This window comes from Amia ocellicauda, chromosome 16 (assembly GCF_036373705.1).
Source record: "Amia ocellicauda isolate fAmiCal2 chromosome 16, fAmiCal2.hap1, whole genome shotgun sequence".
Lineage (NCBI taxonomy): Eukaryota > Metazoa > Chordata > Actinopteri > Amiiformes > Amiidae > Amia > Amia ocellicauda.
The window spans coordinates 11,481,163-11,591,484 of NC_089865.1; the positions used below are offsets into that span (position 1 = coordinate 11,481,163).

A 110,322-nucleotide genomic window follows, 5' to 3' on the forward strand; every position below is an offset into this window, starting at 1 on the left:
AGTAATTAAAAGAGAAGGACCCCCCTCAAATAGGGCAGAACATACATATGAAATATATAAATATTTTTTTTCATATTGCTTTTATTGTAGGTGATGGTGGACATACTAAAATGTCAATTTTGAACTTATATTTTATAAGTCGCCCTGGATAAGGGCGTCTGCCAAGAAATTAATAATAATAATAATAATAATAATAATAATAATAATAATAATAATAATAATAATAATAATAATAATAATAATAATAATTTAAAGTTATTATTTTCCTGACACATAAAGTAGTTTAAAACTTAATTTAGTAATGCTGTCAATACAGACAGAAGAAAAGACACAGTTGCAAAATGTCATAATGGCTGCCAGAATTAGGCAATCAAGACATTACAAACATGATGCAGCAAAAGCAGGGCCGTGGTTTTAAATCTAATCAGATATTGGCCGAACCATAATACATCTTAGCATTCAGTTTTGAAAATAATAGTTTGTTGGTTTGGCCAGAATTGCACAACAAGAGGAGATCAAAACCTTGCTGCTATGCCCACAATACCATTTAAATTTGAACCAAACTTATGACAAAAACTTTTGCCCAGCATATACAACAATCATGATGGACTCCACTAGACCTCTGAAGGTGTGCTGTGGTATGTGGCACCAAGACGTTAGCAGCAGATCCTTTAAGTCCTGTAAGTTGCGAGGTGTTGCCTCCATGGATTGGACTTGTTTGTCCAGCACATCCCACAGATGCTCGATTGGATTGAGATCTGGGGAGGCCAAGTCAACACCTTGAACTCGTGATTCATCAGACCAGGCCACCTTCTTCCATTGCTCCGTGGTCCAGTTCTGATGCTCACGTGCCCATTGTAGGTGCTTTCGGCAGTGGACAGGGGTCAGCATGGGCACCCTGACTGGTCTGCGGCTACGCAGCCCCATACGCAACAAACTGCGATGCACTGTGTGTTCTGACACCTTTCTATCAGAACCAGCATTCACTTTTTCAGCAATTTGAGCTACAGTAGCTCATCTGTTGGATCGGACCACACGGGCCAGCCTTCGCTCCAATCAATGAGCCAGGGCCGCCCATGACCCTGTCGCCAGTTCACTTCTTTTCCTTCCTTGGACCACTTTTGATAGGTATTGACCACTGCAGACTGGGAACACCCCACAAGAGCTGCAGTTTTGGAGATGCTCTGACCCAGTCGTCTAGCCATCACAATTTGGCCCTTGTCAAAGTCGCTCAGATCCTTACGCTTGCCCATTTTTCCTGCTTCTAACACATCAACTTTGAGGACAAAATGTTCACTTGCTGCCTAATATATCCCACCCACTGACAGGTGCCATGATAACAAGATTATCAGTGTTATTCACTTCACCTGTCAGTGCTCATAATGTTATGGCTGATCGGTGTATAACCCACAGTGGTCAAGTTCTCTGAAAATGAGACCGGGTTGATACGCAAGTTACCACACGAATAATACGAATTCTGATTAGCAGTGAGGTTGATCTGCATGAATTCACCTTGAGGCTGTTTCATTTTATACAAGATATAGAGTAAGATCCATAAATATTTGGACAGTGACACAATTGTCATCATTTTGGGTCTGTACACCACCACAATCAAGATGTACTTTAAGCGTAGGCTTTCATCTTTAATCTGAACATAATCCTGAATTAAATTGTGAGTTTCAATACTTGGTTGCAAATCCTTCCTGACGTCTGGAACCCATAGACATCACCAGATGCTGGGTTTCTTCCCTGGTGATGTTCTGCAGCTGTCTTTAGTTGCTGCTTGTTCTTGGGGCGTTCTGCCTTCAGTTTTGCCTTAGAAATCAAAACAAACCAATCAGAGAGATGGCAAAAACATCAGGTGTGCTAGTTTTAACTTTCTGTTTTTATACGTTTTAGACAAAGAGATTCTAATCTCTTTCCTTCCAAACTTCTGATTGGTCAGGTTTGGGGTACTAAAATTGAAATTCAAATCGAAGCAGTCTTTGCCGTTCCTCTCCCTTGATTCCTACAGAAGGTGTATTGGGTGTGTGATGGCTTTGAAGAATGTGAAAATGGTTCAAATGTTACCTAGAGTTTCTAACAAGTTTCTGTCAAGTTTTAGTTCTATCAATTACATTTTCAGTTCCCTAAAAGCATGACCTTACAGTTGATACCAAACAACCAGGTGTTCTTTCTCGGTGATGTTACATTTGAGTCTTCTTGGAATTCCAGGGGGGCTGGCCTGATGCCCATGTCACTGTAGGAAAAATTAGGATGTGTGAATAATTCTCTTACCAAATGTTAATATTGCAATGTATGTGAAATATAAATGGTCCAATGGTTGTTTTAGCTAATGCTCTTTCTTTTAAGACCAAACATGGCTTGAGCATATTTTGGTTCTGAGGTAGAATTACTTAAGTGTCGTTAAATTAGTTTTAAGTCACCTTTTATTGTTTGTTATCAAACTGAGGAAGAAGCTGGATAACACTTGTGTTACCAGCATGTACTTTGTATTTGGGTTTGTTGCCCTGGTCTATGGAATATATAAAGTACCTTGAATGTCTGTGTTTCACAAAATAAATCTTCAGTTGGAATGTGGTGCTGGTCTCTGTGGAGATGGGCATGGCAGCCCATGTGTCAGTTTGGAGCATCTCCAGCATGGAGGTGTTATCTGTCGTACTTTGGTGAGCACAGGCCTGTGTCGTAAAACACAAAACTGCAAAGCTGTCTCCTTAAGTCCTTTAACACAAGCCTAAATTTTGCAGTTAGGAAGGTATAAGAAATTGTGTATATATTTGCCAAAATAAGGTTGCATGATTTACAAAGTGTGCATCAGAGAGGCTCATTTACTTCCGTTGATCCATATAATGGCTTTCGACTAGATAAAAGAAAGAATGAAAGAAAGAAAGAATGAAAAGAAAATGGATTGGATGAAATGTAGTGTAATAGAAAAGTGTACAAAAACATTGTTGAATGCAGGAAAAATAGAAACAGGGTCAATATTATAGACCTTAAAAGAGACTGAATGAATGGCTGTATGTTTAAATCTAAAACAATTGTTACATAGTCTTAGTTGGTCATTTGCCAAATAGCTAACCAAACTGTGTTTTGCAAGACTTCTTAAAAGATTATTTTATTGACCACATGAAGCCAGTTACATTATTCTGACCACACTACATTAGTCAACAGCAAAATATGTGCTGCTTTTCTGGAGATACATGAACAAACACAATGTCTTAGGTGTCAAATATTATATTTTTTTGGGGGCTCATAACCTCGATATCCAGCTAATCCAGCTGAAATGCATTATCTCATATTCACAGACAAAAATCTTAATTTTGTAATGATTACATCGTTGCAGCCTTTCTATCCAAGTGATGTCACCAAACAATACAGACTTGTTGGTGGGATAAAGTTCACAAATTCTAATACATTTATGGCACTAATATTAAGTGTCATACACACCTTCTCTAAGCTCTGAATGTATTCTTAAGTAATATTGATCAGATGGTTATCACTAATAGCCTTAAATTCAGATGAGCACTTAATACAGTGAGCATTATTATCACCAACATTTTCTGAACTACATCCATCTTGAGATGTGTTCACGTGGAGAATGGCCTGCTTGTTAAGGGCAACGTTGTCTCTTTCTCTTTGAAATCCGGCTACACTGCTTAAAAAGGTGATTCAATTATTAATGTTGCTTCCTGGAAAAAAAATGAAACTGTAAAAGAGGATTTTGATGATGCGAGTGAATATTCCTTAGATGTAAAGTAACAGCAGGACTAAAAAATATAATCACCTCATAACAGTAAAGGATAAAAGAAGAATGGCAGTGGTGCAATCAAACAAACAAATATTTCAGATGCCTTGAAGACCAAGCTTTACATCAAATATAATCTTGGGTATTTCTTGTTTGTTTGTTGATTTGTTTTCTATTGACCCTCATTAATAACCCAGCTCATGTATTCGAGGGAGGTGAATCTGTCTTTATGTTGTATATATTATAATAAATAAGACAATTATGGGAAAGAAAAGACAGCACATAGTGGAGAATCTTGTAGAGCTCTATTTAAAAGCACAGGGGTCATTTTCAGATTTAAGTAATGTGTCTGACATCAGTTATTGGCAATACATGACATATAGTGCTATTTATTGATCATGACAATTAATATGTAGCATGTCTCCTTTCCCCAACTGGAAAATAATCCCCAATGGTGAAGACCTCTAGCATGGTGGATGATAGTGCAGGTAAGTGTTCAATTTGTGCAATGTTAGGACACATGACCAGCAAGGGAAACAGGAAACCACGGGAAGTGGAATTGAACTGTACTATACACTATACACATCATGACATGTACAGTTTGTATTTTAAGGTAGTGTTCAGTATGCACATATATGTTTGATTTCCTAATTTCGTTAACCAAGATCTGATTTTAAAAACATGAACATCAAATTATGATTTGCTTTGGATTATTTCAATAAAAGCGAAAGAACATTTGTATAGCTTTTAAAAGGATGCATTCATTAAAGTCAGTAGTCTGCATATTCTTGGATGTTTAATTCTGTGTGCTTTGACAGTAGACAGTACACTGTGATGAGCATAAAGGTCATATATTAGAAAGACCTTAAACATTTAATGAAGTAGCCTACACTTTGATATCATGTAGCACACAGAGGAACCATCCTTATTACGGTTACAGTTCCAAAGTGATCGTGTGCTAATATGTATTGAAGTGTATGAGGCCTTTATTTTTTGTATTAATAACTTTAATAAAAGTATGTGTTATATTAATGAATTACCATAATTGCTTTCAACATTTTAGTAATCTGAAATTATGCAAAAAAAGCACATTTGTACTCTGGGGAAGGAAAGTGCATGCAAAGCAAGAGAAAAATAGCATTTCTTATTGTTATCATCAAAAATTAAGATGCAAGGCAGGAGGAATCTTTAAGTAATGCAGCAAGTCATTAAGATACTAATATGAAATTTAGGAATGCAAAAGGCTGGAAAAACCTTTAGCATTTAAATTACTTTATTAATGTTGTTCTTGCATGATCTAATACCTGTAAGTAGATTATTTGCAGCATTGATGTGTTGCATTTGTGATTTACAAAACAACAGTACATACATTTATTTGCTAAAATAATTTTGCATTCACATTCAGCTGTAATGCATTTTTTTATTTTGCCTACCACTGATGTATGGTAAGCATTCCTTGGCAGAATATAATCAGTTTATTTATAGTTTAATAAATCAGAAACATAGAAAGAAGGACATATTTAGTTAATCAATACAATGCATCTTGTGTAAAAGTCAAAGTTCATGCAAAGATCACTTACAGCCCAACCATCATTCCAAATTAAACTGGTTAAAACATAACATAATTAAACAATATCATACTTAGAAGAATAGAATAGGTGATATACATACAAGAGAGATCCATATAAATTAAAATGAATCTCCACATTACATTATTTGATTTGTTTTGTATCCAAAGGTGGTAAGATTGCATTTTTTTCTGTAAGACAAAAGTTGGTAAGATTATTATTGTGTAGGCTATGTTTTTTATCATGCATGATTAAAAACAGGTGGAGAATTGCTTGGCTAATTAATTACTTAAATGATTACTGGGACATATTAAATCTGAGTAGAAGCAAATTGGAAACAGAGGGCTATCTTCTGGCTGGAGACATTGTCTGATGTTATGAAGCTATTAAACCTTTCAGCTAGAGACTGTTTTTTTCAACTATAAATACTCCGAAGAGTAATTCTTAATGGTTTTATTTTACAAAGGAAACATCATCATGGACTGGAATGCTGGTGGGAGCTCATTCTAAATAGCATAACTGCAGCTGTCTATTCTGTGCATTTTTAGGACATGCAAGTGGTTCCTTCTTTCAGTTTATAATTGCTATGACTGTGTTTTACTCTGAAAGCAAATAACTCTTCAGGTCAAATGACTGACACAGCGGCTTCCAGTAAAATAGCATACAAATTACTGGTTGACAACAGTCCAGGGCAATTTTGAAAACAACATGTACATGTAGAGCACTGGCAAACCGGGTTGCTATTACACAGAAAAAAGTTACATTTACACCATATTAGGCTGACTGACTGTCAAACCTATTAATTTTTACGACCTCTTACATGTTTTGTCTAAGCCAATAGGCTCCAAAAGCTCAATCATTAACTCAGCAACTAGAAAGCTGGAAAATTACACATTGTGGAATTGTTGAAATACACAAATACTGCAATAAACACACACACACACACACACACACAAATGTACAGTTAATGTAATGTATTGGATTATGATTCTATGTTAACTTTGTGAACCGGCTTGGATAGATGTGTCTGAGAAATTAATAAAACATAACACACATTCAGACATGTTATTTATTTATTTATTTATAAATATTTTTTCTGATGCAAACATCAAACACGAATTTTGAATATGACACTAATTGAATTCAGACTCTCGTCAAGGTCTGCGTCAGACAGCTGGTGGTACATAATTGAAAAGGCCTACGCAAGGTTGAAGCTCTAAAAATGGCGCAATTGAGGGCAGGATTCAAAATGTGAAAGATCCTCTCTTTATTGAGTTATTAGCATAACATCAAAAAGACACACTGTCAGTGTCAAGAGTTGAATAAAAAATAAACCAAAAAGGGCCTTTCTATACCTATAAAAATAGGTATAGGTTTCTTTCATGTTTGTAATATTCTAGGGATGCTTAATTTAAACTGACAACTAGTGTATTTCTATTTTATTTTTTTAATGCTGAGACTTACTAAGAGTTTATGAGCTAACAGGTGACATTAGAACTGTTTTGAGAGACATGGTGAGATAATTGGCATATTAATTGGCTATGGGTTTTGGAATATTTCTAGTTTTAGAGATTGTAATTTGCACTTTATTTTAAAACAGACTGAACTCTTATCATCACCAAGACAATCCAAGGCAATTTAACATGAACAGTCCTGTTTTCTTGTGCAGCTGAAGCACTAGGCTGTCAACTGGATACTTGTGTAAATTGGACGTGTGTAATAATTGACAGGCTCCTGTGAGGAGGTCCAGCTGCAATGTTGAAGAGGCGAGCACTGCACCTATGGATGATGTGGGCGGCACTGACTGAGATTATAGCACTTCATTGCATAACAATATCACAACATCACCAAGACACAAAGTGTTAATAAGAGTCACCTTTTTGTGTGTGTGTGTGTGTGTGTTATATATACTATTGTCTTTTTGGTTTCTTGGATGTTCCTAGGTTATGTTTTTGATCTAAGCGTGCATGAATGCTGTGACTAAAAAAAAAAACAAAAAAACCACACACAACCGTGGTCTTGAAGAGCAAAAGTTACATCGGATTTGACAAACGCTTTGATCGATTCGCACCATGCATGGATCGCTGTTACCGCAGACAAATGATACGACTGATCAACATGCATGACAGAAGCAAAGCCCTGTTGATTTTGATCCGAGACTTGCAACCCCAGCACACAGACAAACACACTCATCTGCGGAGACAGTCTACCGTGCTGCACATCCCCGTGTGTCTCTAACAGACGGATTGGCCGGCCTGCTGGTCGCGATGCTGCCGATTGGGTAGCTCTCTTGTCAACAGCACAGGCGAGCCTATGTTCCGCTATCATGTTTCTTTGAGACCGATAGTTTCTTGTCCAGAGATGCTGATCTGGGGACAGTCGTAGCATCAGCACCACTACTAGTCTCTCCGGGATGGAGACAACGCAGCCGGTAGGTACGAGGTGTTTTACTGTGGACGTCTTCGGGTGAAATGTGTCTGCCTTTTAGGATAGGGGCATTGAGGGTAACCTTCACGTCCACACCAGTTAGGGCTTACAGGACGCTTTGCTGCCAGGTACGATGCTTTAGTCTCTCTTTTTGAACAAGTCTGGCTTTGTTGGATTACTGTGAGAAAATGCATCTCCTCCCCCCCCACTCGTGTCCTCCAGTCGGACGTGCACTCCGGGGGGATGCTGTGCAGGACTTTGCATCTCTGCTGCCCGGGACAGCGCTCTGCTCGCTTCATGGATATGCGCTCTTGGTTTACTTGCCAAATGGTTATTTCATTACAAGCCAATATGTCGGTGTGTGTTTGATCAACTTGGCAAACCTCCCCGCTGTGGGGTGACTGCGGGATGTGTATCCTTCACCGCTGTCTGGGTTATGAGGGCAATCCGAGGGAGATGGATGCGTTTGCTGGAAAGTGTGCGTCTGGGCAGTTTTCGAGCTGGGTATTATATGTAATGCAAAATAATGCGAATAGAGAGAGCCGAGGCACACAGTGCTGCTACTTTGTGTAATTGCACGGCGGTGGGCTTTGCATCGTGCAAGTTCACTTACCATCGCAGGAGTCAATAGTGGATGCTCAGGAATGTAGACCGTTTCCGGGAGTGTGTACAATAATGCCATTGCATTGATGTGTCTGCTCAGATTCCCATACTTTTCCAATAGTGTAAGTGGAGGATAAGGTTAGGTTAAAATATGAACTTTATCAACTGTAAAAATGAAGTACAATTCTGGCGGGTAACGTTGCAGCAAGGCTGATCAATGTTGCAGAGACGTTGTGCGTTACTGAGGCGCATTTCCAGTGGACAGTGCAACTTTATAATTGGGCGGAGGGGGTCCTGAGTATCATTGCATTGTCCAGGGGCTGCAGTATTGCCTTCGTCTTTGACATCAATACACGGGGATAATGTGCATTTAACGCAGCGTTGTCACTGACGGTGGGCACTGATTGAAAACAGACGACACATCTGGGGTAGTTGCAATTATGGTGCATGGTTTTCTAGGAAGACGAGACTAAAAGGTAAGGCTTGCTCCCCTATGCAGTCTTTATATATCTTTGACTTTATGTATTTTATGTCTGTCAGAATGTGGATAGGTTTGATATTAATTTCCAAGTTGAAATGATTGAACATAAACATATTTAAACACATTGATACCCTAAAGGGAATAATGTCCCCTTCGAACCAACACACCTAATCAAATTAGTACAACTGTAAGCATTTTGAAGAAGGAGTCAAATGGAAATGAATATCCACCTCTTGAGTCTTTTTTTTTTTTTGTTATATATAAAACAACTGCTTTATTTATTTGTTTGATATGTGGGTAGTAGTATTCATCATTTCATTTCTGAAGATAGGCTTTTGAGTTCCTGTCAAAGTAGGTGTTTCTTTGTACGTTTTGCCTTACAATGCGAGTCATCTTTAGCTTTTTAAAGGTGTCAACCCTGCTTCGTTGATACAACTTATAACACATATAACACAGTATACGCTACTATGACATAAAAAATCACTCGCGTACAAGCCACTCATAATTGGGAATTAAAGCAATCCCAAGCGCTGATTTATTTTCTTCAGTGGGTGTTATGGACATGGACTATATGTGATGTAAAAGGCACATGGCTTTCTCAGGAATTAGTCAAATTACCCTTTCAATGAAGTTAGTCTGCTAAAGTCACTAGATTTGTCTGTAGAGGACAGATGTGGCGCTTAAGAAGTATTTTTACCCACAATACCTAGCAATTAATTTCAATTACAATTACAGGGACAGTATTTAGAATTACCCATCAAAGGCTTCTGGTGTCGCTGTAAACCACACTCGACAGTTGGAGTGCATTAGGTGTACAAGTATTTCTGTATGATGTGTCCTATTTACCATTGTTTTACAAGTGTGGATGCATTTCATATCCAATAGACATGGTTGGCAGTTTCTTGGTTTGCCTTTTCATCCTGAAAGATAAAGACCAGTGCTCCTCAAGCAGTCTGTTTGAGTCCCAGTTTGTAGCAGCATGTTAAATCACTGACTGTATTTGTTTATCAATTAATTTTATTTGTACTGATGCCTATTCACACAAAGTGCAATGCATTTATCGAAAGATTATTATGTATGCTTACTATGAATGATAAAAGATTCAAGCAGAGATTATACATTTTTGTTGTTAGGATGTTTCATTGAATTTTCCTTAATTTTTTGTTGCTGAGGTTGACCATGCACAATAAGCCCTGAATTACAGTGCGGCGTTTTAAAACAGACCAATATCCAAACTGCTCTGAATGCTAAGAAGTAACCTGTATTTGCACATAGATGCGATGGACATGTTTCAATTGGCAGTTTCCTTTTTAAAGTGTAGGTTTTCCCACTTGATATTGCTTCGTGAAACTGTGAAATCTGACTCTCAGAGGTTCACCTTCACAATGCCTTTGTAGCAATATGCAGCTCAAAGCGTTTTCACGTCATTTGAATTGTAATTGTCTTGCTGGAAATATTTTCTGCAAACTGAACTCCTGTCGCCCATCTGTATAGATGTTGCATGGCAGACCACTAACAGATGCCACTTTCCCTTTATCCACACAGTCCCAGCTTTAGCCTGACACGTCCCTTGTGTAAAATAAAGATATATTTTATTGTGTGGGACTTCTTTCTCATCCACATGTTTAGTTTTGGATGCCACTCTGATTCTTACATTGAGAGTGTTTGGCATCTTACCAGTAACCTAACTGTAACTACTAATAACAGTTTTATTTCAGTTTTAATTTCCTTGGGGAACACTACATAACTCTAAAATGAGGATTTGGTAGTTTAATTTAAATTAGTTGTTGACATTTTATAGGTTTTCTTATTATTAGACTTAATTTACTAAAAGCAAAAAAAGATTTTCCAAAGCAGAAAATGATTTTCTTAATACAGCTGAATCGTAATTGGCACATTTCTACTAGACTTATTAAAATAATTTCGGAAAACAATTATGTTTTGTCCATTATTCCTTATTTGTGGGCACCGTAGAAAGGGCATTATTATAATATTTACTATTTTGTGCAGTCTGCAGTTTGCAGTTAGCAAAGGATAAACTTGATCTCCATGTTTTACCATAACCCATTTTCAGATTTAATAAGGCGTAGTCATTTCGCAAGTTATGGTAATTTTCTTGTAAAACGCAATATTGATAATTCAGTCAAGCAAGCAGATGAAATAGAAATAGATGTTGAAAGCTTTTGGGTCCTTCCTATATGTTCACATTTCATGACTGTCCTCTTTATTATTTATTTATTTTTATTTTTATATTGTATGAACTGAAAGAGCGAGTACAGAAGGAATGCTGATGATCTGGAAGGAGGTCTGATCCTCAAGGGTGAATAAGGGGGTCAAAATGAGAGGTGGGAGACATGAATTCAGAGCATCCTAAGAAAGCTAGTAGGAACGAAGCTTGGAGAGATAGGTCTCAGAATGACAGACGAGTGGTATCCGTTACTTATTGTCATGATGTCGTGTCTTAGTGTGTCTGTAGTGATGGGCAGGAGAGAATGGGGAAGTGCTGTTTCAAATTTTGGATTCCTGGAAGAAGGAGGTTTATTTAGGGTGAGAGATGATTTGGGCTTGGGTCACCTTGTAGGAGTTTATAAAGTGAATGCCTGATCAATGTCCTTTAGCGGAAGAACTGTGAGATTTGAATAGAATAAAACTGATGCAGGCTGATATTGTTAGTGAATTGAGTGAAAGAAAGGGTGCCGAATGATTGGATTAAAGTGGATTGGTAATGGGATATTATCTGGAAGTAAGGTGAGGAGCTTTTACATTTGCATAGCAGACTGGTTAAGGGTGTCTGCTTAAGGAGAGATAAATGCGTGGTGGCCAGAACGATCATTTATGTGTACCAGCTGAACTGCCATGGTGGATTATGACCCTAGTTTGTTTTCTAGGTAGATCCCTCCAAAGGAAAGCATTAGAGGCAGAGGACGTGCTGGGTCCCAAGGCGCAGTTGACAGGACAGGAGGAGAATGGCAGTTTGATGGATGGGTGGGGCGGAGGGCAGCCCTGGGACTTAGCAAGAATCACAGAAAGGAAGGGAATGATGGGAATGGATGGATGCAAGGACAGTGAGAAGGGCTGTTGGGTTAGAAGAGTGGGCCATTGGGGGCCAGCACTGAGGAGGGGATATAAGGGAGCGATTGGGGCCAAACCTGTGAACGTGGAAGAGCGTCTACTTGCTGCTGCCGGAAAGGCGTGGGTTGTGGGTCCAGTTGCTAGGAGATCCCACAGTTTTGTGTCAGGGAAGGGAGTCGGGAGCCAGACACGGGTGCAGGCGATGCCAGGAGCAGGGAAGGTATACAGGATGGCTCTATGGGAATGGGATTTGAGTGGAGGAGCCCCGTTACAGGCAGGGAATTAAGCTCCTGGAACAGTTCATCATGGGAATCAGGCAAAATTTCCATTACAGTTGATTGAAGGGAGCTGGAAGTAGGTGTTTGGGTGGAGAAGCAGGGTGTGGGCCTAGCTCAGGAAAGCAGGTCGATGAGATCCTTGAGGTCAGGCGGCATAGCACTTCAACAATGTGAAATGATGAACGCTGTGGGTGTGTAATAAGGACAGGGTATTTATACTTTATTAGGAGGATGTGAGAGAGCTGAGTTAGAGTGGTCTACTTTTTATTCCAGTATTTCCAGTTTTTAGAAATTTTTAGACAGAAGATTTTAGATTCACCCAATTTTATAGATATATGATATGGTTATTGGCTATATTCCAAACTGAGTATTGATTTCTCAAAACAATCGACTATAAATCTATTGTAAGTTTGGAAGACATGTGACTGTGTGTACCTACTATAACTGAGATATACAAATGTTATGTTGCGATGTGTTTTCTGTTTTATTTCCTATTTCTGTTAAAACCACCTATAAATATTGGTTATGAACTTTAGAACATTGTAGGAAATACACATTTAAGATTATTTCATGCTCCTCCACTTTATTAATATGGCATAATAGCAGTCACTTTGAAATGCTTTACATTAACTTACAATGAAAACAGAAAATAACATCTTAAATTAAAATATGAAAATTATTTTTGTCAGATTACATTATAGAGTTTTGAATGTAGTTTTCAGAGTGTAAGTAATTTTACGTTCTGTAAATGTACCCTTATATTATTTTACACTGAATAATTAATATTATTATAATTTGTTTGTAGAAAGTATAAAGAAATGTTTACTTTGACCCCTCTTTGACTTTATGTAGGCATTACTGTGTGGAAAGAGTGATGCTTTCCTTAACATTTTCATCGCACTCCCTTGAGAAATGCCTCCAGGCTTCCTATCTCACTTCTGAATGGTGTCATCTGTGATTTTGAGTGATTTCTCTGTGTCTAACTGTCAAGGTAATTTCTCACCCACTTAACGGTCTTACAGGTACCTAAAGTCAGATAAATTAAAAAATCATCGTAATGGTTTGGGTTTCCTATATCTATGAAGATACTGTGTCATGTTGTTTTATTTCTTCACATCCTGGAGTTAAATTATTAATGATTTAGAAATGGGGACATGCCTGCCTCCCGTAGCACAGCTTTTTCATGATCTCGGAGCTGAGCTACTGAAACGACTCATATTATATCAGTTCCATGATGCGAAAACAGACTTGACAACTCACCCAAGGAAACCAAACCTGGACTAAGTAAAATGGCCAGCTAGCATTCCCTTGGTTGTTATGATAATTTTCTGGTTTCTCGCTATAATAATTAAATATTAACACATTCAGGTTCATATGCAGGTGTTAATTCATTAACGGTTTACAAGTTGAAATTTCCATGTGTTACACTCAACATATTGTCCTGTCCTGAATACTCCTGAATTATAACAGCCCATTAGAGAACACAAATAAATAAATACAAAATGTATAAACTATTAATACAGACAACACCAAATGTGCTCATTACAAACATGAAGGGATTATGAAGTGCAGATATCATACAAAGATAACAGAATAAAATCTAAATGATAAAGTATTGATATGCAGACCATTAATAAGCAAAATAAATCATACATGTAAATACAATCCATAAAAAGTCACTTAGTGTTGTCTTTTGAATTTCTCTGCCACCGGTACTTGCAACATTTAATGAGGTCTTGACTCATTAAGCCATTCCAGAAGAAGCGCGGCTCTTTCTGCCTTCTTTCATACATGCAACATTTGCTGAATGTGTTAGATCATTATCCAAATGAAAGATACAAGAACACAGATCCACCTTCCTTCTGCTGTCACAACATGAGGGTTTATGTTATATATGTAGCAGGCGATGTTCAGATTGCCAGCCGATCTGCTATGATCTCCCTTAGCCCGAGTTGCTGGTCTGCCTACCCTGTTTGACTGCTGACTGTATACACTGTTCGTCGCCTTTTCCTTCTTGAAAAACTTTCCCCTCTTTGTCTAACATAAAACGAAGGAAAAGTTTTACTCACAAACATCAAAATGCTTTTGTGTGCATCTGATCTGTCACAAAACACCGTTCCTGGGAAAATACAAGCCCTAACGTCTTGCTACCATACTGACAATTCTAGCGTGGAACAAATCCTTTCATTTTTACTTTAAGACTTTGTCACTTGAAGGAGTTAATTTATAGAGATTATTGCATTCTTAAATATTTAATGTAGCACAGAGGTTTTTTTTTATGTAGCGTCCTATTCTTTGCCACTTTGTAAAAAAATATATTTGAGTTCATTTATTTTTCTTAAATTCTATCCCTGTGTATCTTTCAGAGACAGTCGAGGGTAGTCAGATCAGGAAGTCTGTGCCTGAGGGAGTATATATTTTTTCCCACACTGTTGTTTCATCCTGACTGTTGTTTTCTGTTTCCTAGTAAACCAAGATTGTTCTTCCTCATATCTGTCATGTGTGAGTGCATTATGTCCTCCTTTTGTTTCCCTTTGGGGAGGGATGACCATGAACTGCTACTAACATTTATTGCACTTCATTCATCTTCCTTATCACCTGATGGTAATAATTCACTTTCTGTCATTGTCATCTGTGAGTCAGCTCATCGCACAACCATGTTAATGAGCAAAGAAACATCTGACCCAGACCATGATACCCTTGTTTGTTCTTTCCTCCACGGTACACTTTTAATCAGACATTATCTGCTTTATTTTTCATGCTGTTTTGGAGTTTGTCTGTTTTTTTCATGGAAATGTATTCTTATTTTTAAGTACTGACTCAAATCCAATTATAAAAAGATGAACTGCAGTTTAGAAGTCACTGATAACAACTTGTGTGCATTGATCTGTCTCAGCACATGCATGATCTGTTGGTAACAAGGCAGCTAAGGAACCAGACATCTTTGGACATCCACTGTGACTATTGTGTCATTTCAGGCACAGCTTGAAATGAATCAAGATTTAAAATATTACATTTATTTGGATTATTTTTTCTTGCCGCTGTACCATTTATCCCTAGAACATTAATATCTAGAGGAATATAATTAAAAATGCAGTCCATTTTCAATACTTTCCTTTTCTTTAATGTTCTTAAATGAGAACATTAAAAGGAGAAATGGACAGTAAGTCTAATGAATCCACATTTATTTAAAATAAAGCAACTTTTGTCACAATGTTTACAATCACATTGTGCTGAGGTTTGTCATTTCAACCATGTCCTTTTTATATTTTCTTCATAGAAATCTCTATAGAAATCTGATTGGACAAATGGGTCATGTGTTACTTTAAAATATAAATCAGGCATGGGTTGTTTCTCTTCATGTAGTGTGTAGCAACCATTACTTAGACATTTTAATTGGTTTTTGTCTGTAAGGTGCATCCATCTACCCAATTCTCAGCCTGTGGTCAGGCTGCAGTGGTGTCAGATGGTTGCAGGAGTTGTGGGGTTTAGGGTGTCACTGAGTTAGTGGAAATGTAATTGCATGGTGGCAACTTCTTCTCTGTTTTTTTTTTAGTTCTCTCCTTCAGGGTCCTTTGTCGAGTCATTTAACTCGGCTGTTCTAAATGACTTTTTAATATAGTACTCACTTTACTAAACACAGCATATGAGTCCATTTGTGTTTAGTTTTGCTTTCCATGTTTGAAGCCTTTTTTACCTAAAATCGATAATTTTACACTTGAGGTTTGAATCCCTGGCTTAATTGGCATGGGCAGTTAACCTAGAGGTTGTTTTGGCGTACTTTCTATTTAACTTCCGATGATCACTTGTAGCACAGTCTCAGTTGCAAACAGAATAATTATTCATGGAGCTTGTCTACCATTTTTTGATGTAAAAGCCTCGATCATTACTTACCAATCTTTATGCATGTTAAAAAAGCAATTGGTGGTTACAGAACATTGTAAAAAGCTATAAATTACTTCTTAAAAGAAAGTAGACATTTATGATCCCAGCTGTGCATGGTGAACGTGTAATGGTGTAGGAATTGTTCATTGCTGCCTGCAGCCCCACCATTTGTGGGCAACATCTCTCATTGGTGATGCATTAGAGTTATAACCTCAAATGCCTCAAGAAAAAAAGCATTAGAATCAAGCAATCTCTAAATTCTCTTGGTAGTATTTTGTTTGTATCCTATGCTACAGTGCTTAATTACACTGGCTAGCCCTAGTCCATTTTGGATTAATGCTGTAGTGAGAATGTAAATAAACAACAAAAAAATGTATAGAATAAATCTACTTCAAATACCAATTATTATTTTTTTTAAGTACTGCAAGAGAAGAACTAAATTACATTTTAGATCATATTTTTCATTGTGACCTTTATAAATGTAAGCTGTTCGCTTATTAGGTTTTGAATTAGTGAAATATGCCGCAGAGTTGAATTGTTATCAGCAGTGAGGACATTCAAACACAGCCTGTTTTTGTTAAGAGTTAAATTAAATGAATGTTGCAGATTGAAAGAATGTATCAGGTATGCATAACTGAAATAATTTGGGGAGGAAGGGGGGGGGGAAATTGGCAGATTGACAGCACTGAATTGCATCAGTGTTTGACATTTATCTTTCAGAGAGAACACAAAGGTACATTAAGTGATTTCTTTAAAAAAAGCAATAATGGGCACTCATACTGAGAGACAGTTGGAGTCACTTCACCTCTTATGATCCAGCTTGATTTCAATGCTGTGGTGAAAAACTAATGCAACTCGTAGTGCTCTGTCTGTAAACTACACTGTACTAGTGATATTTCTGTAAAAGCAGCGTTTTGTGTTCATGTAATTTTGAAGCGCATAAGAATACTGTTCAGCTTCTAACAAAAAGTATTCAGTAAACGTTAACATTTTGAAATGCCACTAAATTTTTCCACTAAAGTTGAATTGTCTGTTGTATATATCATTCTGATTTTGTAGGATGGTCTTTGAGATTAACTTTTGCCAAACTGAGATAATTTGTTATTTGCTCTGGGTCATTTGTCAGTGCTGCTAATTAAATATTTTATTTTCCGCTGGCTTCAGTTGATAGCTAATGGCCACAAAATAACACGTAGAGAAACAGAAATATGTATGCCCCTTTTGATTAATTATTATATATGTTAGTGACATTAACCAGCAATATGACGTTCACAATTGGAGATCCAGCAACTTCCTCGGAAATCAGCATATAGTATTATGTCAGTGCATCAAAATTTATCTAAGCATCTCTAAAGCATCATTTGCTAAAGATGATTTCATAAAGATGTTGGCCAATCCAACAGATAATTAGTCCGTTACGTTAATGACATTTTAGATTAAATCAGACATTTCTGTGTTTTTTTAACGAGCTAATCACCTCTGATATAAACTAATTAAACCACCAGCTGACGTACTAGTAATGTTATTAGACTGAACTGCAAATAAATATACATATCACACCCTTCATTTGAAATTTAAAAATGTTTTTTGTGTCAGTCAGAAGTTTTCACGCCCCTGTTTTAACTCTGTTTTTCTCTAGGCTGAATAAGTGCTCAATAAACCCTGAACAGATATAACTGATAAATACAAATACTTTAATTAACCATATATATTATACTACCATAATCACCAGAAAACATTGTTGAAATTGAGACAGTGGATAATCTCAATTATAACTTGGACTATACAGCTTTGTGAATGGTTCTTCAGTTGACAATAAAACACACTTAATGGACTACAGTTCATTAATTTATCTTAATAAATTTGTGACTTTTAAAAAATATACTCAACCTTTCATCAATGATTCAGCCGTGCACATGAAATTACAAAATGGTCTTTTAAGCAGCATGACTAGTAGTAGATAAATTTCACACACATTTAAAAATAAAATGTATAGCCTAGATTTTAAAAAAGGTCAGCAGTAAGAAAAATGTTGTCCAGCAGCAACCACATACCCCATGATATATCAAGATTTTTTTTATAGATTGGTCAAGTTAAGCATCTTTATAATGTGAAGATACAAAAAAAAATCAATCTTTAATGGCATGCTCCATCACAGAGCTCTCGCCAGCTTTTCAGAAATTGGAAAAGAGGAAAAAAATACTGTGATAAAACGTAATAGAAAAGGAACATTAATGCCAGACAATTTTGAAAAGTGGAACTTTCTGAATATGTCTTGTTATCCCTCCATTAATAGGAAATGAATCTGAAAATTATCTTTTTAAGCTTTTCTTTAGAAACAGAACAATCACACAAAGGTCACTATTGTCAGTATGGAGAATTACCAGTACAGTGCAATATAGGATGAAGAATTATATACTCTTAATTTAAATTACAGGTATACCACACGAGAAACTGAAATAAAAAAAAAAATAGTTATCCCTTTGGTAGATATACCTATATGCAAAGTAACAATTAGAAATATGCACACAGTGCTTTCATAGTTCAGCTTTGAGGGGAAATGTTTCCAAATTAATGAGGATTTAGGCAAACTAATCTTTCAAATTAAACTATTCTCTATAAATGTCTATATCAATACATAAGTTAAATCATTTTGAATTATCTAGCCCTAGTTCTTAACCACTAGCTGAGATAAGGGGAATGTGTCAGTTCCTACTACAGAAAGTTAACTAGCCTTCAGTGTTTGCCATGTTCTGATTTTATGAAAGACTGTTTTCTTGTTTTACAATCGAAGAGAATAGGACACTTCCAAATAATACATGTTTTTGCCGTAGTACACGTTTCTATACAGGCACAAGTAACTGTAAGACGGTGACCTTTTGATGATTTGTCCTTGAGAGATACGAGGCAAGAATATCCCCGAAACACGGGATGAAATAAAGTGTTACCATTGGTACATGAATTGACTGGACAAATATAAAACAATTTAAAAGTTATGAGCTGTGTCTTCTGTCTTTGTCATCTAAATTTAATGGTATGTGTAGTTATATATATCCTATCCACCACTTCCAATGTGTTCTTGGTCACATTAATTCAAATTCTATCTCTAGCTATAAAATCCATGTATGTTTTTAAGTGTGCAGCGGGCATTGTGTTACCAAGACTTATTCCTCTGTATTTTTGAAGTTATGAAGTTCTGTTTGCTGCTCTTGGGAAGAGTCAAATTCTAGGTGAGTTATGATGTATTTAAATAATTGAACCAGAGTTATGTTTAAACACTTTTGGTGATGTTAACATTGTTATTTGTTATTTATGCTACATTCCAAGTTGTTTTAAAATAGTATTTAAAAGAATGATCTACTGTATACGAAAAATTACACATAGTGGAAAAAAACATATTACCTTGTGTTTATTGTTTTAAATGCTGGTAGTTTGATGACAGTAAAATATATTTGGCCCTCTGAATACATTTTTTTCCTTTCTGTATTTCAAAGGTAGTGCAAATGTGACTACCCAGTAGCATCAACATGAAACTGTGCTAAGGATTTAAAAAGGTTGTAAAAGCACTGACAGAATAATCTGGTAGTAGTTATGTAAAATATGTAGTTCAGGTGTCACTACCATATTTCAGTTCAATAAATGTACTGCTGTACGATTTTTAGGATATAACTGCCAATAGCATTATTGATCTATTTAGTTGTGGTACTCAATGCCCTTTTATCATTCATTGTACTGTATATAATCATGCATAATGTATCAGTTATTCAATGACATAATGTGTTTTTGTTGTCTCCACAGTGGAATGGTTGTATATAGTATGCAAAACCTCAACCATTTATAACATTATACATTTTGTAGCATTGTACAGTTTATTTTCCCTTCAAGTTAACAGTAGTAAATTTCTAGAATCAAGTTATAGGAAGTTATTACATTTTCTTGTGTCCTAGCTTTCAAAACCTCCTGTTCTTCAGTGCTAAAATGTCTCTAAAATGTACTGATGAATTAATAACCAACTCTACTTTCCAGGCTGTGGGCTACATCTTTGCAGTGTTATATTGCAGTACTTACTAAAACTAATGGAGACATAGCCTCAGGTTTATTGGCCATTCAAATGTTCATAATAAAAGGACATTGTAAGACCCATTAACTTCCAGGCTTCTGGTGTCCGAAATCTGTAAAATGGGGTCTGTAAAAATTTTACAAAATGTGGAAAAGTGACTCCCATGGGAGATATCCAATAAAGTCAAATTTGTAATTAGTTTAAAAGTTTTTTCTTCATGTCATTATTGGTCCCATTGGGAAATGGTGATGGCAGGCACCATTCTGAATATGTAATGAATACGTAATTAACCAGACTGATTCCTCTTCCCTAACCCTTTATAACACTTTGGAAGATGCTTTTTCTAAACTGGAGGTCTATATAAGCTGCATCACAGAGGCCTTTCAAACTTATGGTTCGATGCTGATTCAAGTGCAGTTCCATGCATGTGTTTGGAGCTAGATATGCAAAACATCTGATAGTGATGTAATCGCTCCCAGATGTGGATCAAAACCAAAGACCACGAAAACTAGAAAGGGGGGGTCTCGGATTGAAAGAAAACTCAGTACGTTTGCACATTACTCAGCCAATTTCTATTTCTATTTCAATGTGAAAGCAAATGCATTCTTTTGCACTTGGAATTGAACCACTCCTCACAGCGACCCAAATGGTGGAAGTGACGTATTGCCCGTTTAAGTCCACAGTACAGCCAGGGACTGCAGCTCTTTGTCTGTCTTGCGTTGCTGTTCACAGTGATTTGGAAGCTGTTCCTCTGCCTGTCTGAGGTTTAATTGTTTTCTCAAGAGGTGATCATTCACACTGCACTGCGTTCCTGTGTCAAATGCACTGTAACGCGCTTCAAATATATGTCTTGTGCTAAGTGAAAAATAGACTTTAAACTGCAGAAAAACCCTGTAGGTGATACTTTTAAAAATAACTTAATCAGCTGAAAGCATATAAAAGAGACATTTGTTGAATCTCTGGTGCCTTTCCTTTTTCTTTTTTCCCCCTTTCATCAAATAAACTTTTTTCCCTTGAAAATCTAGTGCAGTTTTTTAGTAGCATGCTTATCAAAAAATCATGATAAATAATAAATAAAAAGATACAAGATACTACAAATACAGAAACTTGATGTTCAATGTAATGTATCCGCAACTCCTGCCCCAAGGAAATCTTCAGGTTTTTGTCTTCAGTCACTGGCCAAAGTTTAAGTTGACCTAGATTAATTAAGAAATGAGATGGTGTGAAAGCTACAACCAGTCTCAGAGAATCCTGTCTTTGAACAAGATTTCCTACCACAAGGCTAGTTGTATTAACAGTATGTCGTTTGGACCATCTGTAGAAATCACAGCCAGATTCTTTTTTTATAAAGGAAAAACTTGGAAAATAAGAAATTCTGTAGCAACTGGCTGTAGGGCTGGAAAATGTGTTGTTTTGCTGAAGGGAATGTGGTCCCTATTTTTAGTTGGATACTATAATTTTTTTACTGGTTTGAGTGTCTCTTCATGTCAGGAATCCAATCAATGCTATCAGAGTACAGGATGGTGCTTAAGAACTGGAAAACATCTTTGCTGCCAGGTTCACTATTCATTTCTGACACCTTCCTGGTAGGGTATCGAGCACTGTAATTTATTGAGGGTGAAAGCTGGTGCAGTCTTAAAATAAAAGCAATAACTCCTGAAGTATTGAGCATGGCCCCAAATCCCTCCCTATAGCTCCCCTTTGAAAATATCTGTTTAGAGCTGCAGGGTTTTGTGTTTTGAATCTGGTCATTTAAGTTTTTGCAGGCATCTCATTTTTTATTTTACGGAAGTTTCCGTGAGATAACGTATGCAATCAACCTTGACTCATTAGCAGACACCTAACGGCAGGTGCTTATTAACGTTAATGCATATTAATGAGTTAGTAAACTGCATTGCATACAGTATATTGTTGAGGTTAGATTCTGTAAGTCATTGCTGCAGTGTGGTATCTACGGATGTTTTCTCGTAGACGGTTCACAACAAATCACCCACAGTTATTCATTTAATTTCCTATATATTTTCTGTTTATCATCACGCAGGTTTGTTTTTTAATTTTACCTTTTACACACCACAGAAAACAGTCTATTGTGAAACTGAAGAGATTACCATAAATTATAGAGCACCATATTGTTATGTTTACACAGGCTATTTCTTGAGGAAATAAAATAAATTAAAATGGGCTTTTCTTATAAAACATCAATAATAGTGCAGTTTCTGAAAGTTTGTCTATCAGAGTTAGTGAGGCTAAGTGCTAGTAATAAAATACTAGCATATTTCTATTTAGCTTCTTCCAGCTGTCATCAGTGAGATGTGTGGGCTTTGCATCTCCAGAGGGCTGCTCCTCATTGATTTCCCTTGGGACTCGGTAAAAATATGTTATGGCTAGACTTCAGTTTGCCTTGGATGCTAGCCTTATTTGTAACAAGGGGCCTCGATGCAAGATACTAAAATCTGTTGTTTTAAAATGTATATCAGAGTTTCAGTGGTCCCAGGTACAAGCTTGAAACTATCATGGATGGCAAAACAGTGCTTTTTACAGCATAAAATAAACAGCAGTCTATGTCTACCGTTGAGGTACCATGACTACTAAATGCCAGTGAAGAAGATGGCAACACATATAATATTTGGCTTTGCAAGACCATAGCATTTACTTAGTGATTTCCAACAGACTGTTCTGTTTAACCCTCAAGCAACCAGTATGGATGATATCCTATACATTAATGACCAAACGCTGTGTATGTCCTGAAACTTAACATAGCGAAACTTAATCTGAATAAAACCTATGTATTGTATAATAAACAATATATGAACACACTGGTAAGTTAATTAAAACAACCTAAAAGTAAAAATATAGAAATGGAAAACATTACAAAATGATACAGCCTACTGTTTTTGTTGGTACTCAGTAGTTTTCTGTGTGACATAAATTGACCTGATATATTATTATTGTTTTTTACTTTTTGTTAAATAGCCATTGAAACTGACAAGTGGTCTACAGATACTGTGAAATGCGACACGTTTGAGGACCCTACTGAGTCGACAGATGTGCAGAATAGCCAATAATATTCTCTTGCATTGTGTACCACAAGATCTATTAATCTAAATCAGCTCAGAAGACAACTACACATTTTGAGAGTTAGCAAGTGCAAAAAAGAATAGTGCTGCTGTCAAAAGTGAGAAAAAAGCTTTAATTATAAGTTTCACTGTCCTGTATTTGTTCTCGAGTTGAAATACAGCTGGTGACCTCATAGAGAATGCTTCAATCAGAATTTTATGAAGCAAAACATCGGGTGCAGAAAAAAGTCCTTTGCATCAGTAGGACAAGAAAAAAATAAAGCACATTACATATAAGAGCACTGAAGTACCCTAATGTAATGCATATTGCATTACATTAACTTTCTCAATTGACCTTTCATGATAAAATTACTATACCACAGAGGGAACTGTGAAATTGGTCTGTAATCTCCGATAATACCATCTTTGCAGAGTAGAATTGCTTAATTTGTAACTGCACCTTACATTACATCTGGGTATTGTACCATTATTTATCTCTTAAAGTGTGGAAGAGTACAAATCACAATATTTACTCATGGACTTTAGGTCCCAATGGTACTTATTCCTAGAGTGCACAATATAATGTATCTATGGTTATAGGCCTAAATATTTTTAATTCAAAATTTAAAACAGAAACAGAATTTGTTTTAAAAAAATAAATCATTGCCAGATAATAATGTGTCTATTCATGAAAAATACATTACCTTGATTTTGTTGGACTAATAGAGATAGTCCTCTGAGACACTTATGTTTTATCAATAAATTATTTTCTGAGAGAATTAACAGTGTGTGCAGGATTACATGTTTATTTAAAAACTATTCCCATGCACATTATTCTGACACACACCAAAACTACTCCAAGCAGTGGGTCTTCACATCTTATATTTAATCTATGGAAATATTTAATAAAAATCTAATGGTATATTTATACAATTTAAAATTAAATTAATGTTTTAAAATGACTGGATATGATATTTGTGTGCTTGGTTTACAAAATCACAGACACACATTTTTGAGCCAGGCACACAAATTTATTTAATGTTGTATTTCTTCTTTTCAACTGTGTCATCTCTAGGGCTCTGTAGGTTGGCAATGTTTATGTAATTTTCATTTAGGAGCAGCAACAAAGTGGTGATGGAAACACAGCACTTTCCCAGTGGTTCCCAGTGGATCCGATGACAATGATGGTGGAGACACAGAACTCACAATGACTGCAATATTGTATTACACAGTGTCAGCAATGATTTGCTTGAATAATTAAGGCTGTGAAAAACATACAGTATGAAACATTTTTGAAATTTTGGAGGTAGGCAGCTACACGAAATGATTGCCTAGTTAATGAGGTCGAGCAAAAATGAAAAGCAATATTATGTTATATCAAAAAAAAGAACCTATCACCTCCCAAAATGGTAAACATTCCTTTTAAAATGCATATCATATTTAAGATACGGTACATATTGCTTTTAGGTGGGTAATATTATTTTAATTTCTATGCAATTTAAGCATGTGTAGCTGATTTGAAAATAATGCTTCCAGGTTTTATTAATTTAAATAAACCATCGCGAAGCATTCATAGCTATTATTACGAAAAAAACAAGAAAAAAACATGTATTTCAGTATGAGTGAAAATACTTCCGGTTTTGCAGATCATCCGTCATCATGATTTAAAATAAATAAATAATGTGAAAAAACAACACTAATGCCACTTTAGGCAACAAAAGTGACTAATTATCTTCCTGCCAGCAATTATGCAATCTTCCTTCCTATCTACCTTTAAACAATTCAATGAGATAGAAGAGTCTAATTACAATGAATTAAAACTTGAAAAACAAACCTTCACCATCTGGTGTTTTGCCGGTACCTGAATTAATCTACATTAATTTTAATTGCAGCAGGTTTCCACCAAATTTGACGGGATATAAATTTCATAACATTGATTGGTTGGTCATACCTTTTGATGTGTTTTTATGAATGTATTACTGGAGTTCCCGGTAGGATGTGAAAAATGATCCAAAAAGAACATTAGAAAGTTTACAAACGAGAGGAGGCCATTCGCCCCATCGTGCTCATTTGGTGTCACTAAGTGATCCAAGGATCCTATCCAGTCTGTTTTTAAATGTTACCAAATTTTCAGCTTCACTGGGGAGTTTGTTCCAGATTGTGACGACTCTCTGTGTAAAGAAGTGTCTCCTGTTTTCTGTCTTGAATGCCTAGAAGCCCAATTTCCATTTGTGTCCCCAGGTCCGTGTGTCCCTGCTGATCTGGAAAAGCTCCTCTGGTTTGATGTGGTCGATGCCTTTCATGAGTTTGAAGACTTGAATCAAGTCCCCACACAGTCTCCTCTATTCCAGGGTGAAAAGGTTCAGTTCCCTCAGTCTCTCAGTAGACAATTCCCTTCAGACCTGGAATAAGTCTGACTGCTCGACTCTGAACTGCCTCTAGAGCAGCGATATCTTGAAGTGTGGTGCCTATATATATAATATATAGTCTACAAAAGTTAAACTTTTTTGGTAAATAGATAGCACAAAGTCAATGCATATGACAATACACAATTTGTATTCTGATTTGGGTAGCTGAGCAGGTTTATTCATTGAATACAGTCTTTTCCCTCTTCCAATTTCTCAAACCCCAAGTATTCCAGAACACCATGGACATCAATATGCATTCCAATTCCCACAATGTTAGAGCATAATGGATATCCTCCGGGTGTATGGAGCTCTATTGAAAAGAAGGCACTTTTTACTACTGAAACACTGCTCTCTACCATCAGAGCCTTCATCCCTTGGTAGTTTTTCTTCAGATCATTTTATACAGTGGAGCTACATCTATAGTACCTGTAGAAAATCTAAACCCCCTTCAAAATGTTGCATTCAAATCTATTGTTGCTTTATAACCTGGAATTAAAATGCATTAAAATCTTGTTCCTTTTTAAATTTATCTACATAGTCTACCCCACAATTTTTAAGTGAAATTAATATTCTAGAAATCTGTAGAAAAGTTATTAAAATAAGAACTGAAATAGCTTAGTTGGGTAAGTGTCCCAACCCCCTGGTAATAGCAATTGTAAATTATCTAAGGTGTAAGCAGCCATCTTCAAAATCACACACCAAGTTAAGTGGCCTCCATCTGTGTTAAATTGTAGTGATTCACATGGTTTAAGGATAAATTCAGCAGTTGCTGTAGGTTTCCTCTGCTGGGTGCTGCATTTCAAAGCAGAAAATCAACCAGAGTAGTAAGGAGCTTTCAAATGAATTCAGGGACAAAGTTGTTGAAAGGCTCAGATCAGGGCCTTGAATATCCCTTGGAGTCATGACAAAGTGGAAGGGGTGTGGAACCACCAAGACCCTGCCTGGATCGGGCCGTGCCTCCAAACTAAATGACTGGGCAAAAAAGACTGATCGGAGAGGATACTAAAAGGCCAATAACAACTTTGCAGAGCTATAGGATTTTATGGCCGAGTGTGTATGTGACAAGCACTCCACAAATCTGGCCCGTATGGCGGGGTGGCAAGAAGGAAGCCATTACTCAAGAAAGCCCACCTTGAATAGCATTTGAAGTCTGCAAAATAGAACAGAATAGAACACTTGAATGGTTTTGTAAAGAGGAATTATCAAATATTGTCATATTAAAGTGTGCAAAGTTGGCAAAGACCTATCGCAACAGAATCACTCACAGCTGTAATTGCTGCCAAAGATGCTTCCACCAAGTATTCACTCAGGGAGTGGAGACTTATCCAATTATGATATTTCAGTTTTGTATTTTTAATATTTAATGTTTCATTTTTTTTTTTCCTTAACAGTTTGGTATGTAGATACATTATTTAAATGCATGAAACTTGGAGGCACTGACACAACAATATATATGAAAAACATTCAAGAGGGTGTAGACTTTCTATAGGCACTATATGCATCTATCTAGGACTTATAGCTCTTCACATATTGAACGTGTGATTCAGCCATACAGTGTGAATTGTGGCAACATAAAACATTATTTGCATCTCTGTCAATGCTGGAAACCTTAAGCTGGTTTCCATATCAAACAGAGTGCATACCTCTCAAAGGAGAAGATGTATGGAGAAAGGCCTTTACATGCACAACAGTACACATGGGAAAGATGATTCAAAGCCTACATTATGTAAATTTCTCTTTTCAGAAGTAAACAGTGCCCAGACTTTATAAGTTGGGAATTTGATTGGTTAGTCTCTCCAGTAGAAGTGTGTATTGCAAAGTTTTGCTATATCCCTCCCCACTAAAACAAAAACATTTATTTTGAGAGTTTAGGCCTATACCACACACTTGTGCACTTCTAGACCTGGAAGAATATTATATTGTTATTGTTTTTTCAGGTCTGATAAAATAAGAACAGAAAGGTTACGAATGAGTTAAATTACAAAATGTAGCATCACAAATTCCTGAAATCACACACTAAAGCAGAAACTAAGCAAATAATACAAAATTAAAAAAGTGAGTCATTACAGAAATATTTGTCTAGGGTGACTTACAAAATATAAGCGCAATACAAAGTGCAAAAATACAGTTCAGTACAGGTATAAAACATTAAATTCAAATTTACAAAATACAGTGCAATTCAAAGCATAATACATTTTACAAATTCCAATTTACACAAGTGTATACAATATATGAGGTCTTACATCCTGGATTGTAAAAGCTGATGAGTGCAGACAAGATGTTAGGTCACAATCAGGGGCCAAGGGAAAGGGAGCATAGGGGAAATCAAAATAAACAATACGAGTACTAGTAATGCAAGACAAGTAGTATGATAAAATGTTGTGAAGTGTTATCTTACAGCAGAGTAAATTACTTAATTAAGTACTGTCTGAAAAGATGTGTTTTGAGTAAACGCCCGAAGGAGGTCAAGGACTCTGCTGTTTTTACTTCAGTGGGAAGGTCTTTCCACCACTTAGGGGCCAGGGGTGAGAAGGAGCAGCTCTGGAGGAAGGAGAGTGGAGAGGAGGCAGAGTTAGTCTTCTGGCACCGGGGAAGACTGCAGTGGTCTGGAGGGGATGCATGGAGAGACGAGGGTCTGCTGGTAGCTTGGTGCAGTGTGGTTGAGACAGTGATAGGTGAGGGTCAGTGTCTTGAATTGAATGCTTGAAAGTATTGGGAGTCAGTGGAAGGAGCGGAGCAGTGGGGTCACATGTGCGAATCGGGGCAGAGAGAATACCAGACGAGCCGCAGAGTTCTGGATGAGCTGGAGCGGGTGGGTAGTATTAGCAGGCAGGCCAGCCAGGAGGGAGTTGCAGTAGTCCAGGCAGGAGAGGACCCGGGTAGTAGTGTCGAGTAGTTGGTGAGGAAGGGTCGGATTTGGCGTATGTTGCTCAGGAAGAATCTGCAGGTGCGTGTCAGCGTGGTGATGTGCTAAGTGTAGGAGAGCGCAGGATCGAGGGTAACTCCTAGGCTTTTAGGGGAAGAAGAAGGAGAGACTGTCATAGATTCCAAGGGGATTGAGATGGAGAGATCAGCAGAAGGTGAGGAAGAGGGGGCAAAAGAAGAGATCAGATTTGGAGAGGTTGAGCTTGAGGTGGTGCGAGTGCATCCAGGCAGAGATAGCAGACAAGCAGGAAGAGATGCGAGAGGGGATGAGAGGGTCAGAATATGAATATGTATTTATTGAATATAACAGTAGACAATTAGAGACTGAACAGAGCAAGAAACAACAGACATATTACGTCCAAAAGGCCATCCTCTGAGTCAGACTTTTTGCCCATTATTTTGGTCAGCTGGCAGGTGCAAGAAACCTACCTTGCCATTTGTTCTAACATCTTAATGAAACGGCATCCATATCATGTTTTATCAGTAGATTATAACACCTACACTTGGGGCACTGTAGTTATATCTGCCTGCCTGGATTATTAACTATCCCATTAAAAAAAATGAAGACACACCATCATAAACTAGTAACAGTAAACTGGATGAGTTTATTTAAGGCAGTCTTTAGGTTTTTGTTCCAACTTAATCTCTCATGTAAGTGATCTAATTACTGCCTCATAGGACACATTGTGCCAGTTCTTCTTACAAGGTGTTTTACAATCGATAATTTGAGAGGCTTAATTTATTTCAGGATAACCTAGGTATAAAACATTTTTAGTTCTGGAAAGAAGTGTTAAATTTGTTTAATTAATCTTAATAATTACTGTAATTAAGTAACTGGCTTGGTCAGAATGGGAGCCAGAAGACACTGAGTCCCTGTAGGGATTGCGTGCCACCCTGGATCTTGCCAATCCTCGTTTCCGCTGATTGAATTGCTATCTTCTGCCTTCAGAAACGAATGGTAAGTTTATTATAACGTTGCATCACTAATTGTACAAGTAGACAGCTGAATCTGGTATTCAATTAGCCGTGTTGCAGAAATTAAACTTCTAAAATACTGATGTCACGCCTCGTATATATAACTGAAATGTTTTTAAATAAGAAAGGACTGGCAGTAACACCAATTGCTTCATACATTTCAAAATGTATTTAATTTTGTCTGTTTTCCCTTCCTATAAGATCACATTTTTTATCTATTTTCTCACTGCAAAAATAAAATGCAAATAAATATAACTCTTAAAAATAAAAAACGATAGGTTGCGTATGTATGAGAAAAGGAGCACTGCCCTATACAATCTGTTCTGTAGTTCTGCTCTTTTGAAAGATTTGTTTGTGTGTGAATGTTTGGAAGTTTTGAAAGTACTCAGACTTGTTCTCCACATTTCACAACTGCAACTTTTTTGACTGAATTTGGTAAAATACAAGATAATTTAATATGTGCACTGAAAACCCCTCGCCCTTGGGCAGTGCTCCTTTTGTCAGATAACCAGGGTTGCATACACAACCCATCATTTTAAATATTACTTAAATCTCATTTAAAAGTGATCATTTAGCTTTTTTTAAAATGTATTTTAGTATGTAATTCTGTTTTAATTTCACTTGACCTTCAGCAACATAGTCTAGACCAGGGGTAGTCAATTATTTTTTGTCAGGGTCCAAATTTCTTGGTCAAGGTATAGTCAAGGTCCAGACATCAGAGAGGGGAATCACACCTTCAAATGCCCCTTTCCAACACTCACACACAATTCTGTGAATTAGTAATATACATAGTTGCTTATATTTGGTACATTCATTTGACAAAGTACAAAAATAAAATGTTTAAATAAATGTAAATTTTAGTATTAAAACGTTTTCAGCCCACTTTTAATTTTAATTTGTTAAAGATTATTGTAGGTATATAGATAAACATAACATAAACTTTGAAGCATTTTGTGTCTTATTAGATTTAAGTCTTTACCATTTCCCTTTGTCCCACTGTGCACTGCACAAAATTAATGTTGAGAAATGAGGGCATTGACGATTGAGGAATGCAAGGGGGGGGGTCTGGTGGTCCACCCCCAGAAGATTTTGTCAATTGGATTCCTGAAATGTGTGATTCTGAGTAATTTCGAAGTCGAAAAAATTAGCTCAAAATCTCCATGAACTCGGGCAGCTTTGGACTCAAACATATCTTTGCTTCACAACCACACATCACCAGCGACAAATCACATATCAACCGAAACTATGCTGGCAAACTGGACGTGGAGATGGACTCAAGTGTGGGAAGAAGCAAGTGTGTAACAGTCCAGGTCACAAAGCCGGCAAACAAGGCAATAGGGGCAAGGCAAAAGCAGTGGTAGAGGATACAGGCAGTAGGTTGATCGATCAGGCGTACAAACAGTAAGAGGGCAATCCAGGAGTCAAACATGGGGGGGTAAACAAAGGTCAGATAAACGTGAGATGAGTAAACTGGAGGGACGCTTAGAAATGCAGGAGAACTGACAATCAATCAATCAATCAATCAATTTTTATTTGTATAGTGCCCTTTGCAGGGTAGCCATAGAGCGCTTTACAGACTGGTAAACATACAACAAACGTACAGCAAAATAAAAAACATAAATACAATAAAATCAAATATAGACCTGTAAACATTTTACATGATCTAGAATAAAGTGAGTGAACATTTAAGTAAATAAACCATTTAGGCACGGAAGAGAGAAAAACAAAAAAACTCCTATGGATGGCATGTAGGAGAAAATGAATCTCTGGGGGTCCATGGCTTAGGGCCTAGGCCTAATGGTTGCCTCCCCTCCAGGCAGTATAGTTATTACAGTAGCAAGGAGATCAGAAAGTTCTTGATCGGTGCTGCTGGCTGTGCTCTTCCCTCTGGAGGAGGCCTTTGGGTTGCGATGGCTCGTCAGACCTTGGGTGTGGATGCCCCGTTGACCCTCCGTGGTGAGGTGCTTCTGGGATGGGTTGTGCCTCATCAGACTTCCATGGTGGGGGACGAGGTGCCTCATTGGACCCTCAGAGGAGGCTGTTGCTGGAAGACAAGAGGGCAGTCGTGCTCAGATACTGGTCATGCAGTGCAGGACATTTCCAAAGACAGTTGTGCAATTGCATGTGCATGGCACTCCAGCGGCACTATGGGCTAGAAAAACAGAGACTAAACAGATGAGTCTTCAGCCGTGATTTAAAGGCTAAGACAGAGGGGGCATCTCTTACATTGGCTGGAAGATCGTTCCACAGCTTCAGGTCCCTATAACTGAATGTCCCTTTAGTACTTTAAATGTTAATAAGAGCACTTTAAAGTCTATCCTGTAGTGCAAGGGCAGCCAGTGAAGAGAAGCCAATACTGGAGTGATGTGTTCATGTTTTTTTGTTTTTGTTAGGATTCTTGTAGAAGCATTTTGGACTAACTGAAGTGCAGAAATAGCTCTGTTTGTGCTGCCTGACAGAATGGCATTACAGTAATCCAATATAGATGTAACAAATGCGTGTATCAATTTCTCAGTGTCCTGTAACGAGAGGAATTTTCTTAGTCTAGCAATGTTTCTAAGCTGGAGAAAGGAAGATCTCAACACATTCTGAATGTGTGATTCAAAAGATAGATTATGATCACAGATGACACCCAGGTTTCGTGCCATCTCCTTAGGGGAGAAATTAAAGTTATCATTACTCAGTTTTGTTAGTGCATGATGAACAGTATGATTTTTGTCTCCTAAAATTATGACTTCTGTTTTGTCAGAATTAAGCATAAGACATTTTTTTGTCATCCATGTTTTAATCTCCGACAGAGAGCATATTAGTTTTTCTAGGTCTATGGTGTTGTTAGGATTTACTGACAGATATAATTGTGTGTCATCTGTGTAACTGTGAAAGTTAATATTATGTCGTCGAATGATATCACCTAAAGGGAGCATGTACTATGAAAAAAGTATAGGTCCGAGGACTGAGCCCTGTGGGACTCCGTACTTAACCTCAGTTAAATTTGAGTGGTTCTCAGTAATCTGTACATATTGGAGTCTGTTAGACTTAGCATAGAATGAAACTAACTGAGGGTTTAAATACAGAACAGGGGAAGGCAGGGAACAGGGATATTTGGTGCTGAACCAATGGGAGTGTTGATGGTGAATGTACACATGGTGCTGAGGAATGTTAATTGGGTGATTGATAGTTGTGCTGGGGAAAGAGAGAGACGGGGTCAGAATTCTGGTGATGATGACCTCTGTAGGCGAACTGGGGAAGTGTGGAGAGCTGATGTAACATTCGTTGGAGCTCTGTAATTGTAAAGGGTGAGGATGCACAACTCTCGATTTGTGCGCTGCTAGAAATATGCATCTTCATTGGAATTCAGTTTCCACCACTGATGTAAGAGTTTCTAGGTGGCACCATGCCCCCCCCCCAGTGTGTATACACTTGTATATTTTGGAGGCGAGGTTGAAATATGTCCACACGACAAACGATTTGCAGTTTAGCTGTTTATTTATAGAAATCGGGAAAACAAACCGAATACCTGTGTTTTTTATGTTTTTGATGAGTACAAAGTGACGCTCTTGCCCCAGTCCACAAATGTGTACAGAGACGCCTGAACCAGGAATCTGCGAGCAATCAACAACTGGAACACAAGCTCTATATACAGTGAGGGAAAAAAGTATTTGATCCCCTGCTGATTTTGTACGTTTGCCCACTGACAAAAAATGATCAGTCTATAATTTTAATGGTAGGTGTATTTTAACAGCGAGAGACAGAATAACAACAAAAAAATCCAGAAAAACGCATTTCAAAAAAGTTATAAATTGATTTGCATGTTAATGAGGGAAATAAGTATTTGACCCCTTCGACTTAGTACTTGGTGGCAAAACCCTTGTTGGCAATCACAGAGGTCAGACGTTTCTTGTAGCTGGCCACCAGGATTGCACACATCTCAGGAGGGATTTTGTCCCACTCCTCTTTTCAGATCCTCTCCAAGTCATTAAGGTTTCGAGGCTGACATTTGGCAACTCGAACCTTCAACTCCCTCCACAGATTTTCTATGGGATTAAGGTCTGAAGACTGGCTAGGCCACTCCAGGACCTTAATGTGCTTCTTCTTGAGCCACTCCTTTGTTGCCTTGGCTGTGTGTTTTGGGTCATTGTCATGCTGGAATACCCATCCACGACCCATTTTCAATGCCCTGGCTGAGGGAAGGAGGTTCTCACCCAAGATTTGACGGTACATGGCCCCACCCCGTTCATCGTCCCTTTGATGCGGTGCAGTTGTCCTGTCCCCTTAGCAGAAAAAAACCCCCAAAGCATAATGTTTCCACCTCCATGATTGACGGTGGGGATGGTGTTCTTGGGGTCATTCCTCCTCCTCCAAACACGGTGAGTTGAGTTGATGCCAAAGAGCTTGATTTTGGTCTCATCTGACCACAACACTTTCACCCAGTTCTCCTCTGAATCATTCAGATGTTCTTTGGCAAACTTCAGACGGGCCTGTAGATGTGCTTTCTTGAGCAGGGGGACCTTGCGGGCGCTGCAGGATTTCAGTCCTTCACGGCGTAGTGTGTTACCAGTTGTTTTCTTGGTGACTATGGTCCCAGCTGCCTTGAGATCATTAACAAGATCTTCCCATGTAGTTCTGGGCTGATTCCTCACCGTTCTCATGATCATTGAAACTCCACGAGGTGAGATCTTGCATGGAGCCACAGACCGAGGGAGACTGACAGTTATTTTGTGTTTCTTCCATTTACAAATAATCGCACCAACTGTTGTCACCTTCTCACCAAGCTGCTTGGCGATGGTCTTGTAGCCCATTCCAGCCTTGTGTAGGTCTACAATCTTGTCCCTGACATCCTTGGACAGCTCTTTGGTCTTGGCCATGGTGGAGAGTTTGGAATCTGATTGATTGATTTCTTCTGTGGACAGGTGTCTTTTATACAGGTAACGAGCTGAGATTAGGAGCACTCCCTTTAAGAGAGTGCTCCTAATCTCAGCTCGTTACCTGTACAAAAGACACCTGGGAGCCAGAAATCTTGCTGATTGATAGGGGATCAAATACTTATTTCCCCCATTAACATGCATATCATTTTATAACTTTTTTGAAATGTGTTTTTCTGGATTTTTTTGTTGTTATTCTGTCTCTCACTGTTAAAATACACCTACCATTAAAATTATAGACTGATCATTTCTTTGTCAGTGGGCAAACGTACAAAATCAGCAGGGGATCAAATACTTTTTTCCCTCACTGTAGGACATCCCATATTAATACACAACATCCTATTGTCTAATAACCAGGAAGGGCAGCTACTAGGTTCCAAACAATAACCAGCACTGAGTGCAACAACCCCCCGTAACAATACATTAAAAAACATTCATGATAATAAGTTAATTAAAATGATTATCGCGGTCCATTCAAAAGCGTCTGGCGGTCCAGATTTGGCCTGCGGTCCAGCTATTGACCACCCCTGGTCTGGACATTAACAACGTGATTTTCGAAAGGGCCAGGAAAAGATGTTGGTCATCAAATGATCCTTAAAAGATGGTTTATGGAGCTGAATCACTTTATTGAAAATACTTTATTATTGTGTCCCTTTGAGATTTTACAAATCTCTGCAACTGCAACTAACTTCTCATTTTGCCCATTTGGATAATCACACTATGGACCATGACAATGGATAGCATTTTTTCCATAAGGGCTCAATTCAAAACTAAACATATGTTGTCAAATTTATATATATATTCCACAGTGCATATATAGAACTATATTTAATAACCAAATTACATCCTAATTAACATTTCAATTGCAATGCAGCTTCAACAACATAAATGAAAAGCACATCTAAGAGGTGCCTTGTACCAGTTGTTGTTGCCTTTTAGTGTTTTTCAGCTGTTGCAGCATATTGTGTTAGTTTTCCTTATTTGTCACTGGATGTTTTTGAGAGATGGATCTAGGAGCAAAAGGTTAGAATATTGCTTCTTGAATGTCAAGTAATTTGTCTAGGATTGCTTTCTATTACCTGCCAAACTGTGTTCAGCTTTGAAGTGCTTTCTATTCTATATTCAAACCAGTTTCTGCCATGCACATTCCACATTCCACATTCTGTGATATGTGTAAGTATGTGTAAATTGATTAGAGCCAATCTGTGTATACTGTTGTGATAAAATAATTTAAATTCTATAATATGCGATTTGGAGTGTCATGATTGATCCTGTCATTGGTTTATGTACTGTTCATTTTGGAGAAAGGTAATTGATAATGCACATGGACCTCAGCCCTTTGGCTTCCTTTGATTTATAGTAAAACATGTTAACTGTTACCACTGTAAATAAAAAACAGTTTCTCACCTAAGATCCGTCAGAATGAATTATTCCTACTGCTGTTTTTATTGCTTTGAGTTACACTAAGTGGGTGCTACTTGAATTTACATTTGCCATAATGTAATTGTTAATCGATGTACATCCAATCTACGTTCAAACATTTGTGTACTGAATATGAATTTGTTTGAGGTCTTTGACCTAAAAGTATAATACTTCAAAAATCCTACTGCATTTTCCTTACTTTGTTTTTACTGTTGGTGTACACATTGACAATGATGGTAACTGCAGTAGGCACACCTGTCTTGATTTCTCCTTTTATGTGGGAAACTCATTTGTTTTCCATTTGACTGATGGGCTGCTTGTCAGCTTTGGCTGGCAGGCTCCCAGTCTTACATGTTAGGATCTCTGCATAGCCAGGGGAAACTAAAACCAATAATTCCTAATCCTGTTTGCCTACTGTAAGACTCGGCAGTCTTTGGAAGCCTGTATTATGTTCTGGGGAAATTTGAAAGAACTCCAATTAAGAGAGCTTTATGGTCTATCAATCTGTCTACTTATATATTTTCAAGCAAACCATACAACTTTCCCTTCAAACTCTATCTGCCTATTGTACTGATTCTTTAAAATGGTCAGACAAATGTGTAATGAAGCCATTGCCTGGAGATGCATTTTTTGCATCAGGCTCATTGAGCGAACAAAATAAAAAATATATATATTGTAGCGAGCTTTAGCTATATTTAAGTAGAGAAATGTAACAACCTGATATCAGCACTCTAAATAAATATTTTTTCATGTGTGCAGGAAAAATGTACAACTGCTGTCCAAATCTTTAAACAATTTAACTCTGTTAAACATTGGGCTTATTTGAATTCAGTTTCCTACATACAGATGAGATGAGATTATATTGAGAGTCAGCGAAGGAGAAAAAGAAAATCTCATCTACACCGTGCTGAGGTACATTGCTTATCTAGTGTTCCTTGTACTTACAGTACATTGTAAAATCTCACATTGTAAATCAGTTCTACATCTGGTGATAAACCAGTTGATCTCAGTGGTAAGATGCAAGACTTGGGTCTTAAGTGTAATGCATGGTGCTCTGCAGCAATATTTTTGAAATGAAAAGCAATAAATATTGCAAGCACTTCCCATCTAGTTAGAGTATCAAGGGAAATCTGTCTTGAACAACATATAGATGGGAAAATTAAGATTTATTTCAAAAGCTGTCAATGTAAAAACAATCAAAATAAGTTAGGGATTAAAAACAACTACCTGCAACGCAAAAGGTTTTACTGAATTCCAAAAGTCATTGGAGGATATTTATTACTAGCATTGTGTTATGAATTATATATAATTAATAGGAGGTGGCCACCAGGGAAATTGCTAAATTCATTTGGGGCATTAAAAAACAAAATCCAAATTAGTTGGTGGAATTCACTCCCTTTGAGAACAGAACTTCGGTGTGGTTTTGAACTACTAGTTATTTCAATTGTAATTTATTTTGTTTTTAATTTAAAATAATATCTGTATCCTAATAAACTGTGTTTGGTAATTTAGATAGTAAAATCAATCTCCTCTCTCTCTCTCTCTCTCTTCAAATGGGTGCTGGGAGTTACATAGAACACTACAGCATTCATGACAGCACACTGAATAAGACTTCTTGGGCAGAACTTTTAGGATTATCTGGAGAACAAATGTTTTTCTTTTTTCTTTTATTCATAACTCTGCAACATTACAGATATATTTTCATCTCTCTTTATTGAAGCAGTCACCTGCTGGAAGAGGTTATGTTGGAACAGTACTGATAGTCCTCGATCTCGGGGCTTGTCCTCTACTGGCAGTCCGCCTGCTATATTGCTGCCAGCAAAGAATCCAGAATGATTTCCAGCGCTGAGCTCTGACAGGCACAGCAGTGATTCTAACCAGACCTTCCAGACCTTAACCCTCTATTTTAGTGTCACAAGCATTGCATTTCAATTTCCCATTTGCCATCTGACTTTTGTTGCCACAATTCAATATAAAATTGCACTGTTTTTACTGTCGCTTCATCGAATCACATTCCACACCATTCTCACACTGCCAAGTGTGACTCGCATAGGTAAGGGTTGATTTTATCCCTGTTTGACTTGATTTAATAACTATCTTTTTCTCCAAAATCTATCATTTCTCAAATTTGACCACTTATTGTGATCACTTTTAGAGCTACAGCCCAAAATACCCCAAGGACTGCCAACTTTAAACTGATGCTCTGCATCATTTCATGATTTTGAATTTAGCAGATCATGTTCTGCAATAGTCAGCACAGAGCCAAGGTCACTGGTCTGGTATTTAAGGTTTATACATGTTTTTTCATCTGAAGGGTCTTGCAAAAAATAAAGACTTGGTTATTAACTAGTCTAGGGCTGTGATTAAATCAAAACTTTCACCCACTCACTAATTGGAAACTACAATACTGTATTTGGTGGCAGCTTCATCTTTTGTAAGATGCTACGTTCTTCTCATAAATGTAACTGCTGTGAAATACAGGTTTGTAGTTTGCTATTAGCGGGTGGGTCAAGGTTTTGAGTTAATCTGGCCATATGTCAAGTACCATGAACATAATAAATAACACAGAATTATAAATACTTCATAACATGTTGCAAACTTGGGAAGTAAAATACAACATATCAATGCAAAAACCTAAAAGCTTGAGCTGCAGGAAATGGGATTAGCCCTCTTTATAGATGTCAATAGTGCAAATTCTAGGAAAGGTTAAAGGAGGAATTAAAATTCAAGGGACCAAATTTATTTAATCTTTATAAAAAATAAGAATAAAAATAAGAATTGTGATTTTAAACCTGCATTCAGCAGCCAGGTAAGTAGTGTTTAGGATTACTGTACTCTTTAATGTAAGAATATAAAGGATGGTGAGAACGTACTTGATCTAACAGCTCAGCATGAATACATTATGAATGTCACAGTAAGGTATTTAAACATATTGGGTCTCTTGCTGTTCTAGTGTCTGCTATTGCTGTCATGTCCCACAGTGTTAGCCTTCCGAGTGATAAATCAAAAGAGCACATCTCCTAATGATGAATCCCTCCTGTCTTGAAATAGGTTTGAATGAATGCTGTATGGGACTGAGCACAAATGTATGCCAAGAGTGTACTCACTGTTATACCAACTACACTGTGCAAACCAGCAGCACTGTGGAGCAGATAATGATAGAGTTGTTTTTCTAGAATCAACATTTGTTTAGTTACACTAGAATTAAAGATTGATTCTGCGTTACATTTGGGTTATAGTAGAGCAGTGGTTATCAACAGTTATTGTTCTCAAAACAATCTAAGAGTATCTGTGGATCACACAACATTATTTAACATAACACAGTACATCCTGTAATTCTAATTTTGTGATACTGAATCGCAGTGCCTAAGGAAAAGATTGGCTCAATAACCAATTAAATTACTACCCTATGGATGTTTTAATTCTTGCTGTATAGAAATACAGTCTGACCAATATGTATTTTTTCATATTCTGTATACTTACTGAATATGCCCGTCAATCTTGAGAGGCATAACAACCACCGTCACCACAAACCCAAACAAACTCAACTAGGTATTGTTGTGTGTCTGATTAATGACCGAAAACTAAAATAGCTGCCTGTTTGATAAACCCATTTAAAAATCCTCTGTGGAGCTGTAGCAGTTAATTTTACTGAACATGATCTCAGTGTAAAGATAAGCAAATAGGTAAATGCTTACACTGATCCCTGTATGCTTTCGAGTCAAAATGTTTCTATGGCACAGCTTTAAAATGCCTGAGAGATTATTATTAATTAACCCCAAGTAAGTGTTTTGTGCAAGGGGGAACATACACCTGCGATTGGGAAACATTTGAAGACCATTTTGATCCTTAGAAAATGAAACCTACTCATGTTTTATCACTTGAAAACACCCCATACTTAAGGTTAAGAAGCAAAGGTCAGTGCAATGTCAGTTTAAAGTTCTGCTGTTGAACGTGTAAGCTATGTCTTGTTAGTTTGACAAATTAAGCCGCTTTGCATTATTTCACAGTTCACAGAGTGGTCAGTCCTCAGTGTAAGGTGAGTACAAGAGGAGACAGGAAACTGGCAGTAAGTGACAGTATTTGATTGATTTCCTAAACGTGTGTCAGGGTGTGAGCTACCATCAAATGGTGCCTGGTATATGGCACAAAATGTGATTGATGACAAGCCATAGGCCAAAGGATCAGCACTTGGAGGGTTCATACTAATTAGTCAGGTCTAGTTTAATCTGTGAGGATGCTTATGTTCCAATGGGCTGAATCACCTGGGCTGAGAAACCTCCATGAGTTTTATTGACCACTTTTTGTAGACCCCTCTAGAAACCTTCACTAGAAGCCACAATTAATTTCCATTTCTGCATTAGGAACTGCACAGCAGCTTCAAGTGTGAAGGTATGATTTAATAATAAGGTGGTACCCCATTTTGTATACAACATGTCTGTAGACATATAGTGATGTCAGGCGTGAGAATATGAAGGATTAACTAGCTTGAACATAGTCAGAGATTATATGAGTGCTCTCTAAAAGTATAAATAGAGTATGGAGGCTTGTTGAAACCACAAATCCATTTAAAAAGGTCTGACATTGTGTTTGGAAGCGGATAAAAAACAGCATTGATAATGTTTGGTTTGGTTTTGTTTAACTCGGTTGTGGGGGCCGGTCTGTGAGGTCTTGTCAGGTTATTGCAAGATATGGTTGACTGAGGGCTTGTTCACATTAGAGGTTTGTTTCAAATTCAGTGCAGTTCGGTTCGTTTGGGGACGAGTGTGAACAACTGATTTCGATTGCCAAACGAACCAAACCGAAACTAACTGAGTCCACCAAATGAGGTGGTCTCTGTCCGTTTGGCAAAAGGACTGAGTTCAGTTTGCTTGAAAAACTTGAATGTGAACACTCGGTCTCGGTTCTTTACAATCAGGAAACGAACTCCACATTCACCGAGCTGTGTTAATGGTAACATCAGTAATCAATCTTAAAACAACTGGATATTGGGGTATATTCATCAAGGGTGTTTCACCAAGTTATTTCTGTAATGTTTTTCTTAAATGGAATAAAATACAAGTAATGTTAACATGCATAGATAGAGCATACAATTTGATCTAAAGATGCTGCTAGGGAGCAAGTATTTCTCATTCATTTTGTGTGAGAAAATAAGTGTCATAAATAACTAATTGCTGTAAAAAAAAACGTTATTTACGTTATGTTTAATGTATTATGTAGCCTAAGGTAGCACAATATTTTTAAAGCTGTGGTAGTAGCTGTAAAATACTCCTAGATGGATATTTAGGGGACGTCACACTACTGTTGTATATTTTTATATAGGCAAACCAATCATCATGCAGCATCGCAACACTGATTATAATATTCACAAGAATATAGTAGCCTATTGTTGTATTCAATGACTGCATACAGTATGTTTAAATAGACAGTTGGATGCATTCACTATGCAGACTTGTCAGAGTCTGAAACTGAATTGCGTTTGCTGGTCAGATCTGCGCAGAATGATGGCATTCTGCACACAGTAATGCACCCATATATATGACTATTATTTGGATGCTCAATCATGTTTTGTGGACTACTGTATGTAGTTACTGTATTACTTTCATATAAATGTGTTATTGTATGTGTTATGCTGCCATTTCTTATATGCACTAATCATGTAAAATGTAAATATCTGGAGAAAACACAGAAGTGAACCAAGAAAACGAACCTGTGTTCGTTTACAAATGAACTCAGCATGTTTGTACAGAAGGCAAGTGTGAGAATAGCCAGCACACTTATATTGTTTAAAAGCAAATGAACCAAACCGAACTGAACCAAACCTAGTATGAAATGGGTTGAGATTCTGTGATCAATTAGTTACTAGCTGCTAAACAAGCAGGATGCATTGCAAAGCCTCATTCCTGTATTCCATTTCTTATTTTCTTATGTTGTGATGGGTGAAATAAATTGGATTTTGGGTGATACCACCCCATACATATGAGAGCATTTTCACCAGAATAATAGACTAGCATTTTGGCGGTAGTTATAGTGCCTGAATGGTATCATTCTAACTGCTGCAAAACCTGTGCTATAAAGGAAACAATAATGGCTGTTATTTTCTCCGGGTTGGCATTACAGATGTCGTGACCAGCTTCTGTAATTGAAAAAAAAACAAAAAAACAAAAACTGTTAAGAGCGTTAAATTAAAATGTGGCACGATTTCTCAAATCTAGTCGATCTATGTATATTTTTTAAGATGAACTTCTGATTAACTTTTTATGTCAGATAGATTCAGATGTATTCAACAATGTCCTGGGATGATATTTTTTTAAATAAATACTTAGTTGACTGCACATAAGGGCGAGAAAGTGTCTGTTGATGCAAAGTAATTTGTTGGGCCACAGAGTAAATTAGCACTCAGACTGAATCACAGTGATCTCTCAATGGAGTCCAGTCCCAACCGTGCTGCGCATTCCAGCTGTGCACAGACTCGGAGGATTTCGGCAGTATTGACATTAATAATAAAAAAATGATGTGCATCAGTGCCCATGTATGGATTTAAACTCAATGCATTTTCTGAAAGATTGCAGATTTTTTTTTTTTATGTATCACTCATAAAATTCCATTTTCATAGAATATAATGTTATAATTTGCTGAAGAAAATCCCCTCCATTTGCTCAGAATTGTACCTCATTCATTTCCAATCCAGCCCCTGGAAATAATAGTAATAATTTTAGTCAGATTTAAATAAAATAAATGGTGACTGTCCTACTGTTCAGTTTACATTTGCACCATATATACTGGCTTTAAAGTACCTGTCAAGTAGGTATGCCATCCATCAGTTTTCCTCTTCTCCAGTCTGTCACCATCACTTCACTATTGCTCTTCCTGAAGCCTTTAAATAAAGGAGCTATTTTACAAGCCCAGTGAAAAAGAAAAGGCCATGGCCCAGTTAACATCGAGTTGAATAATCAGTTTCTAATGTTTTCCATGGCCGCTATAGGAAGATGCTTAAGTACAGACAAGACGTATTTCTCAATAAAAATACATTTCATGAGATATATTGCCTGTGTCTATATCAATTAATCTATATTTTTGATGTGCTTTCTGATGTTTTTCTTTTTAATTAAGGCAGTTGAGATGCTTAATGTAAAATCATTCTCTGTATTTATTAGTGATGAGCAAGAACAGTATCACAAGGTACAGTAAATGCCAATAGCTGTTCTAACTGGAATTAATATGGGGATGCTTTAGCTGTGCTTCGGCAATCAGTTGATACCTCCAATTGCAGATTAATGAAAATGAATGTGTTACAAATAAATTGCAAATTATTTCTCACAATAAGCAGCCTTGTACAAAAACTTTGCCTCACCTTAGCATTATCTACACTGGGAGGGTGACACAAAAGTTCTGTCAATGGCTGTAATTGTTATTAGTATCTCAAAAAGAGAGGGACTTATTTTTGTGTTGGAAAGCAGTGATGAAGCTGAGCAATACTTCACAGAAGTAAGAAGCCCACCAATAAAGTCCTTTGCAGTTGTTTATTTTTCATAACATACCACTTCTAGTTTTAAAGCCCTTTCATGTCCAGACTGCATCTTATTTTGTAGGTTCGATAACTCTGTAAGCCCTTAGCTGTGCCCTGTGTTCAGTGGCAGCTGGATTTCTGAAGGTTTCCTTGGCCCAAATGAAATCCTTCATCTAATAAACCTTCTGCTGCTGAGAATTACTTGATTAGAAGTTCAGAAACTGTGTGACCTTTAATTTCTCCATATTAACCAATTTGTTTGGCTCTCCAGCGGCAGCCCTGTATGGGATTACGTATATCTACAGAAAGTTTTTGTTAATTAAAGTTTAAAGAGAGATTTCATACAAACATCCCATGAGAGTATCTGAAACTGATTTGCAATACACTATCCCAAACTATGTTTCTTTGTTAGTTTGTTATTTTATTTTATTTTTTTACAAAGTTGGCTGTAGTGCGAATTTATATTGTTACATAAAATATTAGTAGATAGAACAGTAAATTAATATGAGCATTCCTTATGTGAGCTCCTGCTATAGATAATGAAGAGCTACTGGAGTATTTTGATAGTTTAGGATAGTTTCACTATTAAATGGTGTTATCTTTCGAGTTGAGAATACTACCCAATTGGGGAGGGGCCTATGTCATTACCATGGGACCCATGTGCAAGCATTTTGTATAACAAAGCTGCCTATTGGCCAACGCACATGTCACTCAAACCTTCCCTGCTTGTATAAAGAACCTCACATCAGCAATCTAATGCAGTTATATTTAATATAAATCCCAGCCACCTAGCCCTAGCTCCCCATCCTATCCTCTTATCCCAGAGACCACAAAAACCTTCTGCCTAATGACTAAACTCTTAAACAAAATTTACATATAAACTAGACTTTTCCAATATCCAAATGTAACAATTTACTTCCTTTTGTATGATTTCTGAAAGGGAAGCTGGCTTGTGTTAATAGCAGCCAAGTTCTGAATGTGAATTACAAAGAATGGGGAATGCGTTCAATAATACAAACAGAATGAGTCACTGCAGATTCATCTTTGCAGTTGCTTGGTTCTGAGGACAATCAAAGTTTAAGATCCTAAGGAGAGATGTGAACAAAATGTTCCATAGTGTAAAACTAATTGTCAGTGAATGATCAAGTGGCAAGGGAATTGCTTTTTTGCAAGTGGCCAGAAATCATAAAAGTGTTTACCTTTTTCCACAAAACTGTAAGATTTAATTATAATTTGTAGCATTCTCTGCATGATCTTTTGTGTACTTGAATCATCATGTTGATGAGAACACGGTGCCCAAATCATACCAAAGGCATTTTAGTGAATTTGAGAATGTGTTAAAACCCTTTAGTTTTTAATGTAAAAAGTGAAAATTAATTTGCATGGATAGAAATATGTTTGAGAAAAATCCTCTAAATTGTTTCCCAATGGAACATGTTGCAATAGACTACAGATTTTCGACAGTTTGGCAGCTGTTTTCTGATATTCATCTCCCATATGACCATGTCCATGTGGAATTGAATCTCAAGTTGGAAAGCATAAGAATGCTCGGTGGTATTTTAGGGAAGCATGTTTTTGTGAAGAAAATGTGTAATGGCTTCTATGTATTTTTTTGTTTTCATTTTGTAGCTGGCCATCTGCTTTTCAGTAACATATTATTTTCTTGGGTAGAGTCTGATCCAGTCAGTTGTAGTGTGGAGGATTTCTTTCTTTTTCTTTTAGTTTTCTTAACAATTTGATGTATTTGTACTTTAACTAGTCATTGGATTTTAAAGAGTCTGTTTGTACACTTCAGTGTTTGTCTGTGTTGTGGTGTTTTCTGTGAAGCCTAATTGTACTATAATTGTTATCTCCTTTAAATCAATACCTTGATCAGTCATAATCAAATTTAATTGAATTGAGGGCAATTCGCTTTCTAGTCTTATTGCCTTGTTGGCTTTGCTTTATATAGAATTCACAAATGTTTTGGTCATTTTCCAAGAGATTTGTGCACAAATCCTATCTAATGTCAAGCAGCCTACGTATAATACAAAACACTACAAATAACACAGTACATTTGATTGAACAATAAAGAATTATTTGAAGAATAAAACATAAACATTAGGACTGAAATGCCAACTGATCAGGTATCATTATAATCATATTGTTGGCTGTCATTTTGAATTAGCCTTGTTATTGTCTGTGTACGTGATTGCTGTTTGATTGATTGCTGTCAGGTTTGAGAAAATACAAAAAGTGTTTTTTCCTATAAGGGAATAGGAAGTCAAAATCTTTCTGTCCTTCTGAATTCGTACATTGTAAAATGTGTCAATAATCATTTAATAAATATTAGCATGAAGTTGAAAATGCTTCATACATCTGAAGACGGAAGAGCAAAATAATTTGGCTCTGTGTATAATTACCGCTGTGAAGCTGACAATATGAAGCAGTGTCCCATAGTGAACAAAATAAAGCCTATCTGTAATTGACATTTGAAATGGTCCTTAGTATATTTCTTCGAATGAAGCTTGAGGCTGAATATGTGCAAAACACAGCTGGCAGTACACTAAGGAGTACAAACCACTATAGGGAATGACTGAGGATGGACCTTAAGGACTTTATTTCCTTTTTCCCCCTAAATGTAGGCTATTATTCCATTTCATATCTGCATGTAGCCATTATGTTCAGGACTATTTAAAGTAAAATGTGTTGTCAGTGATAATAAATGTAGAAACCAGGTAGGCTATATGATACTTCAATAAAAATGGTATTGCCTTTTACTGGAGGGAAGGTCAGTTTTTGGAGTTTCAATTTTTTATTTAGTTGTGCTTTTCACCTTATACCATGTGCTGTGTGTGTTCTTGCTGTGTGAGTTATATGAAGTGAAATTAGTTCACCTAAGGGAAAGGATACCTAATCCTGTAGCAAGACATATTTTCATTCAGGGGGTCTGTGTATTTCTTTGCTTAAACATGCCTTTTTGGGGGGTTTATGAATAGGAAAGACAAAATTGTATAGTGGAGCATTCATCTTTTCATTTATTATGATCCTTCAAAGGGCTTTAACAAGAGACCTGTCTGAGTCACCTTAGTGAGTTAATAATATTGTTACAAGATTTTGCGATGTAACATGTCTACATTACAAACCTTTAAGAGCCAAAACCTAGTTAAAAATGATTCTATAGATACAACTTTTATAAGATACAGTGTTTCTAACTTAGTACTGCAATCAGTAGTCACTGTGAATGTCTTTGGAATGTTAAGAATAAGATATACAGTGCCATGAAAAAGTATTTGCCCCCTTCCTGATTTCCTCAATTTTTGTGAATTTGTCACATTGAATGGTTTCAGATCTCCATTTTTAAATGTAATATGAGATGAAGAAAACCCAAGTAAACACAAAATTCAGTTTTTAAATGATAATTGTTTATTTAAGGAAAATAGTTAGCCAACACCCACTGGCCCTGTGTGAAAAAGTAATTGCCCCCTTAGTTACTCAATCACCTAATTTAAATGATCATTGGATTCATTTAGAGCAGATACACCCAGGCTTGATTACTACCAGCCCTGTTCGATCAAAACATGACTTATATAGAACCTTACCATTAATGTGAAGTAGGCTACAACATCTAAAAATCTGCTGGCCTCTCTAACCTCAGCTAAGATGGCGTTCATGATTCGACAATAAGAAAGAGACTGGTCAAAAATGGAAATCATGGGAGAATTGCAAGGTGCAAACCATAGCTGGCTAAGAGAAACATTAGTGATTAGTGATCGTCCAAGCCTTTTGGGATACGAATCAAAAGTGGAACTTTTTGGAAGACACGGGTCCCTTTACGTCTGGCATACCAACAGTCAAACATGATGATGGTGTGGGGAAGATTTGCTGCCCCAGTGCCTGGAAGACTTGCCATCATAGAAGGAACCATGAATTCTGCTGTCTACCAGAAAATTCTGAAGGAGAATGTCCGGTCATCAGTCCGTGATCTGAAGCTGAAGTGTAATTGGGGTATTCAGCAGGATGATTATTCAAAACTCAAGTGTAAGCCCACCACAGAATGGCTCAAAATATACAAAATTTGGGTTTTGGAGTGGCCTAAAACAAGCAGTTCATGCTCGAGAAACCCTCCAATGTCACTGAATTATAGCAATTCTGCAAAGAAGAGTGGGCCAAAATTTATCCTCAGCGATGTGAAAGATTGATCTCCAATTATAGGAAGCGTTTAGTTGCAGTTGTTGCTACTAAAGGTGTCGCAAGCAGTTATTAAGTTCAGGGGGGCAATTACTTTTTCACACATGGCCAGTTGGTGTTGGATAACTTTTTTCCTTAAATAAATGAAATTATAACTGAAATTTTGTGTTTACTTGGGTTCTCTTCGTCTTATATTACATTTTGTATTAAAGATCTGAAACCATTCAGTGTAACATATGCAAAAATTTACGAAATCAGGAAGGGAGCAAATACTTTTTCACGGCACTGTAGTTTGGATTTGATATTATATATTGATTTACTTTTCTGATGAGATAAAATAATGTATCAGTTCCTAAAACAAAAAGAAGAATATTGTGAAAGTTTTTATAAAATAAATATTCCCATTCCCTGCTGACCTCCACTTAATTTGATTACTAAAGCAATATTCTGTATAATAACTTGGAAACACCTAGCAGCCGCAAACCAAAATGTAGTTCAGCTGAAATACTTATGGCTCATCATCGCACAGCTCACTGGTAGATCTAATCAGGGAGCTCTGTATTATTTATGAGTAATATTTTACTTAATATAAAGCCGACATCCAAAATATGTGCATTACTTGTATATGCAGCATACAGCAGTGTGAATATTAAAGGTCTTTCCTTCATTTCTCATGAATATCCCTTCCTTCTCTCTTTTGGTTCTATGCACTGACGACCATAGCATGTTATATAATGAACCTCTAAAAACTAGGCATTTGTCAAGAGCTACAGAGATGCATACTTAAAAAAAATATTAATTTATATTTAATTAATCTTAAAAGAACATCTAATTGATGAATACCTGAGCTCAGTGACGTTCAAGAACATCAACCTTCAGCTTAAAACTGGCAGGTTTTCTGATGGTAGATACATTTCTAACTCTACTTTTGTTTTAACTCACAGACAGATAGTTTATCATGCCGAAGACTTGTTTATGGTCGAAATTAATATTCTTTACTAGTATAAAAGGCGAGTAATCTGAATCCACAAGTATATAATTTATTGACATTCAAATCAATGCAACGTGTCAGTAACTCATTTAAAATTGTTGGTGCTATGTTTTCCTGATGGTAAATTAAATTAGTGGTGTTCTTAATAAGAGGCTTAACACAGCCTTTAATAGCCCATTTGCATCAAACTAACATGGGTCCCACAAAGCTGGCAGCTTGTGATGTTTGCTAAAAAAGTTGTTGAAAGTCTGACCCACTGGAATAGCTTCCATTAATTTGATCGTAAAACAATCTTGAACAATAAATAAATGCAACCTTTTCAGGATGACATAATTTGCTGACATAAATAAAGACAGGGGATATAGGCGAGCTACAGTTTTAGATAAATGACCTCCTCCCATTCTTAATATTTTTAGGCACATATTTATCTGCATGTAGTAAAGAGTGGAAATATTGCTGGCATTCATACTCATACTTATAAATGATTGGACCTCAAACCCAATTTCCAAATATTAAAAAGTTGGGGGAAATGCATTAATTACAATGGACAGTAATTATCTTTCCAGTGTAACAAAATACTTTATGATTTATCGTATAAAGTTGTTTACGAGGAGTGCCGGTAAAGTCACCTTAGAAAATGCTTCATTCATTACCCACTATGGCCATAACTTGTAGGTTGTGAAGACCAATGTAACACATCAAGTAGCATTCATGCGTAATGCATACAGAGAATGGGTGGACATCTCTGTAAAGACTTTTTAAACGTTTAGTAATTGATTGAATTCACATTGTTTGTTAATGGAATGTGTATAAAAATATATTTTTATTTCAGCCTGATTTGAGAAACAAACAAAGTTAAATTATTGAAAACAGACATTTCACTGATTTGAGTATTACCACGATATTAATACATGGTTTCCTCCATTCTTCTTCTAATATGTCATGTTGTCCCAATGTAACATCTATAACCACTAAGCATGTAATTACTCTAATTAGGACTAAAATTATATTTTCTTGCTCTTGTGTTTCATTAAATGTGTATATTATGTGTCAACTGTAAGTTGCCCTGGCTAAAGGTGTCTCCTAGGAGACAAATAAGGATAATAAATAAAGTACAATGTACCAAAATAAATCTTCTGGTGAGTAATGGTGAGATAGTCTGCTCAACTCAAGCTTCAATTTCTTATGCCAAATATACAGCTGGTCTGTATGCATGGAAAGAAAATGGCCAAAAAGCAGCTGAATTATTACCATGTTTTGTGATGAAGCAAAATGTAACTTTTTGGACATGCTGACCAGTGGTATTTTTGTCACAAAAAGTAAATGAAGCTTATGTGTAGAAGAATGTCATACCTACTGTGAATCATAGAGGCAGATGTGTTTTGCTGTGGGGCTGTTTGGTTAGAACTGAGGGAAGCATGGATTCCAAAATATACCAGGATATTTTAGCTGCAAATCTGCGCCCCCTCTCTCAAGGAGCTCGAGCTTGGATGCAATGGACTTTCCAACATGATAATGATCTGAAACACATATCCAACTCTGTGACCAAATGGATAAGGGAGCACAAAATCAATGCTTTTGATTTGGGGTTACAATCTCCAGACCTCAATCCAATAGACAATTTGTGTTATGAGCAGTCCACAAGCACAAGCTACATATTCTGTAGGAGCTGAAGAGGTTCTGCATGGAGGAATAGTTAAATATGTAACGAATGATATATACAATATTGATAGTAATACGTTGAATTACTTTTTGATTTATTTGTATCGACAAATACTGAGTATACGCCAGCATTTTCTTGCTAAATCAACTTTTAGCTGCACTTCAACAAATGAATAAATCTCTGTATATAATGCCATATTATCATTTTGCAGTTTTCTCAATGTAAAATATAAAACTCCCCTTCGTACATACATATAGATGAAATCAATATCATGTTGTAAAAGGTACTGCACTCTTCATATATTTTTTATTTGATTACTTCCAGGTACTTCTTGAATATATATTTAATCACATTGGCAGTTGAGATGGCACTGGAAAACATCAATAAGACAGCAGAGGAATTATTTAATGTACTGCAGGCTTTGATGACACTGCAATGGATTAGGAAGGCAAGAGTCCAATACTTCTTACCAATAAAATCAATATAGTGGGGAAGTCATTTTAGGAGTAACCATGGAGAAAGAGTTCAAGGGTGGTCAGGTAGTGACATTTGCATGGGAAATCACATGGTCTTCTTCAAGCTTTTAAGTAATGTAACAGTTAAAATGTAATGCTAACAAATAACCCAGCACACAAACAGGAAAACAATAGTTGTCTATAAAGAATTAAACTTTCGCTAGACAAAACAAGTAGAAGATTGTTCATTTTAGCAATGATACAGATCAGCAGAACTGAGACAGTGAGTAGACTAAGTCCTGAATCTCTAACACTGTTGGTATAAATGTTGAAAAAGGTCAACATATTGGAACATAACAGTATGTTGTTCAAATAAGCTCCATTTTAACTGGATTTCCATTTTTTCCCAGTCTGAAGTCTTGAACACTTGCCATTTAAAACTTTTGGTGAGATTGTATCTCCTTGATGTGGTCCTTTGCAGATCTTGGTCTCCTCACAGTCCTGGTGGAGTTGGAGTGTTGATGTAGCATTGTATATTTAATAAGAGTTATATAGGTTTACATAGTGTTTTGATTTCTGGATTCCTTTACAAGAGTCTGTGGGTCCATGGCGAGTTTTACAGACCCTTATAAGTTGTCATTTCAGACTTTCTTAAATACCACATTCCAGGTTTTGTAGTCTGCAGTGTCAGAGAATTGGAGCATGAGCGCTTTAAATCTAATCAGGATGAAAGAATCAGGTAAAAATAGCAAGAATTTACTGTAGCTTTATTGCATGAACAGTAGTAAAACTTTGAAAATATAGCAGCTGGGCAAAAATGATGCTCAGGAGGGTTGTCAAAGTGTTAGGAGAGACTTGCTGGGAGAATCAAAAGTGGATTTATCAAGGGAGAAATTTTCTTTTATTACTTAACCATAAGCCACGGTATTAAGAAATCCAGAGATAAGAGTCTCCATTGATGCCCAGAGTTTTCAGGAAACCTTAACAACAGGGGAAAGAAATTCCTTAAATATATTTTGATATGTGAATAATATTTCCACGGTCTAGGTTTGTCTGATGTTGCAGATCAGCAAAATGTTGAGCTGAAAAAGAAACCAGTGTAGAAGATGGATTAAAATCTAGGGAGTATATGTAAATGTTCAGTGCAGGATGAAAGAACATAATATATCTTGAAGCAAGGGATGGTAACTCTTGATGAGCAAAAACATTTTGTGAATTAATGATATATTCTATGCCCTCAATACGATTCATGAGACTAATTCATAATCAACAGAGTCTTGATGTTATCCTAAAGAGGTGTACTATATCCCACAGTATTGGGCACCTAGCCGGGACACTGAAGACTCATTTGTTGGTAAATTTTTAAGAGCCTCTTGAGAATAGCTCTTGAAAATTTAGTATATCATGATCCAAACATTCTGGTGAGAGTATCAGAAGAATATAGGTCATACTGGTCTACTTTCAGAAGAGCTTTTATTGCCAGGGTGAACATCTTCAGATAAACTTAATTTTTAATCTGGTGATAATAATATCAGATAACTTCCCTTCTTTCTTTAGTGTATTTGTTATATTTTATGTATTTATATTTTACAGATTATTGTGATTGTGTGCTTAAAAGTATACATCAGACATGTCTAACCCTGGTCCTGGGGAGCTATAATCAATGTTGTATAGGTCAGTCTAAATTGTAATTTTATTAAATCTTTCATTAAGATTTCCGAGGCAGTTTTCTTTATTTCTTCTGAAATCCAATCCTTGCAGCCCTCTTTTGTTCCCAATATTCATAAGTTGTTTATTAAGGTTGCTCAGGAAAACTTGTTGAGTTTTCGGTTCGGTCAAAATAAGATGTTAATAGATGTTCATTCATAAGCATGTTTTTATTAATATAACGTTATGAAGATATATAGACATAGTTTCCTAAAAGAAAATTAATGCTGTGTTGAAACGTATAATTCAAGTGTGGTCGTTAGTAGAACATTATTTTCTCATCATGATTAATGATATGAGAGTGTACAGCAATGGTGTTGTCTCTTTGTCTGATTTAGATCTGTGCACGGGTATTCTCTTTCTGTGTAAGAACAACATTTGTCTTAGAATTCTCGTGGTGAGAAAGATATGGTCCCTTATTTTTGCAGTATGCCCATTTGTATGCAAACAATTTGAACAAATAAATGTTTTATATATTTATTGGAAATATATCATAGTGTTGGCAGACGGTCCTATAATGCTTGGGACCTGCACATGCAGCATAGAGCAAAGCTGTCACTCCTCCCCAGGCCATGCACACTAGGGCATGGCATCAACTGCTACCCTATCAAGCATTACATTGGTGTTAACAGTGGGATGAAGCTTCCATTACTGCCTGTGCTGTAGGAATGTAGGCTGCATGATCTTATTAGAGTAACAGGAGCTGTGTGTGTGTGTTGGGGGGTGGAATTAGGGTTCGATTCCCAGCACCAACTGCCGTCCTTCCAGCATTACAATATGTCACAAGATCTTCTGCAGGAAGATTCTGCATTTTTTATTATTAGCAGTGTGGTAAGTGTGGTCTGATTTAAATTGTGTGTAAATCATGCAATCTACTTAAACAAGCTGGCCATTGATCTTAGCTGCATTACTGTATGATCTTTAATATTTTAGAGGGAATTTAAGAGAAGGTTGATATCTAGAATCATATTGGCTTACTGGAAATGTTCTAGAAAGGTTGAAAGACTTATTGCTTGTATCGACTAAACACACACTTAATAGAAAATAATTATCAACTCTTTTCTATTAGGATCTGTAGCCTTACATTCATTTTACCCACAATTAGCAGAGCTCCAAGTATTGGTTTTTCTTAGGGTTTTAATTTCTAAAAATGTGTATAAAAGGCCAGACTTTGTACAATCTTGTAAACACATCACTACTTGCATTAGCTAATTTAATCTGAAGGGCATAAAACTTTCACAAAGTGCAGATAGACATTCCCTGTGGAGAAAATTAAATCTGCAGTAACACAGAGGCTTTGCCTTTATAAAGCACATGATGGGTGACACGATGCCCATATATCCTCTATATTTTAAGCAAACCTGGAGCAAGTGATTAAACTTGACCTGTAGTCATAAGGCTCGGCCATTCCCTCTTACCCTCCAGGAGGCCTCCCTAGAGGTGAGTGTCCTATATAAGATGTCAAAGGCTACCAACATCTAAGAGGTATTGCTAAGTAGAAGGAATAATGAAAGAAAAGATGCAAAGGGCAAACCTATCTTAAGCCATGGCAGACAGCTGGGGTCAGCATGCATCACTTTTTCCTCCTTCTACATCTGGAAGCCAGAAATGACACTTTACAATCTTAAGTTTTTGCGGCTTTGCATATGGTTACACAAAGCTTCCTATTCTTACAGGAATGCTTTAGTTTGATTAAACCCAGATTTATTTCTCCTTCTCACCAAGCTAGTTCTGCTGAAGCTCAAACTCAGAGACAATGAATCCTCATACGCTATGTTCCTTAAAAACATAATAAAGCATTTCTACCCAATTCCATTTATAATGAATACTGTAAATAGTGTAACTCAAAATACTCTTGCAGAAAATGTCAAAAGAATGTTTTTTTATAAGCAGTTAATGCAAAACGGATGATATGCTTCATATGATCACTATTCTTCTCCAAAAACTATCCTGCGTTGGAAAATATTCCTGACCAGAATACTGCAAGCACTAGTGGTGGCAGATTGTCGTGTTCGCCTTCAAGTCATCACAGATGCCTGCGACAGCCCCCCCTGAAGCACTGTCCTCTCAGTAAGCCCCAAAGCAGTGCATAGTAATGAGTCAAATCTGAGGAATGAAGTGCTTCAGATATGGGTAATTGCATCACCTTGAGATGCCCCCAATTCCCTCATTAGTATTGTAAAATTACCCCATCCTCTTAGAACACATGTTCATCAAAATACAAAGCGATGTCATGAGGGCGGGAATCGACCTTGCTCTGCGGTGAATCTGAATTTTGTTAAAAATCAAAGACAAGCGATATGGTCCCATTAGTATTGCCAGTAAAATCTTTATTTCTGTAAACATGTTTGATGTTTAGTTTTCTTAACTGTTAACATATAGGCTAGAGGTTATCCATCTTCATTTTATAGATATTTTCACCAAAAATGATGGTCATAAATAATCATGCAGAGCCCTGAGCACATTTAACATATGTAAGCCAATCTCTTTGGTGTATCCTTCTTTATATTGCATGTTTGCTTTGCATCCTCCTGTGGGTGCTGATTAATTTTGTTTTGACGAGTTTTAATGATGGGGCTATGCACCAAAGCATAATTTGTAAGGAGTCACTTATAGGTCTTCCAAAACTATGTCATATGTGAAGATTTCATATGAATATACATTATATTTTTATTACATCCAATTTAAGAAAATGTTTTTGTTCAGAAGATCACATTTGGGCTGTGTAAGGGGGATCTTAAAGAACACCATTAATCCCTTTGTATTCAACTATTCTGTAGCAAATCTGCTAGAATCCTCAAAAGCATTAGTGAGGCTTGCATTTCAAAAAGATTCCTAGAATTATCAATTTTTCTTTGTTTAATTAGGAGCCAGAAGACAAAAGAGTCAATAATAAATCTAAAAGAAGGACACTGACTGATGTTCTTAATTATTTAATTCACAAAGGCATAATCTTTGTGTAATTTGATAGAAGAGAAGTGATTAGTAAAAAAAGAAATGGGTAGATCTCGGTAACCTACGTGTTAGATGAGCAAAAAAGCATATCTTGTGCTGTAGCTATTCCGAGTGCAATTCAATAAACTCCTTAATGCAATTATTTATAAAAGTGTAAATGAATGAGCAGAAAATATAACTTCAAATATAACTAAATTATTATACTTGTTTGTAGAGAGTTTAATTTAATAATATTAATCATAATTATTATTATTTGTGTTATTGCGATATTCTGGTTGTCAAAATACATGTAAGAACATATATTTCTAACTTTCTATCTATTCAATCTGCAATTCTTTGTTTTTCATATTCCAAATGTGATATGGTTGTGTTATAATTCACTCAGTGAGCTTTTAGCACATTCTGTCACCTCTTGGTGTCAAATGTCATTCATTTTTATCTGTCTGAAGTCCCTGAAGATATACTAAATCCATGTCATTCTGGATCAATACTTCCCAGCTTCTGAACATGTTGAAAGAGTTTTAGGGCAAACAGTTAATTCAATTAATTGCTTTTCATAAATAGGCAACAGTTGGTACTTAATAGTATTCAGTGGAGCATTTATTATTTTACGGAATGCATAGGATTTAGAATGATTAACTGTATTGGCAGTAGCTTTTCAAATGTAATGTATTAATTTCTTACCAAGGTAAATTGTATTGAAATGAATCCGTGTTGGGTGACAGTGATGTGTGTTTTGCAAGGTCACATTGTTTGTGTGCGGTGTGCTACGACCGGTTCTTGTGCTGAAGAGCTGCACTGCAGATCTCAGCCGTCCGTGCAACTGTTTTTTAATGTTGCCGTCTAATTTCTGCTCTTAATGGATGAGAGTGTTTTGTGGCCATTTTAATTTTCATACAGTACCAATTTGTCTGCCAAGTTCATGAAACAGGCAATTAAAAATATGATCTAGCGTACAGTGGTGCATAATTTTCATTGGGAATTCTTATTATTTTTTGTCAGCAGTATTAAGCAAACAATTACTCCTGAATTATGAAGATTTTACCAGATATATGCTTTTTATTGCTATTATTGTTAATAATCCAATGCAGAGCAGATGTGTCTTCACTGTCTCGGTCCACATATTACAGTCTCTTGTATAGTACAAATGAAGGCTTTGATAGTCACTGAAAATAATACATTCTTAAACAGTGGCATATACAAACGTCTCACCATGATATTAAGAGTAAGCCTACAACATGTTCAGATTAGATGTTGATGAGGGTATTAAGGTGTCAAGCTTCCTAATCCAGGATCTGACACTGTTTGTTGGTCTTATTAATGACCTTCCTAACATAATGACGTGTTTTTCTGGAATGATGACATGTATTGATTGATGATCCAGCAACATTGCACTTACTCCACGCACATAGAAATCTAATGGGTGTCAGAGCTTTGAAACTTTGATTGTGCTTATATTAAATGTACTTGTGTGGGTAAATTACCAGAGGGTATTAGTAGAGGTATGTATATTGCTATTGGCCTCTCCATGAGGGAATTTGGTACTCTGGCACAAAAAGCCAATTTTCTGATGTTTTAAAGGTAAAATAATGAATTTCAATTACCAAGGAATCATTCAACTGCATGTTACCCATGTCGGCTTTTAGCTGTTAACCCATGTAACAATTCTTGAGTCAGTGTCAGACATATGAGTAGGATCTTATATTGTGTAAAAACATAGTGATTCAGTAGAGGATTCTTCAGTGATAAATATTGTTTTAAACTGTGTTTTTGCTACTGCGTTCTATTGATTAAGGCAGTACAAAACAATTAAACAATAAAAGCTTTAAAGTAATTAGCCTGGGGGAAGGTAGCTTAAAACAAATTGTGTACTTTAATGCACTATAAATAACACACATTGTTTTAAAGTTGAGTTATTAAGAAACTCACAGCATCTGTAAACTCAACACTCATCTTGATGTGGATTTAAATTATTGCCTGTCCCCAAACAGAGAAGGCTTTCTCTTTGTTTCAGTCAGATGTGGGCTGGATCACAACAGGAGCGTGTATATACTGTACAATCTTTGTTCTGCAGTTTGTTGCCTTGAACAGAGAAAACTCTTTAGACTATCTTCATGAGGTTTACGTGAAGAGACCGAAAATATGGTAAAAATATGGCATGAGAGATAATGTATATCGTCAATTGTTTTAAAAACATTTTTTTCTGAAACAACACTTGGAAGTGCTTAATTGCATAGGCAAGTTCTCAACATGTACAGACCATTGCTATAACCCTTACATCATCGACTGCACAATTGTAAGAAGTGAACTATTGATGGTATTGAAGTACTTGTGCAACATGATGCATTTTTAAGACTAGAAAAAATATTGTGATATTTTATGTTTATATTTTATATTCCGTCTTCCCGGCAATCCTTGAATGGGAAATCCTGGTCTTGATCCCAAGTGTGTACAGGTGTCTTCCACACGAGCAAGACATAACCACAATAATAAAGGAATTTTCTGTATTTCAATGTATTTCAGGATACCTAGAAAACTATTTTAAGTAGAGCCATTAGTAATTTATGGATTCTTTCATTAAAGACTTTAATCAAAGCCACATAGTAGCCGCATTGATAGGTTAGTGGTAATTTCATACTACTCACTGGTCACATGTTTATCTTGCAAGAAGAAGCAATGATTTTAATTACATTTATGGGCTCTTTGTCTGATTGTTTTCACTTTAATGCATCAAAATTGAAAATTGGAAATAGGTAATTAGTTGTCATTCCAGACATTGACTGGTTTAAAGAATCTCATGTTAAATTAAGAATGCCATCTGCATTGTAAAACTGAAGTGCTACCATGTTGTTAATGGACATTTATGATTATTTTGGTTTTATTTATTGTTTGCCGTAATTTATACTGAAAGGATCTCATCTATGGCTTGTTTCCGGGTTTGAGTAGCTCACTTTGACATAAGTGATGACAGTAAATGTGATTAATTTCTCCCTTTAATTGAGGTAGAGTTCCATTTCACTAGCCATTGCTTGTCAGTAGCAATTAATAGTTGAAAAAAACTTCCTTGGTGAAGTCAAATCATGTTTTCTTCTGGGAATATTTATAGGAGAAGAATTTTAATTAGTTTTAATACATATACTTTTAGGCTATATTCAGCACAGGGCACAGAAAACAACAGTTTATCTAGGGATATTATATTTCAGTGCCATTCTATACTGTAGCACATGTTTGATACAGCCTTTTTCATGGATTAAACCATGAGGTGACTGGGAAATGCTGTAACTGTATTGCTGTCGTATGAGAAAAAAAATAAATAATATATATATATATATATATATATATATATATATATATATATATAGTGTGTTACTGACTCAATATAAATGCATATCAAATTTAGAACAATAATAAGAGGATTGGGCTTATGCTGTGTAGCACATACGACAGTGACAATAATGATTATAAAATCCATGAAGACATTCTAGGGGAAATATTATGCACCACTATATTATTTCTGGCATTTATGTCAAATATCTCTTTGAGCATATCTAGACATTCTTATAATTTATGTAAAAAGCCTAGTCACCCGCTATGACAAGACATTAATCACCCAAATTTGTTAGAAAACAAACTGTACGACTTTTATTACACAAAATGTGTGTGAATGCAAATGTATTATGAAAAAGAGCTTATGTCAGTAGTTTCAGCAATGTCAGTTCAGAAGAGGACATAGATTGATGTTGCTATGATTTCTGGAAAGTTGCCCTGACTCTTCGAACTTGGTGGCAGTGAATTCCTATTCCCAGGGAGTCTGCACCAAATACAGAACAAGCAAGTACTACGCCCTCCATGTAGCCATTTATGTCAGCCTCTCTCTGGATGTAAATGAAAAGGAGTCACAGATGGTCAGACTATTATGAAATTGTGAATATTAAATTCAGTGTGTTCTGCAAATGATTATGATATAAATATTTAGGGAGCTACAGAGACCTATTTATCAAGTAGAGAATTATTATTTAAACCATCAATGACTGGATTATTGCAGATTATACGCTATGTACCTCTTTCCCATACTAATAGCAATTTGCCATTTTGAAATCAACATTATACGTTTTTATAAGTCTTACTATAGCTGTAGCTTTACAGTGATGTCAATCGACTGACTGTAATTTAGTTTGATAGGTTATTTTAAATTAAATAATTAATCTATCTTGTATTTTTCCTTTTTTTAATTAATGCTGATTTTGTTTAATCCCCACAGAGCCCTGAAAGGGACAGGGCAATATCCTTCTTATGAATTAACGTTTATTTCACAACATGAGATATTCTGTCATGTTAATTAATTTCCAGAAACTGTAATAGTCATAACCATATTCACTCACTTTTTCTTAGTTAAACCTAATCATGTTTTTTTTGTTTATTTTATTTAAGTCCATTGAAATTCTTGTACTTTTCTAAAAGTGTTTACCTATACATTTTCTAAATGTTTTTTCTCGAGATGCACTGTAAATGTGTAATACGAAGATGCAAAAGGATTACAACATATATTTTATATCTAGCATGCCAGGGAGAAATTTACATTTAGTTCTTCCAGGAAAAAAAAAAATACCATATGCTAGTTTACCAGGGGGCAGGGGGCAATAAATGCCATTGGGAAACAATCCATAACCAGGAACCACCCAAGCAGCCATGCTTATTGGTCCAGTGAGCCCCACGTCTATACCCTATTGAGGAGTCCTGCCAGAATTATATAACTGTCTTCTCACAAGATTGCGTTTTCTCAACAGCGTGTTTACGACGTGCTGAAAGTCAGAAAGGAAAACATTTAAATCTCTTACCATGACATTTTTTTCTATTTCCAGAGATAGTGTGATGAAGGAGGCAACAGATCTGGGTTGGAGCCAGACATTGAAGGTACAGTAGATAAACCTACTTGCTCACTATGCTGTTAGTATTTTGTGCATTTTCTGGAATGCAATAGCTGACTTTGAAATAATATATTGTAATACAACAAAGTACAGTTGTTGTTTTTTCTTTCTTTATTGAGTAATGCTAAAATCCCACATAGGAATCATTATTCTGATCATAAACCAAAAGAGATCTCATCTGCCTGCAAAAAATTGCTGTATCCTGAAGCTTTGTATACATCCTCCCATCTGCTCCCCAGTCTTATACCAGTTCTTAAAAAAATACGACATTGATAGCAACATGACAAGTTATAGATAGCAGCTGCCACCTTATACCAGCCCTAAATTCAAATGTAATTAAATAATATCTTATAATCCCTTTTAGACTTACATGAGACCCTCCCCGCATTATTTTACGTTACAGCTAGAAAACAAACATTTACACATTGATTAATATGCTGCTAACATACATGAAACACATAATGCATGTGCAGCTTTTACTACCAGAAAAGTTATTTTTACCAATAGTGTACATATAAAAAATATCTATATGTTAAGGTCTGATATTGGTAAATTAGAGCACTAGTTGAATATTTAAAGTGTTTAAATGTGTGAAGCATTTGTCATCACGTCAGTTTGAATTATTAAACCAAAACAAGCTTTAAATGGCAGATGGTTTGAGAAAATGTAGAAAAATGAGGAAAATGTCTTAAAAAGACTGAGACATTACATTATCCACTGCTGCACTGCCTAGGCTATTAAAGTTACCCAGTGAGGACAATAATGCTTAGACACAGCTGAAAAAGCAGCCCTGGTTTCAGCAGATTTTCTGTGAAAGGGGAAAGATAATTTTATAATCATAAGACAAAGTATGTGAAATGTCCAAAACGAGAGTTACTAGTACTGCTTCACTTGTTATAATGTATCAGTTTATTTCATTGCTTTATATATTTTGCTTGCGATATAAACTTCATGACGGCTTATGCTTATGCTGTTTTACCGGGCTCTGAGTGGTACACATAAACATGTAAAATAGCATTTGTCACTTGCCATCAATATGAACGCTTCATCAGCTACAGTAGTAAAATTGATTGCATAATATATGGGAAGTTTATTTTCGAGTTTAAATTTTTGCTCGAGTGATGTAGATGGCTAAAAAAATATGTATTTTGTCGACCTCAGGGTTGAGAAGACATGTAGGAAATATTAGTGGCAATTCGTGAGTTCAAAGAGATCATTCTAAACCATCCAGAAATCCTGAAAGTCTGTTTTACAAACATTATATTAATGAATTAGCTAATTGAGTATGACATCTAAATGCTTATTTATTTTACCATTACAGATGTAACTGTAGAATATGCTCATGGTCTTTTTCCCAGCTCACTTTAATTAATCACATTCATTTTAACCATGAGATGTAGTTGTTAGTTATCAGTGAGACATTTATGATTCCATTCTTATTGCCAATAATGTGGTTATTATTCATGATAAGTATTAGGAGCCGTTGAAAGCCTACTATGCTCATGAAACGGACTGTTTAATCACAGTATTTATTAGATATAAAACAGGCTGAAATTCTTTTACTGTGCCATAGGGTATCATTTATATAAATCAGATGTTGGACCCCTTTAAGTTCATATGTAGCTGCAAGTTGGACAAATAATTCAAAGAACAAAATTAAGAAGTGCAAATGTTAAAAAGAAATGGAATTATGTTACAATATCTCAGGTTGTAATTTAAAAGGTTGCTTGAAGCAAGAGAGTAAAAAAAAAAAAAAAGTAAAAAAGCATTTTCACTTTGTAAAGGGACCAGTGGGAGAATATTACATGTCATTGAGAGACTTAAGTAAATGTAGCAGACAACATAGTCAAACCTAAACAGTTACCTATTTTTACTGGAATTGTGTTCAAAGTGTAGTCTACTTCTTCCATTATTGATAAAACGGTTATTTTAAATAGCTGTGTTGTTAATGAGTGATCAAAATTAGTCTCAATTTGCTGGTCTGTATTGGTTGTTTTATTATTTACTGTCCTATTGTTATAGATCTTTCTTTTTGTGTAATTAAATTACTGTGTTCTATGACTTATTAATGACATTCATACAAAATACTATATCTATGAAAGCCTTATGACATTTTAATGTTCAAAAATGTTACACGGCAGTTAGAAAAAACTAACAAATAACATTAATAACTAAAGAAATTCTACTGAATTCACTTCAGATTTTTTTTTAACAATTTCCAGAGGTGAGTTCTAATATTATGCAGTGACAAATTTTAATGAATGCATCACAAACTGTGTCACTTGTAAGAGTCTAGCAAAGCAATCCTAACGAACATCTTTGGTCTTACTTCTTCAATAAATATGTAAATATATTCAATTAAGCAAATAGGAGATAAGTAAGGTAATTACAGTTGCAGGGTGAGGGTTTCTGATACAAATCTAAATTGCAGTCTTTTGAAAAGCTTAATTCTTTTAATTATGTTTTAGTAAAATATAATTATATTTTGTGTTGCTTATTTTAAGCTTTGTTACTATTGTTATTCATAATGTAAACCTTTTCATGAATTGATAATCACATTTTGATTGCCTGTAAAGATCTCATTAAGGAACATGTTATTTCTTGAAAGTGCCAATGGAGTATCTTGCTTCTTAAAAAAATGACAAAGCCCATTATGATGAGACATTATTCAGCAAGTGTACATTTTTATAGTTCGTGATAATGGCTTTTTTTAAATAAAACATACCATAGCAATGTTTTGTTTTTGGTTTGTGCCTGATTTTCATTTCAATATTTTCTGTCATTTAAAATATTGCTGTAAGACTGGTTTTGGATGTTCACTTGCAAGAATATATTGTATGTTTTCTTGTGCATGTTCAGTTTATCCACACATACCTTGTGTACAATGGTCAGCCACCCTCTATATCCAATAACAAATGAGCATCTCAGCAGCAAGGGGTTTACACTAAAAAGCAGGTCTCCATAACCACTGCAAATGCTTGTCAACAGAGACTGCAAACTAAGTAGCTCTCTACCACAGGATCCCCCGGGTTTAAAATGAAGACATCAATATCTATGATCAATTAAACCTGGATAATAGAAGGTAATTTAAGAGAAACACCCTAAACTAGGTCCTCTAATAAGATTTGCACTGCTGATTGGGATCCACTCAAAGCTTAGCTGTCTCACAGTATGATGTCAGGAAATAACGTGATTTCCCGTCCTAATCCATAATAGACCTGCACACACAATGACTTTCGCCTGAAAGATTTGTAGGAGATGCTGTACACAGACAGATATCTACATCAGATGGTGTGCTGTTTTTGTTTTGTTACTTTTGTGCTAAGCAATGCCTACTTCAAATTAAAACCACTCTGTCCTTAATGCCTTGCATATGATATTCCATTAAAGAACTGCTGGGATATGAGACAGGCACCAGCTTTCCCTGATCATTGATTGAAGGCTTTATAAATAATGCACCTTATGCAAAGTCTCAAAGTCATTGTGTACCGGCTGCATCCCACTTAACATGATATCCAGCATTTGCAGTCCATGCATCTCAAAATGCAGAAACCCTGTCAGGAGGAATGACTGTGCAAACTGTCATAACTTTAACATAGAGTCCTTTGAAAGGTCAAAAGAAAAGATTTGGAAAACCTGTTTTAATATAAGATTCATGGAATTTCAACAGTTTTTGTCTGACTTATTAATATATTCCTACCTCAGTTATACATAATGTAGCAAAAGAGCACTGTAAGAGTGTTCTGGTGTCTTTCTGTCCACTTTTTGTTATTTAATATTCTTTATATATAGAGCTACACCAAATTAAAAGCTTATAGAGTTTGACAGTAACAAGCTATGTCAGATCCTGCTCTTCTGTCTGTAAATGCAGCCAGTGTAAGTTTAATTTCACAAAAGCAAATGCTGTGCAGAAAAGGAAATGAAAAGGTTCTCTTCAACTTAAATGGCATTAAAATCTCCTTTTCGGTTTCCCATTTGGAAACACATTAGTATAATGACAGGCAAAAGAGTACATCAGATTACCTTTAGGTTGGTGGAAGGTTTAAAGGATTCGAGCTCAGAAAGGTGTGAGAAAATACATGGGGTCTCAGTTTGAGTGATGGACGCAGTGGCTTTTTTTCTATGTATCACTGCATCTCTATAGACAGCCATGACTAAATTTGGATTTACACTGACAAAGAGAGAGGAAACACTTACAGACTCTTAGGCCAGTGAAGCATGGCTTTATCTCTGACAAAATGCCACCATATGTGGAATAGCATTACATGACTACATTATATAGAAGTTAAATTAAATGACATCATGCACAATGGAGTGATTTTTTTTTTTTCCTTTTTTGGTTTATAAATGAGATCATGAAACTTTTTCGTGTCTTCAAGCGTTGCTGGAAGACGTTGTCAGTATAAATATGTCCAAATTGTTCATGTAGGTTGAGAAAGCGGGTATGTCTAAATCACTGGATAAAACATGTTTATTCTTTTTATCTCTGAATATAGGTCAGATAAAGGCAATTCAGTTAGTACTCATTGTATTTGTTGTATAGATTTTTATAAATGAATGAATAAAGATTATGATATAAAATACAATGAAATGAAGAAAGGAAACTAAGAAAGATATATTTTTACTAGATTTCACAGGAGAAAAGGTCTCCTGAAACAAAAGCCTACCAATACAGGCTGGAAACTCACTGTACATCAATGTAACGCATGTCTCATTTTCTCCAGTGTAAGAGACTGCATGACATCCCTGATCTACGGAACGAAAGAAAAAGCGGGAGCTAGTTGGAAGTTGACTTTCCAATTCAGTGGAATGAGATATCTGGCCGATAAAGCAGCAGATAGTAGGGCATCTGACTGTTACTTGTACAAGGGCAACATGTAGTATTGGGTCAGCTGAACAGAGTAAACGGGACTTGATGTGACTTCTGAGCAGGTTCTGAAAATTGAGGTCAGGAAAGGGATCAGTCTAGGACATGACCAAGCCATGAATGAAAGAGTGCTGTTTCCATGTGTCACAGATTATGTCTGGCTCTGGGAAAAACAGAGCTAGTGTAGTATTAGACATTACATTTTGAGAGAAAAATCCTGATGGCTGTCAACATTTTTATTGGGAGGTTTCAGCCCTGGAGTCCCAGGAACGAAATAATCTCTGATATTACATATTGGCTTGTGTTTAATCCCTGTTGAATTAGTGATAGAAAACAGGAAGATGGTGTATGAGGTTTAACTGGGGTCAGCATCTCAGTAGAGGTTAATAGTTGTCAGGGACTGACTAAATAGGAAGCGGTGCAGCACTTATAGACTTATAGACAGCAGAAATTGTAATGGACAGCCTAATGTGAATCGTCTTTGAGACTGTAACAGTGAGTGATTGACATTTGTGAAGAGAATAGGCTTTGCTAATTCTAATACAAAGACATTCACTCTGCGGTTTCTTGACAAGACAATTATGTAATCTTCTCCTCTGTGACTGTGATATTAACCTTCCCAAGGTGTTAGCACATTGTGTCTGCAGTGGGATTATTTTTCTGGTTTTGCATTTTCATTGTAATACAGAACACATTACTATGTGTCCTCTGGACCTTCTTGTTGTTTATTGTTAATTTCTGGCTTGTTATTCTCAAATAGCACAATCCTCTGTTGTTGTTCTTGCTTACAATGTCACTTGTTGTGAATGAGAAAATATAAATAAAATAACCTCTTGATAGACTTCTATAATCTTATCCTACTTATTACCTGGGGGGAACTCATTAGTGTCATTTTGCTTTGTTCCTTTAAAGGCTTTTTTACACCTAGCCCATATGGTCAGATTGGTTTAAGAGTGCACTTGAAAATGAACAATACATTTGCAGATTTGTTTTACTTGCTTGCAAACAAACTACAGTTTGAATTCAAATCCACTTAGTACGGAGGAGTGGATGCATGTCAGGCTTACATCTCTGACTCTGATTAAAAAATATATTATTATTATTATTATTATTATTATTATTATTATTATTTATTTCTTAGCAGACGTCCTTATCCAGGGTGACGTACAAAATATAAGCACAATACAAAGTGCAAAAATACAGTGCAGTTCAAGGCATAAAACATATTACAAATTCCAATTTATGTAATACAGTGCAATTCAAAGCATAATACATTTTACAAATTCCAATTTACACAAGTGTATACAATATATGAGGTCTTACATCCTGGATTGTAAAAGCTGATGAGTGCAGACAAGATGTTAGGTCACAATCAAGGGCCAAGGAAAAGGGAGCATAGGGGAAATCAAAATAAACAATACGAGTACTAGTAATGCAAGACAAGTAGTATGATAAAACATTGTATAGGTGTTATCTTACAGGAGAGTAAATGGCTAAATTACAAGAACTGTCTGAAAAGATGTGTCTTGAGTAAACGTCTGAAGGAGGTCAAGGACTCTGCTGTTTTGACATCAGTGGGAAGGTCGTTCCACCACTTAGGGGCCAGGGATAAGAAGGAGCGGCTCTGGAGGAAGGGGAGTGGAGAGGAGGCAGAGTTAGTCTTTTGGCACCAGAGGACCGCAGCGGCCTGGACAGAGTTTACGCTACACTTTTTTTTTTTTATGTCCAATATGGCTGCAGAATGAACTCTTCACAAACTTTGTGAACTGATATGCTAAAACAATAAAATAAAACCAATAGCCTTGCAATGCTATTGTTAATTAAATAAAGACATTAGTCTACATTAAATGTATGTCTCTTTGCATTCCAAGCCTGTCAAATTAAATAACTTGAAAATAAGTTAAATTAAGAAGCAGTTAGGTCTAAAAAATAAAATAATAGGCTGGTCGGTCCGAGTTCTGTGTTTTTCAAATTCCCATTTATTTGCCGGCGCGACTTCATTGAATAGAAGTGGTCCGCTGCTTGTGCAAAGTTGAAGCCATCCAGCCCCTCGGCACCTGCAATTCTCATCAACCTCGTCACCTTTCTCAGGGCTGTTTTTATCCTGTTCTGGAGCGAGAATCCACGCTCTGCAGGCACACTGGACACAGGAATTGTGCTGGCAGTCTTTCCCAGCTTTGCCCAGGCAGGATAGATTTCCTCGAATTTCCTGATGACCGTTTCACTGCATCTCACATGACCAAACACTCAGAAATGTCTTACTGTGACGGCAGAGGCTCGCTGGTATCTTGGCAACATATCTTATAGGTCATACAATATTACGCTATTTAATATGCTATTAATCTATTTATTTATTTATTTATTTGGCATATTTCCCACCAGACATTTTGGCTGTTGATATTTTCATCTGCCGGACAACTACACGTGATACCGGCGAAAAGCCGGCATTTGCTGGCTAACATAAACCCTGGGCCTGGAGAGGATGGAGACTAGGGACTGAAGGTAGTTCGGTGCAGTGTGGTCGAGACAGCGGTAGGTGAGGGTCAACGTCTTGAACTGAATGCGTGCCGGTATCGGGAGCCAGTGGAGGGAGCGGAGCAGTGGAGTAGCGTGTGCGAATCGGGGCAGAGAGAATACCAGACAAGCCACAGAGTTCTGGATGAGCTGGGGCGGGTGGGTAGTTGTTGCAGGCAGGCCGGCCAGGAGGGAGTTGCAGTAGTCCAGGCGGGAGAGGACCAGGGACTGGACGAGCAGCTGAGTCGAGTAGTTGAGGAAGGGTCAGATTTGGCGTATGTTCAGGAAGAATCTGCAGGTGCGTGTCAGCGTGGTGATGTACTAAGTGTAGGAGAGCGCAGGATCGAGGGTGACTCCTAGGTAGGGGTGGGCGATCTTCCCAAAAAATCATATCATGATCTTATAACACATAATCACGATCCACAATCTGAATCATGATCTTCCCAATTTTAGATGTACTATAGAGAATATCCAGAATGGAACACGCCTATGGATTTATCTATTTGTACAATGTAAAACACAACATTAATTAAAGAATCAGTTGTCAAAATGGTCATTAAATGGCCCGAGTTTAACTTTATTTTAAATATTAAAGTTGTGATCAGCAGTCAATGGATAAACATTAAATAACACAAGATCTTAAAGTACTCAGAAATCGCAGTAATAAAATATAAACAACACAAAGGTGTGCACTTTTCAATTTCTGAAAAATAAACATTCTGTTTCAAGTGGCAATCACAGCCAATAGATAATATGATATCAATGATTTAAGTAGAATGTGACCGCCTCCGTCACCTCTTTCCAACGTTTGCTGCTTGTGTCGTATGTTTTCGACTGCTCTAATATGTCGGTCAGTGATAAGTGTTTGTTTCGGGACCTCGTGAGATACAGATGAGTGGGGTTGTACCGACCTGAGTGAAACACTCTCGGAATGTGCCTTCGGATGCTTCCTTTTCAGGTGGTTGAAAAGATTTGTCATATTACCTCCAGAAGAGCCGACCGTTATTCGACAAAGTTTACAGATAACTTTTCTCTGAGAAATGTCTGACTGTACGTAGCCAAACCACTGCCACACATCTGATGTTGAGTCTTTTTTCGGCACCAGCTCCTCATCCGCCATGCTGCTAGTTCATGTTGATATTTTTTTTTTAATACGTCACCACGCATGAAAGACACATGATTGAGACACGTGGTATAATTTGGCCAATCAGCACAGCCATCTAGTGCCTACTGTTATAGTTTTATAGTTTATAGTTATAGTTGCCTCTATACAGGCCCAGTAAAATGTATTTAATACCCACATTTAATTAATCAAAAATATTGTTTTAATAGAGTAGTTGTGCTCTTTGGCGCAATCTTAAAAAGCTATATAATGTGTGTAATTTGTACTAATGTGCAGACTGAATCAAAGATAGGGGTTCTGTGTACATATCAGTATTTATATAATGTCTTTTCTTATTTTCAACTCCATTTATCATTTTTTGTGCTGTGCCTATTGAAGTGAATATGGAGCATGTAACATACATAATACCAGTAGTTGCATAATACCCAAATGTCACTGAATATATATCATTGTGTTATGGTTGTCCAAGAGAAAATAAATAATAGATGTCACCGTTAACATTACAAGAGAATATATATAATTATATATAAATTATACATAAGTGGTATGATTTTCAATGGGGTTAGCAGCTTAATGATACTGATGTTATTTCACCTCACATAAAAAATGCAAAAATCTTACAATTACTTTACTTTTTCTCTCATATAATCATGAATAAAAATAAAACGTATGTGAAACATGCTTGTAGACCTTAATTATCTATATATAAAGTATTTATGGGTGTGTCACTCAAAAGAAGTGTACCTGTATGTATTTTTTTATCATTATCACCATCAACAACAGCCATTTTTTGATCCACTGTCGGATGATGTTTGTATGTGTGTGTACTCTCTCATGCTCGTGCTGAGAATATGCAGCTTCTCTTGTTACATTTCTTTATGTTTTTGAATAAATGTCTGCCTTTATAGTTTTTTTTGTCTATGTCTATGTGCACCAGTTATCCATAATTTTTTATGAGTTTCTTCCATACCACTTACCACACTGTCAGATGAACAGTGGAGTGCCATTATAAATTATGAAGTGGTTTCAACATTTATGTAAACCACGCTGTAAAAGCATGACCCAAATATCAACATTTTTTTATTGTTTTTTTTTCCTTTCATTGAAGCCGTTCTTTCCTTAAGTGGAATACAGCACATGTTCTCTGAAAGTTCAGCCATCAGCCTGTATTTTCTTCTTAGTACATTTAAAAAGTAAGCTGCAACAAAGCACACACAAAAAATGCATACCAGCTTGATATTTTACATGTGAATTAGGGAATTCGAGAGATATAGAATCAGTCGAGTGAAGACTACAGAGACATGAAGATATCAAATTGTTCCTCAAATGGTAGATGATAGGTGAGCTGTTCTGCTGAGTGACAGCTTTGGGATATGAAATGTTGAATTTTACTGTTAGTTATACACAAATAATGGAAAGGTTCTGATCTACTTAAATACTGCAGCACCAGATGTAACAGAAAACAATGAAAATACTTAAAACCGCATTAGAAGAGGAAAGTGTGGGTGACATCTGGGAATGCTTTCTGAGCATAAGGAAGTGCCCATTATGCCACAGTTTAATTCACAAAAATGTTTACACCGATATACATGGAGCTTTCCATTCTGCATCACTGCTTTTGCTCACAGGACCTTGTATATGAAATGTGTGGCAATTTCCATAATATATCATAACTATTGAAGTACAACGCATAATCCATGTTCAGTTTACGGTTAAAAAAACAACAACAGGAAAAAAAAGAACAGTAATGCACTGATTATAGTGAACTGCCAGTATTGAGCTGTCGTGTATTGATTTCCTAAAAAAAGGTCTTAAAAGCCATCAGGTTACACTTTGTCAGCAAACAGTTTCGTATAAAAGGGGAAGTGAAAACAATCCACAGTATACTAGTCGTTGTCTGATTGGGATATGTATTTCAATAGGTTGCTGTACCAGACTTTTTGTGAAATGAGGATGGGGCTCAAGGAGAGATTTTAAGAAGCATTCCCTAAGCATATGCGAATCTAAAGGCTTAATTTGAAATAAATTGCTATTGCCTTTCCTTGTGGGAGGGTGTAATTCCTATTTACAATTTCATCTGCCTCCCAGATCCTATATTTTCTTCCATTTTATGACACATTCCTGTTTATGTGAAGAAAGAAGATAAATGGTGCCAAGTACTGCTTCAGCAGCATTAATCCTGAAATATCATCCAGTGGACCAAAACGGTCTTAAAGAAAACCTTTAAAACTGTGTAAATTCCTTTTTTATTGTAGTCTGCCCAGTGCATCAATCAATACTGACTCCCTGAGATGGTGTCATGCAAATTACTAATGAAAACCTATCAGGCTTATTGTTAAAACTGGTAATTTATAACGTCGGGTTGTATTTAATCAGAATTCACATTCTTTAGGTTGTAAGTAAGTACTGAAAAACCAACATCATTAATAACATCCCGCATTTTTTTGTCAGAATATAATTTTTAATTCTCAAAGATCCCACCCCCAGTTTTAAATTGAATAAACACTGCTGGATTGATTGGTTCAAATTGGATTTGTTAGTGAATGTCAACGAATGTCCTTTTGAGAGTGACCTGACCACAAGCCAGGTGACAAAACCTAAAATGGATGGCAGAGTGACTCATCTGTGCAGCATTGCAATCTTTGCTTTGCTGCTTCAGTTATGTAAACTACATTTAAAGGCCTGACACCAAAAATATATTTAATCAAATAATGCTGTTTATTCCCCCAGATACAACATTATTTTGTAAGTTTGCTGCCAGGCCCTGCTATTCCATACACAGACTGTGGCCCGTGCTCATTAAAACTGTTTGCATTTATATTTATGCCCTGGAGATCGGTATGAGCATCGCTGAATGAACCAGACATGAAAGCTGTACTCGCTTGTTCTCTAACGATAGGAAGTCATACAAATAAGAAATACGGCGATGCTTTTCAAACAGGAAGTAGTGTGATGTATGATGCTAGGAAACTATTTAACACCCTGCTCTTTATGTATTTAAGACGGTATCTGTTACCTAAAAGGTTGTTATAATATGAAAGAGAGCCTCATTATACCCTCCTGTCAACAAAGCAGTTGCCAAGACTCATGATTTAAACAATGTTTCAGTGTTGTCTTGAGAATTGGTGACAAATTTGCAATCATTTTAATATCAGCTGCCTTGCAGACACCAATGGGGATTTGATAACGGATCTAGATGTCAAGTCTTTATTAAATATTCAAGTGATATTAGCTGCCTAATATTCTTCTACAATTCTGATTGAAATGTCTTTTGGTCAGTGCTAGTCTTTAGACTGCTCAAGTTATCAACTTATTTATTTACTGTGGTCAGGCAATGTCTTTTTCTCTATATTTCATGGGTAAGAACAGACCTACAGCTACCTTATTGTAAAAGGAAATCTGGCATCAAATGTCTACTCTATGTTGTCATGTTTATCTACACGACTCCCTCTCGGTTCGATTAATTACCTAAAAGAGTGAATCATAATATTACAATTGCTGTATTTGCTTTGCCAGTAAAACTTAATCATTTTATCATCTGGTGCTTCAAGCTGTTTAAGACAGCTGTTGTACTTCGATCACACCCAATTAGCTGTTTTCGTCATTTAGTTTATTTGTACCAGTCTAGTATAACTGGATTCTGAAAAGAGTTAAGGATGTGTGCAGACCGACTGAGGTCACATTGTCTCTCTAATTTCAAGATTATTAGTTCGTGGAGAACACAAACAACAACATGACATTTTCATTTTCAAGGCCATTTGAATAAGCATGAGGTTATTGTGTAATGATTACTTGTTCAGTGCCTATTCACCAAAGGAAGATTATTATAATTTGTTTGTTTTGTCTTGTTTTAATATTAACCAAATGTCTAAAAGTCTGTGTAGGTGAAAATGTTTTTATCAACTGACTGTCTCTTTAGCTGGTTAGCTTTGGTGCGCTCAGATATACTAAGATTATGTTTTGTTGGCAGCCCAGTGTTTTTATATTTTCTGCAACTAGTTATATTACTTGGTTGTAACATGAAACACAGTTTAGGAAAGGTACAAGTCAACCCAGCAAGAGGCAAGCTGTTCATACCAATGAGCCTTGCTGACTCTATGACTAGTAAATGGTTTTATTTCCATAGGATCAGAATACCAAGATACATGGTGTACATAGAATTTTAAACATTTTTGTTTGTCTTGTGAAACAGATTTGACTTTGTTGACATGTGTGGTTTCTGTTTTTATTGACCATTTAACCTTTGACTTAATCAATAAAGTGTTGCATTTATACTAAAAAGCCTGTATCCTCTCTATTGCAGAGTGAAATAATTGTTTATCTGTGAAATAGATCAACTGCCACCGTTATTGAAATGTTTTCTAAATATAATTATATTACACTTACAATTCATTTGTACATATTTTTTGTATTATGTGTGCCTTCTAGAGAATTCCAAAAGCTGTCATCTTCTACCACCACTATTTATTCTAATAATGCCCTAAAGTTGTCAGATGTTGACAGTTTCTTGCTCAGTTTAAATACATTTAGAGTTCTGAGTATACTCATGTTATAAATCAAAGTACTCCTTAATCAGCATCAATTACCTTGAGAAAAGAACAACATATTGGAAATGAGAAAAGCTTGGTTCCAATTGTGGCCTAAGTGGTAAAAGTGGTACATTGGGAGCCAAAACACAAGCGAACAATGTTCCTGAATGAATAAAACATTGCATTATGCAATTACCATATTAGTCATCTTCCCGTGGGATTCTAGAAACAAATGGGTGACGACTGATTTTCTTTTAGCAGGAGAGGATTTCCTTTCCTTCATATCGGCCTTTCTGTAAAATGCTACATGCCATAGCATCCTCAGGTGTGGCCTCAAGCATTTAAATGAATTTAAAGTAAGATAACAATAATATTGAACTAATAACCTGCAGGGCATCTGTAGTATGCCTCATTTACACTCTCTCACACACACACACAAAAGATTACATTGCGCAAAGGGCTTCATATTTTATCAGGGGCAACAGCATAGGCTACACAACTTAGTAAGAAGGGTAATTTAACTGACAGAGGTTCTAAGGGCTGACATCTCATGCTGCAGACTTGCAGATAATGAGATGAAAATAGGGAAATCTCCTGCATAATGATCCATCATTAATGCTGATCCTATAGCTGTGGGGATTGATATGGGAGCTGCCACTGAAAGAATAAAGTTAAGTACATCGCATGCATCAGTGTTTACATTGACTGAGGCCATGAATTTAAAGTATACACTGTATGATCTTGTAAGCCCTTAACAGTGCACACAGCTGTAGAGTTTTAGTAATAAAACTTAATTATCTTACCTCCCCTAACTCTGCCTCCTACATCCCCATATATACAGTGTTTTTGCACCGAGAGATTTAGAGTTAAGTGGTTATATAACATCATGGTTAATCATCATTATGGGCTATCATGCAGTCTTTCATTACACACACTTTTCACAAAACGAATACTAATCACGGAATATAACTTTGTTTAGAAACATGTTTCTATTATATTGTGGAATTTGTGGTTTCTGGGTTCAAAGGTTGGCCCCGTGCAGAAACAGTGTGTGTGGCTTGATTGAGGGGAGATGGTCATGGGGGGCAAGGAGATAATTAGGGGTGCCTCGATTCCCAAGGGGGAGAGGAGAAGTAGTAGTAGTGGTAGTAGTAAAGTGAGACCAAACACAGGGCTGTGCTTGTTAAAGCTGTTGCTCTGAGAAGATCTGTTGCTTATAGACCCTGACTAACTCTCTTATTATCTGTTGTTTTATTGAAATCAGTGAATCCAGTAGTACAAGTATATTGTAGAAATACTACAATATACATTTCCTAGAGCTTAACAAGATTCAAATAACAACAACAAAGTGATAAATTCAGAATCCCTCCAGGATACGTAAAATTTTTCAATATTGTTTGTTTCTGTAATGATAGAGCATGTTTCATGAACTAGCATTTGCTTTCTGCTTCTTAAAGGCTCATGACCAAAGTGAGGAAACATATTTCTTCTAAAGCCTAATTCAACTAAACTAATTATAGCAGTAATGGATTCACATTTTACCTGGTGATGTCTACTATAAGTCCAGTTAACCTTAAAAAGCCACACGTGCCCAAGGGTCATGTTTGATAGATTGCTAAGCCGTTTAGATGAGAGTTCATACATTTCAAATGACCTGTTGCTTTTCAGAAAATACAGTTTGGGGCGAGGAAGAGGGGATAATGGCAGTGAAATGAAACATAGCCCCAGCCAAGTGCCACTGACACAACCTCCGCCCCACTTTAACCCCTTTTTGAAAACCATCTCAATGTCACTCTACATGTATTCTAGTATTACAAAAATGATCCATCGTAAATTGTTCTCAATACGTTTAACTGTACATGTTGACCTTACAATACATTTATTTCTAGATTATCTCTTGTGGTTTTGTGTGGTATCTGTTGGCAAGCTATTGCTATGCCATTGTGTTACCTCTTCAGCTGCAGTTAAAACACACTTCTTGTATTTAGTCATTTAAAAATAACATGGAGACAGGGGAGTTCATGTTAAGGTATAGGGATATGTCTGTGGGGAATGAGCACAACATATCTTGTCTCATGTTCTCAGGAACCACTTCTTTAGAAGAGATGGAGACATAAAATGCCTCATAGCTGGTTTCTTCTTTGGTCTGCGCAATGAGGCACAGCCCATGTAACGAATAAAAAATGCATAGTACTTGGAAAGACTTCGTAATGTTGACTTTTGCATTGCTGAATATTTATTTAATTACATTTTTTATTAATATACAGCTCTGGAAAAAATGAAGAGACCACTCCAAGTTCAGAAATCAATGTTAAGTGGTCTCTTCATTTTTTCCAGAGCTGTAAATGTATGTATAAACATATGATTTCTTACAGTTTTTGAATGTTGGAATACATTTTGTATTTATTATCTTATAGTATCTTCTACTTATTGTTGTTGTTGTTAGTAAAGATTAGTACAGATAGTGTTAAAAGAATCACTCAGCTCCAACCGGAGGCAGAGCGATTGCAGAAACGAAGTACGTTGTTTCTGCTTGTCAGATCAAGCTGAGTTTCTTGAAGATAGGGATTTGTCTATATTAGACACGAGTCCATCAGAGATAATGTTAGCAAGACTCAGAAAAGCCTGACACTGAACATTTCCTTATAAAAAAAAAAGCTCCTATATTTTGTAAGACAAGTATTTCACTTTGCTGCCTTCTTCTAAATTAATAATTACTGGTCTGCATTAGGTTTTACAGCATATATATTTATATATTTCAGAGTGAAATAAAGTATGAACTAAGGTACTAAGAGCTACGAAATGCAGACCATGGCTCAGATTATATAAACTATACAGTAACTTGAAGTGCAATCCAGTGTTGTTGGCATTATTAGTATTTGTATTACTAGTAGTATTATTTTCAGTAGTAATGGAAGTAATCAACTTCATCTTCATCATTGTCAGAAGACTGGGAGATCATAACATTCATGAAAAGGGAGCAAGTTCTAATTAGGCGGCTCTCTTTTTCAAGGGAAGCTGTAGTTTATGTGGATTTACTTTGATGAGTGGATAGCTTTTTATCATCTCTGTCACACTCAGGTTTCATTATGTTAGCTGATCTCTGAATATTCTCTTTGATGGTGATGATAATAATGTGATGAACAGAGTCAAACAACTGCATAATCTATGTTGGAAGTTCTATTGAACGCTTTGCATGCTAGTTCCCCAGTTAATTAGACAGTGAAGTCCATTAAGGCAAGATCTCACTCTTTTTCTCTCTCTTTGACATAATTAAGAAGCCTATTTCTCTCTGCTCCAAATACAATTCAATCATACAAGAAATATAATAAGGCCACATCAAAAATATAAATAAACTGAGATGTATGAAGTTGCCTCTTAACATTAGAATTACTTATGTAATAATACTTAAGCTGAGAGGTGTTATATTCAAGGTTTACAAGGGGAGATATATACTATTTCTAACCAATGTTATTTAAATATGTTTGAGAAGAAAGCAGCTGAAGAATTATACACCTCTGATCAATTTAGGTAAAACATATGGTGTCATAAATCAATGTGAAGAAACATCTTCAACAAAACCCACTGTCAGATCTGCTGAAGGATTCAATTAAATGACACTATCTGCTGCTTTTATTCTATTGGCTACAGTGACAAATGAATTTATTTCTCCTGCAGATCTCCTTTGAAAATAACCCCCATTATCATGTTTCATTTTACATGATATGATTTATCTCACATCAGTTCATCTGCTTAGATCGTGCTTTATTGCCCGGCATTTGTAATTTCTTTTCACTTATAGAAGGAAGAAATTGATTGTGTGTTTCTAGCACAGAGCAGGGCACAGTGTGAAAATGTGAACGTGTTTCTGTATGCAGGAGTCTCCGACAGCATTTTGCTTCTCTACAGGCCACACAGTTTTGCAACTTTACTGCATGAAACTATAGGAAACAATTTACACTGGTAGCCGCTTCTATGCATTCTATACTATTTCTATTTAAACTATTCAGCATCACTATTTGTTATTTCACTTGAAATTAAGTTACTTTTTGTATTCTACAAATGATGTACTTTAATTAATTCACTTGATACACTGTAAAGACAAACATGTTTTTTAAATTGATGCACTGGTCTCCCCAGTCACCTGATCTCAGAGAGTCAGGAGAAAAGACTCTAACCTATGTACTTATGCTCTGGGCACTTATACTGACTTAATGGACATCAGTGTATTGTGATTGACTAATTAAGGTGTGTGATAGAATGCCCAGAGCATGTGTAACAAGGGAAGGCATTTCAATTAGAAGGAGTGTCAGTAAACTGCCAGCAAAAGCATATTCTCTGTTGCATGTTCTGTTAAGACGGTTAATACATCTTCATTGATGTCAGACAGTTTTACTATAATTCTTGCTTTCTATGCTGTATTTTGGTGTGATATCCAGATGTGTTTATTAGAGTTAGCGTATATGAACATTATGTTGGTTCTGTTGAACTTGGATGTAACCAAAATATGAATGGAAATGGTGTCTGATTTGGATTCTACTTGCCAAATTGCACTTATTTACAGTGAGGGAAAAAAGTATTTGATACCCTGCTGATTTTGTACGTTTGCCCACTGACAAAGAAATGATCAGTCTATAATTTTAATGGTAGGTGTATTTTAACAGTGAGAGACAGAATAACCACAAAAAAATCCAGAAAAACACATTTCAAAAAAGCTATAAATTGATTTGCATGTTAATGAGGGAAATAAGTATTTGACCCCTTCGACTTAGTACTTGGTGGCAAAACCCTTGTTGACAATCACAGAGGTCAGACGTTTCTTGTAGTTGGCCACCAGGTTTGCACACATCTCAGGAGGGATTTTGTCCCACTCCTCTTTGCAGATCCTCTCCAAGTCATTAAGGTTTCGAGGCTGACATTTGGCAACTCGAACCTTCAGCTCCCTCCACAGATTTTCTATGGGATTAAGGTCTGGAGACTGGCTAGGCCACTCCAGGGCCTTAATGTGCTTCTTCTTGAGCCATTCCTTTGTTGCCTTGGCTGTGTGTTTTGGGTCATTGTCATGCTGGAATACCCATCCACGACCCATTTTCAATGCCCTGCCTGAGGGAAGGAGGTTCTCACCCAAGATTTGACAGTACATGGCCCCGTCCATCGTCCCTTTGATGCGGTGCAGTTGTCCTGTCCCCTTAGCAGAAAAACACCCCCAAAGCATAATGTTTCCACCTCCATGATTGACGGTGGGGATGGTGTTCTTGGGGTCATTCCTCCTCCTCCAAACACGGCGAGTTGAGTTGATGCCAAAGAGCTCGATTTTGGTCTCATCTGACCACAACACTTTCACCCAGTTCTCCTCTGAATCATTCAGATGTTCATTGGCAAACTTCAGACAGGCCTGTACATGTGCTTTCTTGAGCAGTGGGACCTTGCGGGCGCTGCAGGATTTCAGTCCTTCACGGCGTAGTGTGTTACCAGTTGTTTTCTTGGTGACTATGGTCCCAGCTGCCTTGAGATCATTAACAAGATCCTCCCGTGAAGTTCTGGGCTGATTCCTCACCATTCTCATGATCATTGAAACTCCACGAGGTGAGATCTTGCATGGAGCCCCAGACCGAGGGAGACTGACAGTTATTTTGTGTTTCTTCCATTTGCGAATAATCGCACCAACTGCTGTCACCTTCTCTCCAAGCTGCTTGGCGATGGTCTTGTAACCCATTCCAGCCTTGTGTAGGTCTATAATCTTGTCTCTGACATCCTTGGACAGCTCTTTGGTCTTGGCCATGGTGGAGAGTTTGGAATCTGATTGATTGATTGCTTCTGTGGACAGGTGTCTTTTATACAGGTAACGAGCTGAGATTAGGTGCTCTCCCTTTAAGAGAGTGTTCCTAATCTCAGCTCGTTACCTGTATAAAAGACACCTGGGAGCCAGAAATCTTGCTGATTGATAGGGGATCAAATACTTATTTCCCTCATTAACATGCAAATCAATTTATAACTTTTTTGAAATGCGTTTTTCTGGATTGTTTTGTTGTTATTCTGTCTCTCACTGTTAAAATACACCTACCATTAAAATTATAGACGGATCATTTCTTTGTCAGTGGGCAAACGTACAAAATCAGCAGGGGATCAAATACTTTTTTCCCTCACTATAGTATTGTTGGAGTCTAACTACAAAAACCACAGGCCCATTCTTTATATATTGTGTCCCATGGAAGCATACTGTGAAAATTGAGTTCTTATATGTTTTTATATGGCAAATCTTGACCAATTTCACATTGAGCTTTTACAGCATGCAGTATTTATTTATTTATGTATTTATTTAATTGTTTTTTTTCTAATTAACTTTTCACTTTTTTGCATATTTTAAATAAATTAGATTCCTGCAGGAATTCTATTTTGTTTTATTTTCATTTTACAAATGAAGCCATTCAGATTTTGTATTGGTATGAGTTTCAGTTTTACTTCTTTTTATCTTTTTTGTTATGAACACCTGCATTGCAGATTAATTTTCTTTCTTCACATGCACATATTTTTTGTTATTGGATTTATGTACACTAATTTTAAAGTTTTTTGTTCTCACACTGACTGACACTGCTGAGAGTTAACAGTTTATTACTTCTTAATGAAGAGCTGTATCCTTAAATATCTGTATTGCCTGTTTCCCATTAATATTATAGAATATGCTTTCTTTTTATAATCAGAAAAGTAATTATTTAGAAAAAATACAAATAAAACAATTGCAAGTAGAAATGCTAGCTGTTGGATATAGTCTTATCAAACTGTAGTTATACATATATTTGAAAATCTGTTTTTAATATAAGAAGGCTGTGTTTTAAAATATAATAAATAAAGTGGTACAGGAGAAGGACTCCTTCATAAACAAAAACAGAAAATGTAATGAGATAAAATGTAAAATTTGGTTTTCTTATACATACTAATAAGCCTTACAATAATACAATATCAAAACTCTAGGGTCTACATTAATTCAAGCACAATAGCGTTGTCTAGTTTTTTCTTAAATTAGATTTTAATCCAAGTCTGTTTATTGAACACCTGAGACAGTATTGTTCTAAAGATTCTGCCTTCGGGACAGGATGTCTTCTGGGTTAGACGGCAGAATAAGTATTACTTTAAAATGTTCAGAACTGTAACAGCATTCTGCAACCTTGTGCACATGCAGTATTAAAATAGTACTTCAGGTATAGTTGTTTCCATATATGTTTAAATTATATTGGAAACTTTGTATATTGAATAAGATGAGGTGAAACTACACTAATTAGTGCATCTCACTTTTGACAATAGATGCATATTTACCTACGATTTGGCATTAAACAGTAATTATATTTTTAGAAATCTAGTCAGTTGTGCCAATAATACTGCCTTCATTAAAATTATAACTTTCTGACACGTATTAAAGTTCCTGCTAATGACGTGTCATAAAGTTTCCATTAAGCTCATTCTTTGTAGAAATAGCATGTATGGACCTAAAATCTTTGCTGCCATTTTAAGCAGCAAGGGCAATGCAGGAGTCCATGAAAGCGACATAATTGGCACTACACATTTGAGAATACGAACACTTGTTTTCATTGCTGCTCTTTTCTGTCCACTTTCATTCTTTTTTTCTCTCTCTTATACTGCAACGAAAATGTATCATCCTTTATAATTCAGTGGAAAGAAAAAGTTCTGTTAAAAAATCTACTGCAGGCATTGTGTGCCAGCCTTTCTAGTCTGTTCCAGTGCAGGATTCAAAACCAGCTTGCTAAGTGTCTTATTAATAGATAATTAAATCAGTTATAGAACTGTACCAAAACCCTACATTGGAACAGACTTAAAGGGCTGGAATTTGAATATCCTTGCTCTACACACTGGGATACATTGTCCTATGTTTATTACAGCTGACATTAGTGCATTAGCCCTGCATCAAGTGAAGTGATTTTTATAGCCATTGTTTTAGGTTTGTTGCTTAGGGGATGGAAATTCCCTTCATAATGGTCTAGCAGTAAAGCTGTTTAAGGACCCTCATGCTGTGGCTTTATCATGGCTTGAAAGTGGTACTTCTGTGCATGGCTTTTACTAATGCTGCATTTAATTTGTTTTAAAAATATCAAAACTCTAGTTCATTTGCAGTACAGCAAATATTTAAACTTGATACCATATACCTACTCTTAATACCTTATATATCCACAATAAATATTGTATTAACTGCAAATTGGTGGAAGAGGAAAATTATTATTAACAGTTTTTTTAATTATTCAATATTATAAACACTCATGATTTAGACGGTAAGTAAGTTGATCAATGAATTAACCATATCATATCCTGGCAGTACAAGACAATATGAAACTCTCAGATATGTTTTTTGCATACACATACAATGAAGCAGTGAAACAAATTGCTCAAAACTATGAACTGTATTCTTCTCCAGGAAAAGAAAAAGAAAAACATGACAATAATGCAAATGGTATGGGTCTTTTGGTTCTTTTCTTTCCCGCTGGTTTGTGATATGTTTAGAAAGAGCTTCTTGGCAGGAATCGGGTCTGTTCTTCATCTCCCCGCAACAGAGCCACATTGGAAAGCACAATCAAGTGGGTCAGGAAAGACACAAATCAAATGCAGCACCATCTGTTTCCTAATGATTACCTGCTTAAGCATATTTGGGTGGTTTGAATCGAACCGACGTTCTCTTGTAACAAGTGCTGAGGGTGTTTCCGTGTCTCATTTTTGACCTGCTATAATAAAGAAAGAAAGAGCATTTCGTGAGGATTATGAAAAAGAACATTCAGTATACAATTTCAGAGACCTTTACCCCTGTCTATGTCTATTCAATGTGTGTGTCTTATTCAATGCATAAATCGCATGAATGTGTTTGTTTCTGCCTCATTTTACTTACTATCTGTTTCTCCCAACTGACAGAATATCAGCTGAAGAAATTGCCTGTTCTGTATTATGCAGCCTTCTGTTATCATCACAATACTGCAATCAATACAACACTTTTAACCTCAAAATGTTAGCCTGCCTCCAATATTCAGCACAATGGGCAATAACAATGCTGATGGAATTAATTACATTTGAAAATTTTAATGTGAAGCAAAGAATACAATTGCAATTGTAATTTGTTTACTAGGTTGGCATTTTTGTGTTCTTTTTAAAAATGTTTTCTGATATTCAAGATGCGAAAACCTCCATTGAGTTTTTCTCATTTTCACAATAACTTTTTCTGTCTCTTGGTAGAAACTGTAGAAGTATAATACGTAGGTGTGAAAATAAAATATGCAGGTTTGACATAAAATTGAAATTCAATCATCATATCTAGGTGAAAACCCTGGGGTCTGTAAAAAGTTTGAGAATATCTCAATAGAAGCATACTGCAGTTATTTCTTCTGTAAAGCAAATGAGCATTTAAATTTAAATGAGCATTTGAAATATTTCCTCTCTGTGAATGTCTCTCTCTCTCCTGTAAATGGTTATATGAATAGTGTTATCTAATGAACACTCAGACTGAACTTACATAGTCCTACCATTATTTATATTTTGCTGAAGAGTGAACAAAGCATATTTATGCTGCTGCACTGAATTATTCCTGGAAATAGACTTTGCATTCTGCTTTCCAATCATGGTCCTGTCTCACTGAAGTGATCAATTTGACAAAGAAAGATCCGCATTCTGGCGGTTTAACCACCTCAGCAAGAAGGCAATATTTGCTAGATTAAATTCTAACCTTACATACCGAACACTGCAGTAAGTTGATATTTGCTCTGCATTTCGACTGTTGACATTTCTTGGAAGACGAGAAGATACTTGCTTGTACGATGCATTATTCAACAAAACCGTTAAGCAGCTGAATTTCCGTTGCATTCCATTTTACTTAATAAGATTTATAAATTTCTCCCTGGGAGGCAACTCTGTTGTTCTTGTGAAATTCATAAATATACTACACAAGAACTCAAACAATGTGAATGAAAACTGTGCCTGTCATGAAACTCTCAGGCGAGTTGGCCACTGCTGTGTACCTGTGGTGTTTAAACATTTTTCCATGATTTATAATTTAGACACATAAAGGAGCTTATCTTTTGTTCCTGAAGTCTACCTGAAAATAGAAATCTACTCCTTTTGTGTAATAATAATCATAACAACCATAACAACAAAAATAATAATACCGATGAGCATTACTATGATTGTTATTATTATTATTAATAATAATAGTAATGTGGTGGACACTTTTATTCAAGGTGACTTGCAGTTGTTAATACAATCGAATGATATATAATGAAATATTGTAAGCTTGCAGGTAACTGTAATTAAGTTCATAATACCTCCCTTTGTTGTCCTCTGGCTTAATTGATGCTCTTAACTAAATTTGATTGCCCATAGCATTTCCCTGGCTGAGTGGTCAGAAACCTTGTGAAAGCTTGCCAGCCAATCTGTCTTAATTATATAATTGAATATGTGCTAATAAAGATAACTCAGTCACATGCTGTTTTCCACCTCCAGCGAATATATATATATAAAATATGACCACCCAATAGCAAGCTTTCAAACACTTTCCTTATGGCTTCAGCATGTATTGTAATATATTCTTCTTTTAAGTCTTCATATATTATTTTTTACATATCTATTACCTTGATCAGCTAAAGATTTGTTCAGTAGTTCAGACAACCCCCTATGGAAGTAGGTGGAAGAAGTAATGATTGAAGTAATGGATTTATTTTTGGCCTTCACTTACTTGGCTCAGGGACGACGGCCTGACCATGAGGACGAGGATGTGGGACCCTCACGGTGGACAGAGCCAGAGGGTGTTTTTCTGAGTTTAAGCAGCGTGGAGTTTGGTTACGGCACAGTAGAAGAAAGCTACTGACGCAGGGGAAAGGACCTTGTTAAGTTTTGTGTGATAGTGTGCGTACGAGAGCGTGGATCTCATTGGTTGTACTGGGAGCCGAGTGAAGCATGATTGGGGGTTGTCCTCGTCCTGAACTTTAGTTTTGAACTCCATTAAATGAAATTAAATAATTGGTTTTGTTACATTTTGATAATAATGTTTTTTGAGAGCAAATGGAAGGAGCAATTAAAGGGAATTAAAGGCTGGATGGGTTTCATTTGAAAACTGTCATACTTAAGCAGGCATTTATTACAGCAATTCATATCAGAATTGAACATAATTTAATCCTCTATATATGGTGTTCTGGTTGTTTGCTTAGTTTTTTTCTTGGGGAAAAAACAAAAGCAACATTTATGTATTGCTTCATCACTAGTCCTCTTATGCTAGTGTTCTAGTATGAAAAGATCTGTCAGAAAGAAGTCCTAAAACCAAAGTGACCAACAATATCCAGATTACTGTGGATCATTCGTTATTGTCTCTGGGGATTACATTTCTACAGCAAATGGCTTGTTTCAGGAACGTTTTGTATTAAACTTGATCTCCAAAAACAGTCATATGAAGACTGATTGGAATGAATAAGACTGTATTTCTCTGTAATTTTACCTTCAGAATGGTTTGGATTCTACTTACGCTATAATCGTTAAATAAAATAAATTAATTTCAAAAGCTTTACTGTCATATTAGCACAGATTTAATCAGACTATTATAAAATATGTATTAGAATTGTAAGCACACTGCAAGAGCAATAAAATAAAATGAAATAAAACCCTCTGTTTGGCTGTATAGTTTAGAACACATACTTTTCCAACTTGGATTTTACAATTTTATAATATCGGAACATTAATTTCTGTGTACTAGGGATAGGTTTGGTATTTACCAATATAGTAATCTAAAAAATACATTTTATATTATTATTATTATTATTATTATTATTATTTATTTATTGGCAGACGTGCTTATCCAGGGCGACTTACAAAATATAAGCGCAATACAAAGTGCAAAAATACAGTTCAGTACAAGGCATAAAATTCGACATTACAAATTCAAAATTTATTATGTGTATATTTCTATATTGTGTGTTCAATCATGATATGTTGGACTACTCTTACTGTACCTATAGTACTTCCAAACAAACAGCATGGCAATTGATCATTATAAACGTCATTCTCTTAGATATTGATATCAGCATTGGTTAGATATTAGCCCCTCAACTCGAGTGAATCAATAAGCATCACCCATGAAGACAATTCACAGACCAAGTCTAATGAAGAGCTTTGTGTTGTTGTTATTTGTTTCAGCTTTAATTTGACACTTCTATCATCAGATCTATGGGATGAGTCCCTGCAGGGATCTCTCAATGGCAGCACAGTGTAGCCGATAAGTGCAATGTCATAAATGTGCTGCTATGGTTACACGCTATCATAAATCATACTAGACCGTATGAAAATGTCTTCTTGCCTTGAGATACCTTTGAGGCAAAACATGGGTTTTAAGGTTAGAACAGAAGCACTCCTATATATACAGGTACATAAATGCATTATTGCCTGTGGTAACAAATGTAAAGCACAAAGTGTGTGAAACCTGATGTGTTGCTCTCTACATCCACACCGTGTGGCCCAGGAAGTAGCATTGTGGAGGAGAGAGGGATTGCAGTAGATCCTGGAACACTTTGTTATGATGTCATCTGAAAGAAGAGTGGTTTAGTCTTGTTTGGAATCATTTTGTTTTGTTGATGAAGGCATTTCTAACAGTTTAGTTCATTTTAGGATGGCTTCAAATTGGAAATGTAGTGGTGATGGGTATACAGAATGAGTTGTTAATAGAGTGGACAATATTGAAGAACAGCAGCAAGTGAACTCAATTGTGGTGTTGGCCTGAGACCTTCAGGACTCTGGATACCTCACACACAAAAGCTGATGCTCAGCTGTTTGACTTCATTACATGAAAGATTATTCTTATTATTTCAAGCATGTTTTTTAAATTTTTGTTTATTTCTAACTTCACTCCAAAGAGAACTTCAAATTAGCAACAGTACCTTTCTGTGACATGGACTTTGGTCTGTTTAGATGTGATTTGAAACTACAGTGGGGGAAAAAAGTATTTGATCCCCTGCTGATTTTGTACGTTTGCCCAACGACAAAGAAATGATCAGTCTATAATTTTAATGGTAGGTGTATTTTAACAGTGAGAGACAGAATAACAACAAAAAAATCCAGAAAAATGCATTTAAAAAAAGTTATACATTGATTTGCATGTTAATGAGGGAAATAAGTATTTGACCCCTTCGACTTAGTACTTGGTGGCAAAACCCTTGTTGGCAATCATAGAGGTCAGACGTTTCTTGTAGTTGGCCACCAGGTTTGCACACATCTCAGGAGGGATTTTGTCCCACTCCTCTTTGCAGATCCTCTCCAAGTCATTAAGGTTTCGAGGCTGACGTTTGGCAACTCGAACCTTCAGCTCCCTTCACAGATTTTCTATGGGATTAAGGTCTGGAGACTGGCTAGGCCACTCCAGGGCCTTAATGTGCTTCTTCTTGAGCCACTCCTTTGTTGCCTTGGCTGTGTGTTTTGGGTCATTGTCATGCTGGAATACCCATCCACGACCCATTTTCAATGCCCTGACTGAGGGAAGGAGGTTCTCACCCAAGATTTGACAGTATATGGCCCCGTCCATCGTCCCTTTGATGCGGTGAATTTGTCCTGTCCCCTTAGCAGAAAAACACCCCCAAAGCATAATGTTTCCACCTCCATGTTTGATGGTGGGGATGGTGTTCTTGGGGTCATTCCTCCTCCTCCAAACACGGCGAGTTGAGATGATGCCAAAGAGCTTGATTTTGGTCTCATCTGACCACAACACTTTCACCCAGTTCTCCTCTGAATCATTCAGATGTTGGCAAACTTCAGACGGGCCTGTAGATGTGCTTTCTTGAGCAGGGGGACCTTGCTGGCGCTGCAGGATTTCAGTCCTTCACGGCGTAGTGTGTTACCAATTGTTTTCTTGGTGACTATGGTCCCAGCTGCCTTGAGATCATTAACAAGATCCTCCCGTGTAGTTCTGGGCTGATTCCTCACCGTTCTCATGATCATTGAAACTCCACGAGGTGAGATCTTGCATGGAGCCCCAGACCGAGGGAGACTGACAGTTATTTTGTGTTTCTTCCATTTGCAAATAATTGCAACAAATGTTGTCACCTTCTCACCAAGCTGCTTGGCGATGGTCTTGTAGCCCATTCCAGCCTTGTGTAGGTCTATAATCTTGTCCCTGACAACCTTGGACAGCTCTTTGGTCTTGGCCATGGTGGAGAGTTTGGAATCTGATTGATTGATTGATTGCTTTTGTGGACAGGTGTCTTTTATACAGGTAACGAGCTGAGATTAGGTGCTCTCCCTTTAAGAGAGTGCTCCTAATCTCAGCTCGTTACCTGTATAAAAGACACCTGGGAGCCAGAAATCTTGCTGATTGATATGGGATCAAATACTTATTTCCCTCATTAACATGCAAATCAATTTATACTTTATATTTATACTTTTTTTAAATGCATTTTTCTTGATTTGTTTGTTGTTATTCTGTCTCTCACTGTTAAAATACACCTACTATTAAAATTATAGACTGATCATTTCTTTGTCAGTGGGCAAACGTACAAAATCAGCAGGGGATCAAATACTTTTTTCCCTCAATGTACATGTTTAATTCTTCATCAAGACTAAGTAAATAATGCAAGGGGCTCATTAGAAATCTGGCATTAGAAGTCGAGAGCATGTTGTTGAGGGATGTAAATGTTATATGTCATATAGATTCAGGGGGGACATTTGCTACATTTACACAGCACTGACCTCAAAAGCAAGAAGTAGTCTTGCAAAACAAGACAGCATGTAACAATGTAATTCAGTCTACTGAAGCATAATTCTTCAGTTCAAATCAATATTTTTTTCAATTTCAAGTAAAGACATCAAAATGTCATTATTGGTAAGAAGTTATTGAGTTTATTAGGAATTTGATATCTAACATAGAGTGATAACCTGACCTTATCAGCTCCTATTGGATTTTTAAATCTGATTTTCAAAGGGAGGACCAAGAGGACCTTTAAATAAAAATAATAATTACAAATGCGTATAAGTTATTGTATAAACAGGCCTGCTTGAGAAAAAATGAGAAGAATGGTGAGGTGAGTTTTCTAGCATTGAGGTCATGCCTGAGATTCTGACTTGAAAGTCTCTGTAAAATAAAGATTGACTTGTGAAAGGCTATCCTGAGCCCACTCTCAAGCTAGCTGTTAATGACACAGTGTGGGACCAGCTGAAGAGGAACATCGTGCCACGGACATTTGCTTTCTGTCAGTCACTCTTAAAAAACCCTCTCCAGTGAATGGGATTTCGTCTGGATAAATGAATCTGCATATGCTAATACATGGTAATAGTGTTATGTCAGAAAATTCCTAAGGGTGAACATATGGACTAGTTAGCAGACCCTGGCTGAGATCCTGGCCTTGACAAGGTCCTAAAGAAGGGCTGGTGGCTCACACAGGGATAACAAAAAGTCAGAGAGAGAAGAAACAGCTTGCAGATATGTGTGAAATGCCTTTTTGCAGCAGAGAAAAGGTTAGGAATTGAAAACTACCTAATCCCATTGTAATAGAGTCCTTTACAGAAACAAAGGTCACCCTGGCCCCATATACACTTCCTGCTGGAGATTAACATTCATAAAGGCCAAATGATATGCAGTTTATCTACTAGTTGTCAGACCTTGTTATTAAATTGAAGTAATTGTTGTTGTATGGACAGAAAATCAAGTGCTTTAAGTAAAACTGCTGTTACATCTTCTCTTAATATCTTAAAAGCCAGGGGTAGCTGGCAGTAGAGTGTGAGTGGATCCAACTATTGTCAAGAGATTGTAAGTGTATGATAAATGATGCTCGAAAAACATGGGAGCGGGTAGGGGGGTAAGTTGATGATAAACTTGATGAAACAGAGAAATAGAAAATATTTCCAAAACATATAGGGAAGACTTAATTGATATTGACAAGGTGGAAGCCTGACTCCACATATTGATGAAAAACAGGTGATGGGTCTGGAAAATTAGCATAACATTAATATAGGAAACTTTGCGATAAGAAAATGTTAGTAACTTCTCTCCTAAGCTCAAATATTGCTCAAAAACAGATAGATGGATCACAGGATAAAAAAACTGGACATTCACCTTTCCTGACAGGATGGGCTTCACAAACAGGTAAACAGAACATGGATGTTTACCTCAGCTGACAACAGGGAGTATACGTGCCATAGGATGCATATGTCCTGGTGTTACATAAGCCTGCAAAGTATATTAGATGCAGCTTTACTCTCTGTGCTTTCTTTGTTATTGTATTTCGTTTAGGATCTATCTTTCTGAATGCAAGATTAATTAGAAAACAGATCCAATTTGATGGTTTGTGCCTCTCTTTAATTTGTTGTTGGGTTTTCTTGTTTGTTTTTGCGGCTTTTATCATCAGGATGGGATTTAAATCATTTATTGAATAATCATAAATGAAATTAATGATTAATCCCTCCGTTAAAGGTCAACTGAACAGTATTTAATGAATTCATAACAATCAACTAAAAGCATTCTTACGTGAATGTTCTTACTAGTCTGAGGATGATGCCGTCCTTGTTTTTTTGCATTCTGAAGCTCAGATTTGAACAATAAATAAAGAAATGAAAAAAATCTTCACTGCCTCTGCTCAGATACAGTACTGCCAGAGACCTGCCTTTCTCTCGCTGCCAGATTATGTCACACATGGAGAGCAGCCCCACTCACCTGAAACCCTTGATAGAGAGAGACAAGTCATAGAGAGAGTAAAGTGAGTGAGATGTAATCTGGCAGTGAAAGAAAGGTGTCATTTTAGTGGCCTCTTATTGAAGCCAAATACCATGTTTTTATTACAATTTTGCACACAATGTGTGTTATGCAGCTCTGGAAAAAATTAAGAGACCACTTAACATTGATTTCTGAACTTGGAGTGGTCTCTTATTTTTTTCCAGAGCTGTATATTGAAATATTGTTCATGTTCATGTATTTAAATATATCACCATTACAAATGAGTGTCATTCCCATCTCTGGTTTCACCTTAAACTCGAGTGTCCTGGGCAAATTTGTTTTCTACTGCTGTGGCAGGCTTGTTCTGCTGTTCCTCTAATGTTTGTGTCTGCTTTTTGACATTACAGATGTGAGCTCTCTGCCAAAAAAGTTTTGCCTGTGACAGTGGGTTTATGTGAGAATAGACCTCCTCTTCAGCTGTGCCGGACAACTCCAAGGCAGAAATAACCAATTTGATGCTGATTGTTGTGGCAATGCTCTGATAATGCATTATTTACCAAGAGCTACACATTTTTAGTTTGTCACAAAATACAATCCATAGCCATACTGGAAGTTATGTTTGCATTCATACAAATCTGGGTTTTATTTTTATCAGTAGTAATGAGTAGGAGGGGGAGGGGGGGAGGCAGAAGAATAGGAGGTGTGATAATAGCAGTACAATACTTTCTCAAACATGTTTGCTTTAGCGTTTGCCTAGTAGTTACAGATGCACAGCTGAGCCTATAGATTTGATAAATTCAGTGGATCAAATGGGTGAAAAACCTCATGCTGTGTCTGTTGATGCAAGTTTAGTCCAACATTTTGCTATAATTGTGTTTTTCAATAGACGGCAATCAGCAAGGCTGGAATCTTTGTAATATAACACAATATTCATCATCTTACTTGCTAGCAGTCATTCATGCTGAATATACAATGCTGTGGAATTTGACAGAATTTCTTATCATCAGTGTTCCATTTTAATTAAAATGCTGAATGTAAAAGGACACTTCAGTTTAGAACTTAACCTCCCAAAGACCTTCATGCACCAGTAGACAGCAAGAATATATATATATATATATATTATATATACACTCACCTAAAGGATTATTAGGAACACCATACTAATACTGTGTTTGACCCCCTTTCGCCTTCAGAACTGCCTTAATTCTGGCATTGATTCAACAAGGTGCTGAAAGCATTCTTTAGAAATGTTGGCCCATATTGATAGGATAGCATCTTGCAGTTGATGGAGATTTGTGGGAGGCACATCCAGGGCACGAAGCTCCCGTTCCACCACATCCCAAAGATGCTCTATTGGGTTGAGATCTGGTGACTGTGGGGGCCAGTTTAGTACAGTGAACTCATTGTCATGTTCAAGAAACCAATTTGAAATGATTCGATCTTTGTGACATGGTGCATTATCCTGCTGGAAGTAGCCATCAGAGGATGGGTACATGGTGGTCATAAAGGGATGGACATGGTCAGAAACAATGCTCAGGTAGGCCGTGGCATTTAAACGATGCCCAATTGGCACTAAGGGGCCTAAAGTGTGCCAAGAAAACATCCCCCACACCATTACACCACCACCACCAGCCTGCACAGTGGTAACAAGGCATGATGGATCCATGTTCTCATTCTGTTTACGCCAAATTCTGACTCTACCATCTGAATGTCTCAACAGAAATCGAGACTCATCAGACCAGGCAACATTTTTCCAGTCTTCAACTGTCCAATTTTGGTGAGCTTGTGCAAATTGTAGCCTCTTTTTCCTATTTGTAGTGGAGATGAGTGGCACCCGGTGGGGTCTTCTGCTGTTGTAGCCCATCCGCTTCAAGGTTGTACGTGTTGTGGCTTCACAAATGCTTTGCTGCATACCTCGGTTGTAACGAGTGGTTATTTCAGTCAAAGTTGCTCTTCTATCAGCTTGAATCAGTCGGCCCATTCTCCTCTGATCTCTAGCATCAACAAGGCATTTTTGCCCACAGGACTGCCGCATACTGGATGTTTTTCCCTTTTCACACCATTCTTTGTAAACCCTAGAAATGGTTATGCATGAAAATCCCAGTAACTGAACAGATTGTGAAATACTCAGACCGGCCCGTCTGGCACCAACAACCATGCCACGCTCAAAATTGCTTAAATCACCTTTCTTTCCCATTCAGACATTCAGTTTGGAGTTCAGGAGATTGTCTTGACCAGGACCACACCCCTAAATGCATTGAAGCAACTGCCATGTGATTGGTTGGTTAGATAATTGCATTAATGAGAAATTGAACAGGTGTTCCTAATAATCCTTTAGGTGAGTGTATATATATATATATATATATATATATATATATATATATATAATTGGTAAGCCAAAAAGTATAGTTGCTTCATATATATATATATATATATATATACAGTGCCTTGCAGAAGCATTGTATTCATGACACTATGAAGTAGGAATGCACGTGTTATATATACAACCTACTCCACACATTCAAAGCAACAACAAAAATAGAACTAAATAGATAATTAATATGAAATAAATATGGAAAAGTCACGATTACATAAGTATTCAAACCCTGGTGTGGCAAACCTAAATTAATTCAGGTGCACAAAATGACCTTAACGAGCCACACAATTAGTTGAATGACCTCTGTCTGTGTGCAAAAATAGTGGTTCTCATAATCATGCTATGAGGATGCTTCTCCGCATCAGGGACTGGGTAGCGTGTTAGAATTGAATGGAAATGGATGGAGCAAAGTACAGACAAATATTAGAGGAAAACCGTTTTCAGTCTGCTAAAGAATTAAAATTGGGGTGAAAGTTCAAAGTGAATGTCCTTAAGTGGCCCAGTCAAGTCCTGACTGGAATCCTATGGAAAGACTTGAAAACTTCTGTCCTTGAGAAATCACCAAGCAACTTGAGAGAACTTGAGCAACTCTGCCTAGAAGAATGGGTACAAATTGCACTAAGCCTGTGTGCAAAGTTAGTAGAGACTTACACAACAAGACTTGCAGCTGTAATTGCTGCCAAAGGTGTTTCAACCAAATATTTAGTTGACGGTTCTGAATAATAATGCAGTCAACATATTTCAGTTTCTTCTCTTAAGTTTTTGCTGTCATTTACTCGAACTTATATTTACCCCTAAAAGTCTTCAGTTTGAGCATTGAAGTTTGGAATAAAATATTAAGTAAACAAAAATGTGTATGCATCATTTTGTAATTTCACAACATGGGACACTGAATACTTTTGCAAGGCACTATATATACAGCTCTGGAAAAAATTAAGAGACCACTCCAAGTTCAGAAATCAATGTTAAGTGGTCTCTTAATTTTTTCCAGAGCTGTATGTATATTTATGTGTATATTCTCCTAGCTGCAGAATCTGCTAATGTTTTTCGCTATTTGATTGTATCATTTATATATATATATATATATATATATATATATATATATATATATATATATATATACAGTATGCAGCTTTGAGAATCAGGTTTTCTAGGTTCTAGGTATGGTTGGTTTTCAGGGACAGTAAATGACATTTGAACAGCTGGCTCAATTTGTGAAGTCCTTAACAACAATGTTATTGTTTTTTTGCCAATTGTATGAGCTTAGCCAGGAGCTGTTTCAAGGCAGAATCAAAACTACATTTTGAATCAATGTTTAAAAGACACAAGTCTGTTTTACCAGCCTTCATTTTGCCTCATGGCAGTCTTAAAATAGTAATAGGACAAAATATTAATAGGAAATAATCCTTGGTATTGTAAATAAAACATGTGGAACTAAATTAATTCGATCTTCAAATGTCTCAAGGGTGATGAAAATAAAATGCACATAGAATATGAGACAGTCAGAACACTTATTCTATGATTTTTGTATGCTGATAGTACCTGTATATTCCCATATTCTCTTTTGTGTTGTATATTTTGAATGCAGTGTTTTATCAACCTGAGGTGAAGCAGGGTCTGTCTATAGTGATGAATCTCTGCAGCTACAATACAGACTGCACCCACTGCACCAGTATATCCGACACATTTGGACCTATCTATCCTTGAAGTGTCATTTAGGATGCATTAAAGGCCGTGCAAATGCCAGGATGCTGTACCTGCCACTCTCCCTGTACAATGCATTGCATGTTTTAATCCAATAACAAGCCTTTCATTCTTTTCCCGTTTTACTTTCATATATAGTTTTGTAAATCAAATCAGGCATCTATTAAGCCAGAAACCCCTTTATTGGCATCGAGTGTGACGGATGTGTCTATAGTTCTGCATGTCGACATAAATCAACCTATTCCCTTCTTGCATTCAAGGAAATATAATTACTCCTTTCTCGCCCAAGACAGAAGAAACTCTGACCTCTAGGATTTGTCAAGTGGATGCCGTTTTATGACAAATGGCTGTCTCTGTGTTCTGCTCTGACAAACAAATTTGCCCCTTGCCCTCAAACAAATCATGATAAATGTGATTAAATGGTTAGACACTGATTTATCTCTGTCTTGCTGCACATTAGTGTGACTTAACATTGCATCCTCTGCAGTTCACAGAATTACTTGCCATTGTTGTAGTTGTATGTAGCTGTATATTGGTATTCAGCAGTCTCAATTATGGGTATAATAACATATTTGCAAGATAAGGAACATGATAACAAATAGGGGTAATATATATATATTCACATGCAACCCTCAGAGCAAGCAAGGAAAATACCTGTTGGTTATGGAAAGCATGGAACGAGGTTCAATGACCTTCCCACGCTAGGCTGATTATTGTCTGCCCAGGTTTTTTTCATTAACAATCACGCACTTCCTAATTACTTCAAAACATAAGTTTACAAATGAGAGGAGGCCATTTGACCCATCATGCTCGATATGATACTAAAATAGGTGGTTAAGCAGATACAATCTCGGCAGCACAGGTTATTCAAAGGGACTTAGATAATATTCAGTTGTGGGCCGACACCTGGCAGATGAAATTCAATGTGGAGAAGTGCAAGGTAATACATGCAGGTAATAAAAATGTCCACTATAATTACACTATGGGAGGAATAGAACTAGATGAAGTAATGCATGAGAAAGACCTAGGAGTCTATGTGGACTCCTCACTTTCTCCATCCAAACAATGTGGGGAAGCAATAAAAAAGGCAAACAGAGTGTTAGGATATACTGTCAAAAGTGTAGAATTGAGAACAAGGGCAGTGATGTTCAGACTGTACAATGCACTAGTTAGAGCTCATCTAGATACTGTGGACAGTTCTGGGCTCCACAATTCAAGAAAGATATCGCTGCTCTAGAGGCAGTTCAGAGGAGAGCAACCAGACTTATTCCAGGTCTGAAGGGAATGTCCTACTGAGAGACTGAGGAACTGAACCTTTTCACTCTGGAACAGAGGAGATTATGTGGGGACTTGATCCAAGTCTTCAAAATCATGAAAGGCGTCGACCACATCAAACCAGAGGAGCTTTTCCAGATCAGCAGGGACACACGCACTTGGGGACACAAATGGAAATTGTGCGTCAAGGCATTCAAGACAATGTGGTAGAAGCTGAAAATGTGGGAACATTTTAAAATAGACTGGATAGGATCCTTGGATCACTCAGTTATTAATGGACACCAAACGAGCACAATGCTTGTCACCTGCACTATAACAAGTATGCATTGTTTTAAAAATGTCTTGTGTGAGAAAGTGCAAAAAGCACAAATGTTTAAAGGGAAGAGCCTCCATGAAAGTTTTCCCGCGGATAAAACTTGTTTTGCGTTCCTGTTTGTTTCATGAAGAATTAACTTAAGGGTAGAATGGTAGAGGTAGAGTGCCAGACCCTTCTGTTGCCTCTCAAGAACACCAAACCCACACCGTTTCAGTTGTCATGCTTAATTGTTTTGAGTCAATCATTTAGCCAGGGATAGTGTTATCGGGGACATGAATCTGAAGTGAAGTTTTATTACTGCCTATATATGTAATCAGTACATCAGTACAATATATTATTAGTACGTTTAAGACAAAATTAGATCATAATGTTTAAATAGCATTGTGTGCAATACACAATAACACATAATTACACGGTTGGATTGAAGTGACCATCTAAAGGAGCTATTTAAGGCCATGTATTTAGAAAGTCAGAAGGTAGTAGAGCATGTTTTCTCTTGCTCAGCTCCACATCCCAGACCCATACATCACTGCCTACCTCCCGTTTCCACAGCAACCAAAGCCCCTGTCTGTCAAATAAATTATAATTATGAAATTGTGGATTTGAATGCAGATACATTGTTTCTGAATGTGAAGATTAAATGAAACCTTTTTTTCTCATGGATAAATGCTTGCTTTTTAAAATCAGATATTTAGAATGCTTTACATCTTTCATAAATATATGCTGAGGGTCAGCTTTTGTCTTGTGATTGTATTAGTTATTCTTGTGAACATGTACTAGAACATGGAGAGAGAACAAAGAAGAAAAAAGTTTCTATAAGGGTCAGGTAATTCATCCTGACAGTGCCAGTGACTTATATTAAGATAACTATAATTGTATAATATTATATGAAACCCAACTGTAGAAACCCTGAAAATATATCTCCAGGCCAAGGGTTTATGGGTATTAAATATATTTGAGTACAATGATGGTCTGAATGATATCAGTTAAGATAAAAACGTGGGTAATATTTTAGTAAATCATTTAAATCCAAAGCTCACAGATTTTGTTTTAATATTTTATATATATATATATATATATATATATATATAATATATTTAATATTTATAATATTTAAGTGTTAAATATTTCAAATTCAGAGGACACTTAAAGAGAAAACATAGCCATTGAATTATGTATTACTAAAACAGCATCATTTCAGAGCAACCCATTCAGAGTGATTTTTTAGTTTTGTCAAGCCTGTAGATGCAATCATTTAAAGCATAATATAGATTTTTTTCATGGTACACATTTGTTCCATCAATAAACAATCATTTTATAAAAACTGAAATTATGAGATTGTGGATCAGCGTATAGTTCTCTTAGAAGTCGAGCGATAGCATGAACAGATGTGCATGCCTTGGTGTTATTCCACATAATCTGGTGCAGTTTTAGGCAGCACTTACAATGTGTTAATTGAAAGATCCACATTGCCTTATATAACTCTGCTCACGCTGTCTATACTTCTGTGAGCTCAACAGATGCACTGGCATCCAACAGCTGCATGCAATCGTTCAGGCTTCATTATGTAGAATACATATTTTAGTAGCCAAACCATTGACTTAGGTCAGCAATACAATATTTATGAAAAGATTAATATAAACTTTTATTAAGATCCTTTAATTTAATATGGCTTTTCAATGTCATTTATTGAACAATGGTAGTGAATTAACAATGTTCAGATGGGTGCTGATTTACAGTATCACTAAAAAAATCCATAATCCATGCCCTATGAACTATAGCAATAGGAACACCCTCGAATGACAGGAAATTGAGATGTAGCCAAAGGCAGCTGGGCCATCAGTGCAAGTATGCTCATAATTAATACAATTCTGGATTCCCTTAAGAAATGTAGGGGTCACTGAAAAGAAGACTGAGAGTAGGTCTTTGGAAGACACCAGAGGGAGGAGATGTACAGAGGGAGGAATCTTGATTTAGAGAGAGAGTTTGAAAGATAGAGTAAAGGATTACGAGGACAGGTTCATGAGTGAGCTGGCAGCTGAAATAAATGTATTTATATATGCATGGATTGAGGTTGAGGAAGCTGAAGTAGCAGAGAGTCTGGAGGGTCAAGTGTTCTTTAACCTACATGGTGAGTGAAGAGGGAAACATACGATTGTGTTTGCAATCTTAAGATCTAATGCCTAGTTCAACTTAAGTGAGATATGTTTCCGATTTTGTTCATTTTCAGCTTTTATCAGTATAGAAGTAGGTCGATGCATTGGCCATTTGTCTCTATTTTCTGCATTCTTGGCACATAGGGATTTATTGTATCAGGACACGGCAGAAATCACACTCCAAACGTGCCGTGTCTGTCCGAGGGAGACCAAACTCAGGTTGTTGTTCATCTAGACCATACTGTAATTGGAAGTATCCATATCCTTCGTCTGAAACATTGTCACTCGATTGAATAATTATTGTTGATTAAACTATTCATATTTTGCAATTATATCTCTTCAGATTTTCCTGATTCTGCTCAGAGAACGCTGAGTGAACTGAAATCAATGGGATGGCAGTCAAGGGTTTCCACACCCTGTGTCTTGACTCAGTTCTTGTAATCTTTACAGTTTGCTCTAGGCTGATGAAGTGATCAGCACATTGTGGAAAGATATCATTGTGTGGTCCCTCGGTGAAAAGCCTGGCATTTAAGGAGTACTAACATTAATAAATCTGCAGGTTAATGCCTTTATGGTGAATAAAATGAGTTCTCGTTATTTGTTAATTGTGCTTGTGTTCAGATTTCAGTCTACACTGCCATAAATCTTGCTTTCAGTTTCTATATATGCATGTATAAAGGAAGTGTTTTCTTTCCTTTTGCAAAGCTATGGTATCATGAGCACACAACTCTGCATAATTGTTTTAGAAGATCCCAACCTTTTGGGCATTTCCCTGTTGATACATGGCCTCCTCGAGGTGTTAGCCTACCTTGCACTGCAGCAATTCATTTTCTGTGACAAATAGTAGTGGATCTTTTCTCCCTCACTGTGTAAACCAAAAACAGTGCTATTTCAATGTCCTCTTTCAGAGCAAACAAAGACACAGTATTGTGGAAGCAGCTAAACTCTTCTTTTAGTTCTGCTGTTGAAATGTTTGGATTTTGTGTCAAAAAGAGCTCAATGCCATAGCAAGAGACTACAAGGAATTAGTGTAATGCTTACTGAAGGATGCAAAGGAGATTGTAGAGCTCTTAAGAACAAATGTTGCCCTGAAAAATTGAATATGCTATGAAATAATTTACAGTACATTTTAGATTTATATTATCAATGCATTTTCCCCCACAAATCTGTTATCATGAGTTTTGGTTGTAATAGAAAGCAAAATATGTATTCCTTCAAAAGGAATGCTAAATTCATTGTATCAGGATTGTGTTGGCCTACATCTGTTACAGCTATTATATGATTATTGCCTGATCAATTATTGTCTTTTATTCATATAATTAGGCCAGGTATTTTATTTTCTGAAATTGAGGAAAATGCTGAATAATTTGTGTAATTCAGATTCAATAATCATACATATTAAGTTCTATAAAAAATATTCTGTTCATGGAAGTAAGCCAATACGAATTTTCCAATAAACTTCTTACATCCAGAGCCTATATATGTGATTGTTTTTTTTTAACTCTTTGACCTGTAGTCCACACAGAGGAGTGCGAAAGTAGCATGAAATTTCAGTAACTTTAGAAATCGCAGCAAGTCACCAGTATATTATTCCCCTTGATGGTTGATTTTTCACACTGGAAAAGCCACAATTGTATTTGTGTGTTCCACTTCACTTCAAGATAGCATGGTTATTGGGAACATTTTATAATAATATTCCTAAGATATGGAGTGAAAGGATACATAGCATTAGCAAATGGGTTTTGGGGAAACAATTTATTATGCATGTTATTCAAAAGTAGTGTGGTATTTGAGATTAGACACGGTTAGTGTAGCAAAAGATGCAAATTCAGGAACAGACCTCAAACAAATTCAAACAAATTGCCAAAACAAGAAAGCAGATGTGGTTCCAAATCTTACCCCAGCATATTGTAACATGGTATTCATTGCCCCACACACAGCACTACCCACCCCAAGAAAAGCTTAAGATTTAATCAGGCATGTTTACCCAAGAATTTGTAATATGTTCCAACTATGTAGGTGTTCATTAGTTGCTTATTTTAGTCCAATTGAATCTCCCTGCATTTAAACCAGCAGTGACTCTTTCAAAAACCTGAATACATTCACAGGGAGGTAAGCGTAAATGTTTCTGCTGACTTTCCTCATAGAAAAGGTGTCCTTCAAGGTCATATATTGCCTGCAACAGCAATAACAAATGACTCTCCATGATTCCCCTGCCAGTAAGTTGCTGGAAAAGGGAAAAAAGCAGTTTAAATGCACACATTTTAATATCCTTCTAGGCCGAGTAGCAATGCAGTAATAACAGAAGGATGCATGCATATGTTAAAAGGTTCTACCTTGCGGTCTTGTTCTACAGTCATCACACAGCTTCCCCAGTTAAATGATGTAAAAGTCACATTTCTAATATCCAACTGACCATGAAAAATAGCATCCTGATGCTGCTTAAATATTAACACTAATGTTGTCAATGCCATCATTCAAGTTGTACAGAGTGATTTTTCTCCATTCAAAAGTGATGCAAAATAAAGCAAATCTACTCATTTTCAAGTTACATAAGAAACCTGATTTACATTGGTGTAAGACAGCATGTTCATTTGATCGTTAGAGGCTTGTGGATCACAGGATCGTCTCAATTAATTGAAGATCCTATTTAATTAAGATAGGATGCTTGGGAAAATGTTCTGTACTGTAACCCCACTACTCTGTTCCAGCCTGTTATCTACTAATTTGCCTTGTTTGCTTACTGAGAGAAAGCGATTTATTGGATAATGATAACATTCAATTACACAATTGTGGGTGTAACCAGAATAAATGTCTGCTTTAAATCTAATTTAGTTGCTTGAATCTAGTTGCTTGGTTTGTTTTTAAACATCTAATAGCACAAGGATATAACAACCCTATGTTATTTATGACAGGACATGCCACAAATAAAATATAATAGCATAATCCAATCTATTATTGAATATCCAGCTGGATATAATATGTATTTTTTATTACATGAAGAAAAGAACATGAGGATCCATCTGAATATAGGATTTGTTGAAAATAAAAATGGCACCTCATGCTATCACATATATATATATATATATATATATATATATAATTTATATTCAGTATATTTTAGGATATGAATGCTTCACAGAGGGTACTTAAAATGGATACTTTGAGATTAATACAGAAAGCCATTTAGATTGATGTATCTGTGTAAAACTAGTAAATACTTATAGTTACTTTTCACACTACGGCCCAGCTATGTGTGGCATTAAAGTATCACCACAATATGAACTATACTGCCCACATACATTTTATTGCATTAAAACATACACACATGCCCTCGTACAACAGAAGAAAAACACAATAAGTATTGGTAATGTGGATTTGAGATCAATGCGATAGGGTGCAGGATGAAATACACTGTGGACCGTGGACTGATGATTGAGGACCACTTTTCTAACTAATTTCTTAATATATTAGTATATTAACTGTTGTCTATTCATTTTTATACTCGTCTGGCAGTGTGTTTTCAGTGTGTTTCTCAGTCTAAGAGCCTGCCTTCTGTATTCCATGTCTTCTATAGAACCTGTGTATTTTTGATCACTTGAGATTAAGTTTGCTACATAATAGTTCTCATTCTGCTGCCTAGTGCTTAGTATCTATGGACAGAATGGTTACATCTGACTCTTTGAAGATAGTGAGATTTGAATGGATAGAGACCTTGATCGAATTTGGATCTTTAATATGATGTCAAGCTTTGTAACCCCTTTTAGAGTGATAAAGCAGCAGGAAAACTGATATACAGCATCCAGGCGTCTCGAGCCCATTTATCTCATTATATTTTCTTTCTGGAAGCATATACACTCTCCATTCATATCCCCCCCCCACCCCCCCAGATTGGTGGCATGTTATATTGACACTGTCCTTCCTGCATCTATTTGAAATGGACATCCCTAACAAATTTGCCTGTTAGCCACTGTATACCATGTCTATTTCTGAGACCTCTGTGGAGTCTGGCAGTAACTAATTTCCATACAACATCTGGAACTATACATTTAAGTAATGCATATTGATGTTATACAAAATTAAATGGTGGCTATAAAATGGTGCTGTGGCAATTTGTTCAGCTATTAAAGAACCACCACTAAAAGAACCCTTGTATTCAGAAATGTACTTTTTGTTGGCATTTAAGAGTAGTTGCTGAATTATTCAAATGCATGTACAGGAGTACTTAATTCATACTATTCCATGTAGTTTAATATTTACAATTTTATCACTAACAATCTATGTCTGAAAGTATGAAGTTAATAGACTATGCAATTTACAAATGTTGTTTATTTTTATTTTTCCTGTTTTACAGTTGTAAATGGAGAGGCAGGAGAGTGAAGTGGAGAAACGACACAACTGCAGGATTTCAAGTGGGCGCTGAATGCAAGAAAACAAAAATGGCTCTGTTGTCAAAAGATCTCACTGCTGGGCCCTGAAGCAATCCATTATTGACAATTAATGTCAAGAGTCAAGTCTGAGCAGCATAATGCTGCTTTGTTTAAAATAACACCGCTAATGGGAAGGAAGCCACTTAAAATTCACTACACTAAATTGAAGTAAATGCAGCATAATGCCTTCAAAGGTTTCTTGCTTATATGTTTTGACAGTCGTTTGCTGGGCAAGTGCTCTTTGGTACTTAAGTTTATCTCGCCCATCATCCTCCTATTCCGGCCAAGGGTCTATACCTCTGAGACAAGTTGTGAGGAACAAGAATGTAACGTTTAACAACATTCGAACTCGCCCCTTGAATCCACATGCCTTTGATTTCCTGATCAACGAGCCTAAAAAATGTGAAACAGATGCCCCTTTCCTGGTCATCCTCATCAGCACAACGCACAAGGAGTTCGATGCAAGGCAAGCCATTCGGGAGACTTGGGGGGATGAAAACAACTTCAACGGCATAAAAATTGTGACACTTTTCCTCCTTGGCAAGAACACAGATGCTGTTTTAAATCAAATGGTGGAGCAGGAAAGCCAAATTTTCCACGACATCGTAGTTGAAGACTTCATCGATTCTTACCACAATCTCACCTTGAAGACCTTAATGGGCATGAGGTGGGTGGCCACGTTCTGCTCAAAGGCAAAATATGTCATGAAAACAGACAGTGACATTTTTGTAAATATGGACAATCTTGTCTACAAACTCCTGAAGCCAACAACAAAGCCAAGGAGACGATACTTCACTGGATACGTCATTAACGGAGGTCCCATAAGGGATGTCCGCAGTAAGTGGTACATGCCCAGGGATTTATACCCCGACAGCAAGTACCCACCTTTCTGCTCTGGTACGGGCTATGTGTTTTCCGCAGACGTAGCAGAACTAATTTACAAAACATCGCTCCACACGAGGTTGCTGCATCTCGAGGATGTGTACGTTGGCCTGTGCTTGCGCAAACTGGGCATCCACCCTTTTCAGAACAGTGGCTTCAATCACTGGAAAATGGCTTATAGCCTTTGTAGATACCGAAGAGTTATCACAGTCCACCAGATATCTCCCGAAGAAATGCACAGGATTTGGAATGACATGTCAAGCAAGAAGCATCTCAGATGTTAGTTCTGTCTGAGGAGCACAAATCTTTTAAATGTAACATTGAAATATCAAGAAGGGCCAGACTCGCAAAAGTTTGAAAAACATTTATTTTCAAAATTTGATTGCAGCTATTGTAAAGATCTTTTTTATGATCAATCTGTTAATTTCGCAGGTCTCGTTAGTTACTGAATTGAACATTTTTCAATTTACGAGCAGACATGGCTTAAAGGTGCATGGTGCTGCTTAAACCAACAATCCCTGGTATGGTTTGGCAGGTAACAATTTTACGGAGTTATCTGAAAATCAGGAACAATCCCTGATAATTATACACAGAATGGTGTCATATTAAAATGAGCAGCCTTGACATAAAGATATATATGTGACACAACACCAAGCACAAACCAGAGGACCCTTATGCATGATACATGTACTTCTACAACCATGCAGGTATTGTGGGAAAGCTGGGCAATGCCACTATCTTTGGGGCTGCTAATTGTAATATGGCAGGGCCCTGCAGATTTGTTCCACTATGAAGGTGCACATCTTTTTTTTTTCCCCATCAGGCACTAAATTGAGGGTTTATTTTTTATTTCATCCTACAGACATGCAACACTCCTAGACAGATACTACTTTAAATTCAGAATGTTTTCTCTCTATTCATACTTCATTGAGGTGCAATGAATCAGTTGTAATTCCAATTAATCCCACATGCAGAAAGACGACATCTACATTCTGAGGCCAATCATGAATGTCATTAAACAATTTAATATTTTCCTAATTTCAAAAAGTAAGAAACCTTTGTTGGATGTATTGTAAAATATAAAAACTCTTGATAACGACCATCAATATTACTCAGTGTTAAGAGCCAATTGTGTAAAGTTTACTGACGCTTAATGTGAAGGCTGCAGGCTCAATTTTGAAATGTGAGCAAAAAACGAACCCTTTTTTCCTAACTGAAAAATATTGACCGCCAACATATGATGCTAATAAGAAACAACCTTACTTAATAAGTGAACATTTTAGATGTCACTTCTTGTTTTAAAGTATCAACATGATTTTCCTTCTTTCAGAAAATCATGGTGATAGTATGTGTGCTCTCGCTTCAAAATTGGTCTCTGTTTCTACTACGATGTATGTACAGAGCTTTTTCATTTCTTTAACACCAGTATGTATCTATGGGCATACGTGATATGTTGTATAAGTGACATATTGTAACTCCATACATTCCTATGTGAATGTATTATCATGTGTACGTGACAGTATCAAATTTTATTCAAGCACTGCTATTGAAATTATTGCAAATAAATATATTTTATATAACTTGAACCAGATAAAGACAGTGAAAGAAGGCTTTGTCCCTACAGAGCCAGTTGAAATGGAAGCATATACATCTTTTTTTTTATTCTGTAGAATATGAGCTGTTGTGATATTTTACTGTGAAAGCATAGTTAAAGAAGATTTTCCTAATGGAGATTATTGTAATGTACAGTATGCCATTTTTTTACATTAAAATAAACATTATTGAGCATTATTTAAGGCAGATTTCTTGTAGGCGTAACACATTATCTTCAGGTTCAAATACTACTATGTACAAAATATCTCCTCTTGTATGTTTTCTTTTTATTGTTTTGCTTTTCTTCCAGGATACTTACTTCAATTTGATTCTGAACATTAAACACAAATGCTGGAAATGTTCTTGATGAAAATCTATTGACTATAACTAAAATACATGCAGAAAAGAGGGAATAAATTGAAGCTTATTAACCTAGAGATTTCCTTTACATGTATGTGTTAAATTCTCAGTTTATGCTGGACAATGTTGTCAGTTTTTAATATCTCAGTTTCATTATTCACAGGTAGAATTCATGCATCGAAATATGAAAGACTACATTTAATAACTATTAATCAAAGTTGCTTATAACTGAAGGGGAATTGTTTTTCCTGAATGCATAAGCAACAGAGACGGAGAAGCATATATCATGTACATTCTACGTGCTCTTATAAAGACAAAGACAGAAAAATATGATGCTACAGTGACTCATAATTTATATGCACTGGGAAAAAAGTCTCTATTTTTTGCCGATTTTCAGGATACAAACACCGCCATCAAATGTTTATCTTCCTTTCAAATCTATTTTTTTATGATTAAACAGTACACTCAAAAAATATAGTGTTTATTTTCTATCGGTTGCTGCTGCCAGTGACATTATGTCATGTGAGTCACAAAGGTTTGCTCGGCTCCAGCTAATTTAGATACTACAAATAGCTGTTCCCATAAACATGTAAATTTGCCCTTTTCCACTACAGGCACTGCTTCTATAGCCAGTTCATCAAGAATTCCTAGTCTGAAAAATACACAAATTAAACTAATGGTTCACCCATGCTCAAAGCTATAATTTTATCCCACTAGCAATTATTATCTTTATTTCATTTTATTTCCATTATTCCAAATTCTGTGCTGTACCACCTGATTACAATTAGATTGTGTGATATTATTCAGCCAGGCAGATAATTATGACATGTCCAAGCAAATAAATACAACCATTGTGATCTAATGTATTTACCTCATATGTAATCTTCATATCATCAGCATTGTTATTTGGCTTTAAATGGCCTCTAAAAATAGCTTTTCTAAACTCCTGTGACAGTGTGCAGCAGCTATTAAAAAGGTTCTCTTGTGGGATACACACACCTTTAAGGAAAGACAAACATCAAGATATTTTCCCGATCTGAGTGGCATCAAGCAAAGAAAATAACATAGAACATTTAATCCTGACAAACATGGTTTTTCTCAAGGCGTAATACTGAAAACACAGTTTCAAAATGTCTAAAACTACAGCATTTTAAAACAATCTGACTACCAATACCAATTAAGGGACTGTTGGAGACCCTTTTTAATTTCATGTATTCGACAAAAGCAGTACAAACAACAATTGTGTGTGACAGGGACCTGATTAAAATCGAAGTTTACAAAGCTATTGACTATGGGCTCCCCACTCTCCTAATTAGTTTGAATAGCCATTTAGTGATCAAATAGATTGTGTGTGTTGTACTATGAAGTTGTTTGTTTAGAACTTCTACTGTTCCAAAAGCTCCGACTAGGAGAAAACACAGGTATTGGAACGAGGGGCAGCATCTTACCTTGGATGACAGAAGATGAGTCAAACCGAGTGAAATGCTTAAGGCACTTGAGGGAGAAAATGTGACTAAACTGGTCATTCACAGGCATGAAAGGTATTTTACAGGATTAATATTCTCTACTTGTGATAAAGTGAGAGTTTTGCCCTTCAGATTGTGCACTGTAAGGTTGGTCTTGTTCATAAATCGAGGTAACCGAAGTGGGAGCCAAGTCTGAGCTCGGCGTCTGGAACTGCTCTTAATATCTTGAGCACGGTCATTTTTAGTATTCACTTTTCTGTCCTAACACTTAAACTGGTCATTTATCATAGTAATCCATCAGTGCGGGTGTGGAAATGCATTGGCAGGATACAAGAGACCTGCCACTCTTCTTGTTTTGCTGGGTACATAGCGTTCTGTGGCGTACAACACCCATCGGCCCTACACAGATATTATTGCTTAGATTACTAACTGCAAACAGATATTTTTGTGCTAAACAAGCCCTTATGTGCTATTCAAACATTCCCAGCTGTTGATGAAACAGTCTGGCAGAACCCACCTTGTCGGCATATACATAGTATTAGTAGAGATTGAACATCGGGATTTCCAGTGTAATGAAGAGAAAATAAGGTCTGTTTCTGTGTTTGTTTTACTTGTCTCTGGTTTACTGTAGATGAGATATCTTCAGAGATTGTGAGGGTACAGAAGGACACCCATTCATAAACACTGCAATGAATATATTACACCATTTTCTACAGCATTTGGTACAAAAAGTGAAGTCGCCTCAGGGCAAGTCCAGATACACAGCTGCCACAGAAGTTATGATCTAAAGGATTTTTAATTCTTGCCATTTTGTTCCCCTATGTCCTTAAATACAAAGGACAGATGAGGAAACACTTTTCTTTTTTTCAATTATCACTTTTTATCCAGCTCACACTTTTACCCAAAAGTGACTTTAGAGGTGCCCATTTATGCAGTTAGTGTTTTTTCTGGAACAATCTAAGTAAAGTACCTTGCTCAAGGGTACGGCAGCAGTGGGTCATCCGGGACCTGCTGGGTACAAATCTAGGGCACCAGCCACCTCTCGCACCATGGCCCTGGAGACTCTGCTGGCAGTCATCAGCGTCGGGAAGACCTGTGGAAGCAATCATGCGAACTGTGGTGCAGAATAGTCAAAGAGAAGGGACACGACTGTTTAGTCAGCGTGGCTTTCGCATCATTGTGCCCCTGTGCATCAGATGGATGTTAAATACCTAAGACACCGCGCAGGGAGTAGAAGGATAAATTCACCGCAGTGCCCTAAGTGTAGTACTGAAGATGGTTTGGGAGAAGAACCATTTATATAACTGTGATAGGGCTTAATTCTGACTACACTTTTCTGCTAATTTTGCAAATCTGGTTGCTGTGTTGGAATATTGTGGTGTTGGAATAAAATCAAAACGCTGAGCCAACACTAATTGGCAAACATTTTCCCCATTAAGTGTGTAACACTTTACATGTCACTGAAAAGTGAGTGGATGCAGGTATACCCTAGTGTGTTTTAAAAATGTAACATCCCCTTATATAGCAAAGGTACTTTCCCATGTGTGCAGTATCACAATGAACAGGTAGAAAACCCTGAAACAATCTTACTTTACTTTCAAACACTTCCATTTCTGAAATACTCTTTAAAGATGTGATTAATAAAGCAAGACTAACTGAATCATAAAAAATGCAAATGTAGGTCTCCTAAAGTACTCAAAGATCAGGCTGGGCCTTGTAGTCCAGTTAACGTAGGTGTGAATCTGTGAATCATTGCTGAGTGTTACGTTTAGCCGTGTGGGTTTGGGTTGCCTGCAGTGGGTCTTTGGCTTGCCACGTAACCATGACTGACCCCTGTGGAGTGCCAGGCATCTGAGAGCCAATTCACAATGTGCCAATTTGCAATTTGGAGTATGCTTGCATGTTGTTTTCATCTCCCTGCGCTAGTAGAAGGGTCATAGCAAAGCTGACTAACAATTACTGATTACAAACTGGGAGGGTGAAAAAGGTCATTCCAAATGTTAAAAAAATAACAAAAGTAATTAGTACATTGTATTTTTTAGATCTGCTGATTTTGCACTGGATTGTCTGGGTCTTTTCGTTGCCATTTTCCATGTTTATCTGAACAGTTTGTCGCAAAAACTTTGCCATCTGTTCCAGACACGGTCAACTATTTACTGTAATTCTATAAATTCTGTAAAGTATGCTCTGCTTCACGTTGAAAACATTTCTCATTTTGGGTGGCAGTATTCCTGTAGGGGATTAACCTAATCCCTAAATAACTCGTTCTAACAAAAATAAAACCGAGGATTAACAGACCTGTTGAAAAAGTATCAACGGAGGGAAAAAACGGAGCATGCTATAAACACATCCTTCTGCAGATAACATTCGGAGATGAAATCCATGACACGACAAAAATAAGGTTTGGCTATTATGGAGTAAAACCTAAAATGACGTGACATCGGATGAAATCTGGAACAGCAGTAGAAATGCTTTTATGGTAATGGCTCAGTGAATAGTGCCAGGCATAATCCACTGACATCTACATTACATCAGTTTGTTATCCATCTGCTTATTGCAACTTCAGCACGACCGCGGCAGACTTGTATCTGATATTTAATAATATTAAAAAATCATATCCAGTGGAGGACGTTTCTTTTGGGCAGCAGTTTCCATCTGCCATAGTGAAACGAGTAACAAACAGTTTTATTGTGACTGATCAACAGCCCCCCAGGAAAGCAAGGACATTAAAGGTCATCCGTAGCTGTCTCTAGCTTCATAATTACTTTGCAGATACACAGGAACACTTTTAAGTATTCATATCCTGCTGTTCTGTTTTGTATACCAGTTGGCTGCTATAGCAATATGCATATTTTTTTCCCTTTTTTTTTCCATCCACATTGCTACATGATGTAAATAAAATACAATTAAAACAAAAGTGTAGTCATGTCTACATGAAGATGGGGAAATCAATCAATATCACTTGCTAACATTAGAAAACAAACAAACAAATAAATAAATAAATAAATAAATGCACAATTCAAATCAGGTTGTTTCAGACCTATAACCCATGCATGGCAATACATTCCATATACAATATTCAAGGTTTAATTTCGTTCTACTTGTTCTTGTTACCCAATGTTCCCAAAGTTACCCTTTAATATTGTACTGTTGTTGAAGTTTATTCTGTACGTGTAATGGATTTGGTAACTGCAATGCAATACTCTGTTAGATAATATAAATGTACAACTGTATAAATACTTCACACAATACCTATTTAAAACTGGTTTAATCTCACTACAACACAGCTGGCAGTATTTCAGCATGTGACTTAACACCAATGGTTCACAGTAGAGGAGTAACGGCCTACTCCCACTCTCCAGCTTCCCAATCTGTTTCTGTTCTAGCGCTCCATTGTGCTGAAATACACGATTGTTTCTTACTGAGAACATGTATTCTTCCTCACAACAAAGGAACCAGCAATATGGTGATTTTTCAGATTATTTTTGTTTTGTTAATTCCTAATTTCAATCACATTCACTTTGCTCACAAATGTATTTTTCTTCTTTGTGAAATAGCAGTACAATAATAAAGTACACCTGACCAACCTGTGCCAAATTGAAGGACTTTAAGACCTGAACATATCATTATTGGAGACGCAGACTGCTGGCCTTCCAGTCCCTCCCATGCCAACGCTCGTATCCTAATCCAATGAAACAGATAAAAGAGCAGGTTTTAAAGGCTCAAATGGAAGGACTGTAGGTTGAGTAGCACTGTAATGCCGTTATGAAAGAAAGTATTTATAAAATTCCCATTGTGCATAACAATCGATTTCATCCCACACTTTAGAATGTGCTTTAACCCTTTTCTAAT

General features: G+C 36.5%; 1 protein-coding gene across 1 annotated transcript; it reads left to right on the forward strand.

Annotated features, from left to right (window-relative positions):
• The first annotated feature begins 7,637 nt into the window (after positions 1–7,637).
• Positions 7,638–105,079, forward strand: b3galt1b (UDP-Gal:betaGlcNAc beta 1,3-galactosyltransferase, polypeptide 1b). The gene is made up of 3 exons (XM_066688204.1): positions 7,638–7,744; positions 60,141–60,192; positions 102,094–105,079. Exon 3 carries the CDS (start codon positions 102,352–102,354, stop codon positions 103,333–103,335), a length of 984 nt encoding a protein of 327 aa, XP_066544301.1. The 5' UTR covers positions 7,638–7,744; positions 60,141–60,192; positions 102,094–102,351; the 3' UTR covers positions 103,336–105,079.
• The last annotated feature ends 5,243 nt before the right edge of the window (positions 105,080–110,322 follow it).

Coding starts and splice junctions, on each gene's coding strand:
- b3galt1b (XM_066688204.1), top strand. CDS start 102,352: ATGCCTTCAAAGGTTTCTTGCTTATATGTTTTGACAGTCGTTTGCTGG.